General features: G+C 42.6%; 2 protein-coding genes and 1 long non-coding RNA gene across 10 annotated transcripts; 1 reads left to right on the plus strand and 2 right to left on the minus strand.

Moving 5' to 3' along the window:
* Positions 1-5,661: 5,661 nt before the first annotated feature.
* LOC128340766 (uncharacterized) lies at positions 5,662-18,070 on the minus strand. The gene is made up of 2 exons (XR_008313938.1): positions 17,819-18,070; positions 5,662-5,877 (listed from the first exon to the last, which is right to left on the minus strand). It is a non-coding gene; the product is annotated as an uncharacterized LOC128340766 (long non-coding RNA).
* Positions 18,071-54,386: 36,316 nt separating this feature from the next.
* Positions 54,387-86,889, minus strand: KLHL31 (kelch like family member 31). 8 transcript variants are annotated; one of them, XM_053286379.1, is made up of 5 exons: positions 86,866-86,886; positions 78,131-78,182; positions 76,435-76,490; positions 72,746-73,948; positions 54,387-63,197 (listed from the first exon to the last, which is right to left on the minus strand). In XM_053286379.1, exons 4-5 carry the CDS (start codon positions 73,915-73,917, stop codon positions 62,465-62,467), a joined length of 1,905 nt encoding a protein of 634 aa, XP_053142354.1. In that variant the 5' UTR covers positions 73,918-73,948; positions 76,435-76,490; positions 78,131-78,182; positions 86,866-86,886; the 3' UTR covers positions 54,387-62,464. The 8 variants fall into 8 exon arrangements, with proteins under 8 accessions (XP_053142354.1, XP_053142355.1, XP_053142356.1 ...); XM_053286380.1 differs by lacking the exon at positions 86,866-86,886 and adding an exon at positions 78,634-78,646; XM_053286381.1 differs by lacking the exon at positions 76,435-76,490 and having other exon boundaries at positions 86,866-86,889.
* Positions 83,295-115,569, plus strand: LOC128340765 (elongin-A-like). The gene is made up of 11 exons (XM_053286388.1): positions 83,295-83,465; positions 94,575-94,631; positions 98,536-98,648; positions 103,472-104,207; positions 105,304-105,400; positions 106,668-106,835; positions 107,482-107,579; positions 109,401-109,581; positions 111,094-111,205; positions 113,518-113,654; positions 115,200-115,569. Exons 1-11 carry the CDS (start codon positions 83,388-83,390, stop codon positions 115,259-115,261), a joined length of 1,839 nt encoding a protein of 612 aa, XP_053142363.1. The 5' UTR covers positions 83,295-83,387; the 3' UTR covers positions 115,262-115,569.
* Positions 115,570-144,179: the final 28,610 nt, after the last annotated feature.

Genomic DNA, 144,179 nt, shown 5'->3' on the forward strand with positions numbered 1-144,179 from the left:
GCTTTGTGGGGGACTGGGAAGCACCTTGGGTCCATTTCATCGGTCTTAGCCCTAGCCAGCTTCCTGTATCTGGTGTACAAGGGAATGCAGACTTATGATAGCCATCCCAATAATTTAAAGAAAGCTATTAATTTTAGACCCCAGAAAAAATAGCTGTGTTAGTTAATTATAGTTTAGTGGCCACCAGAAAGGAAAAAAGATGGGGCAAGGAGAGACTGTCCCAGTATTTAAAGGTTTTGAGTGTTCCCTTAGATTATTTCAGATGCTCTAGAATCCCATTCGGTTTATGGGACTTCTGTTGGTGGTGCTGTCACCAAATCTATCTGGTTCAGGAAGCCAAACAATGAAATTGCCCCAGAACATCAGTGCATGGAAAGATAGCCCATTTTGTCAAGGAATGCCCCTCAACCCATTCCGTATGGGACAGGGTAAATGAGGGCTTAGGCTTGCCAGCTTTAGCTACTCAAACATGGGAAGAAATAATTTCAGGGAGACCGGGTTTTCCGTCCCTGCTGGGCCCGAACCGACTGAAATAACAGGAAGTGTACCCAAAGGCAGGGAACTTCCTGTTCCCTGCTTGCCATTGTTCCCTATTGGCAAGTGTGGGCTTCCCATTGTTCTCTATTGGCAAGCAGTGATCTCCTATTATTCCCTATTAGCGAGCGTGAGTTTTCTATTGGAGCCTATAGGCAAAGAGTGATCTGCTATTGTTACCTATTGGCAAGGGTGGATTTCCTATAGTTCCTTATTGGCAGCATGCTTTCCATATTGGCAAGCATGTGTTCCTATTGGCAAGTTCACCCCACTTAGGGGAAATGCATGAACATGCAATGTTTATACATATATACATACATTCTGACTGTTTTCTACATCCTAAAGTTGAAAAGCACCTCTGCGTGGGTTTTCCTGCATCTTGATTATTTGTATATCTTTTTGTCAAGGTGTGTTCTGTTGGATGGAGTAAAGACATGAACTTTGTACCACTGTGTGTATGGGAAGACATGTTTTCTCTTGAGATATGTATATTGACTGTAGTATTTCATAGGCATTGTTACGGGGTTTTGGAGACAGGGAGCCAAAGGAGTGTGCCTACAAGATGCTAAGAAGCAAGGAATTCATTGCATTTATGTAAAACATACAATTATTGAAGGAACTGGATCACATGCTTCCAGCCTTAAAATGAGCACTTTCCTTCATGGATTCCCGACCCCCCCCCCGCCACACACACACAAGACCCTTGCTAACTGAGTACAGAAGCACCTTTTAAAGTGGCAATTCTCTTATATTTAGCAGGGGGAGAGCAACTGGCCTTATCCAGCCCCAGCACAGCATCCCTCCAGTGGCTGTTGCTGGTGTCTGCCTTATGTTTCTTTGTAGATTGTGAGCCCTTTGGAGACAGGGGACCATTTATTTATTTTATTTATGTATTTTTCTAAGTAAACCACTTTGAGAACTTTGGTTGAAGAGTGATAAATATTCGTCATTCTTGTCATTCGTCAGAACGCTCCGCGCATGCCCAGAACGGCCGAGAAAGACACGGGCTGAAGAAAGACACGGGATCACACTCAAGCCTTTTATTATAGAGGGTTATGTCACATGTCCTATTGCTGCAACACTATTGCTGCAGAACTCATGGGAAAAGACATGTCTGGTGAAATGATTCATTCTGTGCAACCTTTTAAGGGTACAAGAGCCCTTTCAGAGCCTGGCCTAGGCAATCCTGTCAACTGTAGGGCAGGTCTAGTTAAAGAGGGACTAGCTACGTTGTCATTAATGGCTGACATCCTGATTAAACTACTTGATGAAACGACTGTATTGAAATTTAGCCCTTAAGAGTAGCTCCCAAGTAGTACAATTTAGTAACTGAGTCTGGATGTCAGCCAGCAATCCGAAGTATACATCCCAAATGTCTTAAAGCAAAATCTGCTGCACTTTTTTGCAAAAGTAAACAAGGAGCATTGCAACGGGACTACTCATGAGTAAGTGAGCTTGGCTGTCAGCCCCTCTGTTTAGTAAGGCTGTACATTGGAACGTCTTGTGCTCATGAAGCTGCAGGGATACTTGTGCAGTGTCGCAGGGAAGTGTCTGCCTCCACCATGGCCCTCCCCATGCAATTCCGTACACTTGTGGCACCAGAGGGTCCTCTTTAACAGGAAACAGAGCTGTTTCATGGGGCTGGCAGGGAGCCATTTGGGGCTGCCTGGAAAGCCACATGAAGAGATCAGAAAACTATATGGGGCTGGTCAGGGGGTTGGTAAGCTTCACAGGGCCAGCTAGGAACTATAGTTCTTCTCAGAGTTATCCCCAGCTGCCTTTACATCAGCCTTGCATTGCTTCCCAATCTCCTAGCTGGCCCCGCACATTTTCCCAGTCACTCTGCATGCCTTCCTGGCCAGCCCTGTGTGGTTCTAGTTTCTGTTAAATAGGGCCCCATAGCACCAAACGTGTGTGAAACTGTGTGAGGAGGGTTGTAGTGGGAGTGTATGCCTCCCCTTGACACAGGGAGGGGGGGGGGAGCGATTTTCCTGCAGATTCATCAGCATCGGAAATTCCAGTGCACAGCCCTAGTGTTTAGTGTACTTACTCCCAAGTAAGTAGACATAGGGTTGCAGTCTTTCAGTACAATCATATGCATATGTACTTGGAACTAAATACCACTGATTGTGATAGGACTTGCTCCTGAGTAAGTATGTATAGGATTGTAGCAATGATCTCTACTATAGTAAATCTTAAAAAGAAGCAGCTTTTTTATTTCAAGCTGCTAGCCAATTGTTCACCTGATTTATTTAATTTTGCATTCCCCCCCCCCAGATAAAGATAAGAATGTTGTGATAAAGGAAGTGCACACTTGACCTTCAGCACAAAACTCGGTAGGTGATTAAGAGGAAGTGATTCAGATCCTGAATCACTACTCTGAGATTTTAAAAAAGCCAATGTCATCATGACAGAAATAAGAAATGCAATGATCTCTCCAGTACAGAATGAAGGAACTCTGATCTGACAACTGAAAGCTCTCATCAGGGAACTCAGCTAGGTCAGTTCCCATAGTGTTTCTAATTCTGATGCCTTCTCCTGAAAATCCACCAGTCTCAAGGCCAATCCAACACCAGAAACTGAGAGGTAAGGGCTGGATTGTAGAAGATCAATCTATCACTATGGATAGATTGTAGAAGATCAATCTATGACCAGTTTGATTTTCCTCCTGTGGTACCAAACTCTCTTGACCAAGAAGGTAGGCCAGATTTGATTCCAGTGCACCTCTAGGCACGCACCTTGTGCCACCTTCTCACTCACCTTGTGCCATCTGTCTTCCTCCTCCCCCTCTTTCTTTCTCTCACTCACCCATCCCCTTCCCCTTCACTCACTCACTCACCCACCCTGTTCCAGGAACCCTAACCAGCTCTTGTGGGACTCTACAAAAAGTCGCCATGTGGCTGTAGTTGTGCTTCCTGCAGGTTGCACATGCCGACACCACACGCAGCCAGCAGGGAGAACTGCCACAGCCACGTACAACATTTTGTAGAGTAAGCACCATGCCCGAAAAAGCGGTGAGGCGGTGCATGCTTTTAAAGAGAACCGTCCCTCATCCCACCAAACCAGTTCAGCTGCAGGTGCCTGGGCCGGTTAGGCGCTTCCCTAAGGAGGCACTGAACTGGTCTGTGCACATCCCTAACTACAGCCCAAAAGAGCCTCTAAATTGGGGTCCCCCAAAATACCAACCTCAAGGCCCTTCAGAGTCCAACATTCCTGAAACAGTGCACTCAGAAATGCAGCTCCCTCAAGAGCTGCCCCCTACACGACTGCATGCCCCAATACCTAACCAGAGATAACTAGGCAGCATCTGATAGAGCAGACCTGCACAACTCAAATACCTCGGTGGGCCGGAACCAATCATGACTTTGTATGTGGGGGCTGAGGTCCATTTTCACCACATTGATTAGTGCATGAAAATTATGCAAAATAATTAAGGCAAATATTGAACATATATAATTGGTGAAAAACAAAGAAGCAGACATTTATAAATTTAAATTTATACATCAGTAAATTTAAAATTCTATAAAACAAAATAAAATCATTAAATATAAAATAAATTCAGTAAATTTAAAATGCTATAAATAAAATATACTTTTATTTTATAAATAATAAAATATAAAATCAGTTAAAAATAATCATTAAATGTAAAATATAATTCATAAAATTAAAAATCAGTAAATATTGAATTCAAGATCCTGCCAGGTGAGTGGACCAATCCTGCTGTTGCTGCCTGGAAGAGCTCCATGGCAGCTGGATGGGGAGGGCCTCCTAGAGCTCTTCCAGGTGGCGGCAGCAGGAACACTCTTGCAGTGGCGGCTGCAAGAGTGTTTCGCTGGGGGGGAGCAAGTTCCTACCAAGCAGTAGCAGGATTGGGTGAAAGAGATGGCAGGGGAGTGGCTGAAGGAGTTGTACCTTTCCATTTCTAATATTATTAAATTTATTATTATTACGCTTGTTTTCCACCTTCCATCTTGTTCTAAAGTGCATGGAATCCTTATAAAATCACTGGTGTAATTCAGGATTGCTTTATAAATGTCCTGTTCTTGTTGTCTGTGAGGAGAGGTCTGCAGGACCTCGGAGAGTTCCAAGTTGTTCTAGTAGCTGTCAGAGATAGACAGAGCTCTTAAATAAATCTGAGCTCAGGCTATTCCTCCGGGATCCACCTTCCAGCCTGAAGAGTGGACATCTTAAAGGAACAGCCTTCTGGAATCTGGCACTCCTCCTCCTACACTCTATCATTTACAAGAAGTCACAAGTTCAAAACCTGGATGTGATGTACCACTAGAAAGATGTGGAGACATTCCCACAAATAGGTACACCTTGCCCTAGGGAGCATATGTGCTTGTTCATAAGTTATTATATCATCCCATGCTTCACCCCCTACTATAGTCAGCCTTTCACAGGGTTATATACAGGGTAAATGTGCTATGATTGAAAGCTAGTTTAGTCTGAATCCTATACTCCTTCATGGATGGATGGGGGAAAGTGAAGCAGGTGGTACTGAAGAGGGCAGTGTTTTTTGCTGCACTCATTCCAATTTAAGTGTTTTGACTTAAATAACATCTGAAGTTGATGGCTGTGAATGTGGCTATGATATGAAGGGTTTGGCACAAGTTCAGTCTAGTATTTTTCATCCTGCCCATGGCACACCCTTATCTCATCCATTGCTGGCCTTTGCACTGCCTGAGCAGACAGAGGACACCCATCTTATGCCAATTGCTGTTTAGTCTGCCTACCTGAAAAGACTGTATTAACACCACATGGAAGGAAAGATTGTGCGAGTCGGTGTCGACTCCTGGTGACCACAGAGCCATGTGGTTTTCTTGGTAGAATACCGGAGTGGTTTATCATTGCCTTTCTCCCGCACAGAATGAGATGATGCCTTTGTCATTGACACTGAAGTGAGCATCTGCTTCCAGCACCTTCCTATATCACTGCTGCCCAATATAGGTGACTACAATTATATTTTTACTAGGCACAGTCTGGGAAGCACACTGGTGGAGATTTGAACTAACAGCTTCTTTCTCCCTAGGCAAGCTGCTTCCCCACTGTACCACCACAGCTGATATTGACACCACATAAGGGACAGTTATTTGTGGTAGCAAGAAAGCCATTCAGAATCCCAACTTTGCTCAAGGGAGACAGTATTTATTTATTTATTTATTTACTTACTGCCTAATATAGAAATTTCTAGGCAGTGTACAGAATTAAAACATAATATAAAATATAAAACATTTAAAATTCATAAAAAGATAAAAATCATAATAGATAAAAACACATTAACATTTAAAAATTTGGTCTCAGTTGAGGGCCTGGGAAAATAGGCACGTCTTCAGGGTCCTCCTAAAAACAAACAGAGAAGAAGATGCTCTTATTTCAGCAGGGAGTGTGTTCCAAAGCCATGGGGCAGCCACAGAGAAGGCCCGGTCCCTAGTTGCCACCAAACAAATTGGCGGCAACCATAACCGGAACTCTCCGGATGATAGGTGACAGGGTTCATGACACCCTGGACCTAAGCCATTAAGGGCTTTATAGGTAATAACCAATACTTTTTATTTTGTTGGGAAACACATCGGCAGCCAGTGCAATTCCTGTAGAATTGGTGTTATGTGGTCCCTTCATGTTGTCCCAGAGACCAGTTGGGCTGCCACATTCTGAACAAATTGTAGTTTCCAAACTATTTACAAAGGCAGCCCCACGTGCATTACAATAGTCAAGCCTAGAGTGTATTACAATAGTCAAGCCTAGAGGTTACCAGCATATGTACCACCATTTTAAGGCCATTTGTCTCCAGAAATTGGTGTATCTGGCATAGCAGCCGAAGCTGATAAAAATCACTCTTGGCCACTGCCTCAACCTGAGAAACCAGGTAGAATTTGGGATCAAGGGGCACTCCCAGTCAATGCACCTGATCTTTTAGGGGGAGTGTAACCCCATCCCAAACAGGCAGATGTAAACCATCTCTCAGATTCCAACCCCCTACAGACAGTACCTCCATCTTGTTTGGATTTAAACTTCAGCCTATTATCCCTCATCAAGCTCAATATTGCCTCCAGGAAGGCACTTAGGCGGGTCATGCCATTTCCCGATAAAGCTGATATGGAGAAATAGATCTGGGTGTCATCAGCATATTGATAGCATCCCAGACCAAACTTCCTGGTGATTTCTCCCATCGGTTTCATGTAGATGTTAAAAAGCATTGGAGAGAGTATGGAGTCTTGTGGAACCCCACACTTCAGCTCTCACTTTTCAGAGCAATAGTCTCCAAGCGACACCATCTGGAATTTGCCAGAGAGGTAGGAATGGAACCACTGTAAAACAGTGCCACCCAATCCCACCTCCTTCAAGCAACCCAACAGGATACCATGGTCAATGGTATTGAAAGCCATCGACAGATCCAAAAGGATCAGCAGAGTCACATTCCCTCTGTCGATCGCCAATTGGAGATCATCCATCAGGCCAACCAGGGCAGTCTCAACCCCATAGTCCATCCGAAAGCCAGTCTGGAAAGGATCTAATAATTTGTGTCATCCAAAACTGCCTGGAGATGAGAAGCAACCACTCGCTCAATCACTTTGCCCAACCAAGGAAGATTAGAGTCAGGTCTGTAATTAGCTAACTGAAGGATCCAATTTAGGTTTCTTCAAATAAGGTCCAATAATAGCCTCCTTAAGACAAGGAGGCCCTCCTTCAGAGAAGCATTTATAATATTTACCAGACCCTCTCTGATAATATAACTGCCAGGTGAAATAAGCCAAATTGGCCAAGAGAAGAGAGCAGGTGATGTACAGTCGGAAGCAGTTTGTCCACATCTTCAGAAGTAACAAACTGAAAGTGATCCAATTCAGTCCTACAAGAGGAGTTGCTGCGCACCTCTACGATAGACTCTGCAGTTACTGCGGAGTCTAGTTCAGCGTGAATACAAGATATTTTATCTGCAAAAAAGTTGTTAGATACATCACAGTGAGTGACAGATGGTTCCAAGTTCAAATTCAAGGCAAATGGGGTACGAACTAGCCCCCTCACAACTCTACTCAAATTTGCAGAATTCTTTGCCATCTGCACTGCCAGAGCATAGATCCTCAAATGAGCTCTGTGTTGCAATCTATCGGATTAGCACCAAGTCTTCCTCCACTTGCGCTCTAGTCATCTATCTCGCGGCTTCAACTCCTGCAGTTCATCCAAAAACCATGCAACTGACTTTAAAGCAGGTTGGAAAGGATGCTTAGGAGTGATTGTGTCTCCTACTCTAGTAAGTTTATTATTCCATATTTTCTCTTTGAGTATCAACAGAATCACTAGCCGAGCCAGCTTGAAACCCTTCCATGGCTTCTTGGAATCCTATTGGATCCAATAACCTTCTCGGGTGGACCAACCTAATGGGTCCTTCACCGATACAGGGGTGGGTTGTGGCTGCAAATCTTACCTTTACCAGATGGTGATCTGTCCATGACAGTGAGGAGATAACAGGGGTCCCTAGCCATGGGACACCACTCTGATCAGAGCAAAAGGTAGGGACTTTTTGGTAGGGACTCTCCTGTTATTACTCTTGTGAGCAAAAGGTAGGGGCCTTTTGGTAGGGATCCTCCTGTTATTACCCCTGTACTACTTACCCCTGCTAACTTGGCAAAGAGGCACCTTTTAACGTGGTGATTCTCTTTATTTAGCAGGGGGAGAGTAACTGGCCCTATCCACCCCCAGCACAGTACTTCCAGTGACTGTTGCTGGTGTCTGTCTTGTGTTTCTTTTTAGATTGTGAGCCCTTTGGGGACAGGGATCCATCTTATTTATTTATTATTTCTCTGTGTAAACCGCCCTGAACCATTTTGGCAAGGGTGGTATAGAAATCAAATAAATAAATAAAATTAGAGACCAAATCGAGCGTGTGACCTACATCATGCGTCAGTCTAGAGACCACTTGGGATAGGCCCATAGTCGTCATGGCCACTATGAACTCCTGAGCCGCCCCTGACAACCTGGTCCCAAAATTAACATTGAAGTCCCCCCCCAACAACAACCTGATCCACTCCAATGCCAACTCAGCAACCAGGTCCGTCAGCTCAGTTAGGGACTCTGTTGGACAATGGGGTGATAGGTATATCAACAGAAGTCCCAATTTATTCTTGGTCCCTAGACTTAGGAAAACACACACAATATTGGCCAACTCCCTGACAGGGATCCTGGTAAGGGAAATAGTATTCTTATAGACCACAGCCACCCCATCCCTTCCCACATCCTCTCACCTATTCCACCATGGAGTAACCAATTGGGAGGAGCTGGGACCAAATCGGGCCACTAGCCTCTCCCAACCATGTCTCCATTATGCACACCAGGTTGGCATCTTCATCCAAGATCAAATCATGGATGATCTCAGGCTTATCTTGGACTGACCAGGCATTAAGGTGAGGCTCTGTGGTTGTACAAACTGCTCTTCAAGGTCAAAGAGGTAGTAGGCCTGATTGAGGGGGAAACCAGGATTGAGTTACTAAAATTCCCTTCCCCTATTATGACCTGCTAATCTGTCAGCACCAAATTTTGGTTGATTCCCCACCACCACTGGAATGGCTGTCCCAGATACCCCCCACCTCCCCATCTCTGGATGACCCAAGACACATACCTACACCTGGCTCAGCTAATCACAGGGCAGCAACAAGATAACAGGAGGGTCCCTACCAGAAGTCTCAAACAATGCATTGGGCCCCATCCCCAAAGACTGCCCCCAAAGGCCAGCCTGCCTACTTGTTATCTGTGCCAGAGGCTGCACCTCCAGCAGAAGCTTCCTTCTTTTAAAGGCCACAGAGTTGGAAAAGCCCAATCAGCTGTCTCTCACACAGCAATGGGCAAGGCTGTCCAGCTGCTTGGTGTTAGAGCAATTAAGAAGGAGAAGCAACCAGCCAGGGGTGTGGAAAGGAAGCCTTTGGCAGAGTCTAGAGCTGGCCTGACCACCCCAAACAGGGAAAAAGATGAGGGAGGCAGATGGAATGCACACAAACCTCCTCCTGATGTCTCCTGCTAAGTGAGACATCATTGCTACTGCCCCCACCATCACTGTTGAAAGGTGCTGCTTATGGGTGGGGTACATAGCTGGTGGATGGACTCACCATGTGTGATCATGTGAGGTGCACACATAAAGTTCTGGAATGCTGTAGCACATTTATTGTATTCAGTTAAGCCAGTTTTGTCCCATTGTTACTGGAACAGCCCCAGGATCATATGAATAAAAATATGCTTGAATACATGAGTGATGGTGCACAACTCAGAAAGAATGTATTTTAAAAGGGAAGGACTATAACACGCACATACAAAGAGACAAGAGAGCACACATACTGAAGAATCTGACAGCAAAAAATGAGGTGAGAATAACCTCCCCATCTCCCAAATGACAGGGCACGGCAGGGGTCAGGTTTTAAGCAGGTAATGCTGAAAGAATGTGCTCTGAGCAGAGGTGGAATTGCTATCACCAATGGCAACAATACAAAACATGCCTAGGGGGTGCGTGTTACCATAAAAACTCTAAAGCTCCATGCTGTACAAATGCATACTTTTCACAGGGAGTACAAGTAATATTAAAATCTTCCCTTCTCTGACCCATTCTCTTCCAATTCACTTGTATTAAATTAACTGCATAAGTATTAATAATCCAGTACCAATGTTCATCTAATTGAGGGCTCTTACAATAAATGTTTCATTACTCAACAAAAGAGATTAAAAAAGAGAACAAAAATGAAGCTGAAAGGGAAAGTCAGGAAGATCATATCATTCCACAAAGCATGGCAGTTATTCAAAAACCAAAATAACAGAAGCTCAGTTGGTATGTATACCAAGAAGGAGAAAAAGGTACCATCAAGTTAAGGAGGATGCCAGCATGGCTAAGAGTAGAGTAAGGGAAGGTATAAAGGGGGAGAAGATTTCCTTCAAAAAATGCAAGTCTTGCCCAAATGAAGAGAACAGAAAGGAACTTAAAGTCTGGCAAAAGAAATGCAAGGAGACAATAAGAGATGTAAAAAGAGAGTTTGAAGAGCATATAGCTAGAAGTGTCAAGGGAAATTTTTTTTTTAAATTAAATATATCAGAAGCAGAAAAACTGCCAGGGAGACATTTGGACCCTTAGATGATGAGATGAGGGCATGAAAGGGATTATTAAGGAGGTAGGAGATTGCAGAGAAGTTGTTGTTGTTGTTGTTATTATTATTATTATTATTATAATTTACATTTGTACACTGCCCCAAACTTTCATCTCTGGGCGGTTAACAATAGTATAAAACAAGTTAAAATATATACAAAAACTTAAAACAATTTAAAAATCAACCATGAATTAAAACCTTAAAATTTAAAGAACAGAAAAAGCTTGGGTGAAGAGGTGGGTTTTCAAATGCTTTCTAAAAATTGTCAGAGATGGGGAGGATCGTATCTCAGCAGGAAGCGCATCCCATAGTCTCAGGGCAGCAACGGAGAAAGCCCATCACCGTGTGGCCACCAGCCGAGCTGGCGGCAACTGGAGATGGACCTTTCTGGATGACCTCAATGGGCAGTGGGGATCATAATGAAGAAGACGTTCTCTTAGATACCCAGGGCCGAAGCCATTTAGGGCTTTAAAAGTTATGACAAGCACTTTGTATTTTGCCCGGAAACCTATTGGCAGCCAGTGTAACTCTATCAAAGGAGTGATGTGGTCTCTCCGAGATGACCCAGAGACCAACCTGGCCTCCGCGTTCTGTACCAACTGAAGCTTCCGGATTACGTACAAAGGCAGCCCCACATAAAGCGCATTGCAGAAGTCAAGTCTGGAGCTTACCAACATATGTACCACTGTTTTGAGGTCATTCATCTCAAGAAACGGACGCAGCTGGCGTATCAGCCGAAGCTGATAGAAAGCACCCCTGCTGTCTAGTTGAATGAGTTATTGACATCTGTCTTCATGGCAGAGGATACTGACCTTGGAGAAGCCACTGCCAGTCTACATAGACAATACTGAGCTAGAAAGACCAGTGGTCTGACTCAGTATATGGCAGCTTCCTATGTTCCTATGACCATATACCCATTCCAGAACTGAGTTTCTCAGGCTTGGAGGCTGAAGAACTCCAGACCAGAGAGGATGTCTTGAAAAAGTAAAAAATAATAAATTGCCACAGAAACATGACATCCACCCAAGAATTCTGAAGGAACTCAAATGTGAAATTGCTGATCTCCTTGCAAAAATATGTAACTTGTCCCTACAATGAGGATATGTACCAGAGGACTGGAAGGTAGCTAATGGAACTCCAATTTGCAAAGAGGGATCCAGGGGAGATCGAGGAAACTACAGTCCAGTTAGCTTAACTTCTCTGGCAGGAAAATTGATAGAAAGCATACTTAAGGACAAAATTGTTAAACTTATAGAACAGGTCTTACTGAAGGAGAACCAGCATGGCTTCTGCAAGGGCAAGTCTTGCTTCACTAACCTTTTGGAGTTCTTTGAGATTGTTAACAGGCATGTGGATAAAGGTGATCCAGTTGTCATATTATACTTGGACTTCCAAAAAGCTTTTGACAAAGTTCCCCATCAAGGGTCTTGAGTAAACTTAGCAGTCATGGGATAAAGGGACAGATTTATGTGTGGATTGGTAATTGGTTGACGGACAGGAAACAGAGGGTAGGAATAAATGGACAGTTTTCACAAGGGAGGAAAGTAGGAAGTGGGGACCCCCAGGGGTCTGTACTGGGACCAGTGTTCTTTAACTTGTTCAAAATTATCTAGAAATTGGAGAAAGCAGCAAAGTGGCCAAATTTGCAGATAACACTAAACTATTTAGCGTAGTAAAATCCAAAACAGATTGTGAGGAGCTCCAAAAGGAATTCTCCAAACTGAGTGAGTGGGCAACAAAATACGGCAAATGTGGTTCAATGTAAGCAAGTGTAAAGTGATGCATATTGTGGCAACCCCCGCACCCCAACTTTACATATACAATGATGTGCTCTGAGCTCTCGATGAATGATCAGGAGAGATCTCTTGGAGTTGTGGGGGATAGCTAGCTGAAAGTGTCGACTCATGGGTGGAACTACGATTGGGCAAGGGAAGACAGTTGTCTGGAGCCCCCGCTGCCTTGAGGTCCCCCTCAGAGACATGTCACATGACTCCCCATTGCCCACCCGCCCAGCCTGAAGGCCCCTCACTCAGCCAGCCCCCCTTGCCCTGTTCGCCCTCTCTCCTGCTTGCCCTCCTGGCCGGCAATCTAAGCAGCCTGCAAGCTGCTAGAGCTCCTTCTCTCTCTGCCTCTCAGCTGATCAGTGGGTGGGCGGGGCTTCCAGAGAGGCCTCTGTGCAGGCCCTTCTGAAGCCTGAACTTGAGTGCTGGCAGGCAGCAAGGAGGGAGGGAGGGACAGACAGACAGTTCTCTGCAGACCCTCTGCCCAGGCCAGCCTGCCCAGCCTTTGCTAGTAATGGAGGTAGAATGTGAATTCCTTTTTGTGGTTACCCCCCACCCCCACCCCACACACACATAGAGGAATCTGCTTGCTTGCTGTAGGGCTTTGATATGGGGTGGGGGAGAGACTGAGAAGTCTCTGAATATTTAATTTGAAACAGGTTGGAAAATTTGCTGGCTTTAAAAAAAAACTATCTAAAAAGTCCTATAAGTGGCTAATTTCATGGCAGAAAATTATAAAAGCTTCTGGAACAAACAATATTATATTATATTATATTATATTATATATTAATTTATTCATTCATTCATTCATTCATAAATGCACTTATGTTCAAGTTGTTTTGCAACCCAGAAGGTCTGAGTTAGAACCATGAAGCATGTGTTGTGCTTTTATTTTATTTTATTTTTCTTTAGAAATGCCAAGTTGGTTGGACATGTCCAAAAACCTCACTCACTATTTACACTGCATGTCATCAGTCAGTATGATTCTGTAATGATATGAAATGTTAAGGAGGCCCTGGACATGCTGATTTGCCCCCTAGCCCCACACCCCACTAGGGATGACCCTGCTTCTGAGTACCTGCAGAGAATGGTTTTTAACTCAGTACAGTGAGAGACCACAACCAGCCCTGCTTCCACATTGGGGAGCAGGGAGAATGACTTTTAGGACACAGGGCGTAACTTCCTTGAGCCCTGGCATGTCTCATCTATCTTACAATTCTACCAAGAAGAGGCAGATTCCTCATCCCCCCCACCTCTTTTTCTCCTGAGGAATGGTGCTAATTCTTGCTTTTTTCTCTATTTCTCCCCACCTGTCTTCCTTGCTTCAGTGGGACTTACTGGTCTCCTATAGGGAGTAAAATATGCTGGCAGCACAAATTAGTTTGGTTTGGTTTACATCCCTGAGCATGTGCAATCCTATATGCACTTACCAGGGAAGGATCTCAGACAGTTGAATGCAGTGGAATTTATTTTTAAGTAGACATGCTTTCCTTGCTAGTAAGTCCTTTGGGTTTCACTGAAATGTACTTCCAGCTAAATGTGGTTAGATTTGCTGCCTGAGGCTGCAATTCTCCACACACTTACCTGGGACTTTTACACACAGCAGGCTTTACTGCAAGTTTACTGGGAGGCTTTACTGCGAAACTGAAGTTGTCCCAAAGAACCAACCCAAAATAGTGGATTTTTTTAAAATTCGGATATAAAACAGGCTACACTCTAACAAGCAGTGAAAACCTGAAGTGCGTGTGAACTGCTCCCCAATAACTCGCAGGGACTTCAGGGTAAATCTGGCCAACATGTGAATGCAGCACCTCCATTCCAGAGGAGGTGTGTGTTAAAGGGCTTTAAAAGCCTCATGTGAAAAACCTCCTGCAATCAAACTTTACTGAATTTGTTCAGAATTCTGAGAAAAGATACACAGGCTCACACTGCATGGTTGAAAGTCTCCTTTGCTAATCTGCAGCGAGGGGCCCATTTTAATAATTAGTGTTTCTAGTGTGTTCTAGGCACTAAAATTAGCACAAATATATAGTATTCAATGTATATCACTTTATATTATGAAGTGTGCATGTATATATTCAGTGAAATGTATTTCCAGGCAGCATACTTATTTTGAAATATCAGACTTAAATCCTTGGGGGCTGGGGTGTGCAGAGACCCTGGACTTGGGGGAGGGGGGCATTTCAAAATCTTGTCTCTGGGCCCAATCCAACCTTGCTACTCCCCTGTGTCAACTCAGTGTGCAGCAGCTGTGAAAAAGGCAAATTCAATACTAGGAATCATTATGAAGAGGATTGAAAATAAAAATTCTAATATAGTTATGCACATTATATAAATTTATGGTCCAGCCATATTTGGAGTGCTGCATACAGTTCTGATCACCATATCTTAAGAAGGACATTGTGGAACTTGAAAAGGTGCAGAAGAGGGCAGCCAAGATGATCAGGGGCCTGGAGCACCTTCCTTATGAGGCAAGGCTATAGCATCTGGGGCTTTTTAGTTTGGAAAAGAGGCAACTACAGGGAGACATGATCGAGGTGTATAAAATTATGCATGGCGTAGAGAGAGTGGACAGATAAATTTTTCTCCTTCTTGCATAACACTAGACTTACCGCCTGAAGTCTTTGGAGGAGGTGGTATATAAGAAAAATTTAATAAATAAATAAATAACACTAGAACGAGGGGTAATCCCATGAAACTGAAGGCCAGGAAATTTAGGACCAACAAAAGGATGTACTTTTTCACACAGCACATACTTAATCTATGAAATTCTATTATAATTAATATAATCAATTTTATGATCATTAACATAATCTATGGAATGCCATGGGATGTGGTGATGGCCACTAGCTTGAATGGCTTTAAAAGGGACTTAGACAAATTCATGGAGGACAGATGTATCAATGGCGACTAGTCTGGTAGCTATAGGGCCACCTCCAGTCTCAGAGGCAAGATGCCTCTCAAAATAAAGTTGCAAGAGAGCAACAGCAGGAGAGAGGGTATGCCCTTACCTCTTGCCTGTAGGCTTCTCAGAGGCATCTGGGTGTTACTTTGTGAAACAGGATGCTGGACTAGGTAGGCCTTGGGCCTGATCCAGCAGGGCTATTCCTATGTTCTTATAATTGCAACTCCTGAAAATTCTCAGTTCCATTTTGCAAATGGGTAACACAAATTATCTTGACTTGTACAAGGTAACTGAATTTCATCTTTATTATCTCTCTTTTCAGCAACTTTATAGTAAGCAATTGCTATTCTGTTGTATAGGTAAGACCTGGTCATTGATGGGAAACCACAGGCTGTAATAGGCAATTAGCATGAGAAGTTATTTGACCCCTAGAAATCAAACTAGACAAACTACTTATAGTTCAGAAAGCATTCTTGGAATTGTATGCATTGTGACAGATATTTTTGTAAAAAATGATGGTGGGTGATTGTGTGACTTTCAGTGTCCCTCACCAAACTGCTGCCATGGACCCATTCCTACTTGACCCAAGAGTATTGCTCCACCATCACCACATGAAGATCACAGGCATAGAGATGCCCTAGAGCAGACCTGCTCAACTTAGGCCCCTCCAGCTGTTTTTGGACTTGACTGACTGATTGATTGATTGATTAAGTGCCATCAAGTCAGTGTCAACTCTTAGCAACCACATAGATAGATTCTCTCCAGGATGATCTGTCTTCAGCTTGGCCTTTAAGGTTTCTCAGTGGTGCATTCATTGCTGTCCTAATCGAGTCTGTCCACCTTGCTGCTGGTCGTCCTCTTCGTTTCTTTACTTCAACTTTTCCCAGCATTATGGACTTCTCAAGGGAGCTGGATTTTCGCATAATGTGTCCAAAGTATGATAGTTTGAGCCTGGTCATTTGTGCCTTGAGTAAAAATTCTGGATTGATTCGTTCTATGATCCATTTCTTTATTTTCTTTGCTGTCCATGGTATTCTCAGAAGTCTTCTCCAGCACCAAAGTTCAAAAGCGTCAATACTTTTTCTATCTTGCTTCTTCAAAGTCCAGCTTTCACATCCATAGAGTGTCACGGGAAAAACCATTGTCCGAATGATTCTAATCTTTGTAGGTATAGACACGTCACAGCATCTAAATCTCCTTACCAAGACCTTCATTGCAACCCTACCAAGTGCTAGTCTGCGTCATATTTCTTGACTGCTAGATCCTTTACTGTTGATGGCCAATCCTAAGAGGTAGAACCTATCCACCGCTTCAAAGTCTTCATTATCAATTCTGAGGCTGGTTGCTGTACCCGTTGTCATTAGTTTAGTCTTCTTGACATTTACTTGTAGTCCATTTTTTCACTGTGCTGCTTGACTTTCATTACTAGAGCTTGCAGACCATCCGCATTCTCAGCTATCAGAGTGGTGTCACCAGTGTAGCGCAGGTTATTAGTGTTTCTTCCTCCAACTTTAAAGCCACGTTTATCTTCCAATCCAGCTTCTCTCCACATATGTTCAGCATTTATGCTGAATAAATAAAAAATGTAGTTTTTGGACTACAACACCCATAAACCCCAGCCACAGTGGCCAATAGCCAGGGATTATGGGAATTGTAGGCCAAGATCTGCAGTGGGGCCAAAACTGAGCAGCCCTGCCCTAGAGCCTCAGCAGCTGTCCAACAATGCTGATCCCTGGTGATGGCTCTGCCAACAAAAGCCTGAATATCAGCTTGCTAACAAAAACAAGGAGACTGCCCTATAAGTAACAGCTTTGGCTGCTATGAAATATCACAGAATTTTCCTTGATTCCAATACAGTAGGCTATAAATTGGGTCGATGTCCATTCTGCCCTTGGTTTTTTATATGATACTTGTTATCTTATTCCATGTGCTTCTTTTTGCTTGTCATGTGTGATTAAAATAATTACATAAATTATTTAATATATATTTAAACCAACAAATGTGTGACTGAAATGATTACATAAAAAGATCAGTTGGGCAGTCACATACAGTGATACTGCCAGGTGTGTGAAGGATTTGTGCTAACAAGGTTGCTATATACCATTCACTAGTATAACATGTTTTCCATTCGGGTCGGAAATCCTGCATTTTCTTCCTTTTCTAAAAAGCTTCACCCACCTGTTTGTTGCATAGGAGGAGAAGACAAAGCAGAAGTTCCCCATATCTTTGGCTTGATCCAGTGTGAACAGACATGACATTAGTTTTGACAGATGTGGACAGGTTAGTTACTGGCCTCTTACTGGTTAGTTACTGGTTAGTTACTGGCCTCTTACTGGTTAGTTACTGGCCTCAGGAGCAAGTGCCACACTTTGCCCTTGCACAATTGCCCTTGTGGGAATTCACACACTGGTTATATACACAGCAAGCATAGCCAGGGGTGGATCTTTTCTATAGGCAAAGTGGGTGGTGCTCACCTAAAATTTCTCAGCCATGTTGTCTCTGTCTCCATTTTGTGTGTCTACTGCTTCCCTCTGTTGTTCCCTGCTGTTCTTGCCTGCTGCTGCTTTAAGGGTTGTGAGGTGGGCAATAGTAGAAATGAAAAGCCCAGTTCTTTTAAAAGATTAATATTAATAAGGCAGGAGCTAATAAGCATGCTCATATTTGTTTATGCAAAGTGGGCGGCCCTAGGACCACCCTATAAACCAATCAGAGAAAGATTAGGCTGATTGACTCTTCAAGCAGCCAATCAGTGTCCAGAGGGTGGAGAAGTCTTTTTCCTTTAGCTCCTCAGAAGAATCCAAACACCTTTTTGGTTAGAGAGCAGGTAGCCTGCCTAAGTCTGATCTTTTGCTGGCTTCCTTGCGGTGAGTCTTTTTTTAAATTTTTTAAAAAAAACATTTATGCCTACTAGCACCTCTGAACCAGCCCCAAACTGGTTTTAATTCAAACTGAGTTTGGCCCTCATTTGTGGGTGCTGGAACTGAACATGCCCAGTTTGGTTTGAATCCTGTTTAGTTTTGAACCAAGCTGGGAAAACTAGTTCCATGCAGATCTGTACTTTTAATGATATCCAGTTTTAATGTTATCTAGTTTTAATTGTACTTTTAATCTGTTTTTAATTGGTTTTTTTATTTTAATAGTTATGTGTTTTTAAATTTTTTTTAGTGTAAACTGCCCTGAACCACTTTAGGAAGAGTGGTATATAAATCAAATAAATAAATAGATAGATAGATAAATAAATAAATAAATAAAGATATATTTACTTTTACATGTATAGCCTGTGCTTCCTCCAAGGAACCCAAAGTGCTGCACTTACACTTTCCTCCCAACAACCCTATGAGGAAAGTTATGCTGAGAGATAAGTGGCTGTCCCAGAATCACCCAGTTAGTTTCATGGCTGAATGGAGATTTGAACAACAACAACTTCTTCTTTTTCTTCTTCCTCCTCTCCTAATATACGTTTTTGAAATAATCAGGCAGGCAGACTTCTGATGGCGACTTCAGAAGGAATTTGCTTTCCACAGAAGGAGCCTTTTGTAGCTGGTCTTTGCTTTACTTATGGCTTGAAAAGTTCTTTTCGTGTGTGTGATCTTGTGTTTTGATCCTGCCACATTAGATACAAATCTACACACTTCTGTAATCCTGTTAAAGCACTCTAAAGCAACTGATGTTTTCCATATTTCTTTGTATCTCTGCTGATGAGCAATTGAGATTTGTGTACTTGTATATAGGGATGTTTGGCATCGTGGGTAGAGAGTGGTGAGCAGGATCTTTAAAAAAGAGAACAGTCCTTACCTGTTCTCCACTGCAGCCTGCTGCGACAGCACTGCCCTCAAGAACCCATGCTAAGCTCCGGCACACACCTGCCCTGCCTAGCATCTCTCCAGTCCGAGGAATCACCAGCTGCCACTAGGCACAGCACATTTTCCATATTGCTCAAGAATGCAAATAAGACCTATAAAGGCCTTTTTGGCTGGCTCCCTGTGACAACCAGCTCTAGGCAATTGGCTCTAGGCAACCCAGTAGGGAAGCTTTACAAAAGTTGGTTCTCTTGTTCTTTGTATAAAGAATGCATGAGTCACTAAGCTAGTAAGTTTTTGTGGACTACTAAGTTTTCTGGACTTATTTCCAAGGTTGTCACAAATAGAAGAGCTCCTGTTTCTGTGCTGGAACATGCAAACTCAAAAGCAAGGTTTTCAGTTGGGGTAACTACTAGTCATTTCTTGTTCTTGATTCCTCCTCCAATTTTTTATGTATTAATTTCTCCAGAACTGGTCTCTCAGGGGCTTTTCTGGGTGTGGCCTTGAGACAGTTTCACCTCACACTGTTGTTATGCAGTGCAAGAACACAGAGCCTCCAACCATTAATCTAAAAACAAAAAGAAAGAGTCACAACATATTTTCTCTGTCATCTGATATATCAGAGAGTTATTGAAGGCTGGGATTTGCACTGGTTTTCCCTTTCTTTGTCTATTGAATTCATTATATAACAGGCTTTTGTTAGATTTCGGCCCTGCCTTCCCTTACTATTTAGCAGTCTTTCTGTGGTTTGGATTTTAGAATAGTATTCACTGGGGACTGCTAATGCTGATAAGCTCCATGTATTTAGGCTGGCAGTTCTATAACATGGCTGCTCACATGATTTAGAAGAATGTACAGTCCTAAATGAGGCTGCATTTTGTGATGGCTGTCATCATATGAACTCTGAAAATCAGTCTGTCTGCTGCTCAAGGAGTCCTTTCCTCTGCTGTCTGCAAGACAAACGTTAATGAGCCCAGGACTGAGCTTGGTTTGTTTGTTTGTTAAGGTATAGTCCAAATGATGATCTGTGGGGCCAGCTTGATAATGCATTAATATATAGGATATTGTTATATTTATGACATTCTGCTGCATTAGTTTTGAAGGTAGCAAGCTCAAAAATTAGGATGGTGGGTTCAGCACCCGCCCCTCACAAATGCACACACCCTGTTTTCATAAGAAAAATGATAACTTATATAAGAAGTTATCATAAGCAAATGCCAGCATTTAAGTCTGGTCAATTTGATGATGGGAGTATTATTAGATTTATGATAATTGAATCAGACTTCCAATAGTAGCAAATTCCAAAATATTCCCAAAGGGATCAACCACCTGTTCCCTCAATTCAATCTTAGGCAAATGAAAATGTAAATGCTTCATTTTGGGTGTCAAACCTAGCATATTAATGTCAGAAACGTTATCGTACAGAAATGTTACCGTACAGTAAGCTAAATACAGGTCATGTTCCACAAAAATGATGATAACTGGATTACTCTTACTAATTCTCTGTCAAGAGGAAAGGGCTTCCTGGGTTTTATTTGAACCTGAAAGCAGTTTCAGCTTATAAATACGCACTGCCTCTGAGAAAGAGGGCATTTTTTTGGGAAAGAGGATATTGTTTGAGGACCAAAAGGTCAAGAAGAGTTAAGCTGAGTCCCAGCCCTTGTTTTCCCATTAGTGCTGGATTACCTGTGCAAATGGTAGAGCATAGTCTTGTAAACAAAGTTTGTTTAAATAAATAAATAAATAAATAAATAAATAAATAAATAAATAAATAGTGTGTGTGTACACACACACACACAGAGAGACAGAGATGAACTGTGTGAATGATGTACAGCCCACCCTTCTCATCTAAACAGCTTCTGAGAGCTGAGACATTTCTCCAAGGCTGAGAGCTTCATACCAACATACTGTTAATTGCAAAAGACTGGTTTGGATGATACCATCTGCTCCCCCCTCACATAATGAGGGGCATGTCCCCCACATCTTTATGCAATGTTTTGCTTTGAAAAATCAAAGGGAGGTGCAATTCATCCAAACGACCCCATTAGCAATATTCCCTAGAAAAGGAATTCCTAGTTGTTTAATACAATTCCCAGCACCCCAGCTGCAATGGCTTTTGGCTGGGGATTATGGCAGCTGCAGTTAGCAACATCAAGATCCCTGTTACAAGGAACACTATCCATCATACTACTTAAATACTGCTTTCATGTAGTTGCCCCACTCTGCCTGCCTTTCATAGTCAAAAACTGACGTGATAGTCAAGAGTGAATCTAGAGTGAATATACTGGATTAATCTACAGACAAGGTGAATCCAACAGATCAGGTGGACAAGATAAGATGTTTGGGCTCCAGGGATATGAAAAAAGCATTTATAAGAGAACTTTAAAATTGCCTGCTGGAGAATAAATCACCATTATGTTAGCAGGAATAGAACAACAACAAATATTTATGTACCGCTTTTCAACAAACGTTTCCAAAGTGGTTTACATAGAGAGATAACAAATAAATAAGATGGATCCCTGTCCCCAAAGGGCTCACAGTCTAAAATGAAACATAAGATAGACACCAGCAACAGTCACTGGAGGTACTGTGCTTGGGGTGGATAGGGCCAGTTACTCTCTCCCTGCTAAATAAAGAGAATCACCATGTTTAAAAAGTGCCTCTTTGCCTAGTTAGCAGGGGAACAGAACCAATGACAATGTTTTATAGCAGAAGCAGATTGGGGCAAATTCAGCTTCTGGACAAAAATTCCAGGCCCGCATCTAATCATCATCATTCTTCTTCTTCCTTCCTTCCTTGTTTACATAGTCAGACAGGTGTTATTGACTAGTTTGTTTTATCCAGACATCGAGTCCTTCCCAAGGACCTGAGATGGCTGAATTTTATTTTCAATGTTGTTGCTGTTATTATAGATATCGTCGCAGAATATAGACTGTTCCCAGTAAAGCTGCTTTTTGTAACTGGCTGATGGTGATTTCTGTGGCCCCTATGGTGTTGAGGAGCTCTTCAAGTTGTTTTGGAATTGCACCTAGGGCGCCAATTACCACTGGGATTATTTTGGTCTTTTTCTGTCACAGCCTTTCAATTTCAGTTTGTAGATCTTTGTATTTGGTGATTTTTTCTATTTCTTTTTCTTCTATTCTGCTATCCCCTGGTATTGCTATGTCAATTACTTTAACTTGTTTTTCTTTCTTCTCAACTACAGTTATATCTGGTGTATTATGTGGCAGATGTTTGTCTGTTTGTAGTTGGAAGTCCCATAATATTTTTACATCTTCATTTTCTTCAACTTTTTCAATTTTATGGTCCCACCAATTCATGGCTACAGGTAGCTTGTATTTTTTGCAGATGTTCTAGTGTATCATCCCTGCTACCTTGTCATGCCTTTGTTTGTAGTCAGTCTGTGCAATCTTTTTACAACAGCTGATTAGGTGGTCCACAGTTTCATCTGCTTCTTTACAAAGGCGGCACTTGCTGTTTGTTGTTGACTTTTTGACTTTTGCTCTTATTGCATTTGTTCTTAGTGCCTGTTCTTGTGCAGCCAGTATTAAACCCTCTGTTTCTTTCTTCAAGTTGCCATTCTTAAGCCATTGCCAGGTCTTGGTGATGTCTGATTTCCCACTTATATTGTGCAAATATTGACCATGCAGTGGCTTATTTTTCCATTTTTCTGCTCGGTTCTTGACTTGTTCTTTCTTGTAGGCCTGCTTTGTTTCATTGGTGTTGAATAGTTTCTCGTTATTGACCATTTTAAGTGCATCTTCTTCACTGTCCTTTATATACAGGTATTCTTCAAGGACTCTTTTCTCCTCCTCTAGTGTTTGATGGACTTGCAGCATTCCTCTTCCACCTGAGCCGCGAGGGAGGTATAGCCTATCTATATCACTGTGGGGGTGCAGAGCATGATTTTGATGGTCATTATTTTCCTGGTCTTACGATCTAGCGTCTCCAGCTCTGCCTGGGTCCAGTCTATTATTCCTGCAGTGTATCTGATAACAGGAAAAGCCCAGGTGTTTATGGCTTGTATTGTGTTCCTGCCATTGAGTTTGGACTTTAGGATTTTTCTAACTCTCCTGATGTATTCACTTCCAATTTTTCTTTTAACTTCAGTGTGTGCAATGTTATCAGCCTGGAGAATGCCCAAGTATTTGTAATGTTCTTTCTCTTCCAGTTTCTTGATGTTGCTTCCATTGGGCAGTTCTATTCCTTCTGTTTTTGTTATTTTCCCTCTGTTCATTATTAATGCAGCACACTTGCCTAGTTCAAACTCCATTACTATATCGCTACTGAATATACAGACATTGTTTAGCAGTGATTTGTTTTCTGACTGGGACTTTCCATACAACTTCAGATCGTCCATGTACAGCAGATGGTTTATTTGACTTGATGTTTTAGATGTTTGGTATCCGAGGCCTGTTTTGTTTAGTATTTGTGAAAATGGAGCCATGGCAATTACAAACAACAGAGGGGATAGTGAGTCCCCTTGGAAAATACCTCTTCTATTGCTAACCTGTCCAAGTGTCTCGCCATTGATTGTTAACTGTGTATTCCACATGTTCATTGCTTTTTTAAAATAAATATCTGAATGTTTTTGCTGACACCAGTTGTTTCTAAACATTTTAGTATCCATGTATGAGGCAATGAGTCGAAGGCCTTCTTGTAGTCAATCCATGCAACACTTAGATTGGTTTTTCTTCTCTTGTAATTTTCTAAAATCATTTTGTCAATCAGCAACTGGTCTTTTGTGCCTCTGGTGTTCGGGCAATTTCCTTTCTGTTCAACTGGAAGCTGCTTATTAGTTAATTAGTGTTGCATTACTTCATCTGCTATTATTCCAGTTAAGAATTTGAACATGGTTGGCAGGCAGGTTATCAGTCTATAATTACTTGGAACTGCACCTTTTGCTGGGTCTTTCATGATGAGATGAGTTTTCCCAGTTGTTAGCCATTGTTCAATATCACCTCCTTGCAAAATGTGATTGAACTGTTTTGATAGTTGTTTATGAAGGCTTGTTAGGTGTTTAAGCCAAAAGCCATGCAGTTCATTGTCACCTGGTGCAGTCCAATTTTTAATTTTCTTTGCTCTTTCACTTATTAATTCTGGTGTTATTATTAGATCTTGCATTTATTGGTTACATTTTTCAACCTCTTTCACCCAGCCTGCTTTTTTATTATAATCTATTGGATTGTCCCATAGTTCCCCCGAGAATTGCACTGTTTCTTCTTTAATTGGTGTTTCTAAGTTTCTTGCAGTTTCTCCTTCCATACTTTCGTAGAAACGTCTCTGATTCGACTGGAATTGGAGATTCTGCCTGTGTTGTGTAATTCTAGCTTCGTATCTGCTAATCTTCTTTGATACTGCTGTTATTTGCTACTTTATGATTTCCAGGACTTCTCTAATTTTCCTTGAATCTAGATGGTATTTTTGGATCAGATACAGTTTGGTGTTTTTATTCTTGAGCTTCTTGTCTTTCCTGTCTTTCAATTTACTAGCATCCGATCTAAGCCTGGCGATTTTATTTTCTAATCTAATCTTCCATTTAGGTGATGCACTACTTTCTTTTTTTACAGGTCCACTGATCTTATATCCGAGCTCTTGTGTTGTTATTGTTGCTGTACTGTACATTAGTTGGTTTGTTTCTTGCAAATTATTGGTTGTTATTTCTGCAAGTGCAGCACTTACATCTTTTAATGCCTGAGCAAATTGTTTTTTGGCAACTGTTTTTAGTGCTGGAAGTTGAACCCTGGTGGTTGTTTGGTTCATGTGCTCAGTTATTTTTTGCTCTAGTTCTTGTTGCTTTTCTGTTAAACTGCATTCAGGATTTTGATGTGAAGGCAAAGGGGAGGTTTGCCTGGTTTTGATTTTGAAACAGTTCAGCAACAGTGGCATCCTCTATTTCCAAAACCTCCTCCACCTGCACCTGAGCAACTGCTTCAGTTGGTGGTAATTCTTCTTCCATATCTTGAGCCTGTGTTGCTCTTTGCAGTTCTTCCAGCTCGACTTCTGTGAATACTTTATTTCTTATTATGAATCTTCTCTGGTCTGCTAGCCTTTGTTCTGTTCTTTCTGTATCTGTATGCTTCTCTTTCCACATTTGGTACATTATTTTTAAATAATCTCTTCTAGTTGGACTAGACATGTAATAAGAGATCATTATTTCCTTGTTGGCATTTTTTGTATATTTTTTCCAGTTAAGCGATGTTTCTTCCAGTAACCCTGCAGTCTCCAGCCCTGGTTGCTCAACTGAAGATCCTGAGTCCTGTAGCCCACTTGCCAGCAGATGTCCAGGGACTCCAGCACCTGGCACGGTTCTTGTTGACCCAGGCAATGACTGATCCGGTATAGATTTATTAAAGTTACGTCTCACCATATTGTTGATGGGAGAAGCACTCTTTGTCTGGCTCCTCTGGTGAGACCTGCCCAGTATGGTTGGACCTCTGGCATAGCTTTCACCTTCCTCAGAGCATGCAAGCTCCACAACCACGCCAAGGTAGTGCCTCACTGGGGGATTATTATTATTATTATTATTAATAATTTATTTACAATTTACAAGATTACTATTTGGTTATGTTGAGCTGTTTATGTTTTGTTGAGCTGAAGATACGCACCAGAATGTGACCCAGAAGTCATTGGACAGTCTTGATGGTGTCAAATGTGATTTGGACTCCGATCCAAAACCTTAAGAGACAAGACTTCTTCACATTCACTCATACATCAGAAGGATGGAAATTGTAAATTTAAGGCTCTTGACCTAACCTTTGTGACGGATACATAAAGACCTTCTACAGTCACATATTGGGTTTGCTTACAGCTTAAGCTCCATACACCCACACTTTCCTCTTAGTCTTTCAGCCTCACAAGACTCCTCATTACCACAATGGGGTGGGAACACTGAAGCTAAGGAAGATATCTTGTAGGTAGTGGACAATGAGGTACACACTGTCCTGCTGTACTCTGTTGAACAGACAGCACATAATAGAAGTGATGGGCTGTATGGGAAACTGATTGATAAGTGGAGGAATATTTTAAGCAGAATTTGGGTTTCAAGCTGCTATTGAAAAAAGTGTAAGAGCAAATTAGGATTTTTCCTCCCTGGTCAGTTGTCAATTCTATCTAGAACCACTGGGGAAAAGAGAATAGAAGTTGAAAGTCCAAAAAACCAGCCAGTCCTCATGTCTACTAGAAGTTCTTCATCAGACCCCTTCAACAGAAAAACAGAAAAGAGGCTCTCAGAAACATGAGATTGTATTGAGCACCAAAAAAAAAAAAGTAAAGATTTCGTAGCTTTAACTGTACAGGTTTTGCAGCATACAACATGCACTTTTAACATAATCTAGCCCGCTCCAATGACCTCATTTGCACTGTAATTCAATGAAGTAGCAAATCAGTCTCCCAAGTTTCCTGTAATGGGATTTAAGTGCAAAAGTGATTGCTCATAACTACTACCTATCCAGAGAGGCAGATTTGAGCTACAGATAGTTCTACTATTTAGGCTATCAAATGAAATTTGTCTGTCTGATAGCCTTCATTTGCCAAGCTGTTCAGAACAGTTTTGTTCAATGTGCTGCTCTTAATCTTAATACAAAATTGCTAGAGATAATTTAACAGGAATTGTTCCCTGGTTGAGTCAAGAAGAAAACCATTAGTCCGTAACCTAGATATTTTTAAAAGTGTTTGATTGTGCCTGGCACTAAATGTTTCCATGATACAAATAGCTGCTTTCACTGAGAAGTGAAATCGAGTTTCCTAATTGCTCTGAAACATACCCAAGATAAGAATTCTGCAAAATAACCTTTTAACAGGAATCAATAAATCCAAAATGTAGATAATGATCATCATCACCACCTTTTATTACAGTCATAGACGAGCATAAAAATACATGTTAGAGAATATGAGTAAATAAAAGTGGAAATGGAAGGTAGTTACATATGTGATGATGCATATTAACATTAAAAGAACTAATATACTTAGAAGGTATGAGGGTGTTAAAAATGTGAATGCTAAAAGAGCTAGAAGTACTAAAATACTAAAAATGTAAATGCATAAAATAATAATAATACTATTACTATGTGTTAAAGTCATAAAAATGCATTAAAGACATTAAAATAAAATAAAATAGTAGTTTAAAAACATAATATAATAGAGCTATAAAAGTCAGAATGCAAATTATATTGAACGTTAAGACCAATCAAAGGAGTAAAAGGGGAGGCGTGATCCATTACAGAATCAAATCAGGACTAAAAAGGCTCAGAGCCCACCATCCACTAGCGGATGCCGATCGCAGCCACACAGTATCTGGCAACGCTATAAGTTATGGTAGGTTTAAGGTCAGAGAGTAGCAGGGAACTGTAGAACTGTCTTGGACGTCCCGGGAACTTGCTTAACAGTGGAAGACTGAGAAAGGCATGAATGTCTCTATAGAACAAGCAGTATAGGAGAACATGCTCAGTAGTTTCAGTCTGCCCTGAGCCACAGGGGCATAGACGGTCTGCAAATGGAATCCTTCTATAGCGGCCTTCTAGCACTGCTGAGGGGAGGCCATGGCAGAGAGCCTAGGTGAACGCCCTTCTGTGATTTGGGACCTCCAATTGATTGAGATATGCTGCAGGAGAAGCAGAATATCTAAGCCCGTCACTGATATACAATTTTGGGACACTGCTGAGATCAGTTTGGTGCTCAAACTCAATGTCTGTAATGCGCTGCTTGATGGTTGCCTTTGCCAGATCATAGCCCATGCTGAACAAGGTCAGTGGGGAGAGGCCCAGCATAGCCATTTTGGCCTCAGTTGTCTGTATCCAACTAGAATGGTAATTGCCGTGTAGGGTTAAGGGGGCAAGGCCAATTGGGTGAGAGGATAAACTGAGTCAATAACAAAGTGGTCGCCCACACCCTGGCCTCAATCTTGATCAGGCCTGTCTCCAGTTGCAGAGTGGCATTGGAGACACATCTTGGAACATGGAGCGCTGCCCTCAGGAATTTAGATTGTATCTGTTCCAGAGTCGCAATGTTGGGAAAGGGGCCCAACTGAGCACCATAGAGGAGTTGAGCTAGTGGCTTGGCTTTGAACAGTTCAAGTGCTGCAGGTAGATAATGGCCTCCTCTTGTCCGTAGGTATTGAAGAATAGCAGAGGAGCTTCTCCGGGAATTTAAAGGCGTGTTCTCCATGGGCTTTTCTAGAGCAGCCAGAGAGGAAAACTACTCCCAAGCAATTTGCTCAATCTTCAAGTCAAGTTTTATTTACGGTCCTAGACCAAACAATCCATGCATACAAATATCAGAACAATTGATAAAAAACTCTATAGGTTCTCATTATACATCTTAAAAGCAATATAACAAAATTTGGCTACAGAGTTAAAATTAAAAACATTTTCATCAGAGAGTAAGAATTTAACAAGTTGTTCAGCAGATCGGCCTGTCTGTTTACAGACCAGAGGTAGAATTAAGTGCTCCCTTGAGCTCAATCTTATGACCTTTGATCTTCCAAGAGTAGATCTTGGGCCTCCTGGCAAAGACCATAATTTTAGTTTTGTGATAGTTAATTTTGAGGCGATCCTCCTTGCAGTGCAGCAACAAGGCCCACTGTGCTCTTCTAAGGCCGATGGGGGTCCTTGAGAAGATGGCTGCATCATCCACATATAACGATATGGCAATGTGTCTCCCCGCAAGTTTTGGAGGGTGAAATCGGGATTGCTAAGCTGGCCCAACATAGAATTAATGTAGAAGATAAATTTCTGGGGCCAAAATGCATCCTTGTTTGATGCCCTTCTGAGTTAGAACAGCCCTTGTGAGGTGGCCTTGTGAACTGCATCTCACCTTGAGTCATAGGAAGCTGCCATATACTGAGTCAGACCATAGGTCCATCTCGCTCAGTATTGTCTACACAGACTGGCAGCGGCTTCTCCAAGGTTGCAGGCAGGAACCTCTCTCAGCCCTATCTTGGAGATGCCAGGGAAGGAACTTGGAGCCTAGATGCTCTTCCCAGAGCAGCTCCATCCCCTAAGGGAAATATCTTACAGCACTCACACTTCTAGTCTCCGTTTCGTATGCAACCAGGGCATATCCTGCTTAGCTTAAGGGGACAAGTCATGCTTGCTACCACAAGACCAGCTCTCTTCTGCAGGGTGCAGAGAAGATATAGCAGACGCCGGTCAATGGAGGAGGCCTCCAACTTCTCCCATCGTTTAACACGTGAAATATAATCAAATGCTGCCTTGAGATCAATGAAGGTGGCATAAAGGGAGGTCATTCTGCATGAGGAATATTTCTCTATGAGGTGCTGTAGGACTAGGCACTGATCGATGGTGGAGTGCCCTTCCCTAAAGCCTGCTTGTTCCTTAGCAAGGAGATTTTCCTGTTCCAGCCAATCTCTAAGTTTCCTGTATAGGTGTCTCTCATAGAGTTTGCTGATGATATTGAGCAAACTAATGGGTCTGTAATTGGTGGGATTGTCCTTCTTGCCCTTTTAAAATATGGAGACAATGATCGCTACTCCCCAGTCCTTCGGAACTTGGCCATTCATATCGATATAGGTAAAAAATGATGCCAGGATGCAAACCCACTAGTCCAGATTGTTTTTAATGGCCTCCAGAGTAATGAGCCTTTCCCGGTCTTAATTGGGTGACTAGACTGTGGATCTCTGAAGTTGACATTGGAGTCCATGCTGGGGTATCCTCAATGGCAGAGGAGGGGCTTCTGCAGACTACGGCAGGGTCTTTGTATAAATCTTGAAAGTGTTTCTCCCAGATCTCTGGATGGATATGACAGTCCAAGTGATTTGGGCCATACCTGGGAGAGTTCTTTATTTGGCACCAGAACATAGCAGAGTCTTTGGATCTAGTGGCCTGAATGAGTCTCATCCAGGCCTCTTTCATGGCCTCTTTTTTCTTATGAGCCAAAAGAAGTTTATATTGTCTTTTCTGCTGGAGGAGATTCTGTGCAGCCCACAGTCCAGAGCCTGATTTGTAGACTTGATAGGTATTGGCAAGGGCTTCTTTTGGCGATGACACAGTCCTTATCAAACCACTGCTTGGAGGCCGGTTGATGCTGTGCATGAGGTTCGCGGTTCTTATGAGAGAGGAGCTGCTGTAATTCCTGGACTGGGGCCTTATAGGACTTCAGAGGTGCATAGATGGGGTCGCTGTTAAGTAAGGAGGATTGGATACACTGCAGGTGGTCAGAGGCAAGTAGCTCTCTCAACGCTTGATCCAGTTGTGGTGACCATTTTGCACGGCAATATGCTCCATCCGCCAGGGAAATAGAGGAATTATAGTGATTCTCCATGTGGGACTGATAGATGAAAGGTTTCAAAAGTAGCGAAATGGGAAGGTGATCGCTGTCAAAATTGTGGACAACCTCAAATCTCTCCACTAAAGGAAGCAGGTTCTCTGAGGTAATAAAGTAGTCAATCAGGCTCATTCTGGAGCCGGCAAGATAGGTAAACTCGGTGGGATGGTCATTTTCAAGTTCAGAATGGAGAGATTAAGTCTGGTGGTCATTTGCCTAAAACAAAGATCTGCATAATTTGACCTTTGATCCTTAGAAAGATGAGTGAGAGGGAGCCCATCAGCATCGGGGCTTGGTGGATAGGCCTTCTGTTGAGTGTATAAAGTGTGATAATCAGGACCCAACCTGGCATTTAAGTCACCACCCATCATCACGTATACATTAGGAGTGGAGTGAAGGAGATCTGCTTTGTAATTTTTAAGTTCAGTCCACATGGTTCTAACCTGTAACTTCCTACATTGGGGAGGGAGATAGATATTGATTATCAGCAATTTGCATCAGCTGAATTGGACCAGAACTGCCACCGCATATTGCTTGAGCGAGGGAAGCAAGCAGTTTCAAAGATGCAGGTAGAGAAGCAGCAACAAGCACACCCAGGCCATCCTTGTATCTGCCACGGCCAGCCCCAGGTACAGCTCCAACTGTATAAGAGAGGAAGCCATTGAGTAGTAAATCCTCGGTTTTCCATGATTCCTGAATTAAAACAATATCATGGCTGGAAAGATAGTCTCTGAAGAAGGGGTCTGAGACAGAAGAAAACCAACCATAAAATCAAATTTTATGCTGGTCTACAGGATGTCATCAGGTGGCAGGTGGAGCGCTTTCAAGTTCTTGGGCACCCCCTGCTGCTTCCATCCCTTTGACCAGCTATTCTGGATCCAGTCCATTCAGAATGATAGGAGAGTCCAGTGTGCTCCCAAACACTGGTGGGATATCTTGGGTATGCAGGTCAGCATCGTCCAAGAAGGTTCCTGGTCCTAGATCCTGTGTGATAGTGTCTTCTGGGGCTTCCGAGATGGTCTGGGATCTCATGTCAGGAAGGACAGCAGTGTGGACCTAGATAGGCATTGATCCTTGAGGGTTGTCTAGCACGCCCATAGTCTTCAGTTGGTCATCACTGGACAAGGGCATGTCATATCCCAGCTCTTGTACTTCGGGTGATGCATCCCTTAAGTCAGCCTAGGGATGATATGAAGGCTCTGTACGTGGTGGTATTGCTAGGGAGCTTTGTCCCTCCTCATTTGTTGCCAAGATGTTTGTAGGAATCAGGACTTCCAACTCTGAGGCCAACTCCTCTGTTTCAGAAGAGGTCATAGCAAGGACCTGGGAGTTTTGTGACATAGGCAGTCTGTCTGGAGAGATGAGGGCAATGACACTGTCAAAGTGTGGGTCTGTGAACAGCAACACTCCTGGGCGTATGTCAGTTGTTGCTGGGTCCTCTGCCCTGAATATGCTAGGACATTTATTAGAGACAGGAGAGAGCCTGGAAGATTGTTCTTGGTCACAATCACTTTTCAGGTCCGTTTCAGACTCTGTACCAGTTGCAAAATCTTCAACATTCACTTTTAGGAGTCTTTTAGGGGGTTAGATAATGAGCTTGTAGGGGAAGAATGGCAGTTCAGTCCCCAAATAACAAAGCAAAACCAGTTTGGTGAGAAAGCAGCAAAACAAGAGGTCTTTAGTATTGAAGAACTACAAGGATTTATTTAAAGAAAAGGTTACAAACAAATGTGAAAAAGCCTGCAGCTTATTTCAGCTGTAGTTCATGGCTGAAGAGAGAGACCAAAACAAATAGCCATCTCTGGAGTGACAAAATGGAGACTAACACTGGAAGAACAAAGAGGGAAGAAGTCCAGAACTTTTATCCATGACTCTAACCTCCCCCACACCCCAAGTGTTAACTATGAGGCATTGAAGCTGAGAACTGATGCTGCTAAGGTCCTAGCTCTAACAGAGCTAACATATTGAACATTGAGCCATACTGAGCCCTGAGCCACTTTGGAAGGGTGGTATAAAAATCGAATGAATGAATAAATAAATAAATTTGTTTATAAGGCATTTTTAAATAAAGCATCTCTACTGCAATGTGCTTTGCATGGGGTTGCCCTTGAAGATGGATTGGAAACTTCAGCTGGTGTAGAACGCTGCTGAAAGGATGTTTGTAGGCACAAGTCGCTTCATGAGTGTCACACCCATCCTGCGGCAGCTTCATTGGTTACCAATCCGCTTCTGGGCTAGATTCAGCATGCTGGTCTTGACCTCTACATGGCTTGGGACTGGGTACCTGCATTCTCCCAAATGCTCTGGAACCTACCAGGGCCCTCCATTCATCATCTCAGGCCCTGCTCATGGCCCTGCCACTAACAGAGATCCAGTTGGCGGGAACTAGAGACAGGGCCTTTCTGTTTGGCTTTGAACACGAGAGACAAGGCTTTTTTGTTTGGCTTTGAACACCTTGGCTTTGAACACCCTTCCTGAAGAGCTTTTAAAGCCATGCCCTCTCCCTCAGCATTTTAAAAACAACAACTAAAAGCACTTCTTTTTAAAGAGGCTTTTTGATGCTCCATCTTTGGTTATATCTGGTAGATTCTTTAGTTTTTAGTTTTTATAATTCTCAATTTTCCGCTTTTAAGAACACTTTTAATGTGAAACTTAATTCTGATTGTGGTTTTAGCCTGACTTGTAACTTGTTTGCTTAATTTGGTTAATTTTCTTCGTTTATTTTTACATTGTATCTATTTTATTGTGGTGAGCAGTAGTGTACTGGAGGGATGTGGTATAAATATTTTAAATAAATATATATCGGTCAGCTTTTGCATCTGATTACCCTGGTTTCATAGAATGGTGAATGGAAGCACTGCACTTCCATATATAATTGGGGTGTCTACAGCTTGAAGTGGGAGCTTCCTTCTTCTTAGGAACATAGGAAACTGCCATATACTGAGTCAGACCATTGGTCTATCTAGCTCAGTATTGTCTTCACAGACTGGCAGTGGCTTCTCCAAGGTTGTAGGCAGGAATCTCTTTCAGCCCTAACTTGGAGAAGCCAGGGAGGGAACTTGAAACCTTCTGCTTTTCCCAGAGCAGCTTCATCCCCTGAGGGGAATATCTTGCAGTGCTCACACATCAAGTCTCCCATTCAGATGCAACCAGGGCAGACTCTGCTTAGCTATGGGGACAAGTCATGCTTGCTACCACAAGACCAGCTCTCCTCCCTTCTTTTGAGGTTTGATCAGCTTCTTCTCCATTTGGAAATACCAGCTTTTGTTATTGATCTGGATCCTCTACCTTCCAATAGATTCTCAGCCTTTCAAATTAAGCATGGAAATTAGGTGATCGGAAAAGCTTGAGTTGTTTCTAATGTTCTGCAGTCTCTAGATGCTGTAGAACAAGAGCAGGGCCAGGGTGGAGTGAGCCCTGGGACAAAAAATGAAGATGGGTCCCTGCCCCTCCACCTACTTATTGAGAAAGGCACAAAAGGGAGAGCAAAGAACAAGTTGTCACCTAGCCAGTGGTCCACTTTCCCACAGGGAGCTAGGACATTTGCCTCCCTTGTTCGCTTATAGCTATGCCCTGAGCAGAGCTGATTAAAAGGGTTGACAACCCTAACTTCCTTAGACTTCAGCTGGAAAAAGTCTGGATCACTAAACCCACTCATTTGCCAAATAAAATGTCTGCAGGCATAAATTGGACATACCATCTAATTAACATGGTGTAATGCCAGCATTTAACTGTAAGTAGATGTGGATCTGCATGTACTTGTTTTATTATGCCAGTAAGGATGATGCAAATTACCCAGCTCATTGCTTGCCCAGTCACACTAGATTCTTATCTGGAGTAACCAGAAGCAAACCAGATGTCTTCTGTGAATTTAATAGTTGCATAGATGTGATTTCAGTGGGTTCAACTTTTCTAAACCCTGCATGACAAGTTACATCTGTCAATAATTCTCAGATATAATTATTGACACACACTGCACCACTATTAAAGATATAGGAGCCTAACTGAAATGATCTGCTTCCTTGAGGAAGACACCAGGTTATATCTCTGGGAATATCTACCTGACAAAATTCAGTTTTGTGCCAGTTAACTATTATGAGTTTCCCAAAAGGCTTCTGAGAATTGTATTGTGTGAAAGACTGCGTATTTAGTGTTTTGAGATTTCAAGCTGTGACCACAGAATTTCAATTCTCTGGGAATGATGAAGCAACTGTTAAATAAGGAGCAGGAAGACCTAGCCAAATTGTGTTTCCATGGTTATTAGTTCGTAGGCCATTATAATATCTCAGACTGGACATCAGATCTCATGCCCTCATGGCATGAACATTTCCAAACAGTTCTATTTTCCTTGTTGCCTAGAGCTCAGTTGGAGCGGCCACACTCATAACTATCCCTGTAAACCAAAGGGTTCCCCCCCACTTTAAGTGAATAGCCTTGCTTTTTAAAATGGAGGGTGCCATATATGCCACACACAGTATAAGTGTCTTCACAACAAGGAAAATGCAAAATACTTTTTAGCACTACCAGATGTAATAAAAGGGCAGACAACAGTGCTTGGTTTCAAAGCAAGCCTTCACTTCATTTAACAAAAACGGGAAATATAGCAGGCATGGGGGAAGCACAGTGAATCTGTTCTCACGAGCAGCCAAGCCCAGGCTTAGGCAATCAAGCCTGGGCTTGGCTGTCTGTGAGAAATGCCAGGATCCATGTCCCGGCAGGCCTGCAGCACCAAACCCAGCACTGAAGCCCAGCTCTTAGCCGAGGTTAAGGGCACAAACACATCCTTAACCTGGCTGCCCAGATTGTGTGTTGCGCTGACACAGAGACGGATGCCTAGCGCCAGCGTGGTGTAGTGGCTAGAGTGCTGGACTAGGACCGGGGAGACACAAGTTCAAATCCCCATTCAGCCATGATACTAGCTGGGTGACTCTGGGCTAGTCACTTCTCTCTCAGCCTAACCTACTTCACAGGGTTGTTGTGAGGAGAAACCTAAGTATGTAGTACACCGCTCTGGGCTCCTTGGAGGAAGCGTGAGATATACATAGGCGGAACTAGGGGGGCGCAGGCAGGGCACGTGCCCTATGCGCCACTGAGGGGGGGCGCCATGCCAGTTCCTGCCACCCCCACCCCACTGCCCACCTGCCCAGCCCCAGGGCCCCTCAGCCACTTGCCTCCAGCTCCGGCCTAGGATCGTCGAGGCCTAGATTGGAGCAGCCTGCAAACTGCAGAGTTCTTCTCTCCCCGCCTCTCAGCTGATCGGCGGGTGGGCGGGGCTTCCAGAGAGGCCTCCTAGTAGGCCTCCCTGAAGCCTGAACTCAGCAGGCCCCAGCAAGCCAGGAAAGAGGCTGTCAGAGCTCCCTGCAGCAGACCCTCCCTGCAGCAGAGCTTTTGCAGGTAGGCTGTGAATTCCTTTTTGTGGTTACCCCCATATATAGGGATCTGCTTGCCATAGGGCTTTGATATGGGTGGTGGGGCAAGACTGAGAAGTCTCTGAATATTTAATTTAAAACAGACTGAAAAATGTGCTGGCTTTAAAAACAAAAACTATCTAAAAAGGCCTATAAGTGGCTTGTTTCATGTCAGAAAATTACAAAAACTTCTGGAACAAATATTTATTTATTTATCCATCCATTCATTCATTTATAAATGCACTTATGTTCAAGTTGTTTTGCAACTCAGAAGGTCTGAGTGAGGACTGTGAAGCATGTGTTGTGCTTTTATTTTATTTTATTTTTCTTGTGTGTGAAATGCTCTCCAATAACTTGCAGGGACTTCAGAGTAAATCGGGCCAACGTGAATGCAGCACCTCCATTCTAGAGGAGATGTGTGTCTCGTGTGAAAAGCCTCGTGTGAAAAACCTCGTGTGAAAAACCTCCTGGAATCAAACTTTACTGAATTTGTTCAGAATTCTGAGAAAACAAACATAGGCTCACTCTGCATGGTTGAAAGTCTCCTTTGCTAATCTGCAGTGAGGGGGCCATTTTAATAATTAGCGTTGCTCGTTTGTTCTAGGCATTAAAAGTAGCACAAATATATAGTACTCAATGTATATCACTATACAGTGGTCCCTCGACTTACAAAGATAATCCGATCCGAACGCACGTTCGTAGGTCGGAATTTTCGTAAGTCGAAAAGCGCATCCACGGAGGTCCGGAACACTCGTAATTCGAGGAAACCGCATCTAAAAATTCGTAGGTCGAGGAAGCCGCATCTAAACCGGCAACGACTTCCGGTATTTTTTGTCGTTCGTATGTCGAAATCTTCGGATGTCGAGTGCTTCGTAAGTCGAGGGACCACTGTATACTGTGAAGTGTGCATGTGTGTATTTAGTGAAATGTATTTCCAGGCAGCATACTTATTTTGAAATATCAGACTTAAATCCTTGGGGGCCTGGGATGTGTGGAGGCCCTGGACTTTGAGGGGCTGGGGGCCCATTTTAAAATCTCATCTTGGCCCATTCCAACCTTGATATGCCCCTGGTGGTCACTACACATGGGTTTCTGCACAACACCTGCACAGAAGAAACTTCCATGTAGAAAATGTGTCTCTTGTAAATTGACCCTGAATTTTCCACCCATGACTGGGATATTTGAGAGTTAGAGTCAATAATAAAAGAACAGCACACTGCTTGTGACAGGAAGGGGCAAATTACAATGATTTCTTAGTCTGGCAGGGGCTGGTTTTGGCCCTGGCAGAACTTGGCTGTCTTGCTCCTGTTTCAACTGCCTCTGTCTAGTGTGGCAAACTAATGTATCCTCCTCCCTCTTGGTGTCAAAGTAAGCACTGGTGTGGTGAATGCACATATACCCCATCATGAGCCAACAGTCATCATAAGACAAAGGCTGGCAGGAATCATTCACTGGTTTATAGACCCCCCCCACCACCACCTTCTTCTTCCCCTATTTTGCTAGTGGCTATTTGGGCAGGTGATCCTCTAGGACCAAGTCATGTTTTTTAAAAAAGAATGCATGGCGTGGAGAAAGTGGAGAGGGAGAGATTCTTTTCCCTCTCACACAACACTAGAACCAGGGGTCACTCCATGAAATTGATTGCCAGGAGGTCTAGGACCAACAAACGGAAGTACTTTCTCACACAACGCGTGATCCACTTGTGGAACTCTCTGCCACAGGATGTGGTGACAGCCAACAACCTGGATGGCTTTAAGAGGGGTTTGGATGACTTCATGGAGGAGAGGTCTATCAATGGCTACTAGTCAAAGGGCTGTGGGCCACCTCCAGCCTCAAGGGTGTGCCTCTGAGTACCAGTTGCAGGGGAGCAATGGCAGGAGAGAGGGCACGCCCTCAACTCCTGCCTGTGGCTTCCAGCGGCATCTGGTGGGCCACTGTGCGAAACAGGATGCTGGACTAGATGGGCCTTGAGCCTGATCCAGCAGGGCTGTTCTTATGTTCTTATGTTCTAATGAGATGAGGCAGAGAAAATGACACTTGGAATCCTCGCATAACTCCTAACTGTTGTTCTAGGTCTTTTACAGAGATGGCTCATGTTTTCAGGTTTTGATCAACAACCATGTCTAGATGGTACAGTGTTCCTTTTAACAAGGATTTCCAGATATTGTTGACTACAAGTCCCATCATTCCTGTCTGGACAGGGGCACAATTTCAGTGCTTGCCCTAGGTGCTATTTTCCCTAGTTACGCCTCTGGGGATATAAAATGTAAAAATAATAAAATGAATAAAATAATAGAGTGCCTATCCTCTGTGAGGGAATCCCCCAGTGCACAGCGCTCACCATGTGATACACTGTGGGTTTCTTGGAGGCCAGGATAACATTCTGGCCTCTGTTTACTGGCGCAGCCGCCGGGTAATAGTCATCCACACTGTTCCCAGCAGCTTTGGTCATGTAGGCGCATGGCTTGCATGCTTCAGGGGCTAACAGCAATTGTGTGGGGGAAGGTAGGTTGAACCCTGCCTTGCCCACCTGCATGGCTGTGTGAATTGCCCCAGTAATTTGTATAGTTGAAGCATTGCTTGCTTCAGTTCTGACTGTCAAGCAGCTGAAGTACAGGCAGAATATCAACAGATGCTACTCGCACCCTCCTGTGCTAGCCAAAGTTGCACTTGTTGAAAACAAGTCACACAACTGTAACACAACTGTTAAATGTCTTGAGCCTTCTGGCTCTTACAAGGAACAAAGTTTTAGGGTAGTAACACCATACAGGAACACTGAGGCCTCCTAGTTCTGAGGTAAAATGAAACAAAACATAGGTAAGAAGTGAGGCTTGTTCTCCTGTTTACCTCAGAGACATGAGTTAAACTATTCAACTTGTAATGGTCACCCTTTCACATTTCTTCTCGGGGGCGGGGCAGAGATTCCACCAGCTATTCTTAACAAGAAGTCCTTCACAGCTGTTTCCAGGGCTAAAGCAGGCAAAGGCTGTTTCCTCTCCCTCGCTCCCTTCCTCTTTTCTCCTCATAAACCTTCCAACTGCACTGGGCACATGCCATCTTGATGTTATGATACCAGCTTTCCCCCTAATTTGTAGAAATTCAAACGTTTTCTTCAACAAACTAATCAACGAGCCCCGTACAGAAGACAGACCATCTAAAGAGACCTCCCCCTGCCCTGCAAATTGAGTCAGCCTATGCTTTCCTATATGCATAAAATCACATTATAAAGATTGGGGGGTGGGGGGACCAACTGTGGTCTTGAGGATTCCTGTCTGCTTTTCAGTTTTTACTCCTCTTAGTCATTTCCCCATGGATTCAATAAAAAACTGACATTTTGATTCTGAGCGTAAAAATGCCCCTTCCAGCATGAACAGAACAAAAAAGAAAGCTTTGAGAAGCCACAGAAGGTGTTGTGTGTGTGTGTGTGATGGATCCCACTGTGCTGCCACTGTGCTGTGTGTATCCGACCCACCCTCTGTTGATCCACCTTGGCTATTTTTATTATTGTTGGGCAGTTTCCTTTCTAAGGGGTGGACTATCTCCCTGGAAGGTGTTGTGTTAGAACTAAGGTTGTATTCCTGAAGGGTTGTTCCTCCCCTCGCGACTATTATTTTGCTGTTCTGCCTATTGTTGGTTTATATTTCCTGTGCTCTTTTCTGTACTATCTTCGGAGCACTGGAGAGCTGGCTATAAACTGAGAGACTGGGGGATTGTCCCTCCCTCCTATTGAGGGGAAAGCTCTCTGATTGGCCCTGTCTGGAGCAGGAGGTCGAGGCAATCCCATGATCCTCGGATACAACCCATACTTCTGAGGAGAATGACCCTTCGGATAAGTGTCAGTGATTCATTACTTATAGCAGAGTATTTCAGGAGCTAACTCACTCCCATTACAGCAGAAGTTAACAGTGTCTCAAGGGCAACAGCTTGTAAATGATAAGCATGGAGATTCATGTAAGGTTAAACTAATCTACTTTATTCAGAAGTCCATGATGATAGAAAAGACCTATATGTAACAGCTGGCTACATGTTGGTCAGGGAGAGACCTATAGAAGCATGGTGCTCAGAGAGAGAGAGCGAGCGCTAGAAAAGCATTGTGAGGAGAAGAAGCAGCAAGTCACTCTCAGGAAGTTCCTGAGTACATTCTGTCCATAGAGGCAGAGATAAACAGGAAAGAGAAGGAGACCCTATCTATCTCTACTCCCGATACTCCTAATGGACACTACATTAGGGTTACTGGTGCAAAAGTTCAATGCCATCTGGAGCTGGATCTTCAAAATATGGAGAAGCACTATATGAGAAAGGTCCAAGCAGGGCGGCTGGTGCGGAAAAATGTTTGCTTAGAAAATGCATCTTGAAAAGGCATGTTTCCTTACATCTGCTTTCTGCTCTGTCCCACTTGGTGCCACACCTGGAGTCTTGCTCCTTAGGGTAGATAAAGAGGAGATGGATGGCAGGACTTGATCTGATGTGATGACACAGGTAAAGCTTTTCTTGGCTCCAGACTGTAATAGAATTGTCTTTCAGCACTTACGCCTTGTAGCATCACAAAGCCATTCAGTGATTCATTTTTGCCCTTGGCATTAATGCTTTTAATTCTTTCTTTGAATGATCTCAGTTGAATGTTTTAGTTAACTTTCTACAGCACCTAAATATTTTCATTATGACTGATATAAATGAATGACAAGAGCAGGGGAGGGGAAGACAAGTGTTCTAACTGGAAGAGTGCAAATCTCTGGGTTCTACTCAATGTAACACAGAGGTACAATGATCTCTAATTAGAGTTGAAACATTTTCTGCAGGCTTTGCTTCTGTGCTGCAGCAGCTTAACATACAGATATTTAGCAGGTGTGGCTGCTTGGTTTGGAGAAAAGCTGATGGGGAAAGTTTCACCTGTTTCATTTCTGTCTTGGCTACATATCTTACCATATGTGCTGAAGTCACAAACTGTGCCTCCATGCCACAGTATTAACAGATAGCTGTTTTTGTTTATTTTAAACAGTGGTTTTATATATATATATATATATATATATATATATATATATATATATATATATATATATATATATATATATATGAGATTCAATTTGTCTTCTGTGCACAGCACTGCATGTACAGGAGGGCATATGACAATGAAAAAGATTGGTAGGGAATTTCACAGAGTAGTGTGTCAGGACTGTATCATTTCCATAGTTTTTACTAGGCTCAGATCCTACTACACTAAATATATGATTATTCTACTCTACTGCTAACTTAAATTAATTTAACCATCAACGCTTCCCTCACCCTAAGGAAATTTTGGGAATTGCAGTTCTGTGGGGAATTAAGAATTTCTCATCACTCTAATCTTTCTTACAACATAGCAGTTTTCAGCTTCTTTAAGAGAATCAATCATGACAGTTAAATTGGTTGCAGACTGATTTTATGTTAATATAGTCCAAGTGTTAACAGCTGTTTCAAAATTAAGTCCTTTAATTTCTAGTTATGCCTGTATGACAGGCTAGCTAAAATAGAAGAGTTTGCCTGTACCTGAATCTGCACTTTCTCTCTTTTGTTTCTAGCCTAAGAAGTGACTAGTTCTAGAGCTGTTGTTTTTAATAGACTTGTACTTTCTGACTTCATGCTAACAGAGAAGTCTAGAGATGCAATCCAAAGCATACCTACTAGGGAGTCATTTCTATTGAACTCAGTAGGGTTTACTTTGTAAACACAAATGAGTTTGGGCTGTCAGAATTCATGCATTTTGAAGTTGAAAGCTGGAAAGTTTACTCTCTTGACCAGTATCTATTTAGAACTTATGGCCTGTGAGTGAGATTTGTGGTATTTGAATAAGTTAATCCATTAATGCTTTATCTCCTGATTAGTATTTGGTCTTCTAGCCAATGCCAAGTTTAAAAAAAAAAAACATTTAAGGACAGTTTGTAGTTTACAGAAGGCCTCATTTAAAAGAAAGTCCAAAGGGTGATTTCTGGAATGTAGGTAGAAGGTAATGCTGGCTGACATGATGCTGAAGGTTATTTGAAGCAGTCCCTTTGAGGGACAAGTTAGGCTAATTTGTCCTTTTAATTTCAATGTGACTTTATTTAGTAATTTTCCAAATCATATCAGTTAATTATGTCCTGGTGACTAATTTATTTATTTTATTTATTGTCAGATTTGTATACCACCTTTCATTAAAATAATCCCAAGGCAGCTTATAGTATCTTTAAAGCAATACAAATATAAATTTCTAATATTAAAATAGTACAAATCTATTAAAGTTAAAATAATAAAACTAGAAAATACTATAAAGATACAGAGCAGCAGCAATACTTACTCTGCTGCTAACACATCTAAAAGCCTGGGGTAAAAAAAAAAAGTTTGTATTTGCCTTCTAAAAACCATTATGGAAGCTGAGGAGTGGATGCCAGCGGGAGAGCATTCCAAAGCCTGGGGGCAATGACTGAGAAGGCCCTGTCCTATGTGCGTGACAGCCATAGCCTCCCTCATCATCATATCAACACACGGAGCAAAGCCCTCTCCAATGATTTTGTTAAGTGGGCAGAAACCCTTGGGAGCAGGCAGTCCTTCAGATATCCAGGGCCCAAACCATTAAGAGATTTAAAAGTCAAAACCAGCACCTTGAATTGGACCCTGAATCAAACTGGCAACCAATGTAGCTTTTTCAGAATGGGTGTAATATGGTTCCAATGGTCAACTCTGTATACAATTCTAGCTGCCACACTTGCACTAGCTGCAGTTTCTGAATATCCTTCAAGGGCATCTCCATGTAGAGACTGTTGCAGGAATCCGTCTCTGACATGACTACAGCATGGGTAACTGTGGCGAGATCTGCCTTCTTGAGAAGGGAATGCAGCTGGTGCACTAGCCGAAGTTGTGCATATGCACCCCTTGTTGCCACCTCCACCTGAGCATCCAGAAGCAGAACTCAGTCCAGCAATACTCCCAAGCTGCACACTTGCTCTTTCAAGTAGGATGCAGCCATATACAGAACTGGTCAAATCACCTCATCCTACTTGGCTCGCCTACTGATCAGCAGCACTTCCATCTTATCTGGATTCAGTCTCAGTTAACTAGCCCACATCCAGTCCATTACTGCCTCCAGTCCATTACTGCCTCCAGCCCCAATTCAGAGCATCCACCACCTCCCTGGGATCTGGTGATAAGGAGAAGTAGAACTGAGTGTCATCTACACATTGGTGACAACTTAGTTCCAGCTGCCAAATGACCTCTCCCAGAGCTTTCATGTAGATGTTAACAAGATGGAAGACAAAACCAAATCCTGTGGGACTCACAGGCCAATGGCCAAGGAGTCAAGTAGTGTCCCCCAGTACCACCTTCTAGTACCAGTACCACCTTGGACCCTCCCCCTCCATCTTGACTCCAGTACCACCTTGGACCCTCCCCCTCCACCCAAGAAAGGACTAGAGCCATTTCAAAGCAGTTTCTTCAATCCCCACATTTGAGAGGTGGTCCAGAAGGATACCATGGTTGATAGCATCTAATGCCATTGAGAGGTCCAGCAGAACCAACAAGGACACGCTCCCCCGTCAAGCTCCTGGTGCAGGTCATCTACTATGGCAACCAAGGCAGTTTCAGTCCCATACCAGGAAGGAAGCCAAATTGAATATATAAAATGGCTGAATAGTTTATTTAGAATCAACAGACATTAATTAATGGATAATAATACATGTAATTGTGGTTGTATTTTCAACATTGGTCTTCATGAGAGATCCATCAACCTCATTCTGAGTTAAATATGTTTTACAAAACAGCACCATGTTTGTTTGTTTATGTTATTTATATAACGCCCTTCCAAAAATTGCTGATGGTGGTTCCTCAGTGAGTAGAAAAATGAATACTATTTTGATGAAATAATGTCAGTTTAAGTTTACAGACAAGTAACCGGGCTGCACATATATAGCCTCAGTGAGATACTGAAGGAGGAATGCTGGTTTTCTGGTAGCAAGCATGCTTTGTCCCCTTTGCTAAGCAGGGTCTGCCCTGGTTTGCATTTGAATGGGAGACTACATGTGAGTACTGTAAGATATCCCTCTTAGGGGATAGCGCCGCTCTGGGAAGAGCAGTTGCAGGCTTGCATGTAGAAAATTCCAAGTTCTCTCCTTGGCATCTCCAAGATAGGGCTGAGAGAGATTCCTGTATGCAGCCTTGAAGGAACCGTTGCCAGTCTGTGTAGACAATACTGAGTTAGACGGACTAATGGTCTGACTCGGTAGAAGGCAGCTTTCTATGTTCCTATTCAGTACTGATCAGCTGCTTGTGCAGTATGTCAGTCAGTCAGTCACTCCAAATACTCTCTTCCCTATGTTCTGTGTGGGTTTTAATGGAATGTGTGCACAGTTGTGCAAGAGCACCCTTGTGCAAAGCTTGAAATTACACAGAATTGTATGATGGATAAGCATTGGTTCCAATGGCTGTCCATCACGTACCTGTATTTGCATAATTTTGCATGTTTGCCCAAGAGCACTCTTAAGCAACTGCACATACAATTCATTAAAAAAACACCCCACAGAAGGTTGTCAGCCACTAAATCCAGCCCTCTGCCCTGCAAGGCAAGCAGACTGGCCCTATTCCAAAAGTCTGACTAGGGACATGTGAGCTGGTGGATCAGACTGGAAAATTACACACACAGGACCCAGTCACGCAGTTCAGGGGTGGAGTTACCACTGTTTCAACAGGTTCAGAGAACATGGGCTGGTGGAGGGTGGAGCCACTGAGGGCTAGTCTCCGTACCCTCCTCCCACCACTTGCCATCTTGGCTCCTCTCTGCCTGCTGCCACTCCCACTGCAGCCTGCTGCTGCTGATATCCACTGCTAGGAAGCATGGAGGCCCCATTCCATTCCCTTCTGGAAAGAGGAATGGATTGGGGCCTTCTTCCCACTGGCCTCCAATGGGAATCGAGCAGGCATACACACTCTTCATTCCCATCCTGCTTGTGGGCTACTGGGAAGCAGAGAGGCAGGCCCCGCTCCATCCCTTTCTTGAGTCCAGAGGGGAATGGAACAGGGGCCTCCCTGCTTCTCAGCAGTAGAGTTCAGCAGTGGCAGCCGGGAGGACGAGCGGTGCTGCTGTCGGTAGAGAGAGAAGATACACATCAGTGGTGGGGATGGGACTGTGCACAGCCCCCCACCCTCTGCCTAAGCTATGCCAGGGATGTAGTTCCCCAGCGACCATCCCAACCTGGAATTTTTTCTGGGCATATAGTCCCTAGCTGGATAAAGGCAATGACTTATAAAGACTTTAGAAACGAAAGCAGGTAGTTCATGTTATCACATTTCCATATCACCAGTGTTTGTTTGCTTTAGAGAGAGAGAGAGTAACTGGGGGGGGGGGGAAGCTTTTCTAGATGGCAAGCCCATTAGGATAGGGAACTGTCCTCTCATTCTCTGTAAACTGTCTTGTACCTAGATGGTGCTATATAAATAACTCAAAGACACTTCAGTGTTGGAGCAAGGGGACTGCACACCTTTCAGCTAACTTCTATTAAAATCTTCAGTGTTCATAAAACAGCAGAACTGAAAAGGTTATATGAGTCTTTCTGAATTTGAGTAGTATGGTGGAGGAGCACAGAACCTACAAAAAACATTTTTAAGAGTAACATAAAACTGTTACTAAAACAGGTCTGTGTGTGAGAGGGAGAGAGTGCCCTGTGCCCTGTGTTACAAGTGATGCCGCTAGCAGAGCTTCCCCGTCTCTGACAACTTTTAAAAAATCAATTAAGACACATTTGTTCACCCAGGCTTTTAATTAGATTTACAGTTTTAATACTTTTTGTTTTAAGTTTTAAATTGTTTTTAATGTTTAAACTTTATTTTGATTGTGATTTTATTGCGAACCTCCCAAAGATGTAAGTTTTGGGTGGTCTAGAAATTTGTTAAATAAAAAAATGAATAAAATAAATAAATAAAATTAATAAAATAGGGAGCAATGATAGCGGCACAATCACATCCCACAATCCAACAGCAATTGCAATCAATGCAATAGCTGGTGGGTGCTGGGGAAGAATTGCACTTCCCAGTAACAAAATCTTATAATCCAAAATATCAAGCCCTATTCAGACATTATGTTGTACAAGTTTACAGATCTCTGTAATTCATACATGTCTTTGTGTGAATGACAGTACCTGCATTCATTTTAAAAGTGAACTTGCATGTTACAGATAGCAAGTGTACTGCTGTTACATGTATTCAGCATAATATGTGGATGACTGTACCTGTGTACTGATCTGTACACTGTACATTCATGAGTGTTGAACATAAAATGTGGATAAGGCTTAAATATTAGGAAGATGTGATAACTCCCTTCAGGGGTTATTTATTTTCCTGAGTGGATGAATTACCAAAAAAAGAAGAAGAAAAAAGTGTGAATTGTATTGCTCTAGGTCAGGGCTGCTCAACTTCGGCCCTCCTGCAGAAGTTGGCCTACAACTCCCAGAATCCCTGGCTATTGGCCATTGTGGCTGGGGATTATGGGAGTTGTAGTCCACAAACAGCTGGGGGCCAAAGTTGAGCAGGCCTGCTCTAGGTGCTTCATAATGACAACAATTGATTACCATACAGCATGTCTTTGCATACCTTCCAAAAGTTCAGTGCAAGGGGGTGCTAAACCATAATCTGTATTTGCAGAAAAGAGCAGCAGTGTTGGGAGGATTGCTTCACTGTGGTTTCAAAAGGCAACACAAAAATATAACCCGCACAACCTAGTAATAAAAAGTGGTCACTTGACCTTTTGACTATAAAGAAATCAGAGCTCTGTTCCTCTATACATGATTACAAATGTGACTGTGCCAAACTCATAATGTGAGAAGAGACATGAGATGAGTCTTCTGAAGGAATTTTCTGAACTATGGCAAGTATAGCAGTCTGTAAATATGGCCACACTCTTCTCTCTTTTAGATCATGCACAGACACATACCCTTCTCATACTTGTTCAGATGCTGATAATTCAGCTAAGGGGCAAATGACAAGTTGCACAGCAGCTGTGTGCAACAAAGTCCCAATGGACAGGATATAGCTCCTTACCAGCTGCTTTTACCCCTGCCACAGTTCCAGATCTTTGTTTGCCTTCTAAACCAAAGTCTGAAGCCAACATGGGGGTGGGGGAGGGAAGCAGCTGGGGGCGAGGAGGAGTTTAAGGGGAAAGCAAATGTCAGGGGAAGGGTTAAGTGCTCCTTTCCCTCCTAAGCCTTTTCCAGTCCCAATCATCTTCTCCCAAGGTACTTTGCAATAGAGAAAGGACCACGAGGCTACATCCTCAATACAGATACATTATATTTTCAATAATTCAACAAATCTATGAAAAAAACAATAGCCAAGTCATCATAACATCTGTTGCCTAAGGGAGCAAATGCAATTGCTCTTGGTTTTCAGTCAGAATGTACCAAAAACCTAGCCATATGATTTCTGCTTAGTCATGCTTGGCTGGCATGAATCACAATAAACAGGTTGTTAATAACTCTGACCTCTACATAAGCCACGGAAATCATGCTGGACTCGAATTGTTCTTGGGCAATTAGCCTCCTGTTGTTGCATAAAATGGCATGTGTGTGTTTATGATGTGCAGCTTTCTAAAATTCGTTGTAGCCGAATCTCTCTTCTAAAGTGAACAGAGCAGTGTTTTAACCTCACAACCACCTTGTGAAACGGATTACGCTGAGAGATACTGATTTGCCTGAACATGCAGTCAATGAAGCACACACACCAGGACTGCTTATATTTCCATTAATTTATTGTTTGTAGTTGTGCTACTTTTCACCATATATGGTTCCTAAAGAGATATGTGGCAAAAATCAAAATAATTAATACCAAGATCAACAAATCCATACAAGTGTGCAGAAGAATGTATGAAACATATACAACTGGAGAGTTATATCTTTAAACCTTTGGCAGGAGAGAGAGAGAGAGAGTCCTTATTGATTGTCTACAATTGTCAAGGATGTAGATTTGGGTAGTTTCTCTCAGAAGGGTGTTCCACAGAGCAGGTACCACCACTGAAAAGGTTTTGTTCACAGGAGATGGCAAGCTTCTCTCCATTAGCGGTGGAACCTGCATAAAGAGGTCAATGCTAGGCCTCCATTACAGTGGTATAGAGCAGGGGTTCCCAAGCTTGGCTCCTAAGATTTAGATGGACTACAGAAAGACCTTCATGGCTGAAGATGATGAGAGGTGTAGTCCAACTTTCTGACTTGGAGCATCTGATTACTCAAGTTTGGCAACTCCTGTCACAGAAGATAACTGCCCAGGCTGGTAAGAATGTTATGGGCCTGTTCTGAACAGAAGCAGAATAGTGTTTGGAAAGGGGGTATCATTGTGTGCAGGATCAAGCCCTGTTGACAGCATAATACTCTAGGGATGTGCAAACCAGCTTGACATCAAACAGGTTCAATGTTGAGCCGCTTTGGTTCGACGGTCCAGGGTTGAACCAAACTACCCCCTGTTCAGTCCGACCCCGGATTGGACACCCCATGACTGCTTGCGGGGGTTGCAATTTTCTAAAAATTACTTTTTTTTTAACTGTATCCCCTTCAGGGGAGTTCCGTGGGGGGGGTTTCACAGAGGTTCCCCCTGCCCCCACCAGCCTCCTTTATCACCACCAGCGGCCCGTTTGGCCGGTTTTTGTTCGGGCCTTCGAACTTTGGCACACCTGCGCAATTGGCCTATGAGAGGTCTGGCATGACCCAGGCCTCTCAGAGGCCAATTGTGCAGGTGCGGCGGCATCCAAAATGGCCGCTGCACTGAAGTTTGAAGGCTGCCCCAAGGAACTCCCCAGAAGGGGATACGGTTAAAAAAAAAAAGGACTGAACTGGCCTGGTCAGGTTCGAGTCTGGTCTGGACTCGAATCAAACTGGACCGGCTGGTTCCATGCACATCCCTATAACACTCTGATGATCCCAGCTGGCTCTGGCAGAGGCAGCCACTGATTTTCTGTATGAGTCAAGCAGTTCACAACTGAATATAAATTGTGTTCTTGCATTCATTAAACTTATTTCTATCTTGATACATTTGCATCCTTCTCAGACAGCAAGAGCTCTGTGATCTACATAACCTGCTATAACTTTAAAAATACAATCTTAAATCAAAGGATTTCAGTACATGACATTCAGCCCTTCTCCCTTCCTGTAGGTCCTGAGAGCTCCTTAACATCCCAGGTCACAGCACTGCAGTAGCCACAGAAGCCACAACAGGAAGAATCTGTCAGGGAGAAGATTCTAGAGTTAGCAATCCTGCTCCTCCTTGGCTCACTGGCCACACTGGCTAATAGACAAGGAAGGTTTGGAAGGAAGGTTTGGACTGTCCCACAGTCCCCACTCTTCCAAACCTTCCTTGCCTGCTAGCCAGTCGTCAACAGCCCCTTCTGTCTGTAGGCCCTGTGTGTGGCTTTGTCATACTCCAACTTTCTCCTTCATCTCCAGTATACACTGCCCATTGTATTGTAAAGTTATTTCTTTTCAGGTAACTGCTTAATTGTTTTGATCGTTTAATTGTTTTTTAAGTTGTTTTAAATTGGTATTTATATTTGTATCTCTGTTTTAATTGTTTTTAATGTTTTCTGTCTTAATTGTAAACCGCCCTGAGCCATTTCGGAAGGGCGGTATATAAACCAAATAAATAAAAATAAAATAAATAATAATAATTACTGTGTCCCTTTTCATTTGGCTACCCCATCCTTGAACAGCCTTCGTGTAACTCCTTTCATCCATAGAGTATAGCCCTTCCTGATCTTAAGCACCATGAAGTTTCTTCAGTGCATTACTCCCATGTTTCTTCTGCCTTTTTCTTCTAGTCTTAGCCTCTATCTTCCATTTCTTCTGGTTTTATTTAGTCCATGTTCTACCCTTCACCCTTCTGGCAACCTCTTTTCCTCTGAACTCCTTGTTTGCTGGTTTCCCTATACCCCAGGACTTCTTCCCAGTCTTCCACCTGCCTCTGTGTGTGGTTTTAACCCCATACACACCGACAGTTTCCCCTTCCTTCACTGAAACCAGACTGCAAACTTTTTGAACTCTTGAACACCTGATCCACCCAGGCCACATCACTTGAGCCAGTCTTTGAAAGAGGCTTCACTGCCTCAAGTTCCACAACATATATCATTGTAATCCCCTTGCTGCCCTCTAGTGTTCATTGTAGTATTGACTTGGTAGTACATTTCTGAGGGAAGGAATGGTAAGCACAAGAATATCTATGGATAAATAATGTAAAGATTAGACTCTGTATTTACATGTAAGAGGGAGTGCTGGTTTTGACACAATGCTCTTTAAGGGCTTGTTTTCACTAGGGCTTGTTTTCACTAGGATGCAATGATTTGTGGGTTTTAGGAAGAACATTTTTTCCTAGTGAAAAAGGCCATAGATTCCAACAGCTGTCAAAGAACACCACCACTCAGTTTGGATCCCCTAATGCAGTTGTAGGAGGAACACAAAGCAAACACACACGTGGAACCAAGGAAGGCATATATACAATAGGACTGTGTGAATATTCAAGCAATATTTGATCTGAATAGCCCACTGAAAGCTGAATCAAATAGAGCTCTAAGTCTATTTGTATCTCCAAATCGTGGTTTACATATAGCCCAGTGCCCTGCCGATCCAAGAGTGGGAGGCACACACTGGTTCCATGCCTCTGCATACTCCGTCTGTGCTGTTAAGGAGTTTGCAGAGGCTCTGTAGTTACTAAGGACTATGATGAGCCTCCCATTGGGAATCGTCGCCTGGCGTGTTAATATAATTCTGAGTAGTGACAGAGCATGGATGTCGGTTGGAGAGGCATGGAATGAATGGGCGCATCCTGCTCTCGGATTGGTGGGATGCTGCACTATATTTGTGTGTAGATAGATAGATAGATATTCAGACCCTGTTTGGAGGTTTTCCCCCTCCTTTGTTTCTTCTGACCAACAATGTACCTCTTTTCTTCTGGGCAAACAATTTGAATATGACAAAGCAGGGCTCTTCTTATGTTCTTATGCCTTGAGGGCCGGAGCAGCTAGCGAGGGCAGAGGCATTCTGCCCAATATCCGGCACTGCCGCGGCATGGTTCTAGCACACATGAAGGCTCCATGCACACCAGGACTGCGCTGGATGGAGTGCCGCTGCTCCATGTGGGGTTGTGGGTGGAGCGCAGCAGCTTACAGGTGTTGCTTACCCGCTGGTGAGCACCTGCTTATTATACCTTAAAGGTGCCTCTTCCACTCCCCCCCCCCCCGGCACTGCCCCCACTGGCCGCTCCTGCTTGATGGCTACAGGCTACCTTCAAGGACAGAAGCAGGATGCTTCCAGATGACAGTTGCAAGCAAGCAGCAGCAGGAGAGGGGGCATGCCTTTACCTCCTGATTTGTGGGCCATTGTGGGAAATAGGGTGCTGGACTTGATAGGCCTTGGGCCTGATCCAGCAAGGCTGTTCCTGTGGGGAAATGAGGTGAAGTGCCATATATGGTAAATGCTGAGGGGACGAGAAATTTCTCTGATATTGACACATGAAGTTGGCTGGTGACTTTGCTCTGCTTCTCTGTTCTCTTTCAATTACAGTTCTTTGTGGGAGGAACATAGAATAGATCCCGCGGAGGCTCTTCTCACGATCAAGTGAGAAGAGTCAAATCGGGTTTGTGGGGAGAGCGGGCTAAGCCCGCTCCCCACAGACGATCAGTAAGCCCTCCCTGGGCAGCTGCAGCAGCTGTCCACATGACTGGCGGCTTTGTCATGGAGCTGGTGGGGGCTTGGGAGTTTGGGGGCCACACAGCCCCCGGAAATTCCAGCATACCCTGGGCGAGCGTGCAGGGCATGCTGGAGAAACCCGTGAGCCAGGAGGCTGCTTTTTAGCCTCCCAGTCGGTGGTCTATTCGTGAGTTGCCATGGTGCGGAGCCACAGCACACAATTTTTAAAAAACGGGTTTGTGGAATGCTTGCTCCGCGAACCCAGTTTAAGGGCAGGGGCAATTCAGTGGGTAAATATACCCCCAAATTTAACTTGGGGCAACGTTTGAGTTAATCACAAGGCTATCCCTCCCTGGAGGGTACACAACTTGGAGCATGACAAAGGTGTCCATTGCTTAGGGTGGATTTAATAAATGCAGGTGTGCCCTCCAGACAAAGGCAGGCTCAAGCTATGTAAATGCTTACATGTATGATGAAATATTTCTATGTTTGTTCACTCCCTTGCAACTCCGACATCCCAGGTGCAAAGATGTAAAGCTTTTGTTTACTGATAAGCATTACTCCTTTATCTTTACCAGTCACTTTGCCAGGCTAATGAGGAGGGAAATGGCCATGTTTACTCATCTTTAAAGCACTATCTACAACACAAGTCTCCTCCGCCCTGGGTCTATTAGCTTTCTTCTATGAAAAGAAGCTTTAGAAGCTAAGGATCTGTCTGGCACACCCTTGTACAGTCTTTTGAAATTCGTACCTGCATTTATTAAATCCACCCTAAGCAATGGACACCTTTGTCATGCTCCAAGTTGCGTGCCCTCCAGGGAGGGATAGCCTTGTGATTAACTCAAACGTTGCCCCAAGTCAATTTTTGGGGTATATTTATCCAGATCAGGCCACATGGAATCAGTATCCGCTCTACTATGGACTCTCACACGGAGAGTTGTGGCTGCTGCCCCTTGCCTCTTTCCTATCTCTCACCCCGCTATGCACCCTACTCCCAAGGAGCACCAGGACTGAACTTCATGCAACCAATGTGCTAGGAAGGATAGATAACACTTCCACCTCCATCATCTCTTTCCCGGCCTCCTATGCCTTTCTGGCATCCTCCTTACTTCTCCTTCCCAGGTACTCTTGGAAAAGATCTCAAATTAAGCTCAGTTACCTTCAGTAGGATGCTAGCCTGATGACTGAAACTCCTAACCAACTTCCCCTTTTCTTCCTGTAACTCCCCAGTTTTACTTTAATAAAGCTTTGAAAATGGAATCACGCCTCTCCCCTCATTTCCAGTACATCAGACCTGCTTAAATTGATGCTGTATCAGAACTGTACCTCAAATGAGCTTGTTTACCCCATGAAGCACAAAAACATAGCCTCTTCTAGCCAGCGCTTCCATACCAGAACTGCACCCTATCAGAGGCGTATCTAGGGAAAATAGTGCCTAGGGCAAGCACTGAAATTGCGCCCCCTGTCCAAACATCTGACACCCATCTTTCAGATAACTTTACCATAATAGCTCAAAAATACAAGTCAAGTTCATTTATCTTTTAATATTTCAAAAACTATTTAGCAGTGGACGTAGCCAGACCAAAAATTGCTGGAAAACTACAAATTTCAGTATGCTGGGGCTCATGAAATACCCAAATACTATGTTGAGGTGTACTTGGGAAACTAAACAGAAGTGCCTGTCTAATTCTCTACTATGCATTGTAGCATCACTATTACATAGGTTTTAAAAATAAATGGAGAATTTGACTTTTCCCAGATACTCTGAAAATAGTTAAAGGATGTGCAGAGTAAACTGTGTCACTGCTTGGAATATATTTTAGTATTTCAGAAAGACAGTTAAAATGAGAGAAAGAGAGAACGAAACTCCCAGTGGGTCTTAATCCTAAGGATTTCACACTGATTCAAAGACAAACTCACGATTAATAGCCATATAATTAAGACATCACATTTAACTCACTTATCACAAGAAGCAAATTAAGAGCAAATGAATACAATCCTAGCTCATAAGCTTCAGCTCAGTATTCACAAGCCCTGATTCTCTGTACATAGTGCCAATCTGAATATGTGCAGAGTGACATATTATATTATTATTTTAAAATAATAAATAAATAAATAAATAAAATGCCTGTAACCCCTTTGGGGGCTTCCTAAAGGCTGTGGGGGGTCTGCAAAGTCCCCCTCCCCCCGCTGGCCTCTAGGGCCTCGCAGGGACCATTTGAGCATGTGTGGTGGCCATTTTTAAAAATATTTGGTTTTTTTTTTAATGGCAGCTGAAAACAAAATGGCCACCGTGCATACTCAAATGGCTTCTGCGAGGCCTGGCATGGTCTAGGCCTCACAGTGGCCATTTGAGCATGTGTGGTGGCCATTTTGTTTTAGGTGGCCATTTCTTTAAAAAAAAATTTTTTTTTAAATGGCACCCCCCTTCAAGTGGTGCCTGGGCATGTGCCCTGCCTGCCCCACCCTAGATACACCCCTGCACCCTATACAGGGTGAAAGGTTTACTGGAGGGCAATACCCTATCAGCTTGGTGCATTTGCTATATTATGGAGAGGGCTGCCTGTTTGTGCAACCCCCAAATACTGCTGTTTGGCAACAACTGGCAGGGAATCCACTGTTTCCACCAATCCACTGTCTAAGTTGGCTGCGTCAGCAGGTTGACTGTGCCTGGTAGGCCATGTTCAGCTTCGTGGGTCAGCAGAGGCCCTATCCGTGAGAACTGACACACTGGAATGCGCTACAGTTACAGCCTATTATTAACATATTCTGCTAGTCTGATTTCTGTGGGATCTAACTTCTTGGAAAGCATGTTTAGGATTGGAGCCCTGTTCCTTACCAAAGGGAAAACATGTTAGGTCACTTCAGTCATATAATAAAGTGAAGTTGGATTAATATTTTCTTTTATTATTTCCTTGGTTGGTATCATTTTAAGCCCTTGATGGTATCTTTCAGCCACACATTCTGTATATATTTTAAAATACAGCAGCATCGACTTCTGTTTTAATAACAGTGTTTCTTGATTTCAGATTTGACAAACCTTGTTGTGTTTTCCAACTTGCCAGCATCACTTTACTCCCTTGTAGAAGAGATCTTGCTTGATCACATTTTCTTCATTTCCCTCTTGTTCAAAAGATTAGCACAGAAGCACAAAGACTATAAATCACACATCATCTGAACAATGTATAATCATATTACTGAATGCTGGGTTTTGCCTTAATGAAGACGTATAAACAAGAATATGCTTAAGCTGAACTTCACAGTGCACCTTTTAAACTGGATACATTTTTCAAAAATGCAATCAAATATTTTCTTTGGAATAACCTTTAAAAAAACATACAAGTCACCCTTAAGTAAAAGAACCCATCATTCTGTTTTGGGAATTGTACAAATGTAATAAAGGCAGCTGAAAGGCATGGTAAGGCAAGGCACACAGATTATAGTAGTTCAGTAAATCTGCAGGTTCCCTGTTGAATTAATTGTTCAATTAGACTCAATCGTGTTCAGCCTAATCCTGCATTGCTTTAATAAAGGTAACGACTGGGCTGTGTTTGAGAAGTGTTCATTCTGCAGTAGCATGCACATGTGAAACCAAGTCTTCCTTGTTTGTTTTTCTCTCTAGCAGCACCTCATGCTGGATTGGAGACCACTTCTGAATCTGCCCCAGACATAGGGATAGCCAATCTGCCAGCACTGGAGTCATTTGGGAGCTTTTCCATTTTTAGCCCATCTTCAACAATCACAGTTCAGAAGTTAAGTTCTACTAACGCAGTTCAATAGGACTTACTTGTAGGAAGGAAGTTCAGAATGTTAGCTGTTGTGTATATTAACGGCTTGGGTCCAGGCTACTTGAGTGAGTGCCTCCTTTGCCACGAATCCTCCTGCCTTCTACAATCTTCTGGAATGGTCCCATTATGGTTGCCACCAGCTTGTCTGGTGGCGACTCAGGACCGGGCTTTCTCTGTGGCTGCCCCAGGGCTTTGGAATATGCTCCCTGCTGAAATAAGAGCATCTCCTTCTCTGGTTGTTTTCAGGAAGACCCTCAAGGCTATCCTGTACTTGCAAGCTTTTAATTAGAATTTTAATAATTTGTTTTATATTGTGTTTATTGTGTGTTAACCTGTGATTTTTAAAATTAAAATTTGTACACTGCTTAGAGATTTATATATCAGGTGGTATAAAAACATGATAAATAAAATAAATATTTCCTCACTCATCTGGTGCAACCCACACTGTATCACAATTAAGGAAAGATTTTGAACTGGATGAACTACCACGACTGGAGACATGCCCTAAACAATACTGGGTAAATCCTGAGAGGTATGGACCTTCAGCAATAGGGTCAGAGTTGCAACCATGTGTTGATACAAAAGTGATACCTCATAGCTTTTTATAGTTTTACAAATTGATTTTACAATCTTAAGATTTTAGCCACTTAAAGCTTTTATATAGTCTCATCCATTTTACACTAATTTTACCTGTTCCAACCGCAGTTTTAAGATAGCTCACTGCAGTTTATAACAATATATAGCTTTTAGCCTCTCTGCAGTTCCAGATATAGTCTGTTTTAATGCTGTCTTAGGAACGTAGGAAGCTGCCATATACTGAGTCAGACTATTGGTCTATCTAGCTCAGTATTGTCTTCACAGACTTGGCAGCAGCTTCTCCCAGGTTGCAGGCAGGAATCTCTCTCAGCCCTATCTTGGAGATGCCACCATGGAGGAAACTTGGAGCCTTCTGATCTTCCCAGAGCAGCTCCATCCCCTGAGGGGAATATCTTACAGTGCTCACACTTCTAGTCTCCCATTCATATGCAACCAGGGTGGACCCTGCTTAGCAAAGGGGACAAGTCATGCTTGCTACCACAAGACTGGCTCTCCTCTCCTCTTAATGTAATCTACCCTATGCTGGTCAAATAGAAATTGATTGACAAAAGTGACACACGTTTGCCAGTTTGGATAAGCAGTCTGGGAATTTGAGTCTAGTCTCTTTTCTCCCACTCTGAAAATCTAGCACTAGCTGGGTTGGTTTCAGACTATTGAGGCTGAAATAGCTACACTGATCCTTTCCTCTTCATTCCTATGTAATGTGGGATATGATCAAGCAAAATTGCTAATTAAACAGCGAATTCTAGATTCTGAGAGACAAACTGATCTTGGTAAGGTTTCAATACTGTACATCTTCCTCCAAGAAATGTATGTGTTCCCTTGTAATTATTGCATTCCAACCTGAAAGCATTTTTGTTTTATAATCCTATCCATTTAAAGCATGCTTACAGGCACCACAGTATTAAAAGCCCTTTTCAGACATTAGTTGGTGCACCTGCATACAAATGTTTGTACACCCATACATGTTTTTATGTGAATGACTGTGCCTGAATTTTAAAAGTCAACCTGGGAAGTGTACTGCTGTGCCTGTGTTCAACATGTGTGAATAACCGCACCTGCATACAGATCTGTAGCATGTGAATAGGGCTTAAATGCCATTCCATTCCTAAAATTTGTAATGAAGGAGAGAAGCAAAAAGAAAGCAAATTTCGCTTTACACTATATAGCATGCCTTCTGTCATTCACATTCATAGAAACCTACAATCATGTATTCATAATCTATTACATCATGTATTGGTGAATTATCATCAAGTTTATTAATTTGAATGTATTATTCAGTTTCCAGTGACAGTAACCTTCCTCTCTTATCATACAGCTTATATCCAGTTATTGTGTACAATAATCACTTGCCCATATTCTCTCAAGTTCATCTGGATATTATAGTGCAACAAACAGTATCACACTGTCTTCTGAGTAATACCCATTTATCCTTTGTGTTTATTACCATCCTCTTTGAATCTGTCAACATGTTGTAGGCTTCTTCTTTGTTGCCTGAAGGGTTGCCACTTTTTTAATTGCTCTGGCTTCTACACCTTTAACTGCTGCCTGTCAGAACATTAGCAGGGGAGGGTCTCTCCACCACATATTTGCAGTGACAGGAAAAGTTTCACAGCCACAATCTCTGTGTGCCAAGTTTCTGTTAATGGCACAGAAACAGAACCAATATAAAAGCTGCCAACCCTAGCAAGTAGCATCACAACATTACAATCATTCTTGGAATAATTGTCTTGAGTTACAATCCTCAGATGAGTTTAGTGAGGAAAGTATCACTAACTCCAGTAGCTGACTGAGGAAAATTACTCAAAGTAGTCTCACTGAAATTAAAATGACACATTAGGCAACAACATACATGTCATTTTAATTTCAATGAGACTTTTTTGAATTATTTTCCTCAACATCTCAGCCAATGAAATGAGTCTGGAGTATGTTGACTGAGGGTGCAGATTTGCAAATTTTTACTTCTAACACAAGCAATGTTGTCCCAGTGAGTATCACTGTTGAAACTGATGGACCTACTGAAACCTTGAGATCACATTACACCCATTTAAAAAGAATTACACTGGCTGCCAATAAGTTTCTGGGCAAAATACAAAGTGCTGATTATTACCTATAAAGACCTGAATGGCTTGGGTCTGAGGTATTTAAGAGAATACCTTCTTCTGCAACAACCCCCACCTCCTATTAAGATCAACCAGTTGCGGTTGCCACCAGCTCGGTTGATGGTGATTGAAACTGGACCTTTTCTAGAGCTGCCGCAGGACTCTGGAACGCGCTTCCTAATGAAATTAGAGTCTCCACTTCTCTGAATGTTTTTAAGAAGGACCTGAAAGCATACCTGTTTAGTCAGGCTCTTAGTTTATAGTTTTAAAGTTCTGGGTTTTACACCTTTTATCTGTATTTTAAAACCGTTTTAATTGTATTAATGGTTCTTTTTAGATTGTGAACCACTTTGGGACTTTTTTTGTATGAGGCGGTATAGAAATGTACTAAATAAATAAATAAAAATTACATCAACTATGCATTGTATGAAAGAGTACTCTCTTTTGTCTGCCCAGGATTTCTTCATTTTAGAGACACAGATAACCAGGCTGATTGTTCTTGTGCTTGATAACTGCAACTCATACCTAGGAAAAAGCCACAACCCTAACACAATCCATACCAGAGTAAAGCATTCCAGCTCACAGAAGTGACTAGGAATATTCACTTTTCCAAGGCCCCCTTGCATTGGATTCCCAAACATAAGATCTTGGTCAGTAATGCAAACCCTTGTAAAAGAAACTTCCTGGTAGTTCCAAGACCAGACTAGACATTAAAGGTGCCCTTTTTTGGCACAATATTTTCCCTTTAAAATAGCAGCCAAAGGGGAGAGGGATCCAGGCTATGACTACACATACCTTTGTACCCTCACTGTTCTGTCAAAAATCCTCTCTGAAGTGGCTATTTGTCCCTGAAGGTACAATTTGCTGTAATGGCACCCTTGGGAGCAAATAGCTGCATGGGTGTTCACTAGGAAAATTCTCTACCTGCAGCATGACTGACCCCTCCATATCTCTTATTTTAAGGGGGAAGAACTACACAGACAATGATGTATTTAATGTCTCATCCAGTTTGATTCTCACTTTCTTTCAAGACCTGCTCTCCTACTTTTATATTCAACAACTTGACTTCTAAAAGCAGCTGCATTCCATTGTGTCTATTAAACTGCTGATAACAGAGAAAGTGATTAAAGGGATCTTTCAAAGGATCTCCAATTTGACTGTGATATTTACAGTGACAAGGGGGGAAAACCTAACTACTATTGTCACCATCTCTAATCTCCCAATGCAAAAATTCAACTTTCTTTCCTCTCACTTTTTCTCAATACATCCTAATGCAGAGAGAATCTGAAGAACATATTTTAGGAAAGTGAATATACAACTGTGAGGAGGGACAGAACTGCCCATCTTTCCCACTTGTATCCCGTGGGCAGCTTCTCACAACTGCTGGTAAATCTGCAAGTGGGGGAAATGCTGGGGATATGTCGGGAATGGAGAGCATACGCTCTCAGCAGGCATGTTGCCCAAACCCAGCCAAGCCCAATTCCCGAGATTCTCCACTCGACATTCTCCCTACCTCCGCAACCAAGATTTGAAGCCAGGCGGAGAGTCTTGGGAGAATGTCAGGTGGAGAGCACGGGAACTAGATCTGGTTCAGACAGCACACCTGTCAGGAATGCACTCTCTCAGTTCCCAACATATCCCTGATATTTTCCCCACTTAAAGATTGCCAGTGGTCATGTGAAGCCACCCAATGTACCACTGAAACGAGGCAAATGTGCACATTCCTATGTAGACATGTTTGATAACATGAAATAATTATCCCTCAAAACCGGGGACAGGAGATTATGTCTACTGTACATGCCATCTCAATCAGGGGCAAGCTGAATAATATGGTTTACCTTGGCTCAGGAGTGGTTGGTGAGGGTGGTGACAGACACCTATGAGGAGATAATAAGCAGGTGCTTACCATTGTGTAAGCAGCACCTGAAAGCTGTGGTGCTCTGCCCACAATCCTGTGCAGGGTGGTGGTGCTCTGCCCGGCATCTGGCAGGGCTGCGGTGTAGCCTTAGCTACTGTGTGTGTGTGGATCCTTAACATACACACAGAGACCAGGGCCATGCACAGGACTGCAGGCAGAGCACCACAGCTTGCAGGTGCTGCTTACATGATGGTAAGCACCTGCTTATGACTTCCATAAAGGTGCCTCTTGCCACCCCCTGCCCCGACACTGCCCTTATTGTCCACTCCTGCTTTGGTTATTTAATAGAGTCCTTGTGATGCATCAGTCCCACAAAGCAAGGCTGCATGCTCCAAACAGTTAAGAACCTCCAAACAGTTAAGACATAACAATCTGTCTTCAGTGATCCTGTGAATGCAACTCTTGCTGGGCGCTTTCCAGACTAGACCCTACAACGGGGTCAGGACGAATCTCGGAAGTGTGTTTCCACACTTCCTGCGTCGTGACACTGCAGTCCCTACGTGGACAGCAGGGCACCGTTCACATTTCCAATGCCTTGTCGCGAATTTAATCACTGCAGTATAGAGCTAGGACATCATATACCAGGTGTGGAAAAGTTGCTGTTTTTTTGGGTTGTTAGTGGCTGCAAGGCTGCTCCTCCTGCTGTTTACGTTCCGAATGCCACTTGCATTCAAAGCCAGAGGCATTTTGCTGCTGATGAGCAGCTAGTCTGGAAAACGCCCAGAAGAGCTTTTCTGGATCAGACCAAGGTGAACCAGTCCACCATTCTTGGTAAGAATCCCATCAACCAGCAGGCACTGGATGGTCCAGCAGAAATTGGCCAGAGATCTATGGGCCACAATCTGTCTTCTGTGCACCCGGTTTAGATCTTCTGTGGAATACATCAGGGCAGGGTGGGCATGTGGCCCCATACCCACAGTGATCTTCAGTTTGCTGAATAGGCCCAGAGACCTACATACTTTGTCTTTATCACACACACACACACACACACACACACACACACACGTCATTTTTCTTGCAGACTGTGAAGAGATGTTATTTCTCTTTACATGATTGATTTGAAGTTTGACCAACCAACACTTACTGGGCCATTCAAGTATATTAACAGAAAAAGCTTTGCAGACTTTTTGCAGATTTAGTTACATCCAGATATTCTTCTTCCATACTGCATAAAAGCAATTCAAGTGGTAATGCTTTATTAAATTAACATTCAGGTGTTGGATCCCCAAAACTTCCCCTGTCATTCTACACTAAACAGCACTACTTGAACTACCTAATTGGACCAAAGAGTCTTTTGCACTTTAGCTTACCTATTGCTATGAATAATTTGGACAGTATTTTAGAAAACCATATAGGGGTGGCAGTGGGGGGAAAACATAATGTAATTCCCCCCACCCTTGGATCTACTATAATGGCATTTAGAAAAATGCTGCAATTGCTCATTTGGGGGGGGGGGAATCTGGTTACATGGTATGATCAAGATGAATTTAGATTCAGACACAGTGCCTCACCCAGAGCCATTAACAACAATGGGGAATTTGCCATTAACTCAGTGGGATGTGGATTGTTCCCTTCCATTCATTCGCTGAGAAGGACCTATCTTAACCTACTTATTTTCCAAGGGTAAAGCCTAAGGTATATGTGTAGGAGGAGGAAAACTCTTCTGCACATGGCAATTGTAGGAGGAAGAAAATATAGTGAATGTGCTTTGCTCTGGTTACAGAGCACAAGTAACCAGAGTATTATGGACACTCTTGGATCTTGAAGTTGTCTACACAGCCCTGTGCATTGCACAAATATATCAAAGCTGATATTTTAAGTTCTACGTGGCATGTTAATATGGTGTTTCTCAAATAAATGCCTAATATAGTTTCCCATACTCTTAAGTGATGAATGTCAGGATCTACAGACCTTTATCCAAATGCAATCTGGGCATTAGACCTTGAGAGAAGCTGGGCATCTTTCTAAAGCAGGCCTGCTCAACTTAGGCCCCCCAGCTGTTCTTGGACTACAACTCCCATAATTCCCAGCTGCAGTGGCTGGGATTATGAGAACTGTAGGCCAACATCTGCAGGAGAGCCGAAGCTGAGCAGCCCTGTTCTAAAGAATGGTTAAAGTCTGAGGACATATTAGAGCCCTCTAGTCTGTGTAAGCAAATCAATTACATTTTTCATGCTGGAATCCAATGCACACTTACTTGAACTCAATGGCAAGCAGACTAAGTTACTCAAGAGTTACTCTAAAGGATGACATAATTTCAATAGGACATCAGTCAAGTACAGTAATTTAGTCAGGATGTCAGCCAATGAGACTTCCTTTACAGTAAACATGCATAGGATTGTGTTGTACATCTTTTAAGTCATACCATGTATTTTAAATACCCTAAAAACTGACCAGTTTTGCAAAAGTGAAATTAATAGCTATTGGCAAAAAAAAAAAAAGTTTTCCATCCCTTCCTATAGGCACGAAAGGCTCTTTAAAGGTTTTGCAACACAGCTGTGTAAAGTAAACATTTAAATTTTTTTAACCTAGCTCCCCTATAGCTACATTTTAAAATACTTAAATACTGACGGGCACTGAAGATACTGAGCTAGCCCTGGACTCCCTGGTCTTAGTGTTGGGCATGGCAATGGTACAGCAAGACACTCCTACAGTAGCCTCAGGTAACTCATCCTCCTCAGTCCATTTATTAAGATCTGGGTTGTAGCACTGAATGCATTTCTTGTATTTCTTCTCTATTTCGTTCCAGCCTCCCACCAAGTAAATTTTCCCATTAAGGGTGGAAGCACCAGCAGTGCTCACACCAGTTGGAAGAGGAACAGCATAATTCCACTGGCCAGAATAAGGACTGTAACACTCAACAGGAAGGACATCAACCCTTTCACCTCGACCTCCTAGTTGGGACCCACCCATGACATAGACCTTTTCCCCAAGGGAAATAGCACAGTGCCACCCTCGTGGGGTGCTCAGGCTGGGCTTGTCCTGCCAGCTGTCGCTAGCTGGATCATACATGCAAACTGAACGAGAATAAGCATTATTTATGTACCCTCCAGTGATCAGGATCCTACCATCTATGACCGCACTAGCATGGCAGCACCTAGCCACTTCCAGTGGAGTCTTCATTTGCCACTGATTAATTGCAGGGACGTAACACTCAACGGAAGAGAGGCATCCTTCCGAGTTGCGGCCACCAATGGCATAAAGGAGGCCATTAAACACATTCAAACTGAAATGAGTGCGCCTTTGATTCATATTTGCCAGGTGAATCCACGTGTTGAAACGAGGATCATATCTGAAAGAATTAAGGAGGGGAAAATGGATTATTGATGCAATCCAAACACCAAATTTCAGTTACAAAGTTAATATTGTTACTTCATCTTCCTCAAGCACTCTGGCTAGTTGTTCCTCAAGTTCCTCAAGCAACTTGGCTAGTTCCTCAAGCAACTTGGCTAGTTCCCATGGAGTCAAAGGCTCCCAAACACTGTCACAGCAAGCCAGTTTAGAGACTAAACTAGAGATGATCCTGTGATTGGATCTGCTGTAACTGGATTTCCTGTTTATTATTTTGTTTTGTGGGGGGAAAACGTAAATGCAGTTATGGAGCACACCAAATCAAACTGAGCCGTGACTTGGGGGGAAGAGTTTTTGCTCTTTTGCTCCACTCCTCCCACCCCCCCAATCTAAATTACCCTTACCAACACTGCCCTAAGGAAAAACATATACAGTATGTACCCTATGATCTGAGCATAGCTCTATGGACCTCACTTCTAGTTATAATGACTTGCACTTCTTTAACACTATGCCTTTATCTCAATTAGTTACCACCATGTTGATCCTGTGTACAGAAGGTATGAAGATCAATGGAAAACACTTGGAATGATGCAAAATACAGTTGATCCACAGTGCTATAAGTGAATACAAATGGGGAAGTGAATAATCATATTTAATATTGATGATGCTAAACTATTGCATCATGGGATGAGCTGTGGTCAGTTTAGTTACGCATAAAGTCATGGTCAATATGGAGGCTGCAGCTCCTTTGACAACAGTTTTTATTTATAAAACTACTTTCTAGATAATACACACATTTTATATTGTTACACATTATGTCCTTCACTACTTATGTTTTTGGTTTATTTTATTTCAGTAAATTCATTATAAGCACTGGGTATAATTTTACTTTGAGATGAGATGTATTGTTTTTGAGATGCATTGTAGCCATTCTTTTAGCGCAAGCAAGTGAAAAAATCAGATTGCCAGCTCGCTAATAAAGTTAAACTGAACTGGCATGAACTATAATTAGTCTGCTCCTAGTAGTTTACTGTCACTAGCTATATCTGAAATTGTTTTACCATGAAAAATAGCCAATGACTATAGCACGTGAATGCTTAGATAAAATTTAAGGAAATATATAAGAAACTATTCACCCACCCACCCCCGCCCCACCAGAGGAATATTCTTATTCCTGACATGGTCCAAAATACATCACTCAAAATCTAACAAGAGAAATCTTAGGAACAACTCCTGAGGTAAAGGTTCAGACCTCCTTGTATGTTATACGTTATGTATATGTTATGTTATGTATGTTAGGAGAGGAGAGCTGATCTTGTGGTAGCAAGCATGACTTGTCCCCATAGCTAAGCAGGGTCTGCCCTGGTTGCATATGAATGGGAGACTTGATGTGTGAGCACTGCAAGATATTCCCCTCAGGGGATGGAGCCGTTCTGGGGAGAGCAGAAGGTTCCAAGTTCCCTCCCTGGCTTCTCCAAGATAGGGCTGAAAGAGATTCCTGCCTGCAACCTTGGAGAAATCGCTGCCAGTCTGTGAAGACAATACTGAGCTAGATAGACCAATGGTCTGACTCAGTATATGGCAGTTTCCTATGTTCCTATGGATAATATGAAATGCAGCCTGAATCACACTAAAATTGGCAGGAAGCATTACTGTTGACTTTGGTGAGATCACGATTTCATACTAAAATGAGCTAAAAGCTCATTTTATAGCTAAAAGCTCATTTTATAGCTAAAAGCTCATTGTCCCCACACCCCAGTCCCAAGGAGGGCAGAGACACAATCAGCTTGGATAAAAGGGCCACAACGTGGTGCAATCAGTGAGCTGTGCAAGAACAGACTCCACTACGCCACAATGCGGGCCTAACTAAGGCCAGGTTAGAACATTGCTGTCCTCGCCCGTGCCTAAAATGAGCAACACACCCTGACTCAGGAGAGAATTGGGATATGCCTGCTTCGTCCCGCTCATTGCCAACCCCAAAGTGGTCAGGGCACTTCTAGGGCTTCACACCCCACAAGCAGTTCAGCCTTTAAGGCTTATGAAGCCCTGAAGCAGGTTTCCTGGTGAATCAAAGTCCCTGAGCCACAAAGCCTCTAAGGAACGACTGACCAATTCACCCTTTTAACTGTCCAAGGGTGCTCACCAATCTCAAACCCTTATGCACCTCCACCCAGCCAGCCAAACTCGAATGGAAGAGGAGGCATGTGAGCTGCCTGAGCAGTGTGCAGTCCCCACCCTCCTGTGAGCCCCAACCTATTGGGGCAGCACTTCATGGGACTGAGCTGAGGGGTGGGGCAAGGGCCATCCCCCAGCACCAGGCTGCAGGATGGGAGCATTCTGGTGGCCATTAGGGTTAACAGTTATCTCACCTATGTAAACAGGGCTGACTTCTTATTTCAGATGTACAGTGTCTTCAGCCCAGTCTTAAAATGTCTCAAAGCTGCTGGAAGACTTAGGACACGAGTGAGGCAACTGTGAAGTTAAAATAATGATTCTGTGCTCACACTCAGGGAAATATGTTAGCTCAAATCTTTAGGACTGGGGAAGGAGAATCATCAGTACAGTTTCTAGCCAGTCTGATTTGTAATATCTGCTGTAGGAGTGAGAATGTTAATATTTGTTTCACTGGTGGTATGTGCTGTTGGTTTAGGAGGTGAGATGTATTCAAAAGAACATAAGAGATATGCTGAATCCAACCAAAGTAGGGGTGTGCACGGAACCGCGGAGCTGCAGTCCGGCACTGGGGTGGGGGGTTCCATTAAGGGTGGGGGGGCTTTACTTACCCCCTCCTGCGCTTTCCACCTTTGGCGCCATACTTATTGTAAAAAACCCGGCGGCAGGATCCCTCGCCGCCCGCTTCAATCGAAGACGATGGCTCCTCCGTGGTAAAAAAAAAATCGGGCGGCTTTAGGCTTCTAAAGACTTTTGCAGACCGGCAGGGAAACGGGCGGCAGGGGGATGTCCTCCCGTCCCCTTCCCTGCCGGGCTGCAAAAGTCTTTAGGAAGCCTTCTGCACGCGCACGTGCAGAAGGCTTCCTAAAGACTTTTGCAGATGGCAGGGAAGGGGGCGGGAGGACATCCCCCTGCCGCCTGCCCATTTCTAGAGAGCGAGCGGTCGGGTCCGGGGCGAGATTTAAGGGGGTGGCAGGGGGCTTCAAGGGGGCGGCAGCAGCAGGGTCTTCAAGGAGGCTTCAAGGGGGTGGCAGGGAAGTATCCTGCCGCTTGTTTTTTTTTACCACAGAGGAGCCATCGTCTTCGATTGAAGCGGTCGGCGAGGGATCCTGCCGCCGGGTTTTTTACAATAATTACGGCGCCAAAGGTGGAAAGCACGGGAGGAGTAAATAAAGCCCCCCCGCCCTTAATGGAACCCCCCACCCTACCCTTCCAAACCCCAAACAGCCCATGTCCGGACCAGTCCCGAGGCCAGTAGAATGGCCTCCGAACCGGTCCGTGCACATTCCTAGACCAAAGATGCATTGATTCCAGCATCCCATTTCTAACAGCCATCAGGAAAAAATAAAACATGGTTTTAAGGAGTCTGAATGTCTTCCATGGCCTATAACTAAGCAATTAAGGTCTGGTTGGGGAACTGAACAACAAGAAGGGCTCTTTGATGGCTAGAAATGTCTTTCCCCCATCTTTGGAAAGTGGCAACGTTCAATCAGGGGCAGAAAACTGTGTGTAACCATTTGAATGTGGATCCTGTGTAAGAAAGAGCGGAGAGTTTAGCTGGACTAGAAGCAGCCTGGGGATGTGTGCGTGTGTGCGTGGAACACCGCACTGGGGTGTGTGGAACACAGCACTGTTGCTTGGGGATTCTGATGCTGAATTAGAGAATTTGCGACCTGTTTATACTATGGTCTATTTGTAAATAAAGCAAATATTACAGACACCATAGCTCTCAAGAGCTCTCACATCCAAATGAAACAAATCCTGATACTGCTGCCTCTTGAATTCTTACTGCCATTTGCACATGTGAAGCAATGCCTAACCTGAGTGGGCAAACCTTGCTCGTGCAACATGTCCCGAGTCAAGAATATGTCATATCACTGATTTTTCTGAAATGAGTATGCATGAACTGAAAATTTCAGTGTTGATTAATGTATGCAATGGGATTATTCTCAATAGTGCTACATAGCTGAAAGTGAAAATAAAATGCCTGTACTAAAAACACAAGTCACGCTTCTCATTTTAAGGTGAAGGTGAGTATCAGTGGCCATCTCCCGTGAACAGATATAACAAAGCAGTTCAGCAGTTGGCTGAAAAATAAAGCTTTTTCAACAAACATTTTGCTGAAAAAGCAAGGTCGTCCACTCATTATGTTCTCATAGCTATATTGAGCTGCAATACAAAACTATTCTTAGTGATCTGAACTGCAATATTAAACTAAGCAAAAAGAGATGAGACACTGGAAGCCAAAACTTATGAGTAAACTCAGAATTAGTTTTCCCTGAGCACTAAATAAATTGAAGCACATAATAAGAGAAATAATAATTGGCATAGCACTCTCTAAGAGTGCAAAGTGCTTGACATGTATTATCTTATTACCTATAACAACTCTGTAAGGTAAGTAAGCATTATTATCTCCTAGGGAAGCTGGGGAGATGAGTTGAGAGGGGAGTGGCTTGCACAAGGCTACCTAGTGCATTGATGGCAGAGGTGAGATTCAAATGGGGCAGGTGTGGGGTGGGAGTCCAGATTCACAGCTCAGTTTCTTAGCCACTACACCAGGCTTCTGCTGCACAAATAATTAGAAATGTGTCCTGTTTTAAGTGCAGTGAGTGGATGTCTTCTGAGGAAACACCAAACCAACCACAGACATCTGCACATTGAACGCTATCCAAGAATACACCAGCCTGGACAAGATACAATCCCAGTGTCATTCTTGAAATATAGAATAAGAAATCATCCCTGCTAACAGGGCAGAGAGGCATCTTTTAAAGTGGTGACTCTCTTCAGTTTTAGCAAGGGGATGGCTGTTCCTGATCAGCCTACCCCACATCTTTCCAATGGCTGTTTTTTGGCATTTCCTTTCATTTTAGACTGCGAGAACTTTTGGGACATGGAACCATTTACTCATTCTTTTTTTAAAAAAATCCTGTCACTACTTTTTGAACCTTTTTGTTGAAAAATGGTGTAACAATAAATATAGGATACTTTAAAAAAAAAATTTTTTTAAATTTTACCCTGGTCTGAAATGCTCAGGACAGGAACATTTTTTTAAAGCATAGAAATAGTTATGTAAAAAATTAGAGAGCATTATGCACATGTTTAGAAAACACACATGTGGTCTGCTGAAATCTCTGCTTGCTTCTCCATATGTACCTAAATAAGGAAGGACTGATACCAGCTCCAATCAGAAGGGGCTTTGGTAAGCCACTATATGAAGAGAAGTAGGGCCTACTTCAAATGTGACAACACAGCACTTCTGTGAAGGAAAAAACAGACGAAATGTAGACTGACACACATGATGGTTTACACATAATGGGCCAGTTCACATGAATAATGGCCCCACACAACCCTACATGCGATAACCTTGGGGCCACTGGCAAGAATGCATCTGCCCTGACATCTTTCAAAGATGTGCCGACATGATTGTGGCACATCCTTTAATCATATGTGAGAGGTGATCATCTGAATTAATCTGTGCATGTGCTAAAAAACACATCGGCATGTTCTTTAATGAACGCATGAGGGCAGGCGCATTCTCGGCGTGTCCCCACTTTAATCATACGTGGGGGCGGGGCTATGTTCGTTTGAACCAGCCCATTATTTATCTTGCTGAAACTATTTTGTTAAGAGGCTGTGGCTGGATGCGTCTTCCCATTCTAGATGCACATGTATACACGCAGCAAAACAGGTTCACATGCAATTATCAAGGGACACAACCAGTGTTCCCTATAACAGGGATTCTCAGTTGTTGACTACATCTCCCATCATCCCCACCATAATGGCCTTTGGCTGGGGATTATGAGAGTTGTAATAAGTCAACAACATCTGGGAATTTCTGATACAGGGAAGACTGGACACAACACATCACTCCTACTGGAAACCGCCTGGGAGCCCCAGGTAAGATGAGTTCTTTGGTGGAAGAACAGAGTATAAGTGTAATATACAAACATGCAACAGTCTGTATGCGGTCAACATGCTGCTTCTTAGATGTCAGTGCTACGAAATCCATCCCATTTGAGTATATTTAGCACCTTTATACCCTCCCTCTCCTGGTATTCATGACAGCTTCAGACAAGAAGGAATCTCAGTAGGAAGCTTTCAAGGGACACAAGTATACTGGAATACACAGGCCAAACAAAATATGGTTAGAATGTATCTTGGACTGCCTCTGCTGGAGTGAAGTGTGAGGCTATACACTTTGCCAGAGAGCCTTTTTGAAAGGGGGCATGGTGGAGGGCCTTAGCCTCTCCTCCTAGGAGTGACGTGTTGGTAAGTACTCTTAATGTAGCCCTCTCAGTCCTCCCACTCGGTCTTCCCTTTTCCCCTTCCCTCTTCAGGGCAAGAGAGGAGAAGGAACTGCTAGCATGTGAGATTACTGCCAAAACTGAGATTACTGCCAAAGCTATCCCTGCTAACTGAGCAAAGAGGCACCTTTCAAAAAGTGGTAATTCTCTTTATTCAGCAGGGGGAGAGCAACTGGACCTATCCATCCTCAGCACAGCATCCCTCCAGTGGCTGTTGCTGGTATCTATCTTATGTTTCTTTTTTAAAGATTGTGAGCTCTTTGCGGACAGGGAGCCATTTTATTTATTTATTTATTTCTATGTAAACCACTTTGGAAACTTTTGTTGAAACAAGGCATTTAAATATTCATCGTATTTGTATTTGTCATAAAATCAGCCCTGGTTACTGTCCAACTGCTCTATTTTCGAGAAACAGAGGACATGCTGGATTGTTCTACATGTCAATAGTTCCTTGGCCTCCTCACATGATAAAGAAGATGCAGAGAAAGAAAGCAGTTTGCAAGAGAGAAGCAGGGAGAGAAACAAGATGAGGAGCAGGGATGGCCCAAGGTACTGCAGCACCTGGGGCAAGGTGCCCAATGCTGCCTTGCTCCACAATCCTGGTAGGGCACAGCTCCCTTTCAAAGTGAGCCTTTGCAAATGTTGGGAGTGGCGTGGAGGAGGGAAGGTTGCCAGTACTGTTCCCTCTAACAGGGATTCCCAGATGCTGTTCACTACAACTCCCATCATCCCCAGCTGCAGTGGCCTTTGGTTAGGGATTTGAGAGATGAAGTCAACAACATCTGGGAATCCCTGTTAGAGGGAGTACTGGTTGCCAGCAACCTCCTCTTCTCTCCTTGTGTTTCTTGCAAACCTTTTTGCAAGGAGTGTGGGGGGAAGCACTCCTTTCAAACTTGCAAGGGCTAGATAATCCTGAAAAGCTGCTCTGATGGCAGCAGTAGTTGGCATCTCACTGCTCTGCTGTTGTCCTAATAATCTGCCATCTGAGGCTACTGTCTGCCCTTGCCTCATGAAAGGGCTGCCCCGAAGCAGAGCCCACTCCATATTTTGCTTTGCTCCTTCCTTACTCTTATATTCATCCACTCGACACACACACTCTTCCCTCACAATTTGATTCCATTAAAAATGATTCCCTAAACACCTCTCCTCGTCTCCTGCACTATTTCAAGTAGTAATAAGAGTGCCTCTCTCATTTCTGAACCAACTAGGGGCAGAAGAAGGAGCAGAATTGGCTGAAAGATAAACTGTACATGTATATGTTTTTATTTATATTTATTGTTAGATTTTTATACTGCCTTTCATTAAAACAATCTCAAGGAGGTTTACAAAACATTTAAAACAATATAAAACTACTAGCCGACCCCACACAGAACATCTGTGCGCTCTTTGGGGCCGGCAGTTATCTCTTCCCCCCCTTTCTGCCCCAGTCTCCGCTTCTGGGTCCAGCCACCTCTCCTCCCCACTGCCACTTCTGCCCCCCCTTTCTTTCCCCCCTCCTGGGCCTTGCCTCCGCGGCCACGGCGATCAATCCTCCTGGCTGTGCCTCAGCCAATCAGGTGTGTCCACCACCCAGCCAATCAGCTGGGCGCTGGGACACACATTCCAAGGCACACCCAGGAGCATTATATATAGAGATAGAAGTTACTGAAAAAAATATTAAATTGGAATATCAAAAAGTTTAAAAAACATTTTATGAGAAAGACTGAGTCAGCTTTCATGTCCATATTGAAGTGGCAGACTGGGGAGTAAGTAAACCAGGCCTGCTCAGCTTAAGCCCCCCAGCTGTTTTTGGACTACAACTCCCATAATCTCCAACCACAGTGGCCAACAGCCAGGGATTATGGGAGTTGTAGGCCAACATGTGCAGAAGGGCCGAAGTTGAGCAGTCCTGAAGGAAACATACAAAGCTGCACGTATACCAGTCAGACTTAAGGAACACAGCACTATCCACTCTGACAAGCAGCAGCCCTCGAGGATCTCAAGTTCAGATCTTTCTCAGCTTGCTGCTAAATATTCTTTGAATGGGTGACGCCAGGGGTTGAACCTGAGACTTTCTGCAGGTAAACCACTGAATTATGACCCCAGGGTAAACCTGAGATGACTGAGGTTCAGGTCTTTCTACCATATGCCTATATTTTCCAGAAGCCCTTGCAGTGGTGGTATATAGACTGCAAACCCTCTGAGGGTTTTTTTATCCTGTAGAATACCTAGTGCAATGTTGGCACATATGCAAAGGCAGCCCAGATCTAATCACCTAACAACTTGCCACATCAGGGTGACCACAGACATACCTGAGTGAGAGGTAATGAGTGTTTGCCGGTCTCTTTATATGAACAATGGTGTGCAAAGCTTTCCGCGAGTGAGTCCCACTGGCTATATTAGACTTAGAGTGAACAATTTACTCCCCGCTCACTAAGTGGGGGGGAGGTTTCCCCCACATTTTAGAACGATGCAATACACCTGATACCTTACAATAATGGGACATTTTTATAATATAGGCTAAATATTATATTTAATAGATTTTAAATGGTTTTTAAAATAAATTTATGTTAATATTTTAATGGCTTTTATTTTATGTTTTTTGTTAATTTTTTTGGATGTAAACCATTCTGGGATGGTATATAAATGTAATAAAATAAAATAAAAAGGACAATGAAAAAGGGAACGAAAACAAAAATCTGCCATTCCTACAATTTCTAAATATTATATGGATTTTGACATTTTTCCAATGGCATCGACAGCTCTTGAATTAAGAAACATGCTATTCTTGCCTAATATTTATGCCATCTAAAGTAGTGTAAAGTTACCAATGGCAAAGACACAGTTTTCTCTCCAATTTTTCTTCTAAAACATGTGCATACTTGCCAGTATTCCCTTTTTGTGTATCTTGGATGGTGTTTATTTATTGTCGGCATTTATGTAAGAACAAAAAAAGGCCACCCTTAGTAAAGATGTTTATCCTGTTCTGCCTTCTGTCTGACTGTTCCGTTACACATTTTCCCCACCTCTCTCTCAGTCTCTAGCTGCCTGTCCTGAATTTGCAGCCTCTCTAGCCCTAAAAATAATCAGTTACCTGCAGAAATTGCTGACTGCATGCTTAGCCTGATTCCTGGCATCATTCTGGTCTTCACCACCTGCCACATAGAGGAATCCATCCATCACAGTGACACACTGGTTGAAGCTTTTAGCTGGCATCTCGGTAAGCCTCTTCCATCCATTGTCAGGATCTCTGTACAAAATGTCTCTACTAAGGGATTTCTCTGTTAAAGCTGGGCGTCCCCCAACTGTAACCAGGACCCGTAACCCTCCACGAATCCTTGTTCTTCGAGACTGCAAGGTGTTCTGGTGGTAGGGGAGTAAGTGGTAGTTCATGGCATCCACTAGAAGTCTATGGCACTCCGCATCTTGCATCATTCTTGGTATAGTTTGAACATGATTCACTAGTTCTTGAGCAGAGATGGTACAAAACCGGATGTTGCTCAAGAGGTCAGCAGCGTATTTGGCTCTTTTTTGGTCAAATTCCAGCCATCTCATTGCAATCTGGAATGCAACAAGTTCAGAGGGCAACTGCAAGTCGTCATCTGCAAGAAGTTCATTGATCTGTTCAAAAGTTAGTTTTAAGAACTGATCCAATTCAGAAAACTCAATGAAGTTGTCTCTTATGAATTTCTGTGCTGTTTCCTTGGTGCTCTTTAGTCCATAGGTCTCTGCAATGTTGGCAATATACATACAATTCTCCACATTGATTTCTTGCATCAAAAAATCACTGCACATCTTCACAAGGGTATGGATCTGAAGATAAATGGCTGTGGAGATGATGCTACCTATAGTGTACAGTGAGAGCGTGAGCTTCCCAGTGTAGGCATATGCAATGACAGTAGCTAGGCCCAGCGGAGATACATCATTGAGGTCGACTCTCTGAGTAGATGGGTCTTTCTTTAAGATGTTATGAAAGTAATCACTACACGAAGCCATCACCACCTTGTGGACATCAAATGACTTGGTTTTGGTGCCAATGACTAAATCACAGAGAAAGTTTTCCAGCCTCATTCTGCAAAGCCCTTCCAGGAGATTGGGGCTATAGAGAGCATCAGAAACCTCAGCTGAGACACAGCTGAAGCCATTGCCTCCTTCCAGAAGGCCATTCAAACCATTCAGTTTGCTGAGAGGACCATCCTCCACTATGATTGTCAGCTCATTGATATCGGCCTTGGTCTTTTTGACATTCTTCTTCTTAGGCGCCATGACTGTAATAGATATCACAGCCAAGAGCTTGCTGAAAAGAGCAGAATGGTGGGAAAAAATATTTAGAGCCACATTTCAGTTTTATATATTACAACACCTTCCAAAAGAGGACCAGCATGGTAGGAAGCAAGCACAGGCAGAATAAGGAGACACAAAATGGCAGGAGGATGTAGAGAGCACTGTTTTGCTAGGCAGCTACAGCTCACATACAGTTAATCAGCACTTGGTAAATGATGTTCTGTACCCACCCAGTGCCTCATGTCACATTCAAAGCCTTACTGCATACTATTCCATTCAAAATTGTTTCTGGCTTCCAATAAATGAAACTATTGTGCATGTTCAGAGAGATTTTGCAAATACTGATTTCAGAGAGGAGGAGAAGCTAAGCAACACATAAAGAAGAATTCATTTTTAGGAAGGCATTAGTGCCCATCTGGAAGTAACTATTCGCCATAGCTATTGAAGGCTGCGGCCAATGGCTATTGTAGTTTAGAACTAACTTCCATAGAATTTGGTGTAACATGTCCATTATGGCCTTTTAAGCAGTTTTATATGTAAGAGGTTTTGGTTTAAACAACCTTTAAAAAAATTTTTTAAGAGGGAGGGATCTCCAAGAATGAATCCCCCCTATAATCATTTCTGCTACTCCTGTTAATGCTTACCCCTCACAGTAGCCTGTGGTGACAGCAATGTGGGACAGCGCTATATGCAGAGTCCAACACAAACTCAGTTTACATTGAGCAGCTCTTATTCTTTAGACTTGTGTGATGGCGAAGGGACCAAAGTCTCCTTCATACCATTCAGTTCCATGTAGCCTTCTACCAAATGACTGGCAAACAGGAGAAACCAACTACTTGGGGCAGGAAGAATGGTTATGGACTTTCTGCACCCAAGTTCCATTGAAATCCACATGATTTCCAGTTGTCCCCAAAGTAGGGTATATTTTTGCATTCACCAAACAAGGCCTCGTTCAAAATCTCATCTTGAATATGAACAGAATTTCAGCTGGGTGCTCTATCATATAACCAGAAGCACAGGAAACATTCCTGGAAAATGGAGTCACCTTCTCCCCGTAGAACAATTCACTATGCCAACAGCGGGAAGCTAGCCATGCAAGCTGTGTAGTCCACACTGGTTGCACAGCTACCTTCTCAAGTATGTAAAGTAGTGGAAAATCAATACCAGGTGAAGCACCTACATGTATGGATCACACAGTACAAGTGTGCTGTGTGATGGACAAGGACAGGGAGATCAAGGTTCAAATCCCCACTCAGCCATGGTGCTCACTGGGAGACCTAAGTTTAACCAACCTCACAGGGTTGTTGGGCAGATAGAATGTGGAAGGGAAAGAAGTTTATATGCTCCTTTGAGCTCCTTGGAATAAGGACAGGATAAAAAAATATATAACACACTCATGCTTTATTAGTTTATCTGTACCCACTGATAAGCACCTATCTACCCTAAAGAAGCCAAAGGATAAGAGAAGGAAAGGCATCATTTCCTTTAAAAGGATATATAAACACAGCAACATCCACACCACTGCTTTCTTGTCAAAAGACTTTGCACCGAGCTTTAAAAGCATGCACTGTTCAGCATTTTAACTTTAGAAAGGCATGATTCGTTCTGCTTTAAGAAGCATGGTTTATACCACTCCCCCTGCTGCATGGTGACAGCTAGCCCATGTGTGCTAGAAGTGTCAGTGTCACCACAGGCCAAAATGAGCTGAGATCCCAGAATGCTGCTTTGCCAAAGTGGTGGGTCAGCTGCTCCGTTTCCCCCCTCTCCAGCTGCATTCCTCAAGTTGCATCTGTTGAAACCTATCAAGAGTCGTTTCCAAGAATAGCAAATGCTCTCTGGCCTCAAAGCCACTTGCCATTTTAAGACACATCCAGTTTAAGGGGCGTTTGTTGCTTTTGAACATTATCCTTTAAAAAAAATTATTGTTATTTCAGTATACATTTGCAACAACTTTGCCTCTCACTTATGAAAATTACTGTATATTTCATTGGTACAGATTGAGAATAATTAACATCCTGTGGATGCCTATACATTCTACTTCTCAGCAAGCTGAGTGAATGTTCCTTTGGAGAGGTTCGTGGACATTTAAACATAGCCAGCTATCTTTTACATATTTAAAGATTAATGGGTTCTCTGTAAGAATTGTTGCTCACATTTTAAAAGTTTTAAATTCTATCCATCTTCTAAAGGGTTTTCGTTCTGATCATTCAAGAAATGCTTTCTCCATGGAATTTTAGTAACAAAAATTCTTGATGCTAAAGAGACAAGTTTCTTCAAGTTTCCCATGATGTTAAAATTGCAGGAAAATGTACAAGGAAATACACAGAAAATCTTAGATCACATTATTCTCTAGGGCCTTTCATAGCTACAGCCGGTCACACTGACTTTGTAGCCTGGAGATAATTCATGTCATTTCAACTCTGAAGTACAGGAAAAAAACTTTCCCTAGGAACACTAACAGAGACCAACCCGATAAGAACATGATTAGAATAGCCTTACCCTTTCAGGAAAGAGCCTTCCCAGGGCTGCCCAGCACAATATCTACGAAAATATCTCTTGAAAAGAATGAGAAAAGACAGGGGGGAAAGCGGAAGTTCAGATTTCACCTGAAAAGTCCTAGCAATTGCGGTTTCTAGTGTGACCCTGCTGCCACTGTGGAGCAGAGAGACTGGAGCCTGCGCTCTGGCCAACTTTAAAATGCTTCCTCCTCCCATTCCCCCCCACCCTCCCATGGTCACCCAGAGGGGTTTATGTTTCCTGTGTCTTTTAAACTCAAGTAACTAGACATCCACAATGAAATAAAAGGGATAAGCTCCTAGGAATTACACCACTACCATTACTGTAATCTTACACCGGAATGTCTAGAGGGCCATTTCCCCCTAAAGGGCTACAACATGGTCTAGAGGGCTACAACCTTTTTTGCAGGGCATAATTTTATCGATCGTTGAAATAAATGAGGCCTCAGCAATGATTAAAGTGTTAATTCTCCTTTCATCACACTTCACAATTCATAACTAAATGTGCCAGCTTTATTTCTGACTGAGCCTTCAGGCATTCAGGAGATGAAGATTTTGGGTACCCGAATTAATTTTTGTGAGTCTTTGCTAGACATATACTCAGAGGCGCTCTTACCCCTGGACTTTGGGGGCAAAGTTCAGGGCCTCCACCCCCCCATCCTCTTTAGTCTGTCCTGGGTGGTATGGTTTGTGCCCTCAGGAACCTACGTGTTAAAAATTATGTTTAACTTGCAGCGGGGTGGGGGGAGGGCTCCAAAGGTCTTTATGTCCAGGTGTTAAAATTATCTAAGTGCACCTCTGCATATACTTGTTTAAGGAATAGGAGCCCTGTCAGGGGGGAAAGCCAACAACCCAGGAACACTTATTTTCTTTATTTCTAGTAATGTTGCTTCAACCCAAAGGCAACATACAACAGTTAAACAATAAAACCTTAACACCCAATCATCTATCGATAGAGAGCATAATTTAATGAGCATCCCACAGAAGCACAAAATTGCATAAGATAATTTTTAAAGCCTAACTGATAAAAGCACAGCCTAAAAAGCTATTAAACACATCTGTAAAAAGCAGCATAAAAGAATGCATAAAAATAGGTCTGCCAGCTCTTGATATCAAAAGCGTTAGTACCCAGGAGGGGTCTGAGTGTGCAAAACAGAGCAGGTGGGGCCTGGTTCTGGAAGTTCTTGGGATAGAGTTAATCAGTTTGTGGGTGTTGGTGGGGGGATCTGGGGTGGCGATCAATGGTTTGGTGAGTTCGTAGCAGAACCCAGCACAAGAGCTGTCTATTCATTCAAATGTACAGCTAAAAGAAGAAGAATAGTTGGGGCAGGGAGACAGGAGGCTAAATGGCCTTGCCCCTTACTTTTCTGGCAGCTCTTGTGAAAGCAAAAATAAAATACTATACAACATTACTAGCTTTATATATTTTTTCCGAGTCAGTTGGCAGTCCTAATAATAAAAGCAGCATCATAAACACAGTAACAACTATTAGATATGTGAGAACATCAGCACACACCAGACACCTTCTAAAAGCTCAACAATGTATTACTTACCACTCCGTAAAAAAGCTCAATGCATAAAGAAAACACAACTTATCTAAAGACTGACTCCAGTTTCAAGTGCATCTGGCCTAAGACTGATCAGTCCTTGAGGAGTTCATATAGGTCCCAAATACTCACACAGGCTTCAGCAGCAAAACTGTTTCCTCACTTCTCCCACATGGCTTTGGCTCTTAAAGAAGTAGTACACAACAATAGAACAGAATTTTATTATTACAGTCTATTGATCAGCAAAATAAAAGGTCAATAAACTGAAGAGTACAAAGGGAATTAGAACCAACCCCACAAAATATGGTTCAAGGTAAAACACAGACCTGCCAACATGTCCCTATTTTCACAAACACCTGACTGGGAAAATAGGGACATGTTGGCAGGTATGAAAACACAGTAAGAAACAATCTGGCATAAAAACATAAAACATAGTTCAAGATAACTTTAGATTCATTTAAAAAAAAAAAACCACAATAAAAGCATGGCTCAAGGTAAAACAATCCAAAAAGCCCCGCAAAACATGCATAAAAACATGAACAGATAGAAGACAATGTTAATATAATAGCTCAAAGTAAGCACAAGTTGAGAGTCCTTTCACAAATGTGAATAGAGTCAGAAACATATTTCACTACCCTTTCAGTTCAGATGTTGTTGAACTACAACTCTTATATCAGCCTCAGCTACAATTTATTGTGGCTGGGGATGATGGGAGCTGTAGTTCAGCAACATCTAGAGGCTCCCACTACCTACTAGTACTGATGGTTTCAGGTTAGGTGAGCAGGAAGTGCAGGAAACAAATATATTTTACTTCCCTATCTGTATGGGGAAACTGAGAAAAATTGAAAACTGAGAAAGAAGAAATTGGGGTCATGGAACATGTGCATCACAACACAGCCTGTGACTGTGTTTCCACCGACCATTCTAGGATACTTTTATCTGTTAAGGGCTTTGCCTGCTTCTTTAGTGAAAAAGTCCTGGGGTGTGTGATTAATTTGACGGCTTTACCCTTGTCCTAATAAATACCCCAGAGGCCCAGAGGACTCTTTTAGGGGCCAGAGTCCTCAGAAACATATAGCATCCTGAACTGTGAGAAGTTGCTATTGTCTATCTATAATTTTAGTAATAGAAAGCAGTACAGATATAACAGGTTTTACATGGTGGATGGTGCTGTTGGAATGCTTGTTCCATCACTACTGCAGTGTATGTACATTATTTTTGTCTGTCTTGTAGGACGTCACTGCACGTTTTGGCATGCAACCTAGGAAAATCCAAATCTCCCTCTCAGAAAGGAGATGAAAGTTGAGTCCAGCATGTGTGTTGGCTCTCCATCCCTGAAGTTTTAAACTGGTTTTTAATTTGTTTAAAAAAGTAAAATAGAGGAGGAACCTGTAAGCACATAAACATATATGTGGCTCTCTGAACACAGCACCCAGCAATGCTCCTTTCTTCCCTGGCCTTTCTCCTCCATTTGTAAAGTTATCCAGCTACTGGACCTTGGATCGCCAGAGGGCTGGAGGAAAGAGCTCTGAAAATGCTAGTGATGCCTACAAACAACCAAAAGGAGCTTTATTTGTTTACAGTCATTAGTGTGGCTGGAAATCTATGAGGGCTTTATGCCAAAGCCCTCTGAGAATCTAACAAAACCATTGAGAAAGGATCACGTGGCCTCTGGATGGCAAACAGTGTGAGCCAGTGCTTAAGTGGGTCATGGCAGTGCCTCCTCTTTCATAGGTCAACAGAGGTCAAAAGCAGTTTTTGCACAGATCACAGGCATTTCTTTGCAACTACTGGTAACAGCAACTGCAAACTGTTTACCCTCTCAGCAACTGTTGTAAACTGAATGTAATTTCCAGCGGACATGTATCCTAAATATAAACAAACAAAATGGCCAGAGAGTTGACATATGTTGGCACTTTTGCAAAACTGAATTGACAGAGAATCCTTTCACCTCTACAGCATGTGTCCCCAGAGCAAGGGTGATCCTGCTTGTCAAAGAGATACCCGTTTAACTGCAGGGTTAATCATGCATTGCAGTTGTCTCCATGGGGAGAAACGAAAACCCCTCCCTTCAATAATTAGCATTGCTCCAATTCCTTTTTCTGCCAGGGCTCCTGTGCATTTACTGCTACTACTACTACTACTACTATGAATATTTGTATAGCGCTCTTCAACAAAATTCTCAAAGCTTAGAAAAATAAATAATACATAAATAAGATAGTTCCCTTCCTCTCCCAAAAGGGCTCACAATCTAAAGAGCAACATATGGTAGGCACCAGCAACAGCCACTGGAGGGATGCTGTGCTGGGGTTGGATATTTATTTATTTGATTTATATACTGCCCTTCCAAAATGGTTCAGGGCGGTTGCTCTCAGGACAGATAGGGCCAGTTACTCTCCCCCTGCTCAATATAAGAGAAGCACCACTTTGAAAGGTGTCTCTGCTCAGTTAGCAGCGCTTCATTTAATAGTGTCATCAGCAGAAATTCAGCACATGCTGCTTTTTCCTAAGAAAAAAGTACTGTAATGGAGAGCGCTTCACTTGTTAAATTTCTGCCTAGTGGGTATCTATTAAAAGCACAGGAATTCTACCAGAAAAGAAAAGATGGCAATACTACTAATATAAAAATGTAGTGGATTTTCCTTCCAATGCCGTGGAAGAAGAATTACTAGGGCGTACTGCACAAGGAAAATGATTGCCATAGAAAAAGCAATGGATATCATTATGATCAGGGGATCTTCCATATGATCACTCCATACCTTCTAATATTTTATCCATGAAAATAGGGAATGTGAATGTGCAGGGGTATGGACAAGCAACTGGGCGGCATGGTGTACAATTCTGACTAAAGGCATGCAACAAATGGAAAGCAGATAATACAGTACATGCAGAGCACATTATTCCAGATTTTCAACACAGATGAGCAAAGATCATACTCTCCAACATGTCACAGGTGAAATCAGGGATACACTTTCAACAACCAATTCTCATATCAATGATTGCTTCCCAGCCACTGTTAAACATGTGTGAAGCCTAGATTACACTAGATAGATAGATAGATAGATAGATAGATAGATAGATAGATAGCAACTCACATTAAAATTTTGCACAAGGAATCACAAAGAGGCAAAAATAGGGACACAGCTTCACAAAATAAGGGGCAATTCTAAGGTCATAGAGTAGTTTTCTGCAGGGGCGTATCTAGGGGTAGGGCAGGCAGGGAACGTGCCCCGGGCGCCACTTGAAGGGGGGCGCCATTTTGTAAAATTAAAAAAAAATTTTAATGGCTGCAAAAAACAAAATGGCCACCGTGCATGCTCAAATGGCCTCTGTGAGGCTCTAGGTCATGCCAGGTTTTGCAGAGGCCATTTGAGCATGCGCGGTGGCCATTTTGTTTTCAGTGGCCTTTTAAAAAAAAGATTATTTTTAAAAATGGCCATTGCACATGCTCAAATGGTCCCTGCGAGGCCCTAGAGGCCAGCGGGGTGAGGGGGAATCTTTGCAAACCCCCCCAGCCTTTAGGAAGCCCCCCAAAGGGGCTACGGGTAAAAATAATAATAATAAAAATATAATATAAGACACTGTACACATATTCAGATTGGCACTATGTACAGAGAATCAGGGCTTGTGAATACTGAGCTGACGCTTAAGAGCTAGGATTGTATTCATTTGCTCTTACTTTGCTTCTTGTGATAAGTGAGTTAAATGTGATGTCTTGCTAATATGGCTTTTAATAGTGAGTTTGTCTTTGAATCAGTGTGAAACCCTTAATATTAAGGCCCACTGGGAGTTTCTTGCTCTCTTTCTCTCATTTTAACTGTCTTTCTGAAAGACTAGAATATATTCCAAGCAGTGACACAGTTTACTCTGCATATCCTTTAATTATTTACAGAGTATCTGGGAAAAGTCAAATTCTCCATTGATTTTTAAAACTTATGTAATGGTGATGCTACAATGCATAGTAGAGAATTAGACAGGCACTTCTGTTTAGTTTTCCAAGTACATCTCCACATAGTATTTGGGTATTTCATGAGCCCCCACATACTGAAATTTGTAGTTTTCCAGCATTTTTTGGTCTGGCTAAGTCCACTGCTAAATAGTTTTTGAAATATTAAAAGATTAACGAGCTTGACTTGTATTTTTGAGCTGATATTATGGTAAAGTTATCTAAAAGATGGGTGTCAGATGCTTGGACAGGGGGCGCAATTTCAGTGTTTGCCCTAGGCGCTATTTTCCCTAGATACGCCTCTGGTTTTCTGGATTGTTTTAAATTGTAAAACACTACATAAACACCATTGGCATGATGGCACTCAGTATCTATAACATTAAGCAAATAGGACAATAAATTTCAATTTTAAAATAACTTCTCAAAATAGAGATTACAGTGGAGGGGAAAGTGTATCTTTAATTGACGCCTATAATAATAATAATAATAATAATAATAATAATAATAATAATAATAATAAATTATTATTATTATTATTATTATTATTATTATTATTATTATTATTATTATTGCCTTTGCACTGTTTACATGCATTCTTAGACATTCTCCCAAATAGCTTTTGATCAAGGATACTTTTATTATCTTTAGGAACATTATTTGCTAACAAAATAAGTGTTAGGTTGGGGAAGGGTATGGAAAGTCTCCAGAAAAATTAAATACAGTACCTGTGTATTCCTTGTGAAATAAAATAGTAGTCTGGTATCTGGTATTATTGGAAAATACAACACAGTTCCTGCTTTGTTTGTCAACATCATTCTAAAAATTATGATATTAGGAGAGAACTTAGCACAACATAGCATGGGAGGTCAAATTAGGACCACACAAGGGGATATAGTCCAATGCTATAACAAAGGCAAGGACTTCAGTCCTGCAAAAACTTTCAATGTATACAAGTAACACAATGACCAGTGAAACACCTGGGAAGTTTTTAGAGGATCATGGCCTGAATACCTATTTTTAGAAAAGAAAAGAATCCAAGGAGATTAAAACTTTGAGAAATGGGAGGAGCACTATCTTACCCTTACTTGACTATTTCTAGATAGCAAATACATATACAATGGAACTGTTCCATATAGAAATACATATACAGTTCAACATGGTGGGCAAATTCCATCCCCAGAGAGATATTTTATGAGACAGATGGAAGAATATTTTGTATAACTGGTTTGTTACACAGAAACAGAATGCTCTCTACATAGTCATTCCCTCACCCTGGTTTTAAAGAAGACATGAGAGGCTTAGCCAAGACCCTATAGTGTTAAGTGCTCTGCTATAAGAGGTGTCAGCTGGAGGAAAGTCTGGTCCAATGAGATATGCAGGCTTTCTCAAGCTACCCCAGTTAGGTAACCTGATCTCTTGGTGGATCCTGCAAGCTTTGCTATTATGGCAGACCCTGGGTGTATGCTGCAAAGGGTCATAAAATTGAAAAACCGTCTCAGCCATACCCAGGATACCCAAAAGGTACTTAACTTTTCTTCATCTCTTTCCACTTCCATAAGACTATATCTTGTCCTTTGGGAAGGGTTTCTTTGTTATACAGGGGACAGAAGAGGAGGAAACCAGTTTTCTGTTGTGTTCAAGTAACATGTGCCAGACAGGTATGAAAAGTCTATCGGACAAAATCACAGCTAGCACTTACCTCAAACAGTTGTCTTGTTTCTGATTGGATACTTTTATAGATGTAGTATTATACTCAAGGCTCTGATAATTCAGTAAGCCAAACAAACAAAAACAAAGTTGGCCAGCTATATAAACTAGATTGTATGTTCTTCTCTGCACCTATCTATAGAATTCAGAGGAAACAGTTGTGGTATGAAAAGATAAGACAGGAATGGAATGAGGAATATTAATGCTTTAATGAAATAGATATTATGTACAGAGAGAAGTGCAGACTGCTTTCAGTACTCTTGCTCCTGGTTGGTTGTTAGCCCCACCTCTGCTCTAGGACTGAAGTTAACTAAAAGTAACTAAAGCACATTCAAAAGTTGGCTGGATCAAGGAATGGATTAACCAAAAGCACCACACTGCCTTGTTTATTATATAGCTAATTATTTACAATATGTGTGAAGTGACTTGATTGACAGCACTATGTTTGGAAGGAGATGAAAGTTTGATTTGTAGTGGTGGTTCATTATCTCGGTGTGGTGGTTCGTTTGCACAAATTCCTGCTTGATGCTGCAGCCACCAAGTGATGAATGTGCATGTGTTCCTCAAAAGTAGATTTCACTGGGTTGTATCTAAAGAGAGTTAGTAATTATTAAGAGCCACTGAAACCAATGAGACTAGTTAGTTGTGACTAGCTTAAGTCCCATCCATCTCACAGGGACTTGGGTATGACTGATTTTATCCCTCTGGATATAACCCACTGTGTTCAGTGGGGCTTTATGAACTGGTACATATGCTTAGAATTGCAGGCCTGAAGTAAAGTTGCTTTCATGTACTGTCCAGTGTGCTGAGAGTAGACTGGTCATAAAATAGGCGCTCTCGCTCTCGTGCTCACACACCCACACACACACCCCAGATATGATAACACTAAAAATAAACATATGATTGAAGATTATCATGAAAATTACTTAAACATAACACACAATGACCATTTTGCAATAAGTCCATCAGTTGGTTTCCTAAAGCAATGTCTCAAAAAATGTGTTGATTTCATTAACAAAGCTATTTTGCCAGTTATTTTGAAGCCATTCAGGGATTGGTAGTACTATAATTTTTTTTCCAGTTCAAGGCAATATACATTTTATTTGCCAAAAAGAAATAATTTAAATATATATCCTAAATTGGCTACAATGTCATACAGTTTGTATGATTGTACATTTTTACATGAAAAAATACTTCTCTTAGAATAGGATGCAATTACATAAATGCAATGACCTCATGAGTAATCTTAAAAATTTTTCAGCCAAAAATGTTAATCATAGAAAACAGCTAGAAACCATGCATCTAATTTGGCATTGCACCCCTTCAACATCAATCAGGAACATTAGAATATATTTTATGCAACTTATGCAGAGTTAAATACCATGAATGGGAGTCCTGAAAACAGGAGTATTAACAACAGTGCCTGTCATATTCAGGTTGGTATAGAGAGGTCTCTACTAAACATATCATTTTTTAATAGTTGAGGATGAACCCAGAAGGAGCACAATGCAGCCAGGTTTACACTTGTGACTTTTAAGTCCTATTTAAATAGGGAAAAAATAAAGTTTGTGCTTGGAGCTCTTCCATGTGACTTAAATGTTCTCAACTTTAGCCAAATCGCATTCCCTGTAGCTTATTGCTGGAGGAGGAGGAGGATGAATATGAAACTGTGTTTAATGAAGGCTTCCATATACCTGTATGCAGTTATGTAAACTTATTAGCAAGTACTTTAGTGCTAGAAGGAACTACATTTTGAAGTTAAGATTGTCTGCTGAGAAAGGTGGATCTTCCCACATTCTCCTGTGGTGCAGTACATATTTAATGGTATGCTGCAATCCAGTGGATAAAATCTTACATTTGGTTGCAGGAGATCTGGTGTCCCATTTCAGTCCTACATGGAAACCTGTTTCAGTCCTTGAACATCTTTATAATGATGATGATAGTAATGACTTGCACAAGCTTAGCACAAACAGGATAATACGCAACATGCTTATAATCTTTGTATCAGAGGTGGCCAACTTGAGGCTTTCCAGCTGTTGGACTACAACTCCCATCATCCGCAGCTACAAATCTGCCAATTGCAGCTTAGTCCAACAGAAGCTGGAAAACATCAGGTAGGCTACCCCTGTTGTGTCTATTTAAGGGTTTATAGGGCTGACACCCTTCTTAATTAGCAAATTGTATTAGGCAATGTCAGGGCTGGTGGGAGGTTGCACTGAGCCCTGGGACAAGGCTGGGGCAGGGGCAAGGCAGCACCATCCTCAGGATGCTCTGTTGACTTCCTAAAGGAATTACTGGGCACATGGCTACTGCAGCAGCTGAAGCTGTAGCTCCTCTCCCCCTCCCATCCTCAGGGGGGTGGAATCAGAGGTGCTACTGCTGAGGCCTTTTGGTAGTGACTGCAGGCTGCTCCTACACAGACTGGGAAGGACTCATCTCTGAAATGCTTCTGCAGTGGCTGATCTTGATTCCCAACCGTGATATGTACAAGCCATATAATGAAGAGTATACAACAAATCAGTTTAGTCTAGTTTTATCATCAAAGATGCTCTCAACCTGAGATAGTACAAAAGTTCAAAGATGACAATTAGAAATCACATTGATAAAGCTGAATGTATTGTGCTGGAGTAATGATCAAGTCTATTGTATGGAAAGTAATATAGTCTATTTCATACAAGTCCACAAATCTACAACGATGACCCAGTGACTTCTATCTTGGTCTTTGTCAAGTGTAGAAGGCTAAGATCAGTGAAGCATTAGCTAGTAAAGTCAATCTAATCTTAGAAAAGTTCCATAAACTTGACAGCAGTAGTCCCAATGCTCAGTCCAATCTTCCAAGAAATATAAAAAATTCACATTATTTTCTTGGGTTGTAATAATGTTTCATGTGAATATACTTAATGAGGATATCTCTCAAAATTCCCAATATAAAGGTACCTTGTTATAAATAACATGTTATAAATGTCAAGCAAAAAGCTTGTACAAAACTCAAAGTATGAAACAATCTCTGTTTCAAAAAACATCCAGCTTATTACTATAGCATTATAATCAGGTAAAGAAATACTCGGGTAAAGAAGACAGATTAACACTATCTTCTATAAACACTTAAGTACTTTACGTAACCGCCCCTCCCCCCAAAAAATGAATACAAAGGCAACCTATCTCAAATAAACATATTATAAAAAGTCAAGCAAAAAGCTTGTATAATACTCACAATGTGCACAGCCACCTCTGTTACTTCTGGAAAATATACTGGGAGATCCAACCGACTGTGACATTCTAATAAGCTAATCCTAACTTGTTAATAAGAATCTATATTTAATTGTGTTGCTGACTAGGCAAATGGTGTCCATGCCTGCACAGATGCTATGTGTATGCTGGCACTGTGCGGGGGGGGGGGGGTTATTGGGATGTGTGCTGCCCCAGCAGGAGAAGCTGCATGGAGCAGCAGAGAGCAAGTAAGGACCTGCTCTTCCCCAAAAGTGCTCGAACTGCAGTTCATGCACATCCCTACTTTCCATACAATGGACTTCACTATTTCTCCATTGCAACATATGTAGCTTTTGTTGTGCTCCAGGTACTCTTAGGGCCATCTGAACATGCTCTGCATAAGTACTAGGAGTCTGGCACAGCCTCGCTTGGGTTCCATATTTGTGTTGGCTATTTTGGAGCAAAACGCAAGAAACACACACCAAACTCATTTATGCATTTATTTAGATCAAAAAAAGAAAAGTGTATAATAAAAAGCAATTATTATAATTATAATTGACCAGGAACATAGGAAGCTGCCATATACTGAGTCAGAACATTGGTCTATCTAGCTCAGTATTGTATTCACAGACTGGCAGTGGCTTCTCCAAGGTTGCAGGCAGGAATCTCTCTCAGCCCTATCTTGGAGAAGTCAGGGTGGGAACTTGGAACCTTCTGCTCTTCCCAGAGTGGCTCCATCCCCTAAGGAGAATATCTTACAGTGCTCACACTTCTAGTCTCCCATTCATATGCAACCAGGGTAGATCCTGCTTAGCTAAGGGGACAAGTCATGCTTGCTACCACAAGACCAGCTCTCCTCTCCTCCAGCTCACAGTCCAACTATCCAGAACCAGGATGGGGACTTCTTTTTTTTAAAGTGGTGGTGGCGAGGAGAAAGGGATGAGGAGAGATTAGAGCAGCGTCCATTTTCCATATCATACCTGGGCAACTGCTGGGCTGCTGATGCTTTGGGTAAGCAGCTTCCAAAAAATAAAAAAATAGTGGAGGCCCTCTGGAGCCCACAGTTTGGCAAAGTGAGGAGCTTTCCCCTTGCTTCATTCCAGCATTCCTGTCCTCCACTTTCCAGCATGCTGGTTTGTTTGTTTTTTGTACCCTTCTTCAATGTTATATATCAAAGGCCTTCACCCCACAGAGGCCTTCCCTCTGCTAGCTCCTGCTTGCCACCCAAAAACCATTGTCCCTGAACAGCAAAAGCCCCCGGTATCTCTGCAGAGTGGTCTTTTGCAATAAATCCGAACTAGCTGGGCCTGGCGCAGAGCATCTGCACCTCTAGAGCATCTGCACCCCACTGCTGTTTTCTTTCCTGCCTCACCCGCAAGCCTGTCTGCCGTTGGTGCCACTTTCCTCTCTGCCGCCGGAAGCTTGCTCGTGAACTCTCGCGAGAGCTGCCATACATGGAATTAGCAATGGATACGCCTTAGAGAAATAGATAGATGGATGAGGGGAGTGGAAGGGAGGCAGGCAGGGAGAAAAAAAGAGGATGTGAATTCCAGCTGAAGGATGGAGCTTGGCTCAGCTATTCTAATAACACATCTTAAGAGCAATAAACATATAAAAGAGAAGAAACTGGCCAGATGGCTAAGAGGCAATTAGGCAGTCTCAGAGGCATTTTTTACAGCCATGTCTCAAAGTAAGCACACTCTAGTCTAGTGTGTGTGTTCTTGATGCGCACACACCTATTTCCCACAATTCCCCTCAAAATTCATGCCTCTAACCCTAGAGCTTTGTGTGGTTTTGTTCACTTGGTGCGGGGAGACGGGTATGGGGGTATGGGCCAGCCCATTTGTTCACAACACTTTCTCATCTTTGGTTGAACTGTTCTGTTTTAGGTTGAGTATCTTTGATTATAAAATGATACTAAACTAATGTGTGCTATACTCTTCATTATATAGCTTGTATATAACATGGTAGGGATCTTACTGTTTCTTATTTTCTTGATATAAGAGATCCCAGAACACATTATTTATCTCTTGTTCTTGATCCCCACCCTCCAAGGGAGTGGAAAGAAGTTGTTTCCGCCAAGAGAGGCCTTGGCAGTGTCTCCTCTTCATTCCCACTCTTCATTTTGCATTCTCTTTCTGCAAAATGACTTGCCCTTTCTCTTAAATCTTTGCTGTTATTGGTCACCACCAGAAGCCTTTTCAGCCCTTAAGCCCATATTTTTGAAACTGATGGCAACTGGGCTGAGCATTCTCTCCGCTGCCTTCACCAAAAAAAGGACAACTTCCAACCTTGACGAGTTTCCTCTTCTAGGCAAAGTTTTCAAAGTATGCACAATCCATAAAAATTAAGGAGTGACAATCCTTTCAGTGGTAATAATATTTATGTGCTGTGGGATTATACACAATCAACAGAGACTTTCTGCACAAGAAGATCTTTACTGCATGTGGGAGCTGCATTGAGTCTAGAAGTCTGGGGCACTGCATATGGCTTCTTAGGCTCCAATCACTGTTTTTCAGCATTTGTGTAATTTGGCCATGGTGGGTATGTGCTTTCCTACATGAAAAGGCTTTATGTGTAGGAAGTTGGGTAAATACTGTTCAGGTTTTGATCTCTCCTGTGAGTGTCCAGAGTGTGAGGTCAGCTTTTTAATTTTTTTTGCCCAGTCTAGCTACTGGCATTCACGCTACCCATTTATAGTCCAAAGTAAATGGAGCTGTCTGTTCTCTGGTATTCCCCATACATAGCAACTGATCTCATTGCCGACTCAGCTATTCCCTGCTTGAGAGAGAGAAAGAGAGAGCGCAGAAGGCACTTCCCCTAAAAGGATGGCCTTTTCTGTGTGGAAATTACTAATACAATCAGTAGTTGGCTTTCAGTAATAAAGGGACAGGGTTTTCTTAACCTCTCCCAAAATGTAACAGGAGGACACATAGGATAGATTAATAATAAAACTTGGTTAGCCGTCCAATAACAAATTGTTCTCCTGGCGGCTCACAACACCACCACAATAAAAACATCCAATGAAAACATAAAACAAATTACTGTTTAAAATAGAAAAAATGCAAAACATTTTAAAAATTTTTGTTAAATCAATTTTTAAAAGCCTGAGTGAACAGAAGAGCCACCAAGTGACGGCGCCAGGCGAGCTTCGCTATATGGGGTGCCACCACCAAAAAGGCCCTCTCCCTAGTAGCCACCTGCCTCTCTTCATTTGGCAGGGCAACCCGCAGCAGAGCCTCTGAAGAAGATCTTAAGAAACAAGTTGGGACATATGAGACAAGGTGCTCTCTCAGGCGGCCTGGTTTCAAGCCACTTAGGGCTTCAAAAGTTAAAACCTTTATAATAGGCTATAATAAGATTTCAGTATATTTGTCCAGGGAACGCTTACTTCATGTTATTGACTTAATCAATATACTACTAAAGATATTTATTATTCTGCTTTTCAACAGAAGTCCCCAAACCAGTTTACATAGAGAATTAATAAATAAGATGGATCCCTGTCTGCAAAAGGCCCACAATCCTAAATATATTCAATATAATTAATACATTAACCAACAATACAAGTTGTTTGTATTCCAATAACTTTATTGTGCTTTCTCTGTGTCCACACTGCGGGAAAGCAGTGAGTAACTACTTTTGCTGAATGGCTACTTCATGGAAAAAGTAAGGGATACAGGCCAAACGCCCCATCCCCAAACTGCTCTCCTGCCAAGCCCTGTTGCTGAAGGTGTGACACTCCATAATACTTAAAACAAACAAACAAAACCAACCATCATTCATCCAAACAGAGCACTCCAAATCATACACCCCCATCTCTGAGGGGATTGGGACCAGATGGCCTGATGACTCCAAGAGCCAGATTAAGCCCAGGACGGAGCTCCTGGTTACTGAGCCTCTGTGTCTTCTGACCCCAAGCATGTTTAGAAATGATGACCTAATTTCAGACTAATCTTGCTAATTGTATATTCTCTGTCTCTCAGAAACTAGTAATAGAACAAATCATCCTGGTGAGAACGAAAAAAATCTGTTACCTTTTAGAATGGCAGATTTATATGTTAATGTTCTAAAATTAGAATGCTAGCTATACCTGGAACTTCTGTTGGCTCTAGGAAGATCTTATTTATACCCTAGAACTAATTAAAATTTCAGCTTAGTTTTTGCGGTCACTGCAAAAACAGTGATGTACAGAAAATGATGATTCTTTTTAAGGGTTCTTCTAAGGAATCCTAACAGTTTAAAATAATCTACTGAGTCCATCCCAAAATAATTGCACATGCTGCCCCTTTGCTTCAAACATTTTTAAAAATAAATGCCTAGGTTTAATGTACCTCTTCCCATTTTATTCTTGTTAAAAATATATGCACAAAGCATTCTTCTATGTAGCTAAATGTTCTCTAAACACCTATGAGAAAAGGCAATATGACTGAAGTTGCTAAACAAGCTGTAAATAATAAAAATATTTCCTAATATTGATTGATTGATTTGATTTGATTTGATTTATATACCGCCCTTCCGAAATAGCTCAGGGCAGTTTACAATTAAAACAGAAAACATTAAAAACAGTTAAAACAGAGATACAGATATAAATACCAATTTAAAACAACTTAAAAAACAATTAAACTATCAAAACAATTAAAACCCTGAAAACCAGGTATTAAAACAATTAAAACTGATTAAAAACCCTGAAAGGCCAGGGCAAACAGATAGGTTTTAAGGGCTCTCTTGAAGGACAGTAAAGAATCAAGATTACGAATTTCTACTGGGAGTGCATTCCACAGTCCAGGAGCAGCTACAGAGAAGGCCCGCCTCTGAGTCGTCACCAAACGAACCGGTGACAACTGGAGACGGACCTCCCCAGATGACCTTAACGTGCGGTGGGAATCATGTAAAATTGGACCCAAGCCGTTCAGGGCTTTAAAGGTAATAACCAGCACTTTGTATTTTGCCTGGAAACATATTGGCAGCCAGTGTAGCTGTTTCAAAACAGGCATCATATGGTCTCTCCGGGTTGCCCCAGAGACCAATCTGGCTGCCGCATTCTGAACTAACTGAAGTTTCCGGACTACGTACAAAGGCAGCCCCACGTAGAGCGCATTGCAATAGTCAAGCCGGGAGGTTACCAGCTGATGCACCACTGTTTTGAGGTCATCCTCTTCGAGGAATGGGCGCAGCTGTCGAATCAGCCGGAGCTGATAGGAAGCACTCCTGGCCATGGCCTCCACCTGAGATACCAGGGTGAGGCCTGGGTCCAGGAGTACTCCCAAGCTACGCACCTGCTCCTTCTGGGGGAGTGTAACCCCATCCAGCACAGGAAGATCTAACTCACCCCTCAGATTCTGAGCCCCCACAATGAGCACCTCTGTCTTGCTTGGATTCAGCTTCAATTTGTTCTCCCACATCCAGCCCATTACTGCCTGTAGGCAGGCATTTGGAGAATGAGTGCCATTTCCTGGAGATGAAAAGGAGAAGTAGATTTGGGTGTCATACTGATAACACCCAGCACCAAACCTCCTGATGACCTCACCCAGCGGTTTAATGTAGATGTTAAAAAGCACTGGTGACAGAATGGAGCCCTGAGGGACTCCATATAACAGCTCCCGTTTTGAGGAGCAACTGTCACCAAGCTCCACCATCTGGAATCTGCCCGAGAGATAGGAACGGAACCACTGCAAAGCAGTGCCCCCTATCCCCAACTCCCCCAGGCGATCCAGAAGGATACCATGGTTGATGGTATCGAACGCCGCCCAGAGATCCAGAAGAACCAGCAGAGTCACGCTCCCTCTGTCGATTTCCCGGTAATGGTCATCCATCAGGCCGACCAAGGCTGTCTCAACTCCATAGCCCGTTCTAAAGCCAGTTTGAAATGGGTCTAGATAATCAGTTTCCTCCAAGACTGCCTGGAGCTGGTCAGCCACCACCCTCTCAATCACCTTGCCCAACCAAGGGAGACTGGAGATTGGCCTGTAACTGTCCATCGCTGAGGGGTCCAGGGAAGGCTTCTTTAAGAGTGGTCTAATCATTGCCTCCTTCAGGCAGGGGGGCACCCTACCCTCCCTCAGCGATGCATTTATGATATTAATTAGGCCATCTCCAACAATCTCCCTGCTAGATAGAAGCAGTCAAGTCGGGCAAGGATCCAGAGAACAGATGGTAGGCCGTACCGCCCCAAGCAGCTTGTCCACATCCTCAGTAGTCACAGATTGAAACTGATCCAATCTAATACTGCAAGAAGGATTGCTGGACACCTCCTCCATAGACCTTGAAGAAATAGTGGAGTCCAAGTCAGCCCGAATACAGGAGATCTTATTCGCAAAGAACCCATTAAAGGCATCACAGCAGAGCAACCTCGGGGACTGATTGGAAGCAGAAGGAGGAGGAACCAAACTCCTCACAACCCGGGATAGCTCTGCCGAGCGTGAACCTGCAGCTAATAGTCTGTCTTTTACACTAAATTACTTTTTCCAGATTAAAAAAAATGTTCTGCCCAGCTTTGTTAGTCTGCTCCCTTACATTTTGTCAACAATACACTTAATTTTAACAAGTTGGTGTCACTAGTCTGACAGTCTTTAATCATGCTTTTATCAACCCGGTCCTTACTTGGCTAAAATGGCTCCCCTCTCTCTAGATCAATGATCTTCACTATTTTTCAAGTGCTGACCATTTTGGCAAAGAACTTTCAGTGTGAGAGAAAGCCATTTCTCACTGTGCTGACCTCTGTGCTGTGGTGCATTTTTCCTAGCAGTGAGAGGCCCTTTAAGAGATACAGTCCCTGCTGAGTCCTGGTGCTATCTTGGAAGGTGTGCACAGAGCACTGGGAAGTGTAGTCCTTCACAGCAATTTTCCTATAGAGCTCTATGGGGAGAGCATTGGGAAGGACTACACTTCCTCATGTTATGTGCAAGCCTTTCAAGATGGCACTAGTTGGCTTAACTTTCCTTAAAACAGCCTGACTCGTGCTGGGCAAAGTGCATCACTGCACGGTGGGCAGTCACGTTTTCATGTTGCCAGGGGACTGAACAGAGTATTGGGCTTTGGCCAAAGCTTTGCATATGCTTAATCAACAGTTAGAGAACCACTCCTAGGGTTAATGGGAGCTGCCTCTAGCTTCCAGGCCCTGCAACGAAGGATGTTGCTCTAGATTATTGTATAGTCTGACACTTGCAATTGAACAATAAGGTCCTGGTGGCTGCTACATGCTCTTGGAATATCTTGCATGCACATACTCAGGAGGGCCCCCAAATGAATAGTTTGCCCAGGTTTTTGTGTGTGTTTTTTGGTCAAGGGCAAAGAGAAGAGTTTGTGTTTTTGAGCTTGGAAAAGTTGCTGAGAGGTTTTAGGTTGGCACAAAGACTTTGAAATGCTGGACAGTGCTCCTTATTTGGGGGAACTAATCCTGGTCTTGCTCTAGCACGGTCGATCTGTCTTTCTGCCCGCTTCCCCATTATCTGTTTGACATGTATATTTTGTAAAGAGACATTATGAAGGGCCATTGAAGGCTTCCTACTTGAACACACTTACTAGAGAGTAAGTCCCACTGACTTCTGAGGCATGAACTTGTGAGTCAGCATGCTTAGAACTGCAGTTAGTCTCTAGTACTCTCTTGTCATAAGAAAACCAAGCTTGTAAAGCCGCCCTGAATTTGTAACCACTTGGGGAGCACCAAACAATACTGTAATTATATGTGATTATACATATATGCTTCTGTTTCAGATTATGAAAGCACTCAAAGGACTTCAGGATTTAGAAATATCCCTGGACATCCTGGTGGTAAGTGATAGACAAGCATGGGCTGTCATTTGATCCATGAAGGCTTCAGTTTCTTCCTCATAAGTTGTTGCATCCACAGATGCTAGCACCCTACATTAAAGGAACATAAGAGGTGTCAGATCATTGGTCCACTTCTTCCAGTCTATTCTGATGGGCAGGAGCTCTCCATTCCAGGGGCTTAGAAGGGGATCTTTTCCAACTATGCTACCAGAAAGTGTTTTATTCTTTCTAGTTATCTTTTCTGTTTTGTTGTTTGGATCCTGTAGAAAGTGTGAGGGCTGGAGTCAGAAAGGAAAAGGGAGGTCAAGGAGAAAATGCAGTTGCCAGCAGCAGCCCAGGTGCTGCCTCCACCATGCCCCACCCCCACCCCTGCTCCTGCATCTGACATGGGTGTAGTGAGCGTTTAACCATGCCCCCATATCTGATGTGGGCATAGTGAGCATTTAGCCATGCCCCTATGTCTGCGGGGGCATAGTTTCGCTCCCAAACGGGGCCAAGCGGCCCCATTTAGGAGCTCAATCGGCCAGCACTGTCTTTTAAGGCAGGGAGAGTTGCTCCGGCCACGCTGCAAACGCAGTGCTAGCCAATTTTGCTCCCAAACAGGGCCGCACAGGGAGCAAGAAATCACACCCCTGACATCAGATGTGGGGGGCATGGCCCTTGTGGGGGGCATGGCCCTTGAGGGGCAGCGGCCTGGGTTCTTTGGTCCCATTTGCCTAATGGTGGCTCAGCCCCTGGGAGTTGCTGAATAAACCTTTAGTTAAATCTACATAGTTCTTCTTTGCGTGTATGAAGGAAGCAGCTATAAAAGAGAAAGCTCTTTATAAACGGGATAAGGACTGACTCTGGGATTTTCTGCATGTAAAGCAAGTGCTCTACAACTGACCTTTCCATATATGCATAAGGCAGGAATCTTATGTCCGGCTCAAACTGATGGAGCTTGCTTCCATGTTATGTTTGATGAAGGTATAAAAGACTTGGCAATTCATTGTCCTGTGTATTGACTATGTGAGTGAGTGAATGAATGAATGATATTTATATTCCAGTTTTCAACCCCTCAAAAAATTCCCAAGTGGCTTACACAGGGCAGGTTCATATGACCACCACCTAATCTGGAAGTTTAAGAAATATTGGGGGATACGGGCGCAGGAGTCCATGCTCCTGGCGGGCATGTTGTCTGAACTCATCCAAGTCAAGTTCTTGCATTCTACTCCCAACATTCTCCAAAAAAGATTCATCCCCCTGCCCCCGACCTCTGGATCTTGGCTACAGAAGTCAGGAAAATGTTGAGTGGAGAATCTTGGAAGCTGGACTTGAGTGAGCTGTCAAGAAATCATGACTGCTGAGAATGTACACTCTCCCATTTGGACACTTATAAAGACTGTTGGTGACAATTGGAGAGAGAGTTGGAGCTGCGAGTTAAGAGAGAGGTTGGACAGAATGTAGCTGAGAGATTGATTTTGTGTGGTAAGTGAATAAAGGAGATTGTTCAGGTGTTTGTGAGAGATCTGGTCAGTGAATGTGTGGTGACTAGAACTAGCAGCACACTGGTGCAGTGCTCTAGAAATCGGGAGTGTTAAGCCTGGGAAAGAAACTTTGAGTGAGAAAGGTGCTCAGAAGCTAAAATTCCTGGTAACACACAGAAAGGTCTAGGTTATTTTACCAAGTCTGCAAACCAAGTTTAAATACTTCTGTCCTAAGTTACATACCTCCCTAAGCATTGCAATTATAAAGGAAAATGCTGAGAGTCCAACAGCTGTCTTATTTAACAAGATTGTAGAGTAGTTGATGTGCCCTGCCTTGCAGAAATTTTTATTTCAATCTTTTGTAAACAATAACCTTATTTATACTTTATTCTACATTTTAAGCCTTCTTTTTTTAAATTCACTGAACATATACACCTATCCTGTGCTCACAAGGCTATGTGACCAAGGAATTAAGTACTAAGAGCAAGGTAATAATCATATGGTGGCAGTGAAAGAAAGTAATAACTTAATAAATCCCCAGAACATAGAGACCAAGTTGATATCAAATGATATAAAACAAATCACCGCCCTGGACTTGGGAAGGACATCAGGGTGGGTTCCTGACACAAGCAAAGGGGATTCCTATCTTTAAAGGGGTTAAAAGGGAGGGTGGGTGAGAAGTCACCTTGTGGCAGCAGCTCCTCTAGAGCCCACTGGTGCCCACCCCACCCCCGCAGCAGCATGAGCTAGCAGAAGCCAGAACCAGGCCGCTGCCAGCCCACACTGTAGGGTGGGAGCATCTGTGGGGCCTAGAGGAGCTGCCGGCATCGGTGTGCTGCTGGAAGTAAGGTGCCTTCTCGCCCATCTCCACACCTGCCTTTTGAATCTCTTTAGAGATAGGAATCTCCTTTGCTTGTAAAGGGGAATCATCATCAGATTCTCCTTTACAAGCAGTTCCCCTAAAACTGGGCTGAACTGGCTCGACCCACATGAATCGAACCATTGGCCGGTTCTAATGAACTCAGTTTGATTCATGTGGTTGAACTGGGTTGAACCAGTTTGGCCCAGTTCAACCAGTTCATGGACCAGCGGTTCAGTTCAAATTTGAACCACCAAGAATGTTGACGTACACCCCTAGCTACACAAAATGCTTTCCACTTATTTGAATGGCACAGATCTTGTTGATATTATTATCAAAGTGCCTCCCCGCCCCGCACCAAAAAAAATTGAATTGTAAGAGCCATTTCCCACATATCTGTCCATAGTGCTTTCCAGACTAGACCCTACAACGAGGTCAGGATGTACCTCGGAAGTGTGCTTCCACACTTCCTGTGTCATGACACCACAGTCCCTACGCGGACAGCAGGGTGCCGTTCACACTTCCAATGCCTTGTTGCAAATTTAATCGCTGCTATATAGAGCAAGGACGTCCTACATCTGGTGTGAAAAAGTTGCTGTTTTTTGGGGTTGTTAGTTGCTGCAAGACTGCTCCCCCTGCTGTTTACATGTAACTTGCCCGAATGGAGGCATTTTGCAGCTGTTCCAGCAGCTAGTCTGGAAAGCGCCCATAAGTAATTATTTGATTGGGTTGCCAGTTAAGGACTTCAGTCCCTTGTTCAAGCTTAAGTGGGCAATGTACTCTCTGGTCTCCAGAGGGCATGCACACACCAGAAGATCAAGGATCAACAAGAGCAGGAAGTTTTTCACAGTCCCTGTGAGTTATCAGGAGCAGTTCACACACAATTGGAGTTTTTCACTGCGCCTTATTGTGTAGCCCGATTTATATCGGGGGTAAAAAAAATCCACTCTTTGCAGCAGTTTTTTGGGACAACTTCGAGTTAGCAGTAAAGCATCCCTGTAAACCTGCTGTGTGTAAAAGTCCCTGGGGAGACAATTCTGTTTCTGCACATGCCATTAACAGACCACATTGCCACTGCTGCTGTCTTTTCTTGCAGCACTGCAGAGCTAGCAAGCAAGGTGTGGGTTTGTGCCAACCTTTGTTTTGCTTATCATGGCAGTAGCAATCTGGCATGTCAAGGTCTCACTCTGGACTCCAACTCTTATCACTAGCCACAATGACCCATGGTTGGGAATCCAGCTCCAGTCAGCTGGAAAAAATAGCAAATAACCTATGATTAAATTAGCTCTCTTCTGTTCATTGCATAACGATAAATGGAAGTCAAAGCCATGAGGACACAACAAAATCAAAAGCAAAATCCATGAGGACACAACAATCAAAAACAACAAAAGCTGCTTGTGATTGGTCTCTAGCTTTTAATTACTACATCTTGCATCATACTTACTCAAAAAGGAAAAAAATGTATGCATGCTTTTTCTTTAAAAAAAGAGAGCAGAATTGGGAGTGTAACATCTTCCTTGATTAGTAAATGGTATATTCAGGTTATTGTGCTTTCCTGTCTGTGCATTGTTTCAACTAGGAAACGGGAGTGGGGAAAACAGTGAACAGCTTTAGAAGGCATGATGATGTGGGTAATCTAGCAAAATCCCTGATAAGTCATTGGAAAAAACTTGTCCCTCAAGACAATGCAAGGTAGGTGAAATCCAAAATGTGGAATTACTCTAAACTGTTTTTTATATATATCTTATTTCAGATCAAGTATGATCTTAAATGGCACGATCTATGTTTAGGTGTGCCTGAAAATCGGAACTCTGTAAAACATGGTGCATGAGAAGAACAAAATGTATGCAAGGCACTTTCCCTGCTCCTTCCTTCCCACTATAGCCCTTTGAGCTATCTTGAAAAGCTGTACTTGCAGCTTATGGAAGGTGTCTCCACCTAATTTCCAGTAATTACACCCTTACCTTAGTGCAGGGCTGCACAACTCAAATACCCTAGTGGGCTGGAACCACCCACAACTTGGTGTGCAGGGGCCGGGGTCAATTTTTAGCACATTATTACAAAATTAAAAATATTTTTAGTTACTTGTGGTTCTATTCCCTCTGTCAATGGATCCATAGTTTTACCCAAAGAGAGTGGCCAGAAAATAGGTCCTGTCCCTGCTCAGTCGGGCCCCTGGAGTGCATGCCAGCTCCAAACAAATGCCAAGTCCTCTCCTCTCCCTAAATAGCACGATCTTCCTTCAGCTCACAAAGATATCGCTCCAACTATTATTATTGTGATATGTAACTGATTGCTACATAATGATGTGAGATTTGGACAACGTGCTGCTGACCTCTCTATTGTCCTAGATATCTCTCATTTTAGAGGGGGCCACCATTGACTCAATTTTACAAAGGTGTAAAAAAGAAAAAAGAGCAGGCTGCTATCTAGAGAGAGAGAGACACACAATAAAAATATTAGCAAATATTTGTTTACTCTTTCACTGCTCTGGTTCTCTTGATGCCTTTGTAACTTTGATGTTTGCTTATTTTTTATTTAAAATATTTCTATAGTGCCCAAAACTTGTATTTCTGAGCAGTTTACAATTAAAATCATTTAAAATATTAAAAACATTTTAAACCCAATATTAAAATTATTTAAACCTATAAATCTAATTAAAAGCCTGGGTGAATAAATGTGTCTTCAATGCCTTTTAAAAAGTTGCCAGAAATGGGGAGGCTCTTATTTCAACAGGGAGCACATTGCAAAGTCCAGGGGCTGCAACAGAGAAGGCCCGTTCCCGAGTAGGCGCCATATGTGTTAGTGGCAACTGCAAGTGAATCTCTTCAGATGATCTTAGCAGGCGGTGGGACACATGGCAAAGAAGACATTCTCTTAAATACCCAGGGCCTAAGCTGTTTAGGGCTTTATAGTTAATGACCAGCACCTTGTATTTTGCCCGGAAACGTACTGGTAGCCAGTGCAATTCCTTCAAGACAGGAGTAATATGGTCTCTCCTAGATGACCCATAGACCAACCTGGATGCTGTGTTCTGAACCAACTGCAGTTTATGGACTACATACAAAGGCAGCCCCACACAGAGCACATTGCTGTAATCCAGCCAAGAGCTTACCAGCAGATGTACCACTGTTTTGAGGTCACTCATCCCAAGAAACGGATGCAGCTGGCGTATCAGCTGAAGCTGATAAAAAGCACATCTGGCCACCGCCTCAACCTGGGACACCAGGGAGAGGTTCAAATCCAGAAGCACCCCGAGACAGTGTACCTGTTCCTTCTGGGGGAGCATAACCCCATCCAGAACCGGAAGATCAAAACTGTCTCCTGAGTTCCAGCCCTGCACAATAAGTACCTCTTATCTGGATTCATTCTCAGTTTGTTATCCCTCATCCAGCCCATTACTGCCTCCAGGCAGGCATTTGGTGGGGCTATGCCTTCCCCTGATGATGTTGACATTGAGAAATAGATTTGGGTGTCATCAGCATATTGATAACACCCTGCACCAAATCCCCTGATGATCTCTCGCAGTGGTTTCATATAGATGTTGAACAACATTGGAGATAATACGGAGCCCTGAGGGACACCATACGAAAGTCCAGATTTTTAAGAACAGTTTCCAAGGGACACCATCTGGAATCCACCCATGAGGCAGGAGTGGAACCACCTCAAAGCAGTGGCTCCCACCCCCAATCCCCTCAGACATTCCAGAAGGATACTATGGTCAATAGTATCGAAAGCCTCCAAGAGATCCAAAAGGACCAACAGAGTAAAGCTCACTCTGTCAATTCCTAATTGGAGATTATCCATCAGGCCGACCAAGGCAGTCTCCACCCCATAGCTTGTCTGAAAGCCAATTTGAAATGGTCTAGATTAGGGATTCTCAATGCTGGGTCCCCAGATGTTATTGGACTTCAACTCCCATAATCCCCAGCTCCCGATTGTGGTCCCGACACAACATTGAGAATCTCTGGTCTAGATGATCAGTTTCCTCCAAGACCGCCTGAAGCTGGGAGGCCACCACCTTCACCTTGCTGAACCATGGAAGGTTGGAGACAGGCCTGTAATTATTAAACTCTGAGGGAATCAAAGCAGGCTTCTTCAGAAGCGGTCTAATGATTGCCTCCTTAAGACAAGGAGGCATCCTGCCTTTCCTCAGAGAGGCATTTATAATCTCTACCAGGGCCTCTACAACAGCCTCTCTGCCAGATGGTATAAGCCATGTCAGACAAGGATCAAGAGGGCAGGTGGTAGGCCGCATTATTCCAAGCAACTTGTCCACCTCCTTAGGAGACACAACCTGAAACTGATCCAGGGTCATCACATAAGAAGAGCTGCTGGACACCTCGGCATTAGACTCTCTAACAATTGTGGAGTTTGAATCCAAGTCGAATCAAATATGAGAGGTTTTGTCCACAAAGAATGCATTAAAAACATCACAGTGAGTAACTATTGGTTCTAAGTACTGATTCAAGGGGGAAGGGGCGCACATTAGCCCCTTCACGACCCTCAACAACTCTGCTGGATGTGAACTTGCGGACGCAATATGGGAGGAAAAGAATCACTTCTTTGCCGCATGTATCACTTGAGCATAGATCTTCAAATGCTCTCTATGTAATATTATGTCAGATTCGAGTTGAGTTTTCCTCCACTTGTGCTCTCATCATCTACCTCACCGCTTCAGCCCTTCTGTGTATCAAGGGGCCAGTTTCAAAGCAGGTCGGAGAGGACGCTTAGGAGCAATAGTGTCCACTGCCCTGGGGAACTGATTATTCCAATTCTCCACCAGAGTGTCGACAGGGTCACCAGCAGAGCCAACACTAAATCCCTCCAAGGCTTCTTGGAATCCTATTGGATTCAGTAACCTACTCGGATGGACCATCCTAATGGGCCCCCTGCCCCTGTGGAGGTGCAACGTGGTTGTGGGTCCAACCTTAACCAGACTGTGGTCCGTCCATGACAATGGGGAAATGACCGGAGTCCCCACCCACGGAACACCACCCTGTTCAGATTGAAAGACTAGATCAAGTGTGTGACCAGCAATATGCGTCAGTCCCTAGACCACCTGGCATAGGCCCATAGTCTTCATGGCCACTATGAACTCCCAAGCCGCCCCAGAGAAATTGGTCCAAAAGTGAACATTGAAGTCTCCCAGTACAACAAGTCTGGGAGACTCCAACGCCAAGCCCAAAACCAAGTCCATTAGCTCAGTTAGGGACTCTGGGCAGCGGGGTGATCGGTTTACCAACAGAAGTCCCAGTCAATCCCTGGTCCCCAAACTTAGATAGACACATTCAATATGGTCAGACACTTTGCCAGGGATCCTGGCAAGGGAGAGATTGTTCTTGTAGACCACAGCCATTCCACCTCCCCGCCCACTTCCTCTCCCCTGCTCCTCAAGAGTACCCTGGAGGAAGAAGGTGGGACCAGACTGGGCCACCAGCCTCCCCCAACCAAGTATCTGTAATACATACCAGATCAGTCCCTTCATCCAGAATCAAATTGTGGATGATTTCAGGTTTATTCTGGACCAACTTGACATTACAAAGAAGCAAGATGAGGCTCTATAGGTGGTTAGCATTGCTTTCCAAGGTCAAAGAGCTGGCAGGACAGCCAGAAGGGGAGACAGCAATTAAGTTTCTGATTTTGCTTCCCCTGAAACAGCCTGCTGACCTGTCAATGTTATTTTTTCCACCACCACAGGAATAGCTTCCCCATAATCAGTGGATACACCCCATATCCCCATTTCCAGACAGATCCAGACACATTAAAATTCAACTCACCCAAGATTTCAAAGAGAAGCTCAATTCTAATACCCACCCTCCTTTATACACCCACGTGGGATCTTGAGCCAAACAGCCAGGCCCTCACCCTCATTATCCCCCAAAGTGGCTCCCCCAAAGGGATGACCCCCTTTGGTGTCGCCCCTTTGGTGGGCCCGCCACCACAGGCAGTGTTCCTATAAAGCCCAAAGCTGAGCAGGTGACCCGAGGAACTGCTGAGTCACTCAGGAGCTGGTGCCAATCCTACGCGTGCACACGCACACACACACACACACACACACACACTACTACACATTACACAGAGGCAGCAGGCAGCAGCCCCACAGGGGAAGTAGGAGCAGGCAGGTTTCAGCAGAAAGAGCCCACAGCACCCACCTGTTCTCTCACCCCAGGCAGCACTGGATGGGACTCTCCCTCTCCTCTGCTGCTGCTGCTTGCTGCTGCTGCTGCTTCATAATAATAATAATAATAATAATATGCCTTATGTTGTAGTATGTTCTTACCCCTTTCAGGAGCAACAGGGAAAGGTTGTCCTAAAACTCTGAATGTCTCAGCTTAATAATAATAGACTGGGGAAGTGTTTGCACAAAACCTGTTTAATGGCATGTCTTCTAATAATTGTTCATTCCTTAGAATGCATTAATTAGATGCTTTCATTTCTGCAGATGTAAAAAATGTATAAAGGAAGTTGCTTACATTTACTATTAAATTAGTCATACATTTCCTTTATTTTAGTGCACCCTCTAAAAGAAAACATCATATTAAAAATACAAAAGAAATTTCAAATAGAAATATACGAACATCGAGCTCAAAGGAGAACAACAACTCTGAAAAGTCCCAGGTCTCGGAATCAGTTTTCAAAAGCATATCTTTTCCATCTGATAAGCAAAAGAAAGCACCTGGCTTAAAAGAGAAGCAAAGAGACAAAGATTTTGGCTCCTTTAGCAAGTGCAAAAGTAGAGATCAAAGCAAAAATATGTGTAAGAATTCCTCTGGAAGCCAAGAAATGGACAGTATCAAACACATCTGCAAAGAAACTAATGAGAGAGACAAATCTTTAGAAAAGCACAGCTCCTCTCTAGGCATCAACAAAAGTTCAAAAAAAGACCATTCCTCTACAGCTAGCCGAAAAGATTCATCATTCTTAAAAGCAGAGGAATCTGGTGTGAATCCATCAGCTAAGCAAACAGACACTGAGCCAAAAACAACATTGAAATTGAATTCTAGGTCCAAAAGCCCAGTCAAGTCTCCCAGCGGTGATGATTTTGAGCCTCCTACAATGTCTTTTGAATCGTACCTTAATTATGACCAGGTTTTATGTAGAAGAAAGAGGAAGGCTTGTCCTGCAAATGGGCCAGTGACAAACAAAAAAGTTTACTCAGCATCTCAGAGAAGTGTGATGTCTGCTGCTGATGAGAAAGAAGGGAAAAAATTAAAAGTGAAAGATTGTTCAGAAACTCCCAGTAAAAAGGTAAATACTGTTCAATCCTGGAAGCTGTCCATTCAAATGATTTTTATTCACTTTATCTAATTGCCGCAATTTCTATTCAAACTCTGTAGAATGTAACTGACAGCCAGTAGTAATCATTGCTAGTCTTCTGACTTGTACTAAATATCCTCTTTTAGAGACTGAAGAAACTGATCAAATATCTGTAACTAGATGTGTCTGTGAGCTGAATTAAATGCTATCCTAACTTGTTGGACTTCTCCTGTGCATGGTAGGGAGCCATAGCATGTCTTTCCTCCTGACCCATCCAGTATATTTTTCCTGTAATCATACATTACAGAATTCTAGGCAATACTGTGTATGCATGTTTTACTAAGCGTAGATTTTACACAGCCCTAGATTGCTGCACACTGCAGAGACAATATTCAGATTTTAACAATGATATTCTTTCACAAGATCAGAAACACATATATACATGTATCTTCAATTGAATCCTTCAATGAACTTTTATTCATTCATTAATCCACCAGTTTTCCTTGAGCAGGCATGATATATAGACATACCTGGATAAAACCCCATGTGTGTAGGTCACCAGCTTAGATGACTTTTTAAAGGGGGGGGGATTAGATCAATTTATAAGAGGTATATTACCCATAATAGCTAGGTGGAATCTATATGTACATAGGCAGTATATTTCTGGGTAGCATGAAAAAGCATTGTCTTGTGTACAATGCATGCCATTGCTGATCATAGTGGGAAACAGAAACTTTTATCTTCTGATTCAGAACACCAGTTACTGCATTCTAAAACTTCCTGGCAATACAGCAGATCTTTAGCCCAAGCAGCGCTGCACAAGTTGTCCTGCTACAGATGTTGGACTACAACTCCCATAATCCCTGACTATTGGCTACTGTGGCTGGGGGTTTGGTAGTCCAACAGCAGTTAGAGGATTGGAAGTTGTGCAGCCCAGAACTACAGGGTAGAAAGAAAATGTATTCAGCATGTCAGTTTATAAAACGTACTCCGACAATGACATTGTATCACTTTACACTTCTGTATTGCTTAACACAAACTTTCTAAAAGTATGGGTATGGTATCCAATTTATGTAACTGTATATAGGCCAAGACATCACTCCAAGATCTACTGAATACTCCACTTCCTAAAGTTTTGCCAGAGATATCAATATCTTCTCCTCCATATGCTTCAGAATTCAAAGGTAATGGAATAGAGTTACAGGGTATGAAAATGGGAGATATGAGATTAGTCTGCTAAAAGACTACTTGCGACCATGCCTTGCTGCAATGGCCCCTGATATGGTGACTGAGAGGAGTGCCTAAGAAAGGAACTGCTTTTAGTGATCATACTGGGTCATGTACTAATTCAGACCACCTCTGGGCCAATATGATTTACTGATAACTGTGATCAGTGGAGTGACCTGGAGTATCCTTTGGATAGAATATTGCTCCTAGTGAAAGGAGAAATAGTAAAGTTAAAGAGTTCTGCTTCCATAACTTGATGAAAATTAAAGAGTTGGAAGCTTCCATAACTTCTCTGCAGCTACTTTGGGATAATTAGATACTTTTCAAGAAGACTTAAAGTTTTAAGAGTCCTTGTTCATAGTGAGGGGATGAGAATCTCTGGCCTTCCAATTCCATCTGTCTTTAAAATCCTTTCAGAAGTTAATACAGTAGCAGGCACTCATACTTTAACTGGCAATCTGTTTGTTTTTATAGTTCTGATAACCATAGCATCTGAAAGCAAAAGGTCTTTAATGCTATTTTGAAAGAACTTGCTGATTTAGAAGTGTTGACTCACGCAGCTGTTGCTGTGACCTATTATGCTAATTAATATTATCTAATTAATATTGTTATCTATCACATACATCCTTTGATCAAGAAAGCTCTGCAGCTGAGAGTGCACTATGACCCCATCCTCTAGCACAGGGAATCATTTTGCATCTTAATGCAAAATCCACATTGGTATACAACAGATTGGGTTCTTGAAAATTTATCCAGATCAGGGTAGATATAGGAGCTTACTATTTCAAATGGTAAGCCTGCAAGAGCTCACATTATGAGCAACATTGTGGGGAGTGTATTACTGATTCCCTGCATCCACCTCGGGAGTGGATCACTATGCACCTGAGATGGTGCTGATTATCCCCCTATGTTCTAAGATATTTTCCAAGAAACATGAACTGCTAAAGACACACCTTGCAAAATAAGTAACCTCTCCATTTTTATAGGAGTGATTTTTCATCTCTGTGAAAAAGACTAAGCAATGGCCTATATTTGATATATTATTGAACAAAAATTGTCACAAAGCTAGTATCTATGTGCTGTATCTGAAATGAAGCTAAACTTGAAGTGTTGGGCAGTGTGTGGAAGATCAGCCTTCTTTTTATCTCTTTGAAGCTTGTTCAGCATTTAGAAGGGAGAGTTTTAAAACTGTAAATTTATTTATTTATTTATTTATTTATGTAGCTCCACCAGCTGTGCAAGTGCCTGAGCAAAGAAGTGAAACTACTCCGTTCACAGGGCGGAGGTTGAACTCCAAAATGCAGGTGTACTCCGGTTCTAAAACAGTCTATCTTTCAAAAATGCTAACACTGTATGAGCAGTGCATCCGGGTTCTTCAAAATAATATTGACTGTAAGTATTGGGACTGCTTATATTTGGGATTTAGCTGGCTAAGTTGCATTTTGGTTCTAGGTTTTTTATATATTTGAAAGATCAGAGGAAAGCCTATGTATTTGTGGGGTTTACACTATCCATGCTGTTGTTAATGTTTGAGAAGTAAAAAAACAACAACCAAACATATTGGTGCTGCTGATTATATCTTCTGTATGTGTGAATAAGTGCAGTCTATATCCAGCTGAAAATAATGGCAAAATGAGAAGTAAAAAACTATTAATGGCAAAATGAGAAGTTAAAAAAACCATATTGGTGCTTTTGATTATATCTGCCAGATATACCCCGAAGTACCCAAGCTATCAGGGAGCACTTCACACGTGATTCAGGTTTTTATTGTGCTTCAGAGTATAGCCTGATTTATATCCAGGGTTAAAAAAATCCACCTTTCGTGGCAGTTTTTCAGAGTAACTTCAAACTCGCAGTAAAACCTGCTGCATGTAAAACAGGCAGGAGAGAGGGCACGCCTTCATCTCTTGCCTGTGGGCTTCCCAGAGGCATCTGGTGGGCTACTGTGGGAAACAGGATGCTGGACTAGATGGGCTTGGGCCTGATCCAGCAGGGCTGTTCGTAATGCCATAGCCATGATGGTGGTCTTACTTTGTAGCACTGCATGAAGTTGGAGGAGTGCCCTTTGAAATTCTTGAGCCTGTTTTGACCCGTTGTACACCGGAACAATTGTTTCGAATAGAGGATTGCAACCCGGTAAACTGTTTTTTCTTTTTTCATGTTGCATTGTACTTTTAAAGTTAATATTTATTGTGTGTGTGAGTAAAATCTAAGACTTCAAGAATGGTTAAAATGTGTGTATTTAGCTCAGGCAAGCTGTCAGTGCTTAATAGTTCCTGTAATCCTCACGTCAGGAGGCAATAAGAGCAGCATTCTCTTTGAAGGAGAATAAAAATGCAGGAGTTTGGCTCTGCAATAATGCAGGTAGGCTCTACTCTTCCTCTTTAGTGCCTCTATTTACCACAGAGAGTATGACTACTTGAGGGGTAAAAAAATCTAGAGCTGGGAAGTCATCTGAGTGAATAGGATTTTCCTTGCAGGAACAGTGGGGGGAAGAAATACAGTATTATGCACACTTGCTTTTGACATGTGTATGAATACTCCAAAAGCAAGGCATGCCTTCTTGAATAAACCTTATGGAAACAACCTGAGTTGCTGGCTTGTGTTCATGTGATTCACCCTAAGGCTTCATTTCCCTCCCCCCTTGCTTCTCCCACATTCTCTAGCTGGCCACTGTGTGAGGCAGGATGCTAGACTGGATGAGCCTTTGGATCGATCCAGTAGGGCTTTTCTTATGTTCTTATGAGGCTTAAAAAATAATTATTATATATACCGGTTTCCACCAAAAGTTTCCAAAGCGGTTTACACAGAGAAATGATAAATAAATAAGATGGCTCACAATCTAAAAAGAAGCATAAGATAGACACCAGCAACAGTCACTGGAGGTCCTGTGCTGGAGGTGGGTAGGGCCAGTTACTCTCCCCCTGCTACATAAAGAGAATAACCATGTTAAAAAGGTGCTTCTTTGGCCAGTTAGCAGGGGTTTCACCACCAGTTAGCAGGAACTTCACCCAGTTTCACCATATGAAAAAACCCGAGCCCTTCACAGTTTCTGTATACAGCATGAATTATTATGTGATCCTCTTCACCACCACCACCACCACACACAACAGATTTGGGAGATATCCTGGCCTAGTCTGTGCAAATGGTGCATTTCTCATTATGGAAGTAGCACTACTGATGCACAGTTCTTTCCTGCCACTGCTGGAGAGTGTGCTGGTACAGGTGCATGCCTGATTAGCATTCACTCAGGCTAGATGTGAGGGTTCAGGCTGGATGTGAAGATAGTGGCTGATTGATACTAATCTGTCAGGATAATAAGGTTAGTGATGCACTGGTAGAAGAACATCTTCCATTGCACAAGGGGAGAAGAGATGATTTTTGGCAATTCCCTCTTTAGCTGCCTGTGTCTGTCTATTTGATTTCCGCTCCCGACACTACAGAAAATGTTGTTCTGCTTGGATGCCAGCCATGGCTGCAAAAGGCTACTGTACATGAACGCAAGCAGTCCCATATTATTTTTGTCAATACCCTAAAATGATTGAGTTTTTATGGAACTGCACTAGACTTCTATCTAATTTTATTTTGTTATCAGAGAAGACTTTTAAGAAAAAAGTCAAGCTACATTCTGCTTCAGCAAAACTTTAAGAGACTTACTTAGAACTCTGATCCAAAGAGTAAGAAAACACAAGTGATTGAGATATCTTGTACTGACAGTGTCTAAGTTCAAAAGGGATATTGATCAGTTTTCTAGCTCTTGACCTGTTTGAAACCAAAGTGGCAAGGAGAGGAGGATATTTTTATTAGGCACTAAAGATACCTTGTTCTTGTCAGCTGCCGTTTGTCAGAGTGAAGAGTTGCACCTATTGAAATTCCCTGTTCAAGATGCAAAGGGGGACAGTGCATGCATGTAGTCACTATAAACTAGAATATATTAATACACTTTACTTAAAACAGACCTTTGTAGAAGAGTCAGGCCACCTGTGGAAGAAACACTGTCAAAGAGACTTCAGAAATGAACAGCTCTTGGAATATGAATCATGGCGTGAAATGTATTTGAGGCTCTTCAGTCAAAGAGAAGAAAAACTGAAGTCCCTCACAAAAAGCATTCTTTCAGCTCAGTCTGAAAAACCCAAAGGTAAAGACCTATGAATGTAAGCAATCACTGATTTGGATGATAATTAATAAACTGAAGACATTAGGTTGGTTCAGATGCAACACTAAACCAAGGTTTGCTCTAACTGTAGTTCAGATTCAGAACCATGACTTGTGTTGTAGATGCACAGGCAAACCATGGCTGGTGCAATTCCCCACTACAGTCTTGCCCAAGCATCCCTGGTTACAGGATGCTGTGCCAAATAGTGGCCCCCAAGGCAGGGCAAAGTGCTTCATCATGGTTTACCAGTTTGGCGCAATGACCAGATTTGCAGGTGACTCTAAACTATTTAGAGTAGTGAAATCCACAACAGATTTTGAGGAACTCTAAAAGGATCTATCGAAACTGGATGAGTGGGCAACGAAATGACAAATGCAGTTCAATGTAAATTGATTCACATTGGGGCAACCCCCCCCCCGCACATATACACTGGTGGGGATTGAGCTGTCAGTGACTGACCAGAAGGAGGGATCTTGGAGTCATGGTGGACAACTAGTTGAAAGTGTTGACTCAATGTGCAACAGTTGTGAAAAAGGCTAGTCCCATTCTAGGGATCATTAGGAAGGGGACTGAAAATAAAAATGCTAATATTATAATGCCCTATCACAAATCAATGTGCAGCCACATTTGGAATACTGTGTACAATTCTGGTCCTCTTAAAGAGGACACTATAGAACTGGAAAAGGTGCAGAAGTGGGCAACCAAGATGATCGAGGTGGGGCATTTTAGTTTAGGAAAAAGATGACCAAGGAGATAAATGATAGAGGTGTGTAAAATTATGCATGGTGGGGAGAGAGAGAAATGTTTCTCCCTTTCTCAGAACACTAGAACCATCAGTCGTTCCATGTAACTGATTGCCAAGGAATTGACAACAGACAAAAGGAATGTCTGTTCACATGGCACATGGCATCCTCTGCCATGGTATGTGGTGACAGCTGCTGCCATCTTGGCTGGCTTTAAAAGGGACTTGGATAAATCCATGGAGGACAGGTCTATCAATGGCTACTAGTCTTGATGGCTATAAGCTACCCCCAGCCTCAGAGGCAAGATGCCTCTAAATACCAGTTGCAACAGCAGGAGAGAGGGCATGCCTTCACTTCTTTCCTGTGGGTTTCCCAGAGGCATCTAGTGTATCACTGTATGAAACAGGATGCTGGACTAGATAGGCCTTGGGTCTGATCCAGCAGGCCTGCTCTTAGGTCAAACTACAATTTTTTCAAACGGTTGTTGAGAAATCTGCTTCAAACCATGGTTCCAATGATTAGTTGCCACTTGCAAACAATGGTTTATTGGATTATGATGGCTCAGATATCTCAACAAACCATGGTTTGGCATGACATCAGAATCTCTCACTCTTTTTACTTTCAGCTTAAAATGTTCACCAGTTCTGAAAATAAGAACTCAGTGGTAGTAGCTGTACCCGCCTTATAAAACTATGGGAATGTCAGGTGTTCTTTCCATGGTGCTGAACTTTTTTCTCTCGCTCTCTGTTAGGCCGCCAAGTTAAAATGGCTTTTATACATGGCATGGCAAAGCCTCCCAGAAACATTCGCCGTCAGCAGGAAATCTATGGAACCGCGGGGCCTGTTGTTCAGCTTCAATCTGAGTAAGTGCTACTTGTGTGTTTCCAATTAGAGCAGAACTAGGCATAACAGTGGCAGACCTTGTCTTCAATCTCTAGCTGCTTCCAAGGAGCTGGGAGGGGCAACCTTCAAGTAGAGAACTGGCATGTGGGTTTGGGTGGGGGTGAAGAACCTTCCTTTCACCCACTGCAGGACCAGCTTCAGGTTGTCAGGGGCCCTCAAATATATGAATGCTTGGGGCCTGTACAAGGGGATTACCTGGGTGCTGGCTCAGACTGCAGCTCTGCCTTGGCTGTAGGATCATCCTTCCTTCTCCATGGGTAGGAGAGCTCATTCTCCCTTTTTCTGGCCAGGCAAATAGGTATGCAGGTGTGCATTCCCCTCCCCTGCAAAAGGGATGCTACACTTCACTACTGCCGCTGTTGCCACTATATCAATTCCCACCATTTGGTGATGGGTGGGAGGGGGGGCTGCTACCACCTAAGAATTTGGCAGTGTGGATATTTCTCCTTTTTCCTCATCATCCAATTAGAGTGTCCCCTTGAGACCCTGGAACCATGTAGGGGCCTCTGGGGATGTTTCCAGTGACAGATGGCAGGTGCCTGGCAAAGGCATTGCTGGTGCAAGTCTGTTGGATTACTCTTGCCACTGCTACCAACAGCTGCTGGGAGTTAATACTGGCAGTTTGTGGTCAGCTGGATAAGGCCGATTGAATGTGGGCCATTGGCCTGTGCCCAACTTGGCCAGCCTCTGCTTCGCCCGCCCCCGGCTGTAATCCTAATATTGACCCATATGCCTCATTGCTATTCTTCTCCTAGTGTTTTTATTTATGATTTTTAAGGGGTAGTAGATCAGTGGCTAGGAGACCAATGGTTAAGTAGTGTGTGGGAAAGGGGTTCAGCCTCTGACATTTCACTGCTTTGAAACAACTGCATACTTCATCTGTTGGTGTATCAACACCACAAACTTATATCGGTTCTATAACAGTTCAAAGGCCACAACGTACCCTGAAAAATCCTAGAGATTGTACTTTGTGGCTGCAAAGAACAAGAGCTGCTAAGTTAAATGAGGAAGAGCTCATGATCCCAGAGCTTTAGGTTTCCCCAGCATACAGTGGGCAAGAAAACAAGAAACCTAATCTTGTTAAGGGTGATAATCCCACATTTTAGCAGTAGTGGTAAGCATCCTCCCTCTGGTTGCCTGGACATTCTGCTTTCTAGTACCAGATATCACATCTTGGTAATGATCCCTTGTGGTTATCAACATTCTCATTACTGTACTTGAGCAGATGCTTGGTTGGGATCATCACTTGTCCAAGATAATGTCCAATTTGTTCCCTAAAAGAAAGCCAATATCTGGTTGAAATACATTCTGAAGCAACACCAAAGACATTGTAATACGTTTTTGTTGCCCAATGCAAAAGGGTCCTTTCCTTGGGTCCTTGTCAGTTTCTCTCCCCCCCCCCACCAATGTTGTGATTATTTTTATAATCTTGTTCAAATATATAATGAATTTTAACAAAATATACAAAGCCAGCTTATGGTATAAGATTCCCTGATACTACCGCCACCTATACCCAATGATATCAATGCATCTAAAGAAAGTACTACAGCAAATACAGACGTGGCTAGAAAGCCCCTTTTTGCCCAAATTACATATGAAGCTGCCCATACCTATTAAAGATAAGACGGAAATAGTTTACCAAGTATATATCTTATGAAGTTTGCTAGTGGCGGTGGTGTTCTCTAAGTAGCAATAACAAATATGACAGATCCTTGTCACTTAAACATTTACATGGTGGTGGAACTGAACACATACAAAACATCCTTCCTGGTGACTTCTGCTATATTATTGCGATTGATGGGTGTGTTCAATATTCTTTATGGTTTGCCACCTCATGCTCATGACATTTTTTCTGTTCATAAATTGTAATTGTAATTGTAATTTTATTTACAGTCATTTGACCAAACAGAGAGTAAAAACTAGTAAACATTTATATATATATATATATATATATATATATATATATATATATATATATATATATATACACACACACACACACATACACACACACACACACACACACACACACACACACACATATATATATATATATACACACACACACACAGTTTAGAATTAGGATGATGTCCCATTATACCTCTTAAAAGCAATATAACTAAACTTAGCTACAGAAATAGAGATTGAGGCATCTTTATCTGAGAGCAGATGTTTTACAAGATTATTCTGTTCATAAACATCCAAGTCTGTGGTGTCATTCTTAAAAGGTCATTGTGTTTGCAATAAATGGTCTGTCACTTCTTTTGGCTAGAACAAAGAATGAAGAAAACAGGGAGAGAAGTAATGCTTCTTCAGGCCTGAGCTCCAACAAAACCAGCAATGTCGCATCTACCAGCTCTTCTGTTTACTCCAATGGACCAAATCAGGATGTGAAAAAGCTGACCAAAAGTAAGTAAAGGAACTTGAGTCTGTGGCCTCCTCTGCATTTGCCACATATGCCATCTGGCGGTGGTCTGTGTTGCAAGCAGTGTTCCCTCAAAGATGTGCACACCCACACATGTTTTTTTAATGTCCACTCAGTTAATTTAGATCCCACTCAGGCTGAATCAAGAAGGCCCCACTCTGAATGTATGTGCACATGCACTGTCTTGATACTGCTGCCCAAAACAAAACTTATTTTGTGCACAGATGAAACCAATTAGAGAGGACACTGGTTGCAAGTACTTTGTTTTTCACTTTGCACAGTTCTTATTTGTACATTTTGATATGCATTCAGACTGCCCATCTACTCAAGCCACAGCAAGGATTTGCGACAACTTATCTCTCACCTACCTCTCATTTGGTCATCTACAGTAATGTCTTGACTCTTGTTGGTATCAAGTATAGACAAACGTAGCAATCAGTGTTCCCTCTAAGAGAAATTCCTAGATGTTGTTGACTACAACTCCCATAATCCCAAGCAAAAGCCATTGCAGCTGGGGATTCTGATAGTTGTAGTCAACATCTGGGAATCTCTCTTAGAAGGAACACTGGTAGCAATGCTTCCCCTCTTCTTTCCCCCCTACACATTCAGTAGAAGTGCACCTGAGTGTGGAAGGAGCCAAGATCCAAATCAACGTGGTTCCCTCCAGAATGGCCTTTGTTCCCTCTTATTTTCACAGGCTGACATTCTCCACAGTGCTATGACAACAGAAGGAGCCTTGTTGCATAGCAAGGAGGCTGAAGCCTAGCTGTGCTACTTCCTCCTTCAGACCAGTAGCAATGGAGCAGGAAACATGACATTTGCTGTTCTGCCCTACCATCTAAGGGTCTATTCACTTGCAGGAAATAGGGCCCTGAGGGTCACATGGTCCTTGTGGACATATTCCTGCAAGTGAATAGACCTTAGGAGGGAGCAGCAAAAATCATGCCCCCTCTCCTCTGCTAAGGAAGAGGTGCAACTAGGCATTAGTCTCTTTGCAACAACACAGGGGTTCTTCCCTTGCCCCAGGTAAGGAGGCAAAGTGTTAACACACAGTTGACTTTATTTTCCATAGTAAACAAAGCCATGTTTTTCATATATATGACCCCCCCCCCCGGTTGTAAAAATGACTGATTCACTTAAGGAGTCATTAAAGATCAATTTCTGTTTGGAGTGAGGTTTTGTTTTGTTTTTTCATTCTTTGCTTTTCAAATGTCAGTAATAACTTTGTCCATAATACTATATCAAATGCTTTGTTCTTGTTAAACAAAATTCACTTTACTTGTCTGAAAACCCTGCCTTTAAAAAAGAAATACTAGATTTGTCTAGCAAGATATATCCTTGGTGAATTCATCTGCCATTGCATTCTATTCCACCTCCAGCCTTTTGAAAAAGAGGTTCTTTCCATTTAGTATTTATATCTAAGTTTGATATTACTTGGTTCGCTTACATTCCCTTTGTAGAATAATAGTTTTATTCTAACAATCAATACAATTCTTAAATAAACTGTGTGCCTTGCTGTTTTGTTGCAGGAATTGCACCAATGATGAGAAAATCACTAAGAGCCTTCAAAAACAGAGTTGGGCCACGGTAAAATTTTCATTCAAGATTGAAATGTATCGTGCAGTATTCCAGTTCTGTGGTATGTCTTTCATATTATAATACAATTTAATGTCCAATTTAATCCTATAATATGTCACCATTAAATATCAAACTTTTGAAATGGGTTTTGGTTTATAGTGATATGGTTCTACGGGACTTTGCTTAATGGTAACAATTCATATCCTTTTTTTGCTACTTCAGAATTGTAAAATATGTACAGTCTGAGCTTCATGAAATTTACTTTGTATTACATATGGAAGGCATTTAGTGTAATGTGAGGAATAAAATGCAGAACTTCAAGTTTTGTGTGGCAAACATTAATTTTTGGACTCGGTGGTAGTAGTAGTAGTAGTACTTTATTACAGCCAATGGCCTCTCAATACAACAAAACCACACACAAAACTACACGTCACTTCAGAAACATCAAAAGAAACTGTAATAGAAACAGTACAGTAAGAGTATCATACATGAAGAATTTTGTCTAGATAAAAGCTGTTCACCCTCCTACTATACTATGCCCGCATCTAACCTCTCATCATGTCTTCTGCGGAGTTTACTTGCAATACAGAGAAACTTGGCTACTTTTGTCGAGATGATATCATCTCAAGTCTGCAAGTAAAAACTCCATTTTCTCCTGACCTGAGGTCAATCTGCAATCTCTTAAAAGGGGGAAAATTAATTCTGTTCTTAACTCCTTATAGAAACAACAATTCAACAACACATGTTCGGTAGATTCAACCTCTCCCGCACGACATGGGCACAATCTCTGGAGATAAGGCATTTTCAGAAATTGCCCTTCCAGGACGGCTGAAGGAAGGGCATTGAACCTGGCCGCAGTCATTGCTCTACGGTGTCCAATGAAGGATAGCTTTGTCAAGTATCGAGCCGGGAGCCAACTATCAATTTGGGCTCCCATAAAAACCCCAGATCTTATTTTACTAACATCCTCCTGCCTGGCAATGTCCATTATGTGTTGGTTTATGGCGTCTGAGGCCTTCTCAAGGCCCATCTGTCTTATCACTGAAGATGAAAAACCCAACCTACTTAATCTGTTGTCAATGGCCCGTTTCCATTGGGTCTTAAAAGAATCTTCTAGGACTAATGGAGCAAGCCCATCGGGGCAGAAAAACAACTTGAACCAAAAACTGAACATGGCCTTCCAGTTTCTAGCCTCAACAGTAGGCCAGCCCACTTCCAGTCTAAGGCATGCGTTGGGGACAGACCGAGCAACCCTCAGTATGCCCCTGAGAAACTTGGTATGAACAATTTCTGTCCTCTGGAAGTTAGTGTAAGCGCCCATCTGCGCACCCACTATACGTAGAGCCAAAACTTTGGATTTGAAAAGATCAAGGACCACCTCTACTGATTGGGCACATTTTCTAATATGTAAAGATTGAATTGCCGAGGCGACTCTTTGGGCGTTGAGACTTACATAATCCCTGTGGGCAGCAAAGCTCTTATTTGCCTGCAGAACCCATCCTAAGTATTTAAATTGCCTCACTTGCTCCAATTTATGGCCATTTAAGGACCAGGCACAGTTTCTAGGTCTATTTGAGAAAACCATAATTTTGGTTTTGTCATAATTTATGGCTAGCTCCTGGGTGGTACAAAAATCTGCCAATGCCCATAGCGCTCTTTTAAGACCAATTTGAGTTCTTGAAACTAATGCGGCATCATCCGCATAAAGTAAAACACTGACATGTCTGCCAGCTAATTTAGGCGGATGGAAATCTAGTTTCTTCATGTGAGTGACTAAGGAGTTAATATAAAAATTAAAAAGCATAGGGGCCAAAATGCACCCTTGCCGAACCCCCTGTCTCATGCTGATCGGCCTAGTCACCTGTCCTCTATTGTTAAGCTCCCTTAGTGAGGTATCATAATGGAGTTTAAGTATCAGGTAAAGCAGTCTCCTGTCTATGGATGTTGCAGCAAGTTTCTCCCATAACCTACCTCTCGGGACCGAATCAAATGCGAACGTACAGTCCACAAATGCTGTATACAATGCATCTGGGTCCTTCCCCGAGTATTTTTCTGCCAGATGTTGTAACACAACTATTGAGTCCATAATCAACCTTCCCGCCCTAAAGCCATTTTGTTCCTCGGCAAGGATCTGGTTGTTGTCAAGACACTCCATGAAACGAACAAGAAGATGCCTGGCATATAATTTGCCTATAAAACTTAAAAGGCTGATGGGGTGGAAGTTCCCTGGTTGGTCCCTTTGACCTTTCTTATATATTGGAACAATAATCGCCGACCCCCAAGGACTCGGTAGAACATATTCCTACAAATGACAGGTTGGCTGTGAATTCAGTTAATGGGATTTACAGGAGCTTTATATGTTGTAAGCTACTCTTGGAGTTTGTAAATCAAATGACACATGTTAAATCAAATATTGAATTGAAATCTCCCTTCCACCTCGAAGAGATGTTAATGCTTCTATCAAAATGTGTTTGGGTTATCCTGAAATTCCTTTTTCGATTTTTGGTCTGAACAGGAACGCCCAAATATGCCTCGGAGTTTAGGTCAAACTGGCAACTCTGATATTAGGGCCAAAATTCATGTTCGAGTAGAGCTCTGTGCCCTGATACAAATCCCACCTCCCCACCCCAGAACTGCTGTTTGCCAGAGAGAAGAATACTCATGGGTACAAAAGTTGTGCGGAATCAGTGCAGTGAAAGGGTTGGGCACACACACACCTGCCTGACTACAGCCTTGATCCAAATCGGAGCAGCACCCTGTGGCTGCTCTTACAAGGATCTGTTGGGACTTCCAGTGATGGCACTCCAATACAAAATGTAGTTTGGCCCAAAATATTGTTTCTAACTACGCAAATATTTCCCAAGGATAATACCTGTTGATATTAACGGTAGTGCCTCAGTTACTTCCTTCCTTGTGAACAGACTGGCAAAAGCAAATTGTATCAAGGGGGAAGCAGTCTCTCTCTTCCCCTAACCTTCTGACTGGGGTAGAAAACCAAACCAGATTTCCCACTATGTTGATGAAATTAACAAACTCTGTACAGAATCAGAATCCTAAAGAAAGTGTCTCGTATCAACAGCACTATAATAAGTAATCTGTCTGCATTGTCTTGGTATCATTTCTGCTGAGTTTTTCAAAATAGATACAGATGTGACACTTCTTTACAACTTTCCAACAGCAGCTGTAAGCTAAAACTCACATGGGCCATTCTCAGATGGCGATTTTACTGAGCCTCACCACAGGAAGGGTGTGTTTGTGTTCATACATCAGGGGGATTTATGTAAGTCCGTGTGAGACATCGAGGTGCCCTCCCTACATAATTCAGCTTTCCCCCTGCACATTGGAGTTTTGCCCACATTATCTCTGTGCTAAAAAGTTCCACTTGTTATGGTGCCTTTTTGAGATACTTCATAATATCTGATATACCCTGACATTTCTTCTGAGATGTATGGAGGAGTCATACTGATAGTGCCTTTTCTTAAAGCCTCACTTTTCTTTTACTTTTAAAAAGATTTGCTTGGCAATCTTGAGAAAGATTGACTGCGTGAAGAGGGAGCAGCTTCCATCAGTTTCAGTTTCTTATCAATGACTCCGAGACATAATATTTATTTATTACATTTCTAGACCGCCCCATCCAAAGGCTCTGGGTGGTGCACAACAAATTAAAAAAACATAAAAACAAACATTTTAAAAACACTGCTTAAAACAATTCAGAACCATTTAAAACCAATTAAAATACTTCAAAACAATTTAAAAACCTTGGAAAGCCAGGCCAAACAAGTAAGTTTTTAGGGCTCTCTTAAAGGCCAACAATGAGCCTAAATTATAGATATCTGCCAGGAGTGCATTCCATAGGCCAGGAGCAGCTACAGAGAAGGCCCAGCTCTGAGTCACCACCAGATGTGCTGGTGGTAACTGGAGACGGACCTCTCCAGATGACCTCAACATGCAATGGGGATCATACAGAAGAAGGCGCTCTCTAAAGTAGCCCAGACCCAAGCTGTTTGGGGCTTTAAATGTAATAACCAGCACTTTGTATTTTGCCTGGAAACAAATTGGCAGCCAGTGAGGGAGTCAAATTGGCCAGGGAGAAGTCACTGGCCTAGAGTCACGTGCTGAGTTTCGTGGCTGAACAGAGTCAGGGTCTCCCTATCTGTCCCTACTCCCTGACCCCTGAACTGACTCTGCAGCACTTCCTGTGCTGAGCCACAATCCTTCCTTTCCTCCTAGAGAGCAGATGGAAACATCTCTCTCTCTCCTTACCTATCCATTATGTAGTCCTTTAGATTAGATATAGGTCTTTCCTATCTAAGTGTATTTAACCAATAAACATTTAGTATTCAGTTATACAAGGATCTCCATGTGTTTTCTCTAAATAGCTGCAATATCCAAACCATCCTCTGCTACCTACTCTGTAACTGGAGTGTGTGCTCATTCCTCAGTGCTCTGCTGTTTTACCTATTGTGGGTAAAAATCAACAGCCTCTAACAATCAGCTCCTCTCCACATTTTAAAAATGATCCCTACATGGACTTGGTCAGTCAAGAAGTTAGGCTTCTGCAAAGCTGAAGAAGGGGGAAAAAAAGAAACAACCCAGATAAATCCATCCAAACACAAAACCTAGCAGAAGAGTGCCACCTCCTGGCAACAGACACAGGCTTTATGAGGAGGAAAAAATGTCAGTATGGTTGGTGTGTTAAGTTGCTGGTCCAGCAGAAGCATTCCCATAAATAAGTTGGTTGTTTGTTTGTTTTAAAAAAGGAAACTGAAATGAATTGTCATGGGCCCAAATGAAAACTTACCAAGCATGCACAGTTAGGGAGAAAAAAAGGAGGAGCCACATCCGCATCTGCTTCCTCTAGAACAGGGGTGGGGAACCTTGGCCCTCCAGCTGTTTATGAACTACAACTCCCACCATCCCCAGCCACAATCATTGTGGCTGGGGATGATGGGAGTTGTAGTTCTAAAACAGCTGGAGGGCCAAGGTTCCCCACCCCTGCTCTAGAAAGCCATTAGCCAGAAGAGGCCCAAGAAAGACCAGGGAGCAAGCAGTATGAACGGTGTACAGGAAAAAAAATCTCAAGGCACAGAGAAGAACCCTTTTAAAACAGCACCAATGCGAACAGCCCCCAGGTTTCTCCGAATTATTTTTATTGCTCTTGCATGCGGCTAATATAAGACTTCATAACTCACTACACTTTATCCTAGGTAAGTGCATGGTTAAGCCTGCCATCTGGCGGGGGTGGGGGGAGATCTTATCCACACCACAGACTTAAACAGGTCTAACAGTATTTTCCTCAGGGAACTCTTGGAATAGTAGTTCCCAGAATTTTTTGGGCAAAGGCACAAGAGTTAAATTGCTATACAGTTCATCAATGTGTATAATTAAATCTGGCCTCAAATAAAATGGAAGGTGCTTATTGTGTTATCTAGGATGTTTTGAGATGTTTTGCAGCATTTGCTGCTCTTGCCAATCTCATTGTGATCCTATTAATCTGTTTAAACTAATAATTGTAATCTTAATTCCTTACTGACCTTCAAGAGAGCTCTAAAAACCCATCTGTTTGGCCTGGCCTTTTAGGGTTTTAATTATTTTAACGCTAACCTGATTTTCAGGGTTTTAATTGTTATGATAGTTTAATTGTTTTTAAAGATGTTTTTAATTGGTGTTAATATTTATATTTGTTTTAATTGTTATTGGTTTTAATGGTTTCTGTTTTTAATTGTAAACCGCCCTGAGCCTTTTCGGAAGGGCAGTATAAAAATTGAATAAATAAATAAATAAAATAAACTAGCAGGAAGCAGGATGGGAGATTTGCATAGCTAACATATTGGCTTGTACTGGTTGTTCTGTTGAAATGTGATGGTCCTACTGATATCCAGTATCAGCCTATGAAACAAAAGGCCAACATTTTTATCCGTGAGTTCACTGGTGTCCATTCTCTTTGGTCTTCTGTTCTTAAAAACAACACCACAACTTTAGACTCTCCATTTCAACATGCACTGCAGGCCTTCCACAGTGGGTAACAAAAAGAAACTTCATAATTTTAAACCTGTTTTAAAATCTCAATTGCCCTGGGACCTGGCAAGATTAGAGTTTCAAAAGCAGCAGCATGTAATGTTACGGGCAGAGTTATATGAAAGGGGTGCTAATGCTTTATACGTTTTATTTATTTATTTGAAATATACCCCACTCCTCCAGTACCTACTGCTTGCAACATTTATAAAATACATACAATGTAAAATAAGACTAATAAAATTAACCAAATTAAGTTAACAAGTTAAAAATCCAAGCTAAAACTACAATCAGAATTACAGTTGGTTTTAAAGTTTCAAATTAAAAGTTATTTAAAAAGCTAAAAACTGAGAATCCCTGGCTTTTAATTAGATTCATATCCAGGGAAACGGGCCACTGTGTTAGATGATGACTTCTAAAGTGAGATAAGGAACAGCAGATAATTTTTACAGTGGAATTATTAAGAATATATTTATATACCCATGTAAACAATGTGGTTCACATAGAAGAAGGAATGAGATGGTTCCCTGTCCCCCAAAAGCTCCCAATCTTAAAAGAAACATGAGGTGGACACGGGCAACAGCCTCTGAAGAGACACGGGGCTGGGGCTGGAGAGGGGCATCATAATGATCCTTTCAAAAACTGTTTTTGAAAAAGACCCCAAAGATTCCTATTCAGTTATTAAGGGCTATTATGCCTACCCTGCCTAGTATAATGTTAGCAGAGTTGGCTTTACTCCTAATTGCATAGGGTTTGTTCTGCATGCTAATTCCCATGCCTATAGCTCATGCAGTATTTTATACATGATGCAATTTTTGAATTATTGTTAAATAATAATTTATTTAACAGCACCGAACTGCTAAATTTAACAACACTGAACTGTTAAATTCAGTGCTATAATAGTGAAAGCAGAGCATCTATTATATATTTTAATGAATTGGTTGGTTTGTGCAAAATAAAGTAATAGTTCCCGAAGACCAGATACCAAATTTTGCATACACAGTCCCGCCCCTGAAATTAGCTGAATGTACTGCTTTTTACACTGGAATGTGCTAGGTGAAAGGTTTAAATGATTGTTTTTGTATTTTTAGAAGAAATTCTGAATATATATTCATATTTCAACTGTTATTGCTCTCTGCAGATTTTTATCACTCAATCAGAACAATAATTCAAAAATTACATCATGTCCAAGAGAAGCAGAAGATCTTTCTCAGATCCAAATCGTGCCAATTTCAAATGAATGGTCATCACCAGAGCAGTAGAAAATGTTGATTAAAGGTTCTTGAATTTGCTTTTAAGTGTAATCTATATGGAATTATTTGCCCAGTCAATATTTGCGCTCTCCTGCTAGTAAGTTTCCCAGAGAATTACAGTCTAGCAGGTGTAATTGGTGTAATAGTCCTTGCCATAGCCTGAATACTAAAGAGGACTGTGGTGGAGGCACATATACCTCCACCACATAAACAGCAAATTGCCCCATAGTGTAACGCTTTAACGATTTCCATCTGGGGGTAGCAATAATTGGACAAGAAGGAACAAATGTCATTGGGTCCCCAAAGGAGGGGAGCTGCTGGTTGGGTGACAGCTCACTCTTTGCTCCACTGTTGATGTGGTATGAATATTTGAGGTGACTGTAGTAGATATTCTAAGCCAGGGGAATATCTGCAGAGACGTGTGCGCGTGCATGCACAGAGGCACTCTCGCCACTGGATTTCTGGGTGGAAGTCCAGGGCCTTCACACACCCCTGGGGCTTCCAAATCCTCTTTAGTCTGTCCTGGGTGGTGTGGTGGCCACGCCAAGCCGCCGTTTTGTGCCACACAGCTGAGTGTGACTGTGGTGACGGTGGCATCTGAATGCTGTGGCCACCCACAGCCCACCCAATCTCTCTCCCATTGTGCATAGTCGGGATTGTCAATGCAAAATGTGGTATCTGCAGATCAGTGAGTTGAGCACATTCCTTTCCTTGAGCATATTGTGTGAAAATACTGCATTTAAAATTGTTGTATAAAATACTGCATGTGACACGATGTGTGTGTAGGAGGATGCTGCTTATCTTGTGGCAGCAGAAGGGACCCCAAAAGGCCTTTAGGTCCAGGCTCCAAAATTACCTATGTGCATGTGTGTCTGTGTGTAAAAGTGTCTGTGTCTGTAGGAAGTGTGTGATATTATTTGCACAGGAACTGGATAAAGGGTCAAGCTGAGAATATTTTGGTTTTCTCTGTGTCTTTGCTGTCTTCTGCAGCAAAGGCATGGCGGTGGGTGGGGAGATGAAGGCAGTGGTCCCATCTTTGCTGCTTGTCCCAGGGCCCATACCAACCTTGCTATGTCCCTGATTTCCACACAAGGAAACCTAAGTTTCCTTGTCCAGATTTAAACGTGTCTGTGTGTGTGTGAAGTATTTGATGGCTAACATTCATGCATTAGTGGAACTGCACAGTTGGAACTGTGATAGTTATGGCCACATCAAAGCCCTAGGTAGGGATGTGTACCTCAGCATTTGTTAGCCTTGATCTGCGTTCACTGCTGCTTGTATACAATGAGTTCATTCTCTTTTGGGAGTTCAGATTCAGAACACTGGATACAAGAGGTTTTCCAGCTGTGATCATTTGTTTTTAGAAAGAGCTAACCAACAAGGTAGGGCAGGGAATCCATAAACCTATTATCATCTCCTCATATGAAGCTCTCTTAAATCAGCTAGTTAATAGACAATGATAGGGTGTTAGACTCCATTTTGACTAATACAATAGATGCACATGGAGGTCCCTAGTGGAAGAGCAAGATGCAAAAGAGGACAGGCTCATGCAGCTTTTAACAGCAGGACTTTAAGAGGGTATTTTGGCATGTACAGCTTGTCTTCCAAGGATAAATAAAGCTGTACCTACTGAAACTCACTGTACAAAATGAACAATTTGTACATTTGTTCTGTAGACATATTAACACAGCATAAGGCTTCTGTGGTGTTGCATCTGGGCACCTTACCCAAAATATACACAGCCAAATGTCACTAGCACTGGGGATTATAAATATTGATAGAATGGCTATGACTGATGAATTCCTACTGTGGCAACACTCCCAATGCTGTGATCATTCAGCAGAACCACCGTAACATTCACTGTGGCAATAGTCACAATCAGGCTACTATATTCAGCACTAACAGCAGTGGAATAAATCAGATGGCCACCTGCAGATCTGGGGTGACTATAAATTATTCATTTATTTAATTAATTTTATACTACCTGACTCCAAAGGCTCCAGGTGGTTCACAAAAATTCATACAATAAAAACAAAATAAAACAAACTGTTAAAACAACAAACAATTAAAGCATTCAAAGATTACTAAAACCCAAGCTAAAAAAATTGTCTTAAAGGCTCTTTCAAAGGCTGATAAATATGTTAAGCTACAAATGTCCACAGGGAGCGCATTCCACAGCCCAGGAGTGACTATGGAGAAGGCCCATTCCCGAGTCGCTGCCAGATGAAGCTGGTGGCATCTGGAGAAGGACCTCTCTCAATGACTTTCATGTGCGGTGGGAAGGCAATATCCCAGGTAATTCGGTCCTAAGCTATTTAGGGCTTTAAAGGTAATTAGAAGCACTTTGTGTTTTTGCCCGTAAACCTATTGGCAGCCAATACGATTGTATTAAAACAGACATAATATGGTCTCTCCGAGAAACCTCAGAGACCAATCTAGCCACTGCATTTTGGACTAACTGAAGTTTCTGAACTACATACAAAGCCAGCGCCACATAGGGCGCATTGCAGTAGTCAAGCCTAGAGGTTACCAGAAAATGCACCACTGTTCTGAGATCATTATTTTCAAGGAACAGACATAGCTATTATATCAACCAAAGTTAAGCGTTCTTGGCCATAGCCTCAACCTGAGAAACAAGAGTGAGGCTCCCAAGTTACATACCTGTTCCTTCGGTGGGGGGAGTGCAGTCCCATCCAGAACAGGAAAATCTATCATGTCCCTCAAAGTATGACCCCTTACCATGAGTACCTCAATCTTATTTGGATTCAGTTTCAATTTATTATCCCTCATCCAGTGCATTACTGCCTGTAGGCAGGCACTTAGGGGGCTTATGCTATTTCTTGATGATGTCATAGGAAACATAGGAAACTGCCATTTACTGAGTCAGAACATTGGTCTATCTAGCTCAGTATCATCTTCACAGACTGGCAGTAGCTTCTCCAAGGTTGCAGGCAGGAATCTCTCTCAGCCCTATCTTGGAGAAGCCAGGGAGGGAACTTGAAACCTTCTGCTCTTCCCAGAGCGGCTTCATCCCCTGAGGGGAATAACTTGCAGTGCTCACACATCAAGTCTCCCATTCAGATGCAACGCTTAGCTATGGGGACAAGTCATGCTTGCTACCACAAGACCAGCTCTCCTCTCCTGTTCATGGAGAAATAGATGTCATGGAGAAATAGATTTGGATGTCACCAGCATATTGAAAACACCCTGTTCCAAATCTCTCAATGATCTCACCCAGTGGTTTCATGTAGGTGTTTAAAAAAAAAACCATCAGAAATAGGATGGATCCCTGAGGGACACCATACAATAGCTCTCGTTTCAAAGAGCATCTATCTCCTAGTGACATCATCTGGCATCTACCAGAGAGAGAGGAATGGAACCACTGCAAAGCAGCACCACCTATTTCCTAATCATGTATTGTGTTTTACTGCTGCTGCTTTGTGATATGTATTATTATTATTTTATGGGCTACTAGTATTTTTAAGCCCGTTATGATAACGGGCGCTAGCTTTCTCTCCCGCCTTTAAGTGGTTATTGTTTTTTTTCTTCCACCTTTCTGCTTGTCTCTCTCTCTCGGTTTTGTTTTGTTTTGTTTTCCATTTTCCCCTCCTCCCTCTGTCCTCCTGCTGCCCGCTCACCCGCCCTCCCAGCTTTCCAAAATCTCCTTCCCCGCTCCACCCCCCAATTGATTAAGGGCCAAAATGGCCCATGAGAAGGCCGTCGCCCCCGCCTATCGCCCACGCGCCCACCCAGCTGCCCGAGCCCACCTTACCTGCTCCAGCCCGCGACAGTCGGGCAAAGAAAAAAAACATTATGCACACAGTGGAAGTGAGGAGCTCAGGAACAGAGCTCCTCTCTCTGCTATGCTGCTGCCCAAACTGCCGCTATGGATGCAAAGGACGTTGCGTCATTTCGTCCATAGCGGCAGTTTGGGCAGCAGCATAGCAGAGAGAGGAGCTCTGTTCCTGAGTTCCTCACTTCCACTGTGTGAATAATGTTTTTTTTCTTCGCCCGACTGTCGCGGGCTGGAGCGGGTAAGGTGGGCTCGGGCAGCTGGGTGGGTGGGTGGGCAATAGGTGGGGGCGACGGCCTTCTCATGGGCCATTTTGGCCCTTAATCAATTGGGGGGTGGAGCGGGGAAGGAGATTTTGGAAAGCTGGGAGGGCGGGTGAGCGGGCGGCGGGAGGACAGGCTTCCCCTGCCGCCTCTTCCCCCCTCAATCACCGGCCAGGCGGTCTCTGGAGGCGCCGCTGCCATCCTCCGCGGCCGGCCCAGGCCCTTCACGGTTGGCTCTGTCCCGCCGGCCTTTGTTGGCCTCCGTTCCGTCCCCCGTCTCCCCAGCTTGGTCGCCGTCTCTTCTGGGTGAAGCGGCGGCTCTGCCGCCGCCTCGGCCAGTTTCCCCCGCCGGCGCTTCTCCGGCTTCTTCAGGGCGGCCGCTTGTGGCCGTCCAAGATGTCCGCCGGGTGCTGGCGGTCGTGGCTCCCTGGCTTCGCGCATGCCTAGAACTGCCAAGGGAGGCACGAACACACGCTTGGTGTCCGTCCACGGACGGACACCAAGCGTTTTATTAGAGAGGATTAAATTTTTATATAGAGATTATTTTTATATTTATATTCTCTGCATTTTTGTATTATGTATTTTAATTTTTGTGATCATTGGTACCTTTGTATTTTAATTATGCATTGTTTTAATTATATTGTAAACTGCTTTGAGATTATTTTAATGAAAGGTGGTATATAAATTGGACAATAGATAAATAATACATAAATCCCCCCAAAGATCCAGAAGGATACCATGTGGCAGTCTAACCAAGTATGTTCATGCCCCAAGTTGTTGGCACCTACTAATTGCCAGAGTGTGGAGGTTCCTCTTCCAGTTTCTGTGGAGCCTCAACAGCAACCACAGCCTACTAATGACAAGCCAACCCTTGATATTCCTGATTCCGTTGAACATCTGCCTGCAGCCGCTTCAGAACCTAAGGATGTGCCACTGGTTTTTACTGAGCCAGGTTGTCCAAACCCTTTTCCTGCTCAGGAGCCCCGGCCCTACAATATCCAAAAATGTTCCAGCCTCTGTAGCCTCACCTCTGCCCTGCTCCAGTTGGATACACAAACTGGGGCACTACTGGACTTGTAGCCTGGTTAACTTGTGTTTTAATGCATGCATGCTTAGGGTTTGTTCTTTATCCTTGAGCTGTTTTTGTTTGTTTTGTTTCCTCCTTCTCCCTTGTGGGGTACTTGTTTTAAGCAATGGGGGAGGAGTGCCATGTTTTTGTAGTTTAGGAGTCTTACCTCAAGTCTGTTAGTAGTCTTAACTTACTTGGGTTGTTGTTGAAGTGGGGTTCTCTTTTGTCTGGTGGGCTGAGCATGCTCAGTGTGTTGCTTCTTCAGTTTGGAAGCTGTGAGCCCCAAGATGGACATTGCCTGAGGTGTGCATTATTGTGAACTCCTTTGCTGATAAAAATAATACCACTGTTTGGACCAGATGTGGTGGCTACACCCATTATACACATCACCCAGGAACAACAAAATGAAAATAAGGGAGCTGTTGCTGCTGTTTCCTGTCTTTGGATTCAAAAGACAAATGTGTTGCCTGCCTAAACCATTTGCCATTTGCATGCACAGATTTTCTTGAAACTAGAGTTGGTTAATCTTTTTTTGTCCTGGCAGGGTTGTCTGGCCAGCTGCATAACAGACAGAAATCCACCAGGTCCTGCTTTTCATAGGAACATAGGAAGTTGCCATATACAGAGTCAGACCATAGGTCCATCTAGCTCAGTATTGTCTACACAGACTGGCAGTGGCTTCTCCAAGGTTGCAGGCAGGAATCTCTCTCAGCCCTATCTTGGAGAAGCCAGGGAGGGAACTTGGAACCTAGATGCTCTTCCCAGAGTGGCTACATCCCCTAAGGGGAATATCTTACAGTGCTCACATGTGGTCTCCCATTCATATGCAACCAGGGCAGAACCTGCTTAGCAAAGTCATGCTTGCTATCACAGGACCAGCTCTCCTCTCTGCACTTGTCCTGGCACAGAAGCATAGTGATGGAGAAAGTTATGCTAGAAATTCAGCTGGTAAAGGTGCAGAGTTTCCTGCAGCAAAAGGGTGACAAAACCAGGATTTACTGTTGTAAATTCTAACCTAAAGCATAATGCGTGTTTGTCTCATTTTTATTACGGCAAGGAGCTTCGGGCCCTGTATTTGGTTTCCCCTTTTTAATCTTCATAATTACCCTGTGAGGTAGGTTAGGTTGAGAAAGAGTGGCCAGCCACCCAGTGAGCTTCATGGCTGAACAAGGGTTTTAACTCGGGACTCCCCAGCTTCGGTCAAACAATACACATACTGTAGGTTCGGAATGCTTAGAGATGGCCTTTACCCAGTTCTTAGTGAAGAAGCAGGGCTGTTCCAGTTAGATTTCAGAAGGACTACGGCCATCTGCTGCTCTCCATGGGCTCCCTTCGACCTGGGTGGGCCTTTCCAAAGGTTAATGGCGGGGTGTACCTTTATGGGGAGAATGGGAGAAAGGAGGTGAAAACTGAGCAATCTCTTGGCCAAGAGAGTCATTCTGCCACCCCCAGACAAGGGCTGATGGCAAAAGGTTTGCTTCAGGGACTGGCAGGGGGCCTTTCTGGGCCCAAAGCAGTCATCCAACCATGTCAATCCCTGTGAACAAAGTACATTTTTGTCATTTTGCTTTAACAAATTCTCTCCCCATCTTTTCTGTTTAGATTATGTAATGATGGTTCTTTAATCTATTCTACAGAATCAAAGGTGCTCAAACATACAGTAAGAATCCAGGCAGAAGATAGTGTGGTGTGTAGGATACGTTATCAAGGTGTATCATTCATAAAGACCACTAAGTGAAACCTACAGTTACCACTTTGCCACTAGATGTCATCATTTCCCAAAGAGCCACATTTTATGAAAGGTGATTTATAGCAAATTATTCACTATCCTCCATGGTGTTGTTCAGAGATTGCTCTTCATTCACACTGGTCTTCATTTTGAAGATCCATAACTCTAAGAATAAGCAAAATTAAGCAAAGCCTTATTCTCATTCTAAGCTGTGGAATACTAGAGTCATTCAATCAGTCAGGGCAACTTTTAGTATAGATGAACATTTGACAATGTGATGCAGGAACTTGGTCATTTCTAATTCTCCAATACTCCTGAGAGAAGCTAGAATTTACAGTCATATTAATAGCATTTATAGGACTTTGGAATCTTGGAGCAATGATTTCTCAGCAAACCAAACACAGCAAAGTAATGTTGCTTAGATTCTTGCAAAGAATGCTACATCCTGATGTGATCCAGCAAGCCACTTATCTTAAGCCAGATGCATATTCAGGATCACTGGACCGAGTTATGTGAGTTATGTCTAGATTGTTAAGAGATCCTAAGTGTGCACGTGTGCTTTTTGAATCTAAAAATACATCAATGGGACAGAGAGATTCTAGTAATAAATAAATAAATGAGACTGAAATTAGTTGATTCCTGCTGAGGAATCAACTAATTTCGGTCTTACATGGTCTACTTTGGTGACACTGAGGTCACCAAAGGGGAGGGGTTATAGCTCAATGACAGAGCACCTGCTTTGCACAAAGAAGGAAGGGTCCAGCCCAAGCGTCCAGCCCTGGCGTCTCTTGAGAGTGCTGAAAAAGACCCTTGTCTGAAACCCTGAAGAACCACTCCAGGTTGGTGTAGACAATACTGAATTATATGGACTAGAGTCCGGGGCTGTAGCTCAGTGGAACAGCATCTACTTTGCATGCAGACAGTCCCAGGCTCAACCCTTGAACAAGTACAAAGGAGGAAAAGAGTTCTGTACCCTTCAGTGGTTGTACATGTTGGCAGCTTGTCATGGGGTGAGAGAAGCTGTACTTCCTGAAATTCCCATTTTGACACAGGGTTGTTAACTTAAGGGGCATGTGGGGCTCAAGCTTTGTCCCCAGAGTTTCCCAGTGGGGCATTGCTCCCCTCCCCAGGCTGTCAGGTACATAGGAACATAGGAAGCTGCCATATACGGAGTCAGACCTTTGGTCTATCTAGCTCAGTATTGTCTTCACAGGCTGGCAGCGGCTTCTCCAAGGCTGCAGGCAGGAATCTCTCTCAGTCCTATCTTGGAGAAGAAGCCAGGGAGGGAACTTGGAACCTTCTGCTCTTTCCAGACAATGTGAGGAATGTCCTGTTGTGTCTTCACAGGGACTCAATGAGTCCCTGGGAGGAACAGTGTTGTTTGTATTTAAGATAAGAAAGGAGGAGTTTTCTCAGCTGGCAGCTCTGCTCTGGAGAGGGAGGGAAGATCTGGGGGAGGGAAGGAAAGTTTCACAAGGCTGGTTAATGAAACCAGGAACCAATCCACTCATTTTTCAGGCCTTACCTGAAAAAGGAGCGGTTTGTTTTCTGCTTGGGGAAGTTGGGCGTGAGTTCATTCAGACAGCACCAATTAAAAGAAATACATACAGCAGTGTGGAGTAATTCTAGCAATGTGAACTAGATATGTGCAAATTGATTTGAATTTGAATCATTCAACTTGAATCTAGGCAATTTGAGTGATTCAAATTTCAATCAAATCACCCCTTAAAAAGGCAATTCAAATTAATTGGCCAGATTTGACAACTGCTTTGGCGCCTATTTAAAACTATGCAGGCACCCAATTGGTTTAAAAAGCACAAAAATTTGAATCCTGTTTTGAACAGATTTAATTCAAATTCAAATTGAATCACAAAATACCATTCGTGCACATCCCTAATGTGAAAACAGGAAGCTGCCTTATACTGAGTCAGATCTTGGCTCCATCTAACTCTGTATTGTCTACACTGACTGGCAGCATTCTCCAAGATGTTAGACAGGGGTTTTCCCCAACCCCACCTGAAGATGCCAGGGATTGAACCTGGGACCTTCTGAATCCCAAGCAGATACTCTGGTATTGAGCTAGAGCCCCATCTCCCTCCTAGGCACTGACCACATATAGGTCTCCCACCTAGGCACTGACCACACCAATACCTTCAGCAAGGAGGCTGTATCCTGTACCCTTGGACCAATCTGTACACTGAATGTATTTCTTCTCATTATTTATTTATTTAGTACATTAATGTACATTTAGTACATTAATGCTATTTTTGGGAGCTCTCTCGTTAGCTGTAATACTAATATAATAGTTCTAATTCATGTAATAAAGCAGGGCTTTTCAAATGTGCAACCAGGCACAAAGGCACAAAATGTGCAGTTCAAAAATTCAAGTCATGCAAAAGCTGTCTTATGTCAGCTGATGTAAAAAGTGACTGATAACAATGTGACAGGTACAGTGAGTAGTCCAGGCTCCTCTAGAACTCCAGACCCTGATCTTGCAAGCAAGGTCACTACCCATGAGGGAATATCTGAAGCAAAATTGCCATAGATTATGCTTATGGATGTTTATGCAAACTTATTTCTTGCATCTACTGGTGTCCAACCTCTATGACATTTTCTGGAGGAAAAGGATAGCTAAATATCAGCAGAGTTCATTCCCAATAACCAGAAAGCAAATGGAATTATAAACCTGAATTACAATTACATCCCACTGTGCAGTTCTAAATTTTCCTTTTTAAAAGTCCTGTAATATAGGGGGTCTTGGGCTTCACTATTCAAGGTATATAGTATAGGATTATGGATGAGGATTAGTCTAGACAGCATGGTAATATAGTCTAATACACCTGTACCTTTTGCATATTTCGTCCAAAATCTCCCTCCACCAGAAACTTAGAAATGTCTACCTCCCAGCTTTGGCACAACTGTTAAAAGTACAAGATAGCTTCATTCTCCTTTGCATCTGTTCACCCAAACAAACTACCAGCCATCTGTAGACCTGAATGTCTTCTTACCTGCTGAAGAAGGCAGAGCTGGAGCTTTTTCACACTTTGCTTTTATTTCGAATTTCTGCTGGAAGGGGGTGTGTGTGTGTTCACATATCGGCCAGATTCTCCCCAAAGTCCGTGCAAAATCTTTGAGTGCAGTCGTGGATTAACAGAGAGGCACAGCAGGCATTTGCCTATGGCAGCAAAATTTGAGAAGCAGCACGTTTTGCCCCTCCTCAAATTTTACCACCCCTCCCTGTGGCGACTGCAGCAAGGGTGGAGTGGGTGAGGAGAAAGCCTGTTCTTTTAACTTGTTTAACTTTATTAGTTTATTTTACATTGTATCTGTTTTATTAATGTTGTAAGCCACCCCGAATAGTAGTGTACTGGAGGGGCGGGGTATCAATATTTTAAATAAATAAGTAATAGAAGACCCCACAAGTTAGAGGTAGAGCGAAGAATTCCATATTCTGTTCTGCTCTGGAACCACTTCCGGAAGAGCTTTTTTGAAAGCAGCACAATACTTTATTCAGTTCCTGAATGGTTTTCATCAGCATTCCCAGGCTTGGAACAGTGTCAATATGCAGCATCCTCAAGCAAATGCTGGGACCTCCCCGTCAGGGTCCCAGAATAGTTGACTCTTAGGTTCCCATGGAAATGCTGGTGCAGCTGGAGCTACCATTTTCTTTGCCTCACACTGGCACATTGGGCATATTAAATAGTGAGCCCAGATGTACTGGTGCTGTGGCTTCAACCCAGTAAGCTGTTTAGGTTCTCACAATATCGACTGAAATGCCAGTGTAGTAGAATGAAGCCACCAGGGCTTAAAGTTGGCTTTGTTTTCTTGAGAAGGCCCTAGACCTTTGGATGGTGCATAATGGTGGTAGGTTACTTGGGGCTGGCAGTCTTCCAGCTATGGAAAATATGGAATACTTGGATACGATTTTGTCGCTCATAGCACAGGAACAGTGAGTTTGCAAAATGAAGGACTTACTACTACTACACGTATTAATATACCACTCTTCAGCCAAGGTTCTCTAAGGGGTTTATAAAGAAAAAATAATAATACATAAATAAGATGGCTCTCTGTCCCCAAAGGGCTCACAATCTAAAACACACACATATAATGTTGACACCAGCAATAGCCACTGGAGGGATGCTGTGCTGGGGTTCGATAGGGCCAGTTACTCTCCCTCTGCTAAATAAAGAGAATCACTACTTTAAAAAGGTGCCTCTTTGTTCAGTTAGCAGGGGTAAGTGGGTACTTCCTTGATGACTGCTGGTTCTGAGAGGGGCCTTTAAGATGATGGTTAAAGCTGCCAAAAGCAGTGAGGAGACAAGCACAGGGGGGGCGGTGGGGAGAAAGAAAGCCATGGGGAAATGAGAGCAATGTGTTGTTGTTGTTGTTGTTGTTTTAATATCAATACTAGTTATATTTTTTCATTTCCCAATGGAGGTATAGCACTGACAAAAGTGGTGAGTAGGCCTGGGACTACCTTGGAAGAGTCGTGGGCAGGCTCTGCCTACCTGAACATAGCCTGACTTTAATTCCACACTATTTATTTATTGGTCAAATTTGTACACTGCCCCAAATTTTCATCTCTGGGCAGTTAACAATAACATAAAACAAGTTAAAACATACACAAAAATCTTTAAACAATTTTAATTGTTGTTCTAGTGAAATGCTACATGAAGTACATTATCCACCCCCAGCACAGTACCTCCCCCCAGCACAGTACCCCTATCCACCCCCAGCACAGGACCTCCAGTGGCTGTTGCTGGTGTATATCTTACCTGTATATTTCTTTTTAGAAGATTGTGAGCCCTTTGGGGACAGGGATCCATCTTATTAATTTATTATTTCTCTGTGTAAACCGCTCTGAGCCATTTTTGGAAGGGCGGTATAGAAATCGAATGAATGAATGAATGAATGATGGGGGATGGCACATATGCTGCACCACTCTGTGGCTGTAGCCTCATATGCTGCATCACCAACCATGCACATAACGGAGGGAATCTATCAGTGTAGAAGGTGGCCCACTGGAGGACACTTCTCCTGTGCAATGGCAAAACCAAGTGATGCTCTCCTAGTTAGTTTTGAGTAAAACCACTTTGTCTTTTGTTGTTGTTCATTTGCTGGATCACTCATATTATCTTAAGATACAACCCTGAATTTGATAGTTCACTCATTTGGAGATGAATGGTCTATTTTTTATAAATAAATAAATAAATAAATAAGATTTGTGTTTTACAATTGCTTATCAAAAATGGATATGTGAAATTTTGATGATAAAATCTACAAGCTGAATTGCTAGGTTTTACACTTGTTTTTTTGGTTGTGATTAAGAAATATACTAGGTGCTGATATTTTAAATAAAAATATTTTTGAGATACACTAGGTTTTGTCAAAATCTAGTATGTTGAGTTTCTCAGTGTCAAAACATAGTGAGAAAATTAATAGAAATACCTTGGAAGTCCTGACAACTTGCTAGGTTTTGACCTTGATTAAGAACCACACTAGGCTTTGATATTAAAAATAAACTCCAGTTCACACATAAACATATTAATCTGCGGGACACCACCACCACTTTAAAAAAAAGTTCTAAAAGGGAAATTTAGAACTGTGCAATGGTATATAAGTAAATTATGGTATATAAGTTATATTATAAAAATAGAAGTGCAGTTCACACACACAACATAACTGTTACAACACATACCTGTGCATTTTCCTTTGTCTGTACACGCATATTCTGTTGCCTAGAGCCACATTCCATGACATTTTGAAACCCACATAGAGTGGAAGAAAATCCGCAGAACTGGGAATTTGATAGCACTATTGCAGAAGAGTGTTATATTCATGGGTGAAGGCTCTGTGGGAGCAGCAGTGGAGTCTGCAGAAAGCAGCTTTGGTAGTGGGAGAAGAAAAAAGCACACTCGATCAGGGTCTCATTTCTGGTTTTTACATTTAAGTTTCTGCATGACTTTAATTTTTGAACCGCACACGCTTTTCTTTTAGAACTGCCCCCTCTTTTGGGGGAACTGCACATTGTGTGTCTGTTTGTCCCCCCCCACCCCCCGCCCACCGCAATTGCATCTTGATAATAAAGTGGATGCGTGATATGTCTGTTTTAAATTGACATGCATATTAAGATATAGACCTAAAATATTTTTGTATATTAAAAAGTGAACATGAGAAGTGACCCTAAATACAGATGCCTAACCTGTATTTTTGGTTAAAGCCAGCATCCCTTCCCTGCACCGACTTTAACCCAAATGCTAACAAAGAGAAACTTAAGCTTACCCACAACCCGCTCAGTTCCCCACTCTCTTTGAAGAATATTCATAGCAAAGCTAAATATGGGTTCAGAATACTATTTAACTGACAGTTAATAACCCTACATAGATTGCTGCTTTGTTCCACCTATAACATATTCATGACTAATTCGAATGCAGCTGTTGCGGGTAATTTCTGAAATGCAATGAAGCAGCCATAATGTTCATGAAACAAAGGAATTTTCCCCACAGGAAAGAGGAAGAATTGGAAGGAGCACGGGGACAGAAAAAAGTGACAGTGGCACCATGTTGGCACTTGGCATAAAGATTCAAGTTGTGTGGGGCACACAGTGCATCATGGGACCCCGTGGAGGTAGTTCAGAGTTCTCGGTGTGCTGGGGCAGTGTTTGCTGGCTGTGATGCACAGAGGGCTGCAGAGGAAAGCAACTGAAGGCTGGGGATGATGGAAGCTGGAGTCCGACAACATCTACAGACCCAGGGTTGGGAAGCTACTAGGCTAGCACACCAGCAAGGGGATGATCAAGCAATGGGGTGATTCCTGCAGCCTGCAGTTGTTATTTAAAATTGTACATTAAACCAAAGCATGCACCCCAACACTGCATTTTTTCAAAACGGGGTCATCACTGTCATAGGAAAATAGCTGTTTTGGAGGTGGAACGTTTTTTTAAAAATGCAGTGTTGGGGTATATGCTTTGGTTTAATGTACAATTTTAAATATTGCATAAGCTGCTTGGAGCCTTTGGGGTAGACTACGAAGATACAAATCAAACATCACCATGCACATGCAGCTGCCTACTAGTTCACCTATGCATCGTAACAACAATTATAACATGGCAGGCAGTGGGAAGTTTGAAATTTAACTGAGATCAAGAAGGGTGTGATCAGGAAAGGATGATGCAGCACTCATATAGTTCTAATACCCCAGGGAGAGCGCTTGATTATGTAGGTTGGTGAGGGCCTTTTTCAGACTTGAGAGAGGCCCAGGAGCAGAATGTTTATCTGAGGCCCTCTCATTTCTCTGGCTGACATATTGCGCCATGTTACACACATGGTGGGACATAACATTGGCACAACAGCACAAGAACACTATTGTGCAAGTACAACAATTGTGCAAACGGAGTTACACAATAGTGTGGCCATTATATGTAATGGCTGTTGCGCAACTTCATGTGTGCAATTTTTGTGCTTGCGCAACTGTGCAAACTTTATGTTCCATCCTGCATGTAACATTGTGCAGTATGTCAGCCACTGCATCCTACTGCTAATGTAATAATCCAAAATACTGAAACAGCTCTTGATTCGGGGGTTATCTTTTAACTGATTGATTAGTTTTATTGTCTTGAATGAAAAGGATCAATCTAATAACTTCAAATACTGAACCATAATTTAGATGGGGGCCCCTCTGTGGGTGGGGCCTGGGGCAATTGGCACTCTTGCCCACCCTCCCCCCCCAAAAAAGACCCTGAATTTGGTATCACATTTCTTTAATGTAGAATTATTGTACTGTAAAATGCTGAGCTGAGAAGTTGGTTGCATATTCAGGATAATTACATTATTCAAGTCAAAATGATTGGGAAATGTAGGAAAGAGAGTTGAAATCAAAACATTAATTGTTTCATCTTGTATGGAGGACAGTTGTAAACGGTGTGGGTAATGAAGGTTTTCCATCATTATTCCCATCATAACTCTGACCAGATGTCAAGGCCCTCTCTACTCCCCATAATCTTTTTTTTAAAAAACCACCCCAAACCCTCACCTATCTGTGAGTTCTGTACAGGCCAATGCTACTGTTATGCTTGGATGTCATTCAGCAGGCACTGCTGTTGCACAGCCTAACTTTGTTTCATTTTCTAAATGCTTCCTCAGCTGTTGAAAATCAATATTGATTTTGCTGATTGGGATTGTAATTGTCTTCTGTTCTCTGCCGCTTCAATTTTGATGTTGCCTTACCAATAAGGCTTCCTCATATGTCTGAGGCATATAATTAAAACAGCTAGTAACAGGAATAAGAAAGGGAAACCAGTGAATATGATTATTAAGAGCATCTGTTATTAGGAAATGAGCAGCTATAATAATGGTTTAAGATGAGTTCGGAGTGAAATTTTTGAAATAACTTTAAATAACCTGATGAAAAATGCAGATTCATATGTCTGAGCTATTACGTAGACTTAAAGATAAAGGTGATCTGGTTGACATAGTATACTTGGACTTCCAAAAAGCTTTTGATAAAGTACCCCATCAAAGGCTCTTGAGTAAACTTAGCAGTCATGGAATAAGGGGACAGGTTCATGTGTGGATCTGTAACAGGTTGAAGGACAGGAAACAGAGAGTTGGAATAAATGGACAGTTTTCACAATGGAGGTAGGTAGGAAGTGGGGTCCCCCAGGGATCGGTACTGGGATCAGCGCTCTTTAACTTGTCCATAAATTATCTAGAAGTTGGGGTGACCAGCGAAGTGGCCAAATTTGCAGATGACACTAAACTATTTAGGGCAGTAAAATCCACAACAGATTGTGAGGAGCTTCAGAATATCCTTCCAAACTGGGGGAGACAAAATGACAAATGTGGTTCACTGAAGTTCAATGTAAATTGATTCACATTGGGGCAATGGGGCAAACCCCCCCCCCCACTTCACATATACACTGATGGGATCTGAGCTGTCAGTGACTGACCAGGAGAGGGATCTTGGGGTTGTGGTGGACAACTCATTGAAAGTGTTGTCTCAGTGTGCGGCAGCTGTGAAAAAAAGTTAATTCCGTGCTAGGAATCATTAGGAAGGGGATTGAAAATAAAAATGCTAATATTATAATACCCTTATACAAATCTATGGTGTGGCCACATCTGGAGTACTGTGTAAAGCTTTGGTCACCATATCTTAAGAAGGATATTGCAGAACTGGAAAAGGTGCAGAAGAGGACAAACAAAATGATCAGGGGCCAGGAGTACCTTCCTTATGAGGCTAGGCTACAGCATCTGGGGCTCTTTACTTTGGAAAAGAAGTGACTAAGGGAAGACATGATCAAAGTATATACAATTATGCATGGAGTGGACAGGGTAGACAGAAATTTTTCTCCCATTCTCACAACACTAGAACCAGGGGTCACCCCACGAAACTGAAGGCTGGGAAATTTAGGACGGACAAGCAGAAGTACTTTTCCACACACACAGCACATAATTAATCTATGGAATTCCTTGCCATGTGGTGATGACCACCAGCTTGGATGGCTTTAAAAGGGACTTAGACATATTCATGGTGGACAGGTCTATCAATGGCTACTAGCCTGATGGCTGTGGGCGATATCCAGCCTCAGAGGCACAATGCCTCTCAATACCAGTTTCAGGGGAGCAACAGCAGGAGAGAGGGCATGCACATACCTCTTGCCTGTGGGCTCCCCAGAGGCATCTGGTGGGCCACTGTGTGAAACAGGATGCTGGACTAGATGGCCCTTATGCCTGATCCAGCAGGGCTGTTCTTATGTTCTTAATATAAGCAATTTATTTATTTAGCCAAAGAGTCAATAAGCATGATCAGGCTAAAGTTAAGCATTTTTATATTCCATTAGTTCCATGGAAAGAGAGATGCTTCAGAAGTAAGTCCCACTGAGTTCAATGTATCTCTTTCAGTAGAATTTGTGCTTAGGATTGCAAGTTGAACTACATGCTTAATTCTTTCTCACTGAAATCAATGGAGCATCTACTTTTCAACCTGCATTTCAGAATAATAAGGAACAGGGTGTGTGTTTAACAAAAGGTTGTTGACTGGGCAAGTCTGCTCAGATGCAAGTTGATATAAGTATTTTGTCTACAGTGCTTTCACATCTGAAATCTCTAAAAAGCTGCTTCTCTGCCATTTTTCTTTAAACACACACAATATTTCTCATGCCACTATTACCGTATAAATGTTGAACTCAAAGTTTCCTCCTCTTTATCTACATCACAGGTAGATAATATCATATTTGTCATATTCGCCCCAAGACTTTTGTTTGGGGCAGTATATAAATGTATTAAATAAATAAATATTTATTGTTTTATGATGTTTTTAATTGTCAATTATTGTTTTATGTTTTATAATTTTTATTTTAATGATTAATTGATTTTCATGGTGTTTTAATGTAAACCGCCCTGAGCCTTTTGGAAGGGCGGTATAAAAGTTTTAATAATAAATAATAAATAATAAATAAATATCCACTGTGAGCTATGCTTTCTCTGGCCATTTACTTTCACATGTTACTTTACAGTATGGACCAGGAGTTCCCAGCCCAGAGATGTTGTTGGACTACAGCTCCCATCATCCCCAGCCAGAACATTGTGCATGGGGAAGAAGGGAGTTGTAGTGCAACATCATCTCTACCTAAGATTAGGAACCCCTGGTATGGGCTGTACCCATGTTTCCCAACCCTTGTTGTCCTGAGGCACACTTGGCTGTCACTGCTAACTGAGGAAAGAGGCACATTTTAAAAGTGATGGTTTTCTTTATTTAGCAGGGAGAGAAAAACTGCCTCCCTCCATCCCCAGCACAGCACAGCATCTCCCCAGTGGCTGTTGCTGGTGGCTGTCTTATGTTTCTTTTTTAGATTGCGAGCCCTTTGCAGACAGGGAACCATTTTATTTAATTAATTTGCTTATTTTATTCATTTATATCTATGTAAACTGCTTTGGGAACCTTTGTTGAAAAGCAGTATATACATATTCGTCATATTCGCCCCAAGACTTTTGTTTGGGGCAGTATATAAATGTATTAAATAAATAAATAAATAAATATCCATCCCACCAACATAGATACACCTTTTTTTTGGGGGGGGGGGTTGCCACAGTGAGATTTTTATTTATTTATCTATAGTTAGCTCCAAAAGCAGGAAGTTTAAACAAAAAGCAAGTCTGCATGGAACACTGCTTAGGAAATGCTGAGCTATACTAATCCTTTATTCTGCATTTTACCAGACCTTCTTAAAGACAGGCCCCTGCTCCTGTGCTTTTAACAGCAGCTTAATCTGTGGACATCAGAATGAAACCATGTTTAACTCTATGCTGTGAACAGCTGAATCTGTTGTTTTCAGAATATCAAACTGCTGTTATAGGCGCAGACGCCCTCCAGGCTAGTTTCTTTCTGGTCAGTTGACAACCCTAGTCTGTTTACCTAAGACTGTAAGTAACCAATCAGCCTCATTCACACAAAACATGGAACTGCAGCTGAATAGGCCCACGGTTCCACAGAGGTTATGTCCGGATACGGGGAACTGCGATCGGTTGTGGCTATGAAACCAAGGGTTTGGATTGGAACACCAAGCTGAACCCTTGGATGGTAGTGAATTTTTTTCTGCAACCCGAAGTTCCAGGCAGCCTGTGGCACATCCAAATTCGAAACCACAGGCTGCTGGCTCCAGTGTGACTGGCTGTGCAGGCTGTCCTTCAGTAAGGAAGGAAGCCCACACAGCTAGCTCCCCTGCCTCTCGGCAGTCTCACTGACTGCAAAGAGACAGCTCTCCTGAATGTCCAAATTCAGAAGGGAGAGTGGGGAGAGGGGGGCATGGGTCAGCGGTTCGATGTTGCATGCCAATGTGGCTATTACAGAAAGATCTGCAGCCAAAGTTAGGAGGTCAGCTCAAATTCAGTCCAGTTTAGTTTCTCTCTGAGTGACTGTTGCTGCTGTTACCCTTCTGATTCTTTTTACAGTTGTGAGCCTTTTGTGGAACAGGGAATGAATTTGTTCACTCCTTTTACTATGGATGCCACTTTGAGTTTTTGTTGTTGTTGAAAAGCAATATATAAATATTTTAAATAATAAATGTTAGTTTATTATTAATTACTACATGTTTCTCTTGCCCTTTCTCCAAGGAGCTCGGGATGGCATGCAGGGTTTCCGTCTATTCATCGTATTCTCACAACCACTCTGTGAGGTAGATTAGGTTTTGAAAGGGACTGGCCTAAGGTCAGCCAGTAAGTTTCCTTGCTCAGTAGGGTTTTAATTCTGCTGTCCCCAAGTCCTAGACCTATCTAACCCTAACCACTATACCACACTGAGTCTCAGATCCCACATAAGGACTTTAGTATAGATTTTATGGGGTTAAAATCTCCCATATGCCTCTCTTAGCTTGACTATTTAAGTCATTCATCAACTTCCTTCCTCATTAGGCTCAAGACAGGAATTGTGGAGGTGGTAGCCAAGCTCCTTGAAGAGAAATTCCCACCCTTGTGTGTTAAAACTGTGAGCATTCTTCTTTAGCTTCAGTAGGCACTGAACTGAAGAAAAAGCACCTTTTAACCGCATGTAATTTAATGAAGCATATACGACCTTGCGTGAGGCAAATGTTTTGCCTTCCTCCATGAATCAAATTTGAATTAGAATAAATCCAGCAGCTGCTACCTGATGGGATTCACAAGTCTTTCTCTTTTTCCCCCTTTCTCCAACACAAAGATCAGAGCTGCATATGAACAATCACTCCCTGTATGGTGAGGATAAGAAAAGAGATGAATGACAATGGTTCAATACTATGACTATTTATAACTGAGTGCATGTATGCACTGAGTACATTAAATGCAACGGTTAACACCACTGGCCATGCCAGCTCTGCTATGGGGCATATTATATCACTAGAATCCCTAGATGGATTTTGAAAAACTTAGTGCACACAATTGCTGTATTTCATGCAACCTGTTCAGTTAAGTAGCAATATAACCTTTTAAAAAGGCATGCTAAGACTGTCAGTTTGCACAGTCGGAATCCCAGAGATTGTTTCAGAATCAATAACTCAGCCAACAGCCTTTGTTTACAGGGACAGGACATCTCAGGATCTCTATTTCAGGCATTGCTGCTTAATATATTGGGTTATGCCCACTCATACCCCTCAACTGTATCGTGAGGACTTTCAGCCTCTGGGCTGCCTATTCCTGTGCTTTTAACAGCTGCTTAATCTGCAGAAGGTGATGCTTATTTCCACGCTCTGAAAAGCAGCACTTCTACTTTCTGCAGATCAAGTAATTGTTGAAATCACAGGAACCAGTCAAGCTGGTTTATTTCTGGACAGTTTGTTTATTGTTGTTGTTGTTGTTGTTGTTTATACAGTCAGACAGGTGTTATTGACTGGTTTGTTTTATCCAGATATCGAATCCTTCCCAAGGACTGGGATGGCTGAATTTTATTGTCAATGTTGTTGCTGTTGCTGTTATTATTATTATTAATAATAATAATAATAATTAGATTTCTATACCGCCCTTCCAAAAATGGCTCAGGGCGGTTTACACAGAGAAATAATAAATAAATAAGATGATATCATCGCAGGATATAGGCTATTCCCAGTAAAGTTGCTTTTTGTAATTGGCTGATGGTGATCTCTGTGGCCCCTATGGTGTTGAGGTGCTCTTCAAGGTCTTTTGGAATTGCACCTAGGGTGCCAATTACCACTGGGATTATTTTGGTCTTTTTCTGCCACAGCCTTTCAATTTCAATTTGTAGATCTTTGTATTTGGTGATTTTTTCTATTTCTTTTTCTTCTGTTCTGCTATCCCCTGGTATTGCTATGTCGATTATTTTCACTTGTTTTTCTTTCTTCTCGACTACAGTTATATCTGGTGTATTGTGTGGCAGATGTTTGTCTGTTGGAAGTCCCATAATATTTTTGCATCTTCATTTTCAACAACTTTTTCAATTTTATGGTCCCACCAATATTTGGCTACAGGTAGCTTGCATTTTTTGCAAATGTTCCAGTGTATCATCCCTGCTACCTTGTCATGCCTTTGTTTGTAGTCAGTCTGTGCGATCTTTTTACAACAGCTGATTAGGTGGTCCACAGTTTCATCTGCTTCTTTACAAAGGCGGCACTTGCTGTTTGTGGTGGATTTTTCGACTTTTGCTTTTATTGCATTTGTTCTTGGTGCCTGTTCTTGTGCAGCCAATATTATACCCTCTGTTTCTTTCTTCAAGTTGCCATTCTTAAGCCATTGCCAGGTCTTGGTGAATATATATTTTCCACTTATATTGTGCAAATATTGACCATGCAGTGGCTTCTTTTTCCATTTTTCTGCTTCGTTCTTGACTTGTTCTTTCTTGTAGGCCTGCTTTGTTTCATTGGTGTTGAATAGTTTCACATTATTGACCATTTGAAGTGCATCATCTTCACTGCCCTTGATATATTCTTCAAGGCCTCTTTTCTCCTCCTCTACTGTTTGATGGACTTGCAGCATTCCTCTTCCACCTGAGCTGCGAGAGAGGTATAGCCTATGTACATCACTGTGGGGTGTAGAGCATGATTGATGGTCATTATTTTCCTGGTCTTACGATCTAGCGTCTCTAGCTCTGCCTGGGCCCAGTCTATTAATCCTGCAGTGTATCTGCTAATAGGTATAGCCCAAGTGTTTATGGCTTGTATGGTGTTCCCGCCATTGAGTTTGGACTTTAGGATTTTTCTAACTCTCCTGATGTATTCACTTCCATTTTTTCTTTTGACTTCAGCATGTGCGATGTTATCTGCCTGGAGAATGCCCAAGTATTTGTAATGTTTTTTCTCTTCCAGGTTCTTGATGTTGCTTCAGTTGGG

Source organism: Hemicordylus capensis, chromosome 1, assembly GCF_027244095.1.
Source record: "Hemicordylus capensis ecotype Gifberg chromosome 1, rHemCap1.1.pri, whole genome shotgun sequence".
Classification (NCBI taxonomy): Eukaryota; Metazoa; Chordata; class Lepidosauria; order Squamata; family Cordylidae; genus Hemicordylus; species Hemicordylus capensis.

Coding starts and splice junctions, on each gene's coding strand:
- LOC128340765 (XM_053286388.1), top strand. CDS start 83,388: ATGGCAGACCCTGGGTGTATGCTGCAAAGGGTCATAAAATTGAAAAAC. Junction 83,466..94,574: donor ATACCCAGGATACCCAAAAG/GTACTTAACTTT, acceptor CTTCTGTTTCAG/ATTATGAAAGCACTCAAAGG. Junction 107,580..109,400: donor GAATAGAGGATTGCAACCCG/GTAAACTGTTTT, acceptor TACTTAAAACAG/ACCTTTGTAGAAGAGTCAGG.
- KLHL31 (XM_053286381.1), bottom strand. CDS start 73,917: ATGGCGCCTAAGAAGAAGAATGTCAAAAAGACCAAGGCCGATATCAAT. Junction 63,198..72,745: donor GCAGTCAGCAATTTCTGCAG/GTAACTGATTAT, acceptor TAATTCTTTCAG/ATATGATCCTCGTTTCAACA.